The sequence below is a fragment of the Tachypleus tridentatus genome, chromosome 12, assembly GCF_004210375.1.
Source record: "Tachypleus tridentatus isolate NWPU-2018 chromosome 12, ASM421037v1, whole genome shotgun sequence".
In the NCBI taxonomy this organism is placed as follows: Eukaryota; Metazoa; Arthropoda; class Merostomata; order Xiphosura; family Limulidae; genus Tachypleus; species Tachypleus tridentatus.
This window is the reverse complement of record NC_134836.1, coordinates 134868408-134992302: the sequence shown is the minus strand read 5'-3', so window position 1 is coordinate 134992302 and position 123895 is coordinate 134868408. Positions and strand designations below refer to the sequence as shown.

Here is a 123895-nt window from a genome sequence, read left to right as displayed (position 1 = left end):
AACCAAATCCTTAATTATCTTTAAGCCTACTGGTATGATGACAAAGGCAATGAATCAGTTCAAATCTAAACTTTCTATTGGTTATAAATGCAACAGAAATAAGCCTAAAAAATCTATTAGCAAGTTAAAGACTTGTTAGAGATAAGCGTGAAAAGTGGGTTCTGAATTTTCATTGATTGTTTTTTAGCCACGTATGATTGAAGAACTATACTTTAGTATAGCGTCAGAATATCCACGACGAAGTTAGGGAGATTTTGTAGTTTAAAGTGTGGACACCTCAAGAACAAATACCCAAATTCTTATATCAGGCGTATGATTCTTATAGCAAAGCCACATCAGGCTATCTGCTGAATCCACATTAGGAGAATTTGAGGTTGTTTTTAAATATTTACTTATACAATTAAGAACTTAAGTTATATTAACATTTGATTTATTATCCATGATATGATATTAAGTTTGTTCGTATACCATGATAACTAAAAACGTCGTGACATGCGTAATTTGACCTGGCCATATATTAAGGCTTAATCGCTCACGCACCTAACCTAACGTTCATTCAATCACGTAGGCACATTCACGTTCTTTTCCAGAGTGTGGGAGTCACCAGTTTGCACATTTCATGCTATTTCCGATTTTCGCGACGAGATTCACTTATCGGCTGAAGTATGAACTAGACATTAAATATTTATACTTCCAGAAAAGCGAAGCTGTAACACCAGAGGAGGCGTCCCGTCAGAACTCCGACAATAGGACATGTAATAATAGATATTCTAAACATATGATATGCTGTAAATCAAATCCAGTATCACCGGTACTGACGGCCCGGTATCGATATGACACGCCGAGTACAGCTGGTACTGACTGTAACCCTGAATGGGTCATTTAGTAAACTAGAAAAACATTACATCACCGAAGTTTTAAACCAGACTTTTAGTGGACTAGAAGAAAAAAATACACTGGTAGCTTTGTGAATTTATTTCAACTAGAAAATTTTCAGATATATGTAGGGTGCGAATCAGTAGTTATAGATTCATCTGTAGGAGTGTTAATACAGTTATGAAACAGATGTGTTTTGTTATTCCTTAAAGAGTAGATGTATAGAAGGCACGTGCTGCTTGCCTTTCGTCTGGTTGTTTGCCTCCATTTGTCTTTTCAGATGTTTTCACGTTTAATATTCCTAGTAGAGCATATGTTTAAAATTCACACTATTTACTCAGTAAACGTCATAAATCGGTATTAATTTTTCGATATTCGTGTTTTCTTAAGTGAGCAGTGAATATCGAAAAAACAATGAAAGATTTGATATAGAGAAAAAGTAAACTAAATTTAATAATACTACAGTTTGACTGACAAATTGGAACATTCTGATTTTAATTTATGTCTCGTCAAATAAGAACATATTTAATCTTATATTATTTACGTTACAAAATATACAGAATGGACAGTTTATACTTTCGATGTGGTTAATGTTTAAGCAATAAAAAGAAAGATTCATACAAATTTTTAACAAACAAAATTCAAAGGACGACCTTGGCTTAAAAACATTATGACAATAGTTTCCTTTCAATTTACTGATTTTTCAAATATATAAACAAGTAAACAGTTTCAGTGCTTTAGGGTATGCCGACATATTAAATGTTTATGACACAGGTAAAACCGGATATTTTTAACCTAACGCATTGCTCTTTATCGTTAATAGCGCAACACGTTGTTCAGGTTATTGTACAATATCGAGTAGCGAGTTAAAGCTGAGAAACAGTCTGTGTTCAGGAAGATAATGACAGTATACAATAAAAATGGTATACATAAATAAACATAAATCAAATCAAACCGAAAGGTTACAGTCTCACGTGAAGAAATTGATAAAAATAAAATCCTTAAATTAGAAGAATGAGATGTGAGATTTCAAGCCCACATTTATATCACTATTCACTGCCTGCAGACAACTGTTCTTTAAAGTAAAAAAAATAAATAAACAAGAAAAATAGGGCCAGGTGGTTAAGGTACTCGACTCGCACTCTGGGGGTCGTGAGTTTGAATCCCCTTCACACCAAACATGCTCGCCCTTTCAGCCGTGGGAGCGTTATAATGTTTCTTGGTAAAAGAGTAGCCCAAGAGTTGGCGGTGGGTGGTGATGACTAGCTGCTTTCCCTCTAGTTTTACACTGCAAAATTAGGGACGGATAGCCCTCGAGTAGCTTTGCGCGAAATTCAGAACAAACAAACAAGAAAAAGTGAAATGAAATAAGGTACAACCACTTTCGGGTAAGCAAGATACACGTACATCCAGACCCCATTATGGCGGTAAGACCTAATTAGTAGCCCAGTAGACAAGTTATACCCGTATAAAACTACAATTCAGTTACCTCAACTTACTTGGATAACTTCTAACCAACACTCTTTAAATTCACTATAACTATTACTTTGAACGGCTCTTACACGATATGTAGTAAGGTTTTCATTTGCAAAAACTAATACCAGGCTGTTTACATGACCTTATTAACAACTAAACTTTCAGCAAAATCTCCTTAATATTTATATATATATAGTACATTTTATACTTTTTACAGAAAACGTTAATAATCTTATTTAGTTTCTTTATTAAATCCACTGAATATTAATTTTTTGCGTCAATATTTCAACAATAATAATAACGAAATATTGTAATTTGTTATAAATTCTGAATAATTTTCAGTTATAATACTTACAATATAAGAGTATGGCATATTACTGTTAAACGAGAGTAAACTATACTCTTCAAAAAAAGAAACGCAAAAGGCAAAATATGAGACAAGTTGTTAACAAGTTTATTTCGGGTAGTTCTGTATGTCATGTGTGAAACTTTGTACATTCACTGCTGAACATCCAAAGTCTGCAAAGGCGAAGTCCACGCTTACTTGTTGAAGTTTAACGTCACTCAACGTCAATAACGAGTATGACCCTCGTGAGCATCAATAACTGCTTGGCATCTCCTGCCCATGGAAGCGATGAGATGACGAATCACATCCTCTGGAATGGCTGTCCAGTCAGCCTGCAAAGCTGCTGCAAGCTGAGGTAGAGTCTGCGGTTGAGGTTGTCGCCGTCGCAGACGTCGGTCCAACTCGCCCAAAAGATGTTCGATGGGGTTTCAATCTGGTGATCTGGAGGGCCAGGGAAGAACGTTGGTGTTGTGGTGTCTCAAGAAGACAGTGGTGAGTCGGGCTGTGTGAGGACGGGCGTTGTCATGTTGAAAAACGTCGTTGACGTTCACCATGATGGGTTGCACATGGGGCCTAAGAATCTCATAGACGGTTGCGTACGGTCTGATCGGAAATCCTACGCAGCTCTGGTATGGTTGAGGCAGTAGACGTCGCAGTGGTGGTCCTATCCCGAAGGTGACGTAACTGGATGTTGTGATCTCGTGCGGGCGTGGTCACACGAGGTCTGCCAGATCGTGGACGGTCACAAGTTGATCCATGTTGTTGGTGACGATTCCATAGCCTTGTGATGGTGCTTGGGTGGACATTCACAGCTCTGGCAACATCTGATCGAGATTCGCCTGCTTCCAAGCGACCAATGGCGTTGCTGCGTTGTGCTTCAGTCAGTCTTGGCGTAACTGTATTGCGTGTCGGTGGTTTAACACTGAGCTATGGAAACCGAGAACCCGTCACTTTTATAGGGATTTTGCACATGTTGCACTTGCAGAACATGCAAATCTCTCAAACAAATTTATTGGACACGAATGCGTTTTGGCGAAAAATCCGATGTTGTCCTCCGTTTACAAAGTGCACAACTTTTATTGTCATTTTGGTCTGACAATCAGTGCCTTAACACGTGTAACATCACATACTCTGAGCTTGTAACGTTATTACATATATTTCTCTTTAAAATAACAAAAATATCCCTTTTGCGTCTCTTGTTTTGAAGAGTATATATACTGGAAAATAAAAATATTTTCTTTTATCAAAAATATTTAGATTTATATTATTATCAATTATTTTAATTTCTGGATCTAAACCATGTGCCTCTACATTAGAAATTGAAGTGTTTTCAATTTCCTAGGAGTGTGTATTTTCTTATAGCAAAGTCAGATGGAGCTATCTGCTGAGCCCACCCAGGCGAATTGAACCGCTGATTCTGCGTTGTAAATCCGACGACATGCTGCTGTGCTAGCAGAGAGCTATTACCCTAGGAACGTTGGAACTCCTATTACTTACTTAAATTCCTGGTTATTGAAAAAATAAAATCGTAAATGCAAAAACTTAACAACATTTCATTTATATTTGTAGAGCTAAATTTTATTTATTTTAATTTGTTTGTTTTGAATTTTGCGAAAAGCTACTTGAGAGCTATCTGCGCTAGCTACCATTTTTTAATCATCAATTTGGTTTCTCATTCCAGAATATATGTTGGATACTAAGCCTCTGTCTGGATGATAAGATAGATGTACAAGTTGTGAAAGATATTCTAGCACCACTTATATTCTGTTTATTTGTTGAATTTCACACCAAGATATTTGATAGTTACCCACATTGACCTCTTTTCAAGATTATTACGCTACTACATTAGATATTAACCTTGATGATAGTAACTTGTGTTACTGAAACTAGTTGGTTCTAACTAATAATGAAGAATTTATCTTTTTGTGCCAAAAAACGCCTGTTTTTATGTTTTTAACTCTTAATTATACATGATATAAGACCATAATTTTACAATTATAAAAGAGAAGGAAAGCAGCTAACTAACACCACCTTCTGCCAACACTTTCACTGCTCTAATTAGATAGTGGAATTTTAATGTCAATCATACAATGTATCTACAGGTAAAACAATGTGAAGTTCTATTTTTTATTCGGCTGTAATAAGGCGCAAACTGCTGGATCCCAGATCTATAGTCTGGCACATTGACTATGGCCCGCGCTATGTTCAATGTTTTTCTTTATCTAGTTCATGGTCAAGTTTGAAAATACAAACAGCCTAACGATTAGAAAACCCCACCAAATACTGTTAGATTGCAAAATAAAGGGGTGGGAACGAAAACAATAATGTCTTGGACGTCACTTTAGCCTTTATACGTATTTTTGCCACCCAGGAAGAACCATTCTCTCTTTGTACTATCCTAGGTTGTAGGTTTATTATAAAACATATATGTAAAAACGGTTGGTTTAGGTTGAGAACATTTTTATGTAGAAGAGCGAACAACGTTTCGACCTTCTTCGGTCATCGTCAGGTTTGTCATGTTATTATAAAACAGTTATTCTTATTGAGAGAAAAATTTATACGATCGCGAAAGAATTTAGCTATATGTTCAGAATGACCGCATGTTTTATAAGCAGCGGGAACATTTGATTTGAGAGTCAGTTTCCTTTGTTATCATTTTCTCTTCATTTTTAGCTTACAAGTTATCAAAGGGTGTCTGAAAGAAATAACAACGTAATTTTGTCTGACTATTTCACAATGTAATTATAATACATGTTACATTTCTAGTAGTCTTTCCTACAGTTTTAAAAGAAAAGTGTACGAAAGTAAAGACTTTGTCTTTCATTTTAACTTATTAATTTATTTTTCATTATCTTTCCTTCAAAGATATCTAACATTTAGGGTTAGTTTTGGAAACTATATTACGTCTTCATTGCTTTTTTAAAACCACCACATTAAGTTACATTTTAGCTGTTATGTTATCATTGAATCTTCACTATAACTTATAAAGTTTTGTGTCTCTGTAATGATGAAAAATATTCTTTTTCTTTTTTTTTTACTCAGTCCTTCTACTTCTTCGTTCCAGCGAAATGTGAATTAATAGACGTGGGATCTATTCTCTAACGGGCCTGGCATGGCCAGGTGGGTTAAGGCGTTTGATTCGTAATCTGAGAGTCGCGGGTTCGAATCCCCATCGCACCAAACATGCTCCCCCTTTCAGCTATGGGGGTGTTATAATGTGACGGTCAATCCCACTATTCATTGGTAAAAGAGTAGCCTAAGAGTTGGCGGTGGGTGGTGATGACTAGTTGCTTTCCCTCTAGTCTTACATTGCTAAATTAGGAACGGCTAGCGCAGATAGCCCTCGTGTAGCTTTGCGCGAAATTAAAAAACAAACAAACAAACAAACTGTTCTCTAATGACAACCCATAGATTATGAACATTTTCCAAGAAGTTATTATATTTTTCTTTCAAATTCCAAACAAAGCCTCTTTAGTGTATATGTAAAAACCATCGCACCAAACATGCTCTCCCTTTCAGCTGTGGGGGTGTTATAATGTGACAGTAAATCCCACTATTCATTGGTAAAAGAGTAGCCTAAGAGTTGGCGGTGGGTGGTGATGACTAGTTGCTTTCCCTCTAGTCGTACATTGCTAAATTAGGAACAAACAAACAAACAAACAAACTGTTCTTTAATGACAACCCATAGATTATGAACATTTTCCAAGAAGCTATTATATTTTTCTTTCAAATTCCAAACAAAGCCTCTTTAGTGTATGTGTAAAAAACCTGTGAATGTGTTTAATAGCAGATAAAATTATCTTTTTTCCTTCTTTTTTTTCATCATAAACGCTTGGCTTCTCGTTTCGCTCGATGGTATTTTCAGCTGATCAATTTAATAGACGCTGTAATCGGAAAAATGTGAAATTCTTAAAGAAATTGGAAGAGATTGAGATAGTACAAAGTTTTCAATAAAAATAATCTTTTTTTTTTTACATTAAACATCTTATTAATATTTACACTTCTGTCTGCACTGTGCTAACTTCATTTCCGTTTATAATTCCAATAAACGGACGAAGCAGAACTCACTCATAATGAATAAAATAATTTTTAAAGACAGAAGGTTATAGATGCTATTAAATTTATAAACATTTTTAAATATCTTTATACTTTCTGGATAGGTGGCGAACTTGTGTTGATAGCAGAAGAATGAAGAGAAGTATATCTTTATTAAAAGATTAATGTCGAGATAGTGTTGAGAATGGTGTAAATTTTAAAGTTCAGCGTATGGAGATTATGAACTAAAACGGTTGATGTTGTCATGTTAATCTTTCATAAATTATATAAATATTAATTAAAAGCTAATATTATTGTGATATAATCCATAGTCCATTCTATGAATTTGGTATGATTTTTATTATAAATTAAATATAATATTTATAACGCGATTAATTTAAAATTTTAAGATATAATGCAAATTATGAGTGACTAGGGCAGACTAGCTATTGCATTATGGTTTAAAGTATACAAGTTTATCAGAAAATGGCGTTTGGGTTTCTACCTATAGAGGTAAGCTTCTTTGTTGTGTATATCTTATATTACATCATAGTGTAGTTGTACTGTTGTAGTTATGGGTTTTTACCATTTCATGATCCACTATTTTTAATTAATGCCAAAAATCAGTAAAATTTAAACTTAAAAGGAGATTTAACTCTAGGAATAAATGGTCTTTGAGCTTGAAGGTTCTTCCAGTACTGCAGTAATACCAATAGTATGAGTGATTTTTTTTTATCATACAGAAATTTTGTATTCCATTAAATATCCATTTGTTATAGTTTTATTGGTAGAAAATCTTGGCAGAAAGTAAAGTGTATAGTAATATATTAGCCTCACTATATATGGTTTATTCAGTGTTAACAAAGTATTTTGACCAATATAATTACCAGGACTATTTTAGAGTAGCTGGAGTATGACAGATGTAGTAGTGGTTGAGGTGCTGTTTGTGTAGGGAAAAGTCTGACAATAATAGCTACATGGTGAACTATACTACATTGGTGGAGTGTAATTTTATGAATGTGTATCACTTGTCTGATTTATTAACTTAAGCATACCAAACCATAAAACTGAGGTTCTACAAGTTGTATTATGTTGCCACAAATCAAAAAGAGATCCCTGTTTTGGGATGGTTAAAAGAATGACAAAACAGTTCCAGTATTTGGTCTGGCAATGAGTGGTGGTGATGGCAAACATTCATTTTAGTGATGAAAATTGATAGAAGTAAATACCATTATAATATCCAGATGTTATGGTGTATTGGTTTTATGTACAGTAACACAAGACTTGTACTGTTACAATAATGTTAATACAATGACACTAACAGCAAAATAATTACCTAACAAAACTGAGGTTGTTAGTTTTCCATAAACATCACATTAGTTATCTCTTAGATTTGTATTGGTTCCAATTGATGATTAATTCAGATGCAAGATGTATACAATGGACATAGATTATATGCCAGGTTCATTGGTGGTCAAAAAATTTATTTTGAAACACTATTTTATATCTTTTAATCTTACTGTTTGACAGAAGTCATCTGTTTGTATCAACTTGGTAGTGGCTGAGGATTGATTCCAACAGTTGGTGTACAGATTTTGTCTACCAACACAGTTTCTGGATGAGTGAGACAATTCTCTATATTTTTACTGTCTATTTAAGAATTTCACTTTTCCCAGTAATACTAGGCTCAAAAATGCTATCTTTCATCAATAATTAAAAACATAAGAAATAAATGTATTTGTAGCTTTTTTTACCCATGTACCTTTCATACAGAAGTATCAAAGAACACCATATTATGAGGCACCATAGACCTGAAACAAAATACAAACATTAAATTTGTATTTTTAAGCAATAACAATAAATAGATGACAGAGAAATAATGTGAACATTCAAGTCACACTTTCATAGTCAGAACAACCACTAATGTCAGTAGCTCAGGTTAAAGTATGTCCTTTCCATATCACAATCAGAACAATCACTGCTGTCAATGGCTTAGGTTAAAGTATGTCCTTTCCATATCACAATCAGAACAATCACTGCTGTCAATGGCTTAGGTTAAAGTATTTCCTTTCCATACCACAATCAGGACAACCACTACCATCACAGCTCAGGTTAAAGTGTGCCATTACCAGACTTCAGGTAGGCCATTCTATAAGCTCAGTGCTAACAAAATAATAGGTTTTTACCAGAAAGCAAATCTAGGTTGATATTGTCAAAGCTTCCAAGTTCTAGTGTACTCAAGATATATATCATCTCTTCAAACCTTACATGTTTCTTCTTGTTTGTTTTTTAATATGAACGCTCAATACTCAAATCAAAACTAAAGTAATTAAACCTTTCTTTAGTCCTTATGTATGTGATATCTGTTTTTTTCATCCTTTCTCTTCAACTTGTTTAATTATTATAGTGAAGGTGAGGATTACTTGCTTCAAGACCTCGTAACCCAGTTAGTGGCGTATTGTCCTCAGTTTACTTGTGACTCAAAAGTGTCTGGTTTGAGCCCATGAAGCCAGACTTCTTTATGTCTTGATAAGTTACATTGGTGTCCATCTTGTGGCTCATAAACTTCAGAGTCATGAATCAAAACATATTGCAGACCAAAGTAGCTTGTATATTATCGGAGTATACTCTGTTTTTTTTACATGAATGAAAGGCAGTACTGTGTTAAAAAGCTAGATGATATGAACATTAAAACTATGATAGTACTTGGAATGGACAGTGTTTGTGTGTTTAGTAAGGTATTTCTGACTGTTGCTTTCATTAAAATAATTGATTAAACTGTTTAGTGTACCTACTTATATGATTTTTAATGTTATATGTGTACTAATCCAAGTCTCCTAAACTGGCCAAATCTTACTTACTTAATGGCCAGAAACTTAGCATCAACAATACCAAACCAGTAAAACATTATTTTCTTATCTTTATATGTAAACAAATGATAATAGTATATTACCATGGTGATTCTCATAATATAATAATAGTGTATTACCATGGTGATTCTCGTAATATAATAATAGTATATTACCATGGTGTTTCTCATAATATAATAATAGTATATTACCATGGTGATTCTCATAATATAATAGAAGTATATTATTGTGGTGATTCTCATAATATAATAGAAGTATATTACCATGGTGATTCTCATAATATAATAATGGTAATTACCTCAGTGATTCTCATTTTTCTTTGAATTGTGTTACTTGCTCTGATTGGAAGTTAATGCATACAACATGAGACCATGCAGTTCTTGAAGGGTTTTTTTCCCGTAAGTCCACTGGATAACCTTGTTAATATTAATAAAATCAACTTTTATTTTTATTTTTCAAGATAAATGAGCTATTATAGCTTGACCTATCCATGTAACATAACCCTTCCAATACTGGAATAATCCTAATACTCCAGTCCATGTAACATAATCCTTCCGTCTATAGAATAATCCCAGTAGTCCAGTCCATGTAACATAACCCTTACATCTATAAAATAATCCTAGTTGTAACAAGTAACATTCTAAAGAACAATTAACAGATCAGCAAGACAAGATTTTACTTTAGTTAATTCATGTTGTAACAAGTAACATTCTAAAGAACTATTAACAGATCAGCAAGGCAAGATTTTACTTTAGTTAATTCATGTTGATGTTTTTTTTTTATAGTATCATATTTCATTGAATTCATGATGTGCTAAAAACATGTAGGTCCAAGAGGTTTTGATAAAACTGAAATAGCAACCCTTATAACCTGAGTGCTTTCGAAAGGTGAACCTTTTGAAAGTGCTCAGGTTATAATGGTTGCTCTTTCAGTTTTATCAATATTTCACTAAATGCTTTTGAAAAACTTTTTTCTATCAGACTAGAAACCTTCCCATTACAGAAGTAATGTTAATTGACTGTTATTTACAGGGTAACTAACACTACAGACATAAATATATTTCCATTAGTTAAGGGGACCTCACACCACAGAAGTAAGAGTAATTTAACATTATTTACAAGGCTACTCACACTACAGACATAATGCTAATTGACCATTATTTATAGGGTAACTCGCACTGCAGAAGGAAGGTTAATTGATCATTATTTACAGGTTAACTTGCACTACAGAAGGAAGATTAATTGACCATTATTTACAGGTTAACTCACATTGCAGAAGTAAGGCTAATTGACCATTTCTTACAGGGTAACTTGTAGCCATATTTAAATATAGCAGTACCATCTCGTGACCTACCAAGAAGAAAGAGGTTTACATATTCTTTCAAGCCTGTAAAAGAACAATGTATGGTCCTGGTGATTTATCTGTTTCTAATTTTTCTAACACCAGGGGATTAGTAGCAACTTGATTCGGGTAAATCTTAGTGTTGATATATATATGAAAGTCAATTTGTTTAAGTAACTGGATGTATAAAGTATAAAATACTTCTTGTTCTTTATAACAATAAATACATATCAAATCTTCTAAAAAACAACTAATTTTCAGTTTGTTTTTCAGATACTTACATCAGTATTCAAATACCTAACTCCATCTGACAGGCTAACAGCCAGTTGTGTATGTAGACAGTGGTATTACACTTCCTTTGATGCCAAGCTCCTGGGAGACATTGCACTGGTTTTACGTGATAATGCTGCAGCAGCTTTTGAGGTGTTGAAGAAGAGTCAGCGACGCTTTTCCCACCTGGTGGTGAAGGAAGTAGATATCCTGTGGGATGATCAGGAGTTTTGGACAAATGTGGGTCAGAATCTCGTACGTCTTGACTTTCACAGCTGTGACATCTCAACTCACGTATTTATTAACATTTTGCATAAGTGCCCTCATCTTCAAGTTCTAGGCATAAATGGTTGCAATGGTTTGTTCATTTCAGGAACTCTTTTTGAGAGGATGCAGGATACGGGAAAGCTGGGAGCCATAATGCAGAATGTGAAAGAGCTTAATTTAGCATCCAACAGATATCTTTCAGACTCTTTGTTTTCTAGAATAGTCAAAGTACTTCCAAACCTTGAAAGAATATCTCTTAGTGGCTGCCAGATATCATTTCATCCTGGAATCTATCGCAGATTTTACCCAGATGGTATGAAGTCAGTTCCTTCTAGTGCTGTTTTTACTTTCCAGACGGTCATGGAGTTTATCGAAAAACGTAAATTCAAACTAACGAGCTTTAACTTTGGTAGAACCCTCATAGATAACAAAACCCTTACTGCTGTGGCCTCCTTGGAGGGTTTGCAGCTGGAGGAACTGTATTTGTCCTCATGTGAACAACTTTCAAAGTCAGGCATCATGTTGCTGTGTATGAATCAGCCACAACTCAGAGTTCTCGATTTAAGTTTAATCTACCAACTAACAGATCAAGCTCTGATATACGTCTGTGATTACTTGACCAACCTTCGTTCTTTGAGCCTCAGGCGATGTCACAATCTGACTGACCGGAGTGTTAAAGAATTGTCCCGATTGGTTAATCTGGAAACCCTCGACCTCTCCTCCTGTGAAAAGGTCACGCCTGCAGGTCTCAGAGAAGCACTGTGTTTTGAGAGTCACCCTAAACTCCATACAATTAATCTCAGCTATTGTAATGTGACTGATGAAATTGTTTGTGATTTTGTTTATAAGCTATCAAACCTGACACATCTAGATTTGAGTTCATGTCTTACATTAACAGATAAAAGTCTGCATGCAGTATCTTGTGTTCTTGTCTCTCTTCACAGCTTGAAGCTAGCATGGTGTAAAGAGATTACAGATAGAGGGTTGACTGGAGGGAAAGGCATAGCTCCCTATCTTCAGCTATTTCAAATACCTTCAAGAGTAGCTTATAGGAACATTTGTAGGAATGATCAGTACAGAGAAGTTCAAGGAAGCTTATGTAGTGGTGACAATGTGTGTGGACATTTTCCTGTAAGCCAGACTGATCATTTAGTGGATACAGGTCAAATTGGACAATTTCCTCCAGCATTAACATGTTTAACTGGGTTAAGAGAACTGGACCTCTGTGGTTGTATACACATTGGAGATGTTGGGCTAAAGGGGATTAAGTTTGTGGAACTACGTTACCTAAACTTAAGCCTCTGTCAGAATATAACTGATGTTGGATTGGTGATAATGAGTTCATATAATCCAAGTCTAGACACACTTATTTTAAATCAATGTCATCAGGTAAGACAATCAACTGTAATAGAATGTCATCAGGTAATACTATCAACTGTAATAAAATGTCATCAGGTAATGACTATCAACTGTAATAGAATGTCATCAGGTAAGACAATCAACTGTAATAGAATGTCATCAGGTAAGACAATCAACTGTAATAGAATGTCATCAGGTAATACTATCAACTGTAATAAAATGTCATCAGGTAAGACAATCAACTGTAATAGAATGTCATCAGGTAATACTATCAACTGTAATAGAATGTCATCAGGTAAGACAATCAACTGTAATAGAATGTCATCAGGTAATACTATCAACTGTAATAGAATGTCATCAGGTAAGACAATCAACTGTAATAGGATGTCATCAGGTAATACTATCAACTGTAATAGAATGTCATCAGGTAAGACAATCAACTGTAATAGAATGTCATCAGGTAATACTATCAACTGTAATAGGATGTCATCAGGTAATACTATCAACTGTAATAAAATGTCATCAGGTAAGACAATCAACTGTAATAGGATGTCATCAGGTAAGACAATCAACTGTAATAGGATGTCGTCAGGTAAGACAATCAACTGTAATAGGATGTCGTCAGGTAAGACAATCAACTGTAATAGAATGTCGTCAGGTAATGACTATCAACTGTAATAGAATGTCATCAGGTAAGACTATCAACTGTAATAGAATGTCATCAGGTAAGACAATCAACTGTAATAGAATGTCATCAGGTAATACTATCAACTGTAATAGAATGTCATCAGGTAATACTATCAACTGTAATAAAATGTCATCAGGTAAGACAATCAACTGTAATAGAATGTCGTCAGGTAATGACTATCAACTGTAATAGGCCTATCCAAAATATCTGGTTTGTTTTTTATTGTTTACCTTATGGTTAGATTCCAGCCAGGTGTAACTTTTTAAATATTTCTGCTATAAACGATTTAACATATACAAACAGAATTTGCTCCTTCAGTACTTGCACACTTTCTATTTATTATTTTAGATACTCTAAATTCCCCTTTTAAAGTAAAATACAATGTCAGCCTCTACCCCTCCCAATGTTCCAATAACTATAAAACTAGAACAATGTTAAGTAGAGACTTTTCCAAATCTTAAACTTGGGTCCTCTCATCCTGTTCTTTTTATAATATAGAAAATAGGAATCAAGATTCAGTTTCCTCTTGATCATTGGATAATTGATAATTTTGTAATTCTCCATAGGTGTAGGTATTGTTGTTTAAAATGTTATTTATACACTACAAGTATCCTTTATTAGTGTAGGTGATTGTTGTTTTTGATGTTATTTATACATTACAAGTATCCTTTATTAGTGTTGGTGATTGTTGTTTTTGATGTTATTTATACATTACAAGTATCCTTTATTAGTGTTGGTAATTGTTTTTTATAATGTTATTTATACACTACAAGTATCCTTTATTAGTGTAGGTGATTGTTGTTTGTGATGTTATTTATACACTACAAGTATCCTTTACTAGTGTAGGTGATTGTTGTTTGTGATGTTATTTATACACTACAAGTATCCTTTACTAGTGTAGGTGATTGTTGTTTTTGATGTTATTTATACACTACAAGTATCCTTTATTAGTGTAGGTGATTGTTGTTTTTGATGTTATTTATACATTACAAGTATCCTTTATTAGCATTGGTAATTGTTTTTCATAATGTTATTTATACCCTACAAGTATCCTTTGTTAGTGTAGGTAAATGTTTATAATGTTACTTATACACTACAAGTATCCTTTATTAGTGTAGGTGATTGTTGTTTATAATGTTACTTATACACTACAAGTATCCTCCATTAGTGTTGGTAATTGTTTTTTATAATGTTATTTATACAGTACAAGTATCCTTTATTAGTGTAGGTAAATGTTTATAATGTTTATACACTACAAGTATCATTTATTAGTGTAAATTAATGGAAGGTTTCAATGAGAGACTTTCATTACTGAATGTTGCTCACTTTCAGCTTACAGACAATGGAGTTGCAGGAGCAGTACGGAGTCTTCCTCGTTTGAAGTACTTAGGAGTTCAAGGTTGCAAAAAATTAACCAACAGTACGTTGGGTGCATTGAGCCAGTGCTGTCAACAGCTGCAATACTTAGACGTTTCTCTTTGCCAAGGAATGTCTCTGGAAGCTGTAGAGGCTTTGGAAGTGACCATGTCTCGGCTTCACACTGTGCACAAGAGGCATGTTCCTTCTGTTAGGACTGATGAAAGGTCTGAGTACATGTAGAGATGTACAAACTAGATAAGATAAAACTGTGAAAAAAATGACCAGATCAAAACTTTTATTAATACTATTTGAACTATTTAAGTTTATTAAAGGTCTGTCAGAAACGTTCCTGAGAGATAGTGATGTTAAATGAACATATTGGAATACATTTTTCTGGCAGTCTGAGAAATGTGAGTTCATAAGTATTAAGTGAGGGCACCTAAATGATATTGAAAATTACAGTGGTTCACAGAATTGTGTTATATTGATAGAACACTATAATTTATAAAGTCTTAGCCCAGACTATGTAAGCAGATTAAGATCTGTATTAGTAAAGAAACCAGTCCAGGGAAGATACAGAATAGCATTTTTTATGAATATTGTTATTAAGCAATTTGATAATAATAAAATTATGTAAACGTGCCTGTTGTGTACATTATAATAGAACGGTGATATGTTTTAGCATTAAATTAAATGTCTTTGAAATTAATTGTAAATGACTGAAATCTAACCTGATAACAATGTCTAACTTAAGTGTGGGATTAAAATAGATGTATGGTGTTTTAACAATACGAAACTATTGTTATATGAAATAAACTAGCCCAACATTCTATCAAGAACTGTTGATTTTTGAATGAATAACTTTCTGGTTATGTGGATAATGTTGTTCGTAAGAAAACCAAGTCCCTGCTGTGTATGTGTAACATTAAACATTTCTTGTTTATTATCATATTAAACTAAGTACTACCTAAAATAACAATGTAAGTTACTTTTACAAGATAAGGAGTTTTTTAATAATTGTTTAGCCCATAACATTTTGTTAAAAAAGCTCTATTTTGGTTTCAAATTAGCCCTAGATGCAATATTATATATGTAAATACTCTATTTACTGTGTACAGTGACATTTAAAGCTGGGAAAGTAACTTGGTTAGTTGACATAACTGCTCACCTGTGAACATTGATTACATCAATTAACCCAACTAAAATAATTGACATAATAATAATTAACTACTTGAAATTAATGTTTTAAATTATTACTGCTTTTGTTTATTCCAGCTGTCCAAGTAATAGGAGTGTTGCCATTATGAGTTCTTTATTAATTTATGGATCTTAAGTGTAATAATTCATGATGGTTTGTTAGTAAACAAATTATTAATAGTTTTGATTATTTCAGTTATCTAAGTCTCATGTCAGAGTAATCAGTTAATTGGTTACTGAGCCTGATGAATGTTGAATTAACAAGTTCCTTTGATAACCTGGTTCTAGCAACATCTTTAGTTTTTGGTTAGTTTTATATTGTTAGTGGGTAATTTTAGTTTGTTCTCATGTATATACTGTGTTCACAGATGATATACTGTATGCAAGTTAAAAGTTGGATGGAAAATGTTAGAATTTGGTTTCAGAATAGTTCTACAATGTTTTTTATAATTGATGCTTCTATGAGCTGTGTTTTTAAAATTTCTCAAAACATGAGATTTGTTCTTTTCTTCAACTCCAAGATAAATAGTTGAACTGAAAAACAAATCCAAAGAAACAAAGTTGTCTGAGAAAGAACACAAAGTGTGTGTTGGATTTTATTTCTCAAGAAAAGTACTAAGGGAAGAATCGTGCTACTTGACATCTTTATGTCTTTAAAACTGACTGTCATTAGCTGCTAGTCGACGTTGTGTGTAATTATATTGATATTTGAATGCTTTGCTTCTGCCATTTGAGAAAGGAAGCCATATTTTAAATCAAGTTGAATGTCTGAACAGAATTGTCAGGCTTCATGTAAACAGATGTGATGATACATTCTTAAGATTCACACAAGCTGAAATAGACACTGCAGACTATAAAAACATTTTATTATTTGAGAATGAAATATAATTGAGTATTGTCACTAGGTGCTATTGGAAACATCATGAGAAAATTGTTTGTGAACTAATTTCCTAGAAGACAGTATTCAATATTGCAAAATATATCTTCAATACCAAATTCTTCTAACCTAGACAGTATGTAAAGTATTATAAAACTTGATATTAATGTTACCGACACTGACCAATCTTGAATTGGCATTTTGAATTCTATGAAACAAATAAAGTTTTTTTTTTTTTCTTAAACCTGTGCTATTGGTTAAGGTTTGATGAAGGTAGACTTCAGATCACATCTTCACACACTCATTACAAAACTCATCTGTCATATTTCACATCTTTGTATGAAATTAGTTATGTACAAACACCCAGAAAATGACCAAGTGGGAACTATATCTTTAAGCACTTTCAATTTTAGTAAACCACAGATTTAGAGATATACACTGATTGGAGCTTTTCATTTTTTAGATATAAAAAAATATTAACATTGCACATTTTCATCATAAAAGTGGATTTTTAAAGCTAAATTAAGTGCTTACATTATCATAATCAGATATAGTGTGACATTTGTACCAATATCATATGGCCCCCAGTGAGCAGTAACTAAACTAAAATATAATTACAGTGTAGTTTTATAAGATAAACACACATGGGTTCTACAATCTGGTAACCAGTAATGGACGTGTTGCAAACTATCCCAATATTTCTGTGTGTTCTAAGTTTCTGTGATACATCACTAACTCTTGACGTTTACACTATTCACCTTATTTTGGATCTCGCGTGTACTCTTGTGTATAGGACTTATCTTGGTTTATTTATTTGTTTGTTTTTGATATTCGTCAAAGCTACAGGAAGTTCTGTCTGTGCTATCCATCATTATATTAGCTGTAAATAAACTAGAGGGAAGGCAGCTGGTCATGGCCACACACACTGCCAGCTCTTGGGCCACATTTCTGCCAATGAATAGTGGGATTGCCATTCACGTTGTAGCATCCACATGGCTGAAAGAGGTCAGCATGTTTGGTTGGATGACGGTGTGAACCTCCAACCCTCAAATTACAAATCGAGTGGGCCCGGCATGGCTAGGTGGTTGAGGCACTTGACTTGTAATCCGAGGGTCATAGGTTTGAATCCCTATCACACCAAACATGCTCACCCTTTCAGCTGTGGGGACATTGTAACATTATGGTCAATTCCAATATTCCTTGGTAGGATAGTTGGCAATGGGTGGTGATGACTAACTGCCTTCCCTCTAATCTTACACTGATAAATTAGGGACAGCTAGTGCGGATAGCCCTCATGTAGCTTTGCACAAAATTCAAAACAAACAAAAATCAAATGAGTTGAGTGGCCTAACCGCTTAGTGATGTCTCTTATTTTGGTTCTGCAATAAAGTGTAGTGATGTTTACAATACACGTCTTATCATCAATCTGCCATATAGTGTAGTGATATTTACAGTACACACCTGTTCTTGGATTTACCATATAATGTAGTTATGTTTGCAGTACACATCACTGATTTATAATACAGTGCAGTAATGTTTACAGTACACGTTATCATTGATCTATGATACAATGTAGTGTTTACAGTACATATTATCACTGACCTATCATGTAGTGTAGTGATGTTTACAGTACACACCTATTCTTGGATCTACCGTATAGTGTAGTTATGTTTACAGTACACACCTATACTTGGATCTACCGTATAGTGTAGTGATGTTTTCAGTACACGTTATTGATCTACCGTATAGTGTAGTGATGTTTTCAGTACACGTTATTGATCTACTGTATAGTGTAGTGATGTTTTCAGTACATGTTATTGATTTACCATATAGTGTAGTGATGTTTACAATACACACCTATACTTGGATCTACCGTATAGTGTAGTGATGTTTTCAGTACACGTTATTGATCTACCGTATAGTGCAGTGATGTTTTCAGTACACGTTATTGATCTACCGTATAGTGTAGTGATGTTTTCAGTACACGTTATTGATCTACCGTATAGTGTAGTGATGTTTTCAGTACACGTTATTGATCTACCGTATAGTGTAGTGATGTTTTCAGTACACGTTATTGATCTACCCTATAGTGTAGTGATGTTTTCAGTACACGTTATTGATCTACCCTATAGTACAGTACACGTTATTGATCTACCCTATAGTGTAGTGATGTTTTCAGTACACGTTATTGATCTACCGTATAGTGTAGTGATGTTTTCAGTACACGTTATTGATCTACCGTATAGTGTAGTGATGTTTTCAGTACACGTTATTGATCTACCCTATAGTGTAGTGATGTTTTCAGTACACGTTATTGATCTACCCTATAGTGTAGTGATGTTTTCAGTACACGTTATTGATCTACCGTATAGTGTAGTGATGTTTTCAGTACATGTTATTGATCTACCGTATAGTGTAGTGATGTTTTCAGTACACGTTATTGATCTACCGTATAGTGTAGTGATGTTTTCAGTACACGTTATTGATCTACCGTATAGTGTAGTGATGTTTTCAGTACACGTTATTGATCTACCGTATAGTGTAGTGATGTTTTCAGTACACGTTATTGATCTACCCTATAGTGTAGTGATGTTTTCAGTACACGTTATTGATCTACCGTATAGTGTAGTGATGTTTTCAGTACACGTTATTGATCTACCCTATAGTGTAGTGATGTTTTCAGTACACGTTATTGATCTACCGTATAGTGTAGTGATGTTTTCAGTACACGTTATTGATCTACCGTATAGTGTAGTGATGTTTTCAGTACACGTTATTGATCTACCGTATAGTGTAGTGATGTTTTCAGTACACGTTATTGATCTACCGTATAGTGTAGTGATGTTTTCAGTACACGTTATTGATCTACCCTATAGTGTAGTGATGTTTTCAGTACACGTTATTGATCTACCCTATAGTGTAGTGATGTTTTCAGTACACGTTATTGATCTACCGTATAGTGTAGTGATGTTTTCAGTACACGTTATTGATCTACCGTATAGTGTAGTGATGTTTTCAGTACATGTTATTGATCTACCGTATAGTGTAGTGATGTTTTCAGTACACGTTATTGATCTACCGTATAGTGTAGTGATGTTTTCAGTACACGTTATTGATCTACCGTATAGTGTAGTGATGTTTTCAGTACACGTTATTGATCTACCGTATAGTGTAGTGATGTTTTCAGTACACGTTATTGATCTACCGTATAGTGTAGTGATGTTTTCAGTACACGTTATTGATCTACCGTATAGTGTAGTGATGTTTTCAGTACACGTTATTGATCTACCCTATAGTGTAGTGATGTTTTCAGTACACGTTATTGATCTACCGTATAGTGTAGTGATGTTTTCAGTACACGTTATTGATCTACCGTATAGTGTAGTGATGTTTTCAGTACATGTTATTGATCTACTGTATAGTGTAGTGATGTTTTCAGTACACGTTATTGATCTACCGTATAGTGTAGTGATGTTTTCAGTACATGTTATTGATCTACCGTATAGTGTAGTTATGTTTACAATACGCACCTATACTTGGATCTACCGTATAGTGTAGTGATGTTTTCAGTACATGTTATTGATCTACTGTATAGTGTAGTGATGTTTTCAGTACATGTTATTGATCTACCGTATAGTGTAGTGATGTTCTCACTACATGTTATTGATCTATCATATAATGTAGTGATATTTACAGTACACACCTTTTCTTGGATCTATCATATAATGTAGTGATATTTACAGTACACACCTTTTCTTCGATCTATCATATAATGTAGTGAAATTTACAGTACACACCTTTTCTTGGATCTATCGTATAGTGTAGTGATATTTACAGTACACATCTTTTCTTGGATCTATCGTATAGTGTAGTGATATTTACAGTACACATCTTTTCTTGGATCTATCGTATAGTGTAGTGATATTTACAGTGCACATCTTATCATTGATCTATCTTAAGTGTAGTGATGTTTACAGTACACATAATTGATCTGCGATATGTTGTAATGAGGGTGTTTTCAGTCAGATTGAAGAAAGTGTGAAGTTAAATGGCGTCTGGGTGAGTTGCCATAACGACTGATATTTTAATGTGACATTTAGACTAAGTTTAATAGAGATTAGAAGAATAATTTGTCGAAAGGTATCTTAAGATAATTGAACTCGTCTCTGTGAACTTTGCTGAAATCAGACAATAAATTAAAGTTCAGTATTATTTACTGATATTATGGTGATAAAAATGGAGAAAAATAGTTTATCTTTTAACACACTCCAGTGACGCTGTGGTATTTACAACGCTAAAATCCGGGTTTAGATACCCGTGGTTGGCAGAACACAGCCCATTGTGCAGGTTTGAGTTTAATTGAAAACATCATCATCTTGTCACACGGATTTGAAAATAGTTGAATCAGTCTAAGTGAACATTTGACAAGATAATAGGATTACTTAGTTTTTAGATGCAACTGTGGTTAATTCTATAGTGTATAGAATATTTGTACATATATGACTTCTTTTAAATATTTTTTAAAACAAGTGGATTGTGTGGTGTCCGTTTATTCTTCGAATTTATCTCCAACAAGTTACAGACATCTACTGTTGTAGAACCTTAGCCCGTTTTCAATCCCAGATAGCTATTCATTTCGAAATTCGTCAGCTTGTTAAATTATTTGGTAAAGCAATGTCAATAATTTTGTGAAATTTACTGATTAATTCTTTATGTTTTTAATACATATAAATAAACAGCAAAGTTCTGAATACTCAACCCTGAGGTATAACCCTTGTGGCATGTATCTAGTTTTACCGAACTCCATTTAAAATAACCCTCTGCTGCCTTCTTCCAACCATTTTTGTTACAAACGAAGTAACTTAACCACCTAACCCTTAGAGGTAATGTTTTTAACGGGGCCGTTATGTGTCAAGTTGTTAAATGCTTTCTTAAAACCTAGATATACCAAATCTATAGCTTTGGCTTCATTATTCGATATATTCTCTTTTAACAACAAAACATTTTTCTCCTAAAGAAACCGGAAGGTAGTTGAGTTATTGACTTTTGGTGCGAATTCGTACTATCTTATTATGAAGGAGCTCACGACGTACACGTCGAAAACCACCGCATCGATAATCACTAATCATAACTTGGTAATATTTTTATAACTACGTAGTATGTGTATAGCTGAGCAATAAATGAAACAATTGAAAGTTCGACCTAAATGATGTATTTTAGATTTAACCAATAAAAAATACAAAAAAAAGAAACTTTCAAATATAAAACTGTCGAAAACAATTTTTTCTTTAGTGAAAATCTCACGAGTCTTGCAACAGAAAAGCAAGGCTTTTTCTTTGATAACTGCGTCTTCAAATAAATACTTCAACTTCAGTAACATCTGCTGTATGATCTAATGCTCTAATGATAGCTCATTTTAAAATTAAAATGATGAGCTTTATTGAATGTCAAGTTCGAATACATTGTTGTGAATGTGTCAGACAATTTTGTAAAAGGACCAGTAGTCTCCTCACAGGAACTAGCAATTATATTTGCCCAGAGAGCGGATATTTCTGCTTGTCTGTTTAAGTGCTCGAACTAGACACGAGTCTAGCAAAGAAAATGGTTTCAATGATTGGTGCATGAGTCAGAGAGTGCGTGAAAAGCACGAGCATATTAGGTTTAAATACTAGAATAAAAAAATAATAGTGTGTTGTTCAGGTAGCCTTAACTAACCTGAGTGAGCCAAGAGAAGGTTGTGGGGCTTAAATACAATGTTTATCATATTTAATTTCAAATTTATAATTTTATTTGAAATGCAGAAAGAGCTTCAAAAATTTAATTTCGCCCTAAAATGTGTGATATGAATGATATGTACACTGCCGGCCCAAATCTTAAGCCCAATGAACATAAAGAAAAAATATGCATTTTGCATTGTTAGACTCAACCACTTATTTGAGTAGAGCAATGAAAGATGAAAATAAGAAAAGGGAAAATAAAAATAAACATTTTTAGCATTTAATATGGAAAATGTGAACACTATGAAATTAGCCTAAATACTAGCTGGTCCTAAAAGAAAGTCTTAAAAAAAAAGAAGTCCTAAACAGGGTAGGAAATGCCCAACAAGAGGTCTCAGTAGTGACTTGCATGGCCGTCATTGCGAATAACTTCAAACATTCGCTTTCGCATGGTTGATATAAGCGTTTGCAGAAGGCTGGCTGGAATGTTATTCCAAGTGGTGAAGATAGTTTCATGAAGATCATGTACTGTATGGAATTGACGTCCATTTCTACAGACTTCCCTTGCCATCTACCCCCAAACATTTTCGATGGGGTTCAGTTTGGGCGAACATGCTGGATGGTCCAAAATAATCACGTTATTCGCCATGAAAAAGTCCTTTGTCCTGTGGGCATTGTGGATTGTAGCGTTGTCCTGCTGAAAGATCCAGTCATTTCTACACAAGCGAGGGCCTTCAGTCAGTAAGGATCCTCTCTCCAACATGCCAATGTAGCCAGCTGCTGTTTGACGCCCCTGTATAACTTGAAGCTCATTGTTCCATAGAAGAAGAAAGCACCCCAGATCATGATGGAACCTCCTCCACTGTGTCGTGTAGAAAATGTTTCTAGTGGGATATCCTTATCGTACCAGTAACGTTGAAAGCCATCTGGACCATCCAGGTTAAATTTTTTCTAATAAGAGAACAAAACATTCTTCCACTTTTCTACGTCTCATGTTTGGTGCTTCTCAGCAAAATTTAACCGAGCTGTTTCATGGTGTGGAAGGAGGCGTGGTCTTTGAAGACGTTTATGGTTTTTATAGCCTTTCTCTCGTAGATGCCGTCTTATTGTTCTTGAGCTGCATTCTGCATCCGTAAGGGCCTTAATCCGGTTTGATGATTGATTGTTGTCTTGCCGAACAACCCGTCGAGTCCTCCTGCTCAACGCCGACGAAATATTCTTGGGCCAACCATTGAAATTCTCGTTCCGTATCCCTCAGGATCTTTTAAGACTGCAACAGCAGCTTTACTATGCCCAATCTCACCAGCGACAGCACGTTGAGAGAGACCTTGATTTTGCAGATCGACAATTCTGCCACGTTAAAACTGTCAACTTTTTAGCCTTTGCCATGTTTCTACCCAATGTAACACAGGAGATGCCAGTGGGAGATGTTGACAACGCTAATACTTGAACACAAATGACTAGATTTCGTTAGGTGTTTACCGATTAACGCTTCATTTCAGTATGGTCTTAAACTTTTGACCAGCTAGTATTTAGGCTAATTTCATAGTGTTCACATTTTCCCTATTAAATGCTAAAAACGTTTTTTTTTTCCCCCTTTTCTTATTTTCGTTTTTGGAAGCTCTACTGAAATAAGTGATTGAATCTAACAACGCAAAATGCATGTTTTTTCTTTATGTTCATTGGCCTTAAGATTTTGGCCAGCAGTATATATCCTTTTCATTCTGTTTAGTCTATTATTTTTTTATTCATATATATCTTTGTTCGTTTTTTAGTTCGGGTTCCCCTTGACTTTACAAATTTATGGCTCGTCCACCGAAACCATGTTGTAGGTACAAAGATATGTTAAATTTTGTTTAAGAGTTTTGCAAGAAAAAAAAACAAACTTTATTGGACTTGCAAAACTTTTACAACCTTTGATGTCCGACTTAATGGTCTATAATTATGTGGGGAATAGTTTTATTATCTTCGTTATTTTGTTTTTAATTTCGCGCAAGGATACTCGCGGGCTATCTGTGCTAGCCGTCACTAATTTAGCCAACACTTGGGTTACTCTTTTACTAACAAATAGTGAGACTAACCATACATAATAATGCCCATACGGCTGAAAGGAAGTGCATGTTTGGTGTGATAGGAATTTGAACCCGTGACCTTCAGCTTACAAGTCGAGTACCTTAGCCACCTGGTCATGATCTTCTTTCAATGATAAGAGTAATATTCGTCAACCTCTGGCACCTAATAACTACTCAATGGCTTACAAAAACATTTGTAAGTGACTCACATATCTAATTCTTAACCTAATAACATAACATAATGTTTTGTTACCTACTGGTACATCTCGTTATCCTATTGTCTAAACTAATTTAAAAATGGTAATAAATAAAATTGAATAGAAAACTTATAGCCAGTCGTTATCAAACATATATTTAATAATTTTTTTCTCTTAAACTCACTTAAATTAACTGTTTTCACATTTGAAGTCAAGCCATTCCAAAGGTCTTACTACCATGTTATTTAATTCAGCTGTTGTTGCTGAAAATGACTCCTACTCTCCAAAGATTTATATTTTTTCCCCATAGTCATTCTATTCTTACTGTTAATTATGGACAAAATGTAATGCACCAACACTAATATTTCTCTTTAGAAGCTTAACCATACCAATCAGATCCCCTTCTAACTGATCTTTTTTTCAAGAAAAACCCTCTGAGAGATTTCAACCTATTCTCGCATGATAACTAGTAATCCTACTCTCAGCTCTTTTCAACAATTCAATGTTCATTCTAAGGTAAGGAGTCAAAGATTGAACATAATACTCCAAATAAGGCCTAACCAGTAACATATACAAAGAAATTATAACCTCTTTGGACTTGTATTCAATATTTCTGTAGATACAGTCTCACAACCTATATGTCTCAACTCTAGCAACAAAGTAAATGTTCTAATCAGTGGCGGATTTATGGTTGTGTAGGCCCAGGGGCTAATATTTTTTTTTTGCCCTACATCCCTGTAATTTTATATATAGAATAAAATTATCATTTAGCCCCCATAAAGACCATGAGCTCTGGAAATGAACCACATCTAGCCCCTACCTAAATACGCCAGTGGTTCTAAGACTGATTTTTAAGGTACCTCACTTGTTACCTTATTCCAGTTTGACTGAACTCCATTTGTAAGAACCCTCTGCTTTCTTCCATCCACCTTCTATTCTATCCGATTTTGCTACTTTATCCCCAGTCTTATAAAGGCAATGTTTTTACAAGCTTTTTAAATGGTACATTGCCAAATGCTTTATGAAATTCCAGATACATCAAATCTACATACACCCTTACCCTCGCCTACATAAACATTAATAGTTTCAAAAGATGTCAAAAGGTTTGTAGAGCATGATTTTCTATTTATGAAACCATGATATCTGCCCAATAAAATCCTAAGCTTTGTTAAATTGTTTTGAAAAGAATCTTTTGTCAGAGTTTACAAAACTGATTCAAAACCTTTGAGGAGATATGATCCAAGAGCCTTGCAGTGTTATGCAACGCCAATACCTGTGGCACAGCGGTAATTTTCGGACATTTTAACGCTGAAAACTGGGTTTCGATACCGGTTGTAGACAGAGCACAGATAGTCCATTATATAACTTTGTGCTTAAACACATTTTGTATATCGTAATTTCTTGACGAAATTTGATTTATTGGAAACTTGTTGAATAGGGGTTTTAAAAAATTATTTGAAAAACTAAATATCAGTCATATTGTGTCGTAATGTTGCATAAACTACTGATTAGAAAATGTTATTGCAGTTTTTACATAAAATTAAACGTGCACATTTTAGTTTATATGTGTGTGTGATTTCTTATAGCAAAGACACATTGAGCTATCAGCTGAGTCTACCGGCACTTTTTAGTTATTTATGTAGTTTGTGTAATACATATGTAAAAACGGCTGGTTTGGGTTGAGAAAAAAAAAATTTTGTGTAGAAGAGCGAACAATGTTTCGACCTTCTTGTTTGGGAACCTGACGATGACCGCTCTTTTATATAAAAATTTTCTCAATCCAAACCAGCCGTTTTTACATGTATATTTCTGATTATTATGTAGTTTGTGTAAGTTTTCACCAGTGCGTACAGGGGGAGTAACGAAACATAACTACAAATCAAAGTACAAACTAACGGAGTAAGTGTTTGTTGGGGATAATTTTTGGAAAAAGAGTATAACTTGTAAGTTTGCGTAATTTATCTTCCAAAAGCGAGACAATCTATGTTTTTTTTTTATTTTTTATGGTATACTGCATTTCATGCTATCTATTTAGGACTATGTAGTGCAATTTGTAAGAACTAACGATAATAATCATAAATAAATCGAATGTAGTTGGGAAGTTTAAGAAAGGTAAGGCTCCTGGGCTAGATAGTATTTCCCCAAGGGTTTTGAAGGCGTTTAAGATTGTAATTATAATTAATAGTATTGATGCTTCTTATGTTTTCTTATATAACAGTGACAATAGTAGGACCAGAGGACAAAAGTATGAATTTTGGTAAGGTAGGAGTCATCTCCATTCAAGATAGATTCATTTTTCTAATGGGGTGGTTGGCCTTTAGAATGGATTACTTTCAGATATGTTGGAGATAGTAAATTTAAGAGGAAGTTTGCTAACTATATGAATGAAAAGGGCTCACTTTAAGTTGTTAAAAAAACGAAAGAAAGTTATGTATTAATAGTTTTAGAGGAAGCAATAGCCAAAATGCACTAAATAGGTCCCATGTTGTCTCTGAAGGTTATGCAATTAATTTTGGTTCTACTAGTTGATTTACTACAACTTGCAAGTTCTAGTAGTACGTAAAATGGTTGGTACACCCAAATTACACATAATAATTTAATATTAACACTGATAATAAGTTTCATAGCATTACATTTTTTTTTATTAGCACTGCAGATTGGTTATTTGAATACAGTATGATGTTTTAAGAAATGTTATGTTAATCAGTTTCACTTTGATGTGGTTTTAACTTGAAGATTGAAATACCTGTATTTCTATCACTGACATATCCTTGCTAATACTAGGACTACTAATATTAATATGTTTGTTAATGAAACTGAAAAAAATAAAACAAAACAGTAAAAGAGTTTCATTAAAACCAAAGGTTAATAATAAATTAGTATAGTACTAAGAAAATTAATGCTTAAAGATAAAATTAAGATTTCACAGTAAGATTCTAGAGCCCAATTTTTAGATTATTATATATTTGAAAGGGTAAAATAATTTAAGAAATTCATTACAGCAATTTGAGCAAAAATTTTTGTGAGGTGTTTGCCCAGTTTTAAGAGATGTGTTGTTTGTAAAGTAAGTCATTGAAAGTTGAACATTGTAATTATACCAAGGACAGGAATGGAAGACAACATTTTAAAATCATTTCACATGATTCGGGCTATATATTATAAATTTTTTTAAGTTGGTTTTTATTCTCTGCAGCCTGTAACTGTAGTAAATAGGCAGCAAATTCTAATACTGTCAAGTGTACAGGTTTTAGTACAATAGGTGAGATGTGCATCTATGTGAACTACATTTATATATGCAGTAATGTCAAAAGAATTGTATATCGTAATTCATTCACATAGTTTGGTTTGTGTCTATATTATATTTTGTGTGTGCTAGGCAGAACATAACTTTCACAAAAATATCAAAAATGGAAGTATTACAGATAGGAAATTAGAATAAAATATCTCATATTTTAGTAGTATAGTTATAAACTGATGTTATCAGAATTAATTTGCACATTTTTTTGTTCATCATGGGAGTTAATCACAAACACTTGTACTTTTCCATGCTCAAAGAATATGATTGGTATATACATCAAAACAGTGTAACGTTTGGCCTGCCACTGAAGCAGAAGAATGAAAGTAGAATTAGTTTTTGGCTGAAATATTTCTTGGTGAAAAGTATACATCCATTGTTTTTTACATGTACATCCATTGTTTCTTACATGTACATTTTTGCAATAGAATATTTTTACAAATTAATTTCTTCTTTGCCTTTATATGGTTTGATGTAATCTTAGGACATACCAGATATTGGTTCACAAACTATAATGTGGATTTTTTTATGATTGGCTAAAAAACCAGAAGTTCATTGGGGTTTTATGTTTTTCACATAAAAACTAACTTCACACAAACAAAGTGTTGTTAGGTAAATGATTCTATTTACTTCCATTTAGGTTTGTAAAATGCAAACATAATAGGAATGTTTTTATTTTCTATCTCCTTCCAAGTACAACACTGGTAAAAATATTTTCCAGACTCATAGCATCAGCAGTTTTATGTGTGGACTCCACCTGGTGTGATGATAGCCTTTTAGTTGTTAAATGGCCAAGTATACCTAAAGAATACTTAATGGAGTCTTATTGGGGTCTTGTGTAACCTTATGAAAGATAAGGATAACAAGAAAGGGTGTGGTTGGAATAATGACTGATAAAAATATTTAAGGTTATCAGTTATCAACAAGGGAGTCTGTTCTGTTAATGCTGAGGTTAACAATAAAGAGTGTGGCTGGGATAATGACTGGTGAAGTATTGAAGGTTATCAGTTAACACAAGAGGTTGTTCTGTTAATGCTGAGGATAAAAAGAAAGTTTGTGGTTGGGATAATGACTGGTGAAATATTGAAGGTTATCAGTTATCAACAGGGGAGGCTGTTCTGTTAATACTGAGGATAAAAAGAAAGTGTGTGGTTGGGATAATGACTGGTGAAATATTGAAGGTTATCAGTTATCAACAAGGGAGGCTGTTCTGTTAATACTGAGGATAACAAGAAAGGGTGTGGTTGGGATAATGACTGGTGAAATATTGAAGGTTATCAGTTATCAACAAGGGAGGCTGTTCTGTTAATGCTGAGGTTCACAAGAAAGGGTGTGGTTGGGATCATGACTGTGTTAAAATTGAAGGTTATCTGTTATCAAAAAGGGAGGCTGTTCTGTTAATGCTGAGGTTAACAAGAAAGAGTGTGGTCAGGATCATGACTGTGTTAATATTGAAGAATATCAGTTATCAACAAGGGAGGCTGTTCTGTTAATGCTGAGGATAAAAGGAATGAGTGTGGTCAGGATCATGACTGTGTTAATATTGAAGGTTATCAGTTATCAAAAAGGGAGGCTGTTCTGTTAATGCTGAGGATAAAAGGAATGAGTGTGGTCAGGATCATGACTGTGTTAATATGTTGAAGGATATGAATGTCATTGATGTCCTATTCCTAATACCTACTTTTATTAGCAGAAGTTGGACATCAGGAACCAAGAAAAGAACAGAATATTTTAAGTTGTCAGTGATATGTCTACTGTAATGTCTGTGCAGTAGAAATTTGGTAAGTAGAAAATATATTGTGTTACTGTGTATTATGAGCTGTTACTGTACATTGTGAACTGAGTTAAATGAAGAAATACATGTTTGTGGGTGGTGGTGTGATTGTTGGAATATGTTAAGAAGGAATCTAGTTCTATATAAATATGTTGTCATGAAAGGGAAACCATCAATGGAGGTAGAGTGATGAGATGATTATGGTTGTAGAAAACCTGTGATGACAATTGAAGTTATCTATTAGTTAGCTGCATTCAGGTTTAGCTGTAGATCTGTACAGTTACATAATATATTTCTGATGATATGTTTAAATACAAGACTGTAATCATGTTTATTATTATTTTGCATTTCATAACTTCTCAGATTTCGGACCCAAGTTAACTTAAAAGTTCTCTTAACATTAGGTATATTTCACATGGCCAATGGCAGATGATCCTGACAGAGAATTATTTCCTGTTAAGGAAGTTCGACCCACATCTATTCCTGTTCCTGGTTTGATGGATGGAGATGGAGGTCCAAGTGAGTGAGTTTTGGTATTGATATTTTTGTTTCTTTACCATTATGAATGCATTAAAATTTGAAACATCATTTTGCTTTTGTAAATTGAACTAATTACATTGAAATACAAGCAAGATTTAATTGAAATAAATGAAGCATATTAACTACGCAGACTCTGTCTTCTAAAGTTACAGAAACAACACACTAACAAAAATTGATGTTGATGGGGACATGGGGTTAAGGGGTTAATATATGTCACCAATACAGCACATCTAACCCAGGATTTAATGTGGAACTAAATGAACTTAATGAGAAACATTTAAATAAGTTCAACTAACAATAAATCATCAATTAATAACTCTTAATACAAATATTTTATATCAAGAATGAGACTACATTTGAACCTTCATGCATAAAGTTATTTGTAACATTTAAGTTTATACATCCAATGGTTTCAATCCACAGCTGAAAAATGCAACACAGATGTTAAATGTTGTAAACATATGTTTTTTATTGTTTATACCACATGAGAAGTAAGTAAATCATTTTGATTTTTGTTAGTTTATGAGATGATGTTAATCCATTATTATATTATGTTTGTTTACTGATTGATCTCTAATGTTTCCTCTAAGATAAAAGAACCACAGCACAGTTAACCAGAGATGAAATAGAAGACAAGTATCTTCGTCTTCAAGATGAACATCTTATTCTGAAAAAACATGCAAGAAAACAAGAAGATAAAATTAAAAGGTTTGAAATATGAAGAAACATTTTATTTTTATAATAACATGCAGTGTCTGTAAAGTAGTAACTGATAAGTAACACCTTATAATTGTTACTTAGTACATTACTTATGGTCCAGTGTCTGTAAAGTAGTAACTGATAAGTAACACCTTATAACTATTACTTAGTACATTACTTATGGTCCTGTGTCTTTTAAAGTAGTAACTGATAAGTGACACCTTATAATTGTTACTTAGTACATTACTTATGGTCCTGTGTCTTTTAAAGTAGTAACTGATAAGTGACACCTTATAATTGTTACTTAGTACATTACTTATGGTCCTGTGTCTTTTAAAGTAGTAACTGATAAGTAACACCTTATAATTATTACTCGGTACATTACTTATGGTCCAGTGTCTGTAAAGTAGTAACTGATAAGTAACAACTTATAATTATTACTCGGTACATTACTTATGGTCCAGTGTCTGTAAAGTAGTAACTGATAAGTAACAACTTATAACTATTACTTAGTACATTACTTATGGTCTAGTGTCTTTTAAAGTAGTAACTGATAAGTGACCCCTTATAATTGTTACTTAGTACATTACTCATGGTCCAGTGTCTGTAAAGTAGTAACTGATAAGTGACACCTTATAATTGTTACTTAGTACATTACTTATGGTCCAGTGTCTGTAAAGTAGTAACTGATAAGTAACACCTTATAATTATTACTTAGTACATTACTTATGGTCCAGTGTCTGTAAAGTAGTAACTGATAAGTGACACCTATAAGGTGTTACTCAGTACATTCCTTGTTTGTTTTACTTTGTTGTCTGTAAAATTCACAATACCTCTGATGTATGTTATTAACAATTTGACTGTCATACTTATTTGTAAATATAATTAGATAAGACAGACAATTTAATATATAATTACATATTTGGATCTTGAATGCGGTAAACGACAGTCTTTGCAGCAGTACAAAAGTGAATATTAAACCTGGTTAATATCACAGGTTATAGTTTATTAATGTACCCATGGTAGAGGGTTTAGAGGTGATGTATGTGACCATAGTAGAAAATGTGTATTAAAAGTAAAACATAAAAATATATTGGCTTCATATTGCAGGATTGGCTCTTCTTGTAAATGTTATTCTTTATTCACATATATTACATTATGATTCTGAAACTGTTATCCTCTTTGTGTTCCTCAGTGTATTCATATTTAATTGACTGGCTACATTGGAAATTATTCTTTTTCTTTCTCACTTCAGATTAGCTACAAAATTAACAAGGCTTGTGAATGATAAAAAACGTTTAGAGCAAGGAGTTGGTAAGTAGAAACCATAGAAGTTGAAATATAGTATATCTAGTGACAACTATTCTGGTGTATAGTATATCTAGTGACAACTATTCTGGTGTATAGTATATCTAGTGACAACTATTCTGGTGTATAGTATATCTAGTGACAACTATTCTGGTGTATAGTATATCTAGTGACAACTATTCTGGTGTATAGTATATCTAGTGACAAGATACTGGTAGTAACATGTTTGATAAGGAAAACTAGAGTAGTATATCTAGTGACAACTATTCGGGTGTATAGTATATCTAATGACAACTATTCTGGTGTATAGTATATCTAGTGACAAGATACTGGTAGTAACATGTTTGATAAGGAAAACTAGAGAAAGTGAATATGTAGTATATCTAGTGACAAGATACTGGTAGTAACATGTTTGATAAGGAAAACTAGAGAAAGTGAATATATAGTATATCTAGTGACAAGATACTGGTAGTAACATGTTTGATAAGGAAAACTAGAGAAAGTGAATATGTAGTATATCTAGTGACAAGATACTGGTAGTAACATGTTTGATAAGGAAAACTAGAGAAAGTGAATATGTAGTATATCTTGTGACAAGATACTGGTAGTAACATGTTTGATAAGGAAAACTAGAGAAAGTGAATATGTAGTATATGTAGTGACAAGATACTGGTAGTAACATGTTTGATAAGGAAAACTAGAGAAAGTGAATATGTAGTATATCTAGTGACAAGATACTGGTAGTAACATGTTTGATAAGGAAAACTAGAGAAAGTGAATATGTAGTATATCTTGTGACAAGATACTGGTAGTAACATGTTTGATAAGGAAAACTAGAGAAAGTGAATATGTAGTATATCTAGTGACAAGATACTGGTAGTAACATGTTTGATAAGGAAAACTAGAGAAAGTGAATATGTAGTATATCTCTAGTGACAAGATACTGGTAGTAACATGTTTGATAAGGAAAACTAGAGAAAGTGAATATGTAGTATATCTAGTGACAAGATACTGGTAGTAACATGTTTTATAAGGAAAACTAGAGAAAGTGAATGTATAGTGTATATAGTGACAACGTCCTGTTAATAATGTTAAATTTCAGTTGTCAGATCATTTGACTTTTGAATTAAAAATTGGTAATTGTTAGTATGTGAGACACTAAAATAACTAGTTCCAGCATCTATTAGGATGTGAAACCCTGAAATAAATGTTTCTGTGTGTGGTTATCTGTTGGTATATTGTTTAGGAAGAAAGCGAGATGTGGAAACAGAAGAAATGGTGCAAGACCTTCAGGATAAAGTGAGAGATCTCGAACGGCAAAATTCACAGTTTCGTGAAAAGGTAATTTTTTGTGATTAGAAGTGTTGTCATATTGAAATTTGGTCATGAATGTTATCAAAATGTTGTGAGAGAAACAAGTAGTGAGGTATGTGAGTGAATAATGTGGTGAGAGAAATAAGTAGTGAGGAATGTGAGTGAATAATGTGGTGAGAGAAATGAGTAGTGAGGAATGTGAGTGAATAATGTCCTGAGAGAAATAAGTAGTGAGGAATGTGAGTGAATAATGTCCTGAGAGAAATAAGTAGTGAGGTATGTGAGTGAATAATGTCCTGAGAGAAATAAGTAGTGAGGTATGTGAGTGAATAATGTCCTGAGAGAAATAAGTAGTGAGGTATGTGAGTGAATAATGTGGTGAGAGAAATAAGTAGTAAGGTATGTGAGTGAATAATGTGGTGAGAGAAATAAGTAGTGAGGAATGTGAGTGAATAATGTCCTGAGAGAAATAAGTAGTGAGGAATGTGAGTGAATAATGTCCTGAGAGAAATAAGTAGTGAGGAATGTGAGTGAATAATGTCCCGAGAGAAATAAGTAGTGAGGTATGTAGTGAAATATCCCGAGAGAAATAAGTGTGGTATGTGAGTGAATAATGTCCTGAGAGAAATAAGTAGTAAGGTATGTGAGTGAATAATGTCCTGAGAGAAAACAAGTAGTAAGTATGAAATAAAAAGAGAGAAAATAAGCAGTAAGGTATGTGAGTGAATAATGTGGTGAGAGAAATAAGTAGTAAGGTATGTGAGTGAATAATGTGGTGAGAGAAATAAGCAGTAAGGTAAGTGAGTGAAATGTAGTGAATAAACAAGTCCTGAGAAACGTGAAATAATGTCCTGAGTAAATAAAGTATGTGAGTGAATAATGTGGTGAGAGAAATAAGTAGTAAGGTATTTGAGTGAATAATGTGGTGAGAGAAATAAGTAGTAAGGTATGTGAGTGAATAATGTGGTGAGAAAAATAAGTAGTGAGGAATGTGAGTGAATAATGTAGTGAGGTATGTGAGTGAATAATGTCGTGAGAGAAATGAGTATTGAGTGAATAATGTCGTGAGTAAAATTAGTATTGAGTGAATAATGTCGCGAGAGAAATGAGTAGTGAGTGAATAATGTCGCGAGAGAAAGGAGTAGTGAGTGAATAATGTCGCGAGAGAAAGGAGTAGTGAGTGAATAATGTCGCGAGAGAAAGGAGTAGTGAGTGAATAATGTAGCGTGAGGTATGTGAGTGAATAATGTCGCGAGAGAAATGAGTATTGAGTGAATAATGTCGCGAGAGAAAGGAGTAGTGAGTGAATAATGCCGTGAGAGAAACGAGTAGTGAGGTATATGAGTGAATAACTCTTATGAGGATTGGAGTTTGATTATAAGAGTAATACTCGTGTGGAAAGTTTTTAAGCTTCAAGAATTTAGATAAAAATGAATTATGAGTATGGAAGTACATATAATGTCAACATAGGAAAGTACAGATAACATTACCATGTGTGTAAGGGAGGGAGTAGGGAAACACAGATAATAGTATACGTATAAGGGAGAAAGTAGGGAAGTACAGGTAATAGTATATGTATAAGGGAGAGAGTATGGAAGTACAGATATCATTACCATATGTTTAAGGGAAGTGCAGATAACATTACCATATATTTAAGGAAGAGAGTCAGGAAGTACAGGTAATGGTACCATATATGTAAGAGAGGGAGTAGGGTACTATATTTTTAAGGAAGAGAGCAGGAAAGTGGAGATTATGTTATCATGTGTGTAAGGGAGGGAGTATGGAAGTAAAAGAGAAAAGAATTTGTGCAATGGATCAGTCATCTTAGGCAGCATTGTGTTTGAACTTTGGTATATAGACAGAGCACTGGTACTGTCACCCTGTTCATTATTGATACTTTCTCGCTGATATCTAAGTTTTGATGGTGTGACCAGAACTGATGTCTCTTACTAGATAAATCAATTGGTTCATAATTTATGATCAGAATAGATCGAGATATTTCTGTTTTAGATCTTGGTATTAACTAGATCATGAAGTAATTGATATCCTGAATAGATAAAGAGGTATTTCTGTTTTAGATCTATATATTAACTTGATCATGAAGTAACTGATATCCTGAATGTATCAAGAGATATTTCTGTTTTAGATCTTGGTATTAACTAGATCATGAAGTAATTGATTTCCTGAATAGATTAAGGTTATTTCTGTTTTAGATCTTTTGACTAACTAGATCAGCAGATAAGTGAACTGTATTTTCTGTTTACGTTATGTTGATCATGTACTTTCTTGTCAACTTTCAGCTATTGGTTGCTAAGCAACAAATTGTTTCTAACGTGAGAAGACATATGCCATATAGAAATGTGCAAGCAAGAGTTGATTCGGTGAGTTTATTTTATAATAGACATCACTCTTAGCTAGGTAAATGTTTGAACTGGTTGTAGCAACACTTTTTACATGAGTTCTTTACAACACAAGTACCTCTTGAGAAAGGTCTTAATTGTGTCATGAAAAGTAATAACTATAATGCTATCTTTATGACAGTACTGAGTTATTCATAAAAAATATTGCACGTATGTATTGTCTAAATGCTTATCTCTGTATCTCTTTCAGGATTTTCATGTTTATTTATGAGATTATTTGTAATATTTATAAATTTATGACTTTCAAGTAGTTACTAGGCTTATATGTTGAGCAGCTTCTAAGGTTTCTGAGAAGAACTAACTAAATGTGCTCTTCAGGTTTTGTTTTAGTACTGTCAAAATGATAGACAACATATATTTAATACATATATAAGTTCATCACATGTCATATTACTTGATTTCTCAAAATAGGTGTCATGAAAGCTCATATGCATTTATATAGATAGAATAGATTGATTACTGTTCGCCCATTACAATTTTAGCGACAGGGATACAATGTGGTGAAGAGTAGGGAGGTGGTCTGTGAAACCTTATAAGTGTAGTGAATGTTGATATAACACCCTAAAGTAAAGACCTAGTGTGAGATCACTTAGCCTACAGACAAGACCATAAAAAGTATTGTGAAAGAACAAATATCAATTGAATTTTAAATGTAAATCATTTATGAATTAAGATATTCTGTTATATCATTAAGATATTCTAGGTTATATCATTAACATATTCTATGTTATATCACCAACATTTTTATTAAAATAAATTTTTTTTTAATGAATGGATATTTTAAATTAAGAAATCGACAACTATTGTTCTAGCTTTCTTGTGCTTACATTTAATTTTATACTTTCAGTATTTAGACTAACATATTAGGTTATACTTTTGTTGCTAAACAAATTCACATAAAAGCCATTATTGGAATGTAGCATTATCAAAACACCCTGGCTTTTCTGTACATTAGAAATTGTTAATCTGATTTTTACCTATAATTATTTTATGAATACAACACATTCATGTAGTGAATGATTTTAAACCTGATTGGCTCACAAAGTAATTTAGTGCAGTTTGACTGCCTTGCCTGAATATTTCTGCGTCTTTGTTGTCAAGCTTGATTTCACAAAATTTATTCAGTTATCTGTGAAGTGTGAGATTAGGGTTTGGATGGCAGTACTTCATATTTGATGGGTTTCATACTGTTAGTTAAGTTTACACATCACTATCATCCATGTTGCTAGGGCTAAAAGAAGGTCTTAAATAGACATTACTTAAAGCCAGTCTTTCATCAGTCCTGTTTACTTGCTAAATTACCTCATATCTATCTCTGTGCTGTCACCAACGTAACTGATAGAAATAAAAGATTGTGAGAAGTTATTTGTTTTATCACCTAATTTGTACACCAGCTGTGTAACATACATTTGAAGAAAAACTCTTGACAGTAAAAGTTCATGTATAAATATTTACTTCAGTCTTGGATAATTACATGATATCTGTGACAAAAATATGAAGTTATATTAAAGTAACAAAAATTAATAAACGACAATGTGATGAAATATCTTTCAATAATCACTTCCTATGTGCATGCAAATAAAAACGTTGAAAATATATTTCAGTTGTGTTTTTCTGTGGGTGTAAGAAACTGTATAACTTGGAGTTTGGGATAAAGTGTTACTTTACATTTTATATACCTTTTGGTGTTCATGAAGACTGTTTATTCTATTGTAAACAAATACGTACTTTTACTCTTGACAGAATTACCAAACAATGACAATAAATAAAGAAACAAGTAAGTTGGGTACAAACACAAGATTAATATTTTACCATGTTCAACATGACGTAATCATCGATTATTTCTTTTATATAATATCAATATACTGATCATTTTCGTCACAGGCCTATTATTAAAATGGAGTACATTCAGTTTTAATTATGTTACTTGTGTGATGTCACTGTTGTTTAGTAATTAGAAACACAACTCCAGTTTTAATTATGTTACTTGTATGATGTCACTGTTGTTTAGTAATTAGACACACAGCTCCAGTTTTAATTATGTTACTTGTATGAAGTCACTGTTGTTTAGTAATTAGACACACAGCCCCAGTTTTAATTATGTTACTTGTATGAAGTCACTGTTGTTTAGTAATTAGACACATAGCCCCAGTTTTAATTATGTTACTTGTATGATGTCACTGTTATTTAGTAATTAGACACACAGCTCCAGTTTTAATTATGTTACTTGTAGGATGTCACTGTTGTTTAGTAATTAGAAACACAACTCCAGTTTTAATTATGTTACTTGTGTGATGTCACTGTTGTTTAGTAATTAGACACACAGCTCCAGTTTTAATTGTTACTTGTATGAAGTCACTGTTGTTTAGTAATTAGACACATAGCCCCAGTTTTAATTATGTTACTTGTATGATGTCACTGTTATTTAGTAATTAGACACACAGCTCCAGTTTTAATTATGTTACTTGTATGATGTCACTGTTGTTTAGTAATTAGACACACAGCTCTAGTTTTAATTATATTACTTATATGAAGTCACTGTTGTTTAGTAATTAGACACACAGCTCCAGTTTTAATTATGTTACTTGTATGAAGTCACTGTTGTTTAGTAATTAGACACATAGCCCCAGTTTTAATTATGTTACTTGTAGGATGTCACTGTTGTTTAGTAATTAGAAACACAGCTCCAGTTTTAATTATGTTACTTGTATGATGTCACTGTTATTTAGTAATTAGACACACAGCTCCAGTTTTAATTATGTTACTTGTATGAAGTCACTGTTGTTTAGTAATTAGACACACAGCTCCAGTTTTAATTATGTTACTTGTATGATGTCACTGTTGTTTAGTAATTAGACACACAGCTCCAGTTTTAATTATGTTACTTGTATGATGTCACTGTTGTTTAGTAATTAGACACACAGCTCCAGTTTTAATTGTTACTTGTATGATGTCACTGTTGTTTAGTAATTAGACACACAGCTCTAGTTTTAATTATATTACTTATATGAAGTCACTGTTGTTTAGTAATTAGACACACAGCTCCAGTTTTAATTATGTTACATATATATCACTGGTGTTTAGTGATTACATATAGTTTCAGTTTTAATTATGTTACATATATATCACTGTTGTTTAGTAATTAGACACATAGCTCCAGTTTTAATTATGTTACTTGTAGGATGTCACTGTTGTTTAGTAATTAGACACACAGCTCCAGTTTTAATTATGTTACATATATATCACTGTTGTTTAGTGATTACACATAGTTTCAGTTTTAATTATGTTACATATATATCATTGCTTAGTAATTACACATGTAGTTTCAGTTGTAATTATGTTACATTTATGATATCACTGTTGGTTAGTAACTATGTATATAGTTTCAGTTTTAATTATGTTACTTGTATGATGTCTCTGTTTTTAATACTTAGATACAGTTATATAGTGTGAGTTTTGAATTTGTGTTGTGCGTTTATGTTTATATATATTTAAATGTATCTTTATTTAGTTATGTTGATGTATATAGTATATATTATCTTCAGTGGAAAATTTTGCATCATTGTTATGCAGATTGGGTTTATTAATTGACTATTATTTGAATACGACACGATTTAAACTGTTCAAGCTAGTATGAATGGAAACTGAGTGGGTTTGTTTCAGGGTATACCAAAGTCAGGAATGATATCTCGTACTGGAACTCCTGTTATGAAACCTACCTCACCATTTTCACAAAGGTAATCTTCACAGTAAGTTATGAATCGTGTAATATGGTGTTTTGAATAGAATCTATACTATAGTAGTTAAATGTCATCTGTAATACGGTACTTTGCAAAAGCGTAAGGACAAACTCAAAAATTATATTTCAAGCTACTTTCACACAGCAATGTAAGGTAAATCCCAGGTGCAGCATCAAAAGTTTATTAATCTTCATATTTAGTACAACAGAAAGTCAGTGAAAATGCTTGAGTTCAGTAAACAGTTAATATTTTGTTTGCCTTTGTTTTGTTTTAATAATTGCAGACAGTCTTTCAGTCATTGTTGTAATATAGTTAATCAAAGTTCCCTTTGGAATTTTACTTCAAGGGTCTCTAATGCACTCCCATAAAGTGTCTTTTGATATTTTGGTTTTTGATCTGTAAAATTCCTGATCTGCTCAATTGGATTGAGATGTGTGGCCATTGAATCATTTGAATTACTTCATCAGTTTTTTCTTAGTTATTTTCTTTATAGGTTGGATGAATGTTTGGAGTAATTATTTTCTTGGCAGTAGAATATTTTATCAATAACATGTAAACCACTGGGTATATCATAACAGATCAATATCAGATGGTAGTTGTGCTTGTTCATTGCTCCATCTATTTTACAAGTATCTCCTGTTGCACCAGCACCAAAACACTTCCAAACTGTCACACTGCACCTCATACTTTGTGATAGGTGCTATGTGTTGATGTACTCCCTGTGGCAAATTAATTGAAACAAATGGTCATTTTACAATATATTCAGCACGATGGCCGGTGTAGGCTCGCTGGACCCTCTGATTTCCTTTAATAGTCATTATTTTACACATACTGCATCATTAGCTGTGTTTTGCAGTACAGTCGATCTATTTTTGGGATATATGACGAAATTTTGAGGATTATTACATCATTTGAAATTGCATTAGAAGTGCAAAGACCAGTCAAAAAACAACTTCTTACCAACTCAATGAAGAAAAAACGGTATCAATGGGGTCTGAAATACAAGAACTGGGTGCAATAACAATAGAGGAAGGTGTTATTCAGTGACGAGACTCATTTCTTCGTACAGGGTCAAAGAAGTCTGGATGTCTGCAGATCTCCAAGTGAGAAACTTTGAGAATCTCGCATCAATCAGTTCGTAAAACATCTCTTGAAGAAGTTGTTTTGGGGCTTTTTCAGCTACTATGGTGTTGGAGGCTTAGATATCGTAGAAGGTATGATGTGAGGACCACAGTACATCGAAGATTTGCAGAGAAGAGTTGTTCCAGAATTGAAAAAGAGATTTCCAGATGGATCTTGCATTTTTCAACAAGAACTGGCTCTGTGCCACACATCGAAACTTGTGAAGAATTTTATGACTACAATGAGGATAAAGGTGCTGGACTGGCCTGGAAACTCTCCAGACTTAAATCCTATTGAAAATCTTTGGGCAATCTGTAAAGAAAGACATCAGGGAAAAGACTATTCTATGAAATATAAACTAATTGAGGTCATAATTAAGGTGTAGTACTGAAATCCAAAAATTAGTAAAGATTGCAGTCAACTTGTGGACTCGATGTCAAAGTGGATTAATGATCTTCTGAAAAATAAAGGTGGTCATATCATGTATTAATTTGTGAGTAATTTTTATATTCTCAGAAATAAAATGCAAAAAATTGAAAAAATTGTAATTTTCTGTCTTGTTTCAATTAATTTGCACAAGAGTGTAAGTATCTTTCACTTTTCTTCTGCCTGATGTACACTGATAGGTTCTATGTATTGAGGTAGGTGTCCTTTACTTTTCTTCTGCCTGATGTACACTGATAGGTGCTATGTATTGAGGTAGGTGTCCTTCACTTTTCTTCTGCCTGATGTACTCTGATAGGTTCTATGTATTGAGGTAGGTGTCCTTCACTTTTCTTCTGCCTGATGTACACTGATAGGTGCTATTTAGTGAGGTAAGTCTTTCACTTCTGCCTGATGTACACTGATAGGTGCTATGTATTGAGGTAGGTGTCCTTCACTTTTCTTCTGCCTGATGTACACTGATAGGTGCTATGTAGTGAGGTAGGTGTCCTTTACTTTTCTTCTGCCTGATGTACACTGATAGGTGCTATGTGGTGAGGTAGGTGTCCTTCACTTTTCTTCTGCCTGATGTACACCCTACACTTTGAACCAAATATTTCAAACATGGATGCCTCCCTCCATAATACCTATACTAATCACAAACAGTAAAGTTTTATACTTTTAGCAAATATCAGTTCCTTGACAATATTTGGAGATTGAAGTACAAAGTTGCTTAGTTGATACATGACCAAATATTCCATTCTCATTGTGTTGTTTTGATACTGTATAGCTGGACACTTTTCTGTCTTTTGGTACATGGTCATGTATGTCATGCTTGAGGTCAGTGGTAATCTTCCTTCTATCCTAAAGGCTGAATAAACAAAGATACTTAACATTAGTATCATTGAGTGTAGGTGTTCTGCCTCTTCCTTTCCTATTTTCAAATTTACCTGTCTCATTCTCATGATATTGGGTGTGTACGTGAGTGTTTAGAGAGCATTTCAATTCTGCAACAATTTGTCAGAGAGTCCAACAAGCATCATGTAAAGCTTTTGTTCAAACTCTCTGCTCTACTGACATTTCTCTGTTTTTTGGGCCATAGCATGAGAACAAAACTTAATGTATAGTGTTAAATACTATTTGTGTCAAGGTTTATTTGTGAAGTACTATTACATTGATTTCTTCTAGTATATATCAGTACCATATGCTAGCTTCTTTCTATATAATTAAGACACTGTATGGGGTACCATGACAGTTATTTTAGACCCTAAACTTGATCAGTATGTTCATTCAAGCAGAATCCTTATGACATGCTCTAGGTGCATGGGGATTCTAAATAATTATGAATATTCTCATCCTGGCTCATTCAGTTGTCAACAGGGATCAGTAAAACATTACCATAGTGTTGAAATTTACTTTCTATATTGGTATGGAAGAATTAGCCACATAAACTGGAAATAATGATAAGATTATTCTTCTGTCATAACTCTTTTGTACAGTACTGTATAGTAGGATGTGTATTATCTCTAATAAAGTGGGTTGTGTACCACTTGTAATATAGTACATTGAATACCATCTGAAGTATAGTAGGTTGTGTATTATCTCTAATAAAGTTGGTTGTGTACCACTTGTCATATAGTACATTGAAGTATAGGAGGTTGAGTACTGCCTGTAAAATCTGTTAATACAAAGTAATAAAACTCTGTATTCTAAGAGCTTCAGAAAGGTGGACCTTTTCAAAGCACTTACATTATAGGATTTTATCATTTTCTATCAAGACTTCTTGAGCCTTTGTGTTTTTCTGATGTCGAGATTGTGATATGAACTGACATTTTAAAACTATGTATCAAGTTAGATATTACATTTTGATAGTTTAATTATTACTGTACATATATCTTTAAGAAAGTGAGTTGAATATGAAGGTAATGTTTAACAAACTGTAATTTTATAGATATTACAGTGTTTAACACGTAGATACTGTAGTACTGATGTTTAAGGCACTGTTGTGTAGATACTACAGTACTGATGTTTAAGGCACTGTTGTGTAGATACTACAGTACTGATGTTTAAAGCACTGTTTTGTAGTTACTGCAGTACTGATGTTTAACACATGTAGATACCTTAGTACTGATGTTTAACACATGTAGATACCGTAGTACTGATGTTTAACACATGTAGATACCGTAGTACTGATGTTTAACACACGTAGATACCGTAGTACTGATGTTTAACACTGTTGTGTAGATACTACAGTACTGATGTTTAAAGCACTGTTTTGTAGTTACTGCAGTACTGATGTTTAACACACGTAGATACCGTAGTACTGATGTTTAACACACGTAGATACCGTACAGTACTGATGTTTAACACACGTAGATACTACAGTACTGATGTTTAACACTGTTGTGTAGATACCGTGGTACTGATGTTTAACACTGTTGTGTAGATACTCGTAGTACTGATGTTTAACACACTGTTGTGTAGATACCGTGAGTACTGATGTTTAACACTGCGTGTAGGTACTGCAGTACTGATGTTTAACACACTTGTTGTGTTAGTACTGATGTTTAACACACTTGTTGTGTAGGTACTGCAGTACTGATGTTTAACACACTTGTTGTGTAGGTACTGCAGTACTGATGTTTAACACACTTGTTGTGTAGGTCCTGCAGTACTGATGTTTAACACACTTGTTGTGTAGGTCCTGCAGTACTTATGTTTAAGGCACTTGTTGTGTAGATACTGCAGTACTGATGTTTAACACACTTGTTGTGTAGGTACTGCAGTACTTATGTTTAACACACTTGTTGTGTAGGTACTGCAGTACTTATGTTTAACACACTGATGTTCTGTAGGTACTATAGTACTGATGTTTAACACACTGTTGTTTTGTAGGTACTACAGTACTGGTGTTTAACACATTGTTGTGTAGGTACTGCAGCACTGATGTTTAAGACCTTGTTGTTCTGTAGGTACTACAGTACTGATGTTTAAGACTGTTCTGTAGGTACTACAGTACTGATGTTTAAGACTGTTCTGTAGGTACTACAGTACTGATGTTTAAGACTGTTCTGTAGGTACTGTAGCACTGATGTTTAAGACCCTGATGTTCTGTAGGTACTACAGTACTGATGTTTAAGACTGTTCTGTAGGTACTGTAGCACTGATGTTTAAGACCCTGATGTTCTGTAGGTGCTACAGTACTGATGTTTAAGACACTGATGTTCTGTAGGTGCTACAGTACTGATGTTTAAGACACTGATGTTCTGTAGGTGCTACAGTACTGATGTTTAAGACACTGATGTTCTGTAGGTACTACAATACTGATGTTTAAGACACTGATGTTCTGTAGGTACTACAATACTGATGTTTAAGACACTGTTGTTCTCTCAGTACTATTATATAATTTTGTGTAATTTTATAGTTTTGTTATCAAGGATATAGTAAATGAGTATAGACTAGTTATAGAAGAATAAATTTTTCAGAGTCAGTCCAAGTGGAGCTTTTCCCCCATATGTAATTAATCTGCTAGATGAGGCTCGGAGTGAGATAAAGCAACTGTAAGTATTGGAATGGTATTATCATAGCAACTGATTATGTGCAAGTTGTTGGTCATTAATGATTGTGCAGTTTATCCCAACTATTTATGCTCATTTACTGCTTCCCTCTATTTGTACTCTCTTTTTTGCTATGCGAACCTTCTACTCCTCGACTTTTGAAATTTAAAGATTTCAATGTGTGTCTCATGCAAGTTGTTGTGTGCCACTTCTTCACCTATAGAAAGATAAAATTCTCACACAGTGTACAGACACCCTCTGTACTCTTCTACTGAACCATCAGTTCTTGTCGTATAAGCAGACGTGCTTCTGTTTTGCTTACGCTTCTTCATGAAGAGAATATGTTTAATTCATTTAGTTTTTATTCAAAGAGAATTCCTTCACTTTCAGATTTTATCAATTGCTTACAGTCTTATTATTTTTCACCACTCAGTTTGGTGGACGTTTCTTTAATATGAATATTAAAGTTCATGTCATCACTTTGGTGGCCACATAATTGATTAGTGTTCTTTCTCAGAAATCAGGTGTTGGTTATTCAATAGTTAATTTATCTGCTGGATGTCAAATGTTACTTGGATCATCTTTGATTCTGCTCATTGCCCCAGTTTTTCTCAGATAGCCATAGCCTGTTTAGACCAATGAGAAGTTTATCTGTTTCTGCCTACTGATTTGTTTTAGCTTCCAATTTCTCATCTGAGGAATCTGTTGGAAGTAACACATTTTATCTTTTTCCTATTTCTTATGAGCCATATCTTTTGTTACCCCATGATCAATCTTCTCACCCCTTTTTTGGCTCTTGCTCCTTCTCCTTATATACGGGTTCATGTTGATAAACTTGCCTCACAATTAGGTGATTGGATTAGCATGTCTCATCACCTGTTGGCCTCAGATCAGTTTCTGCTTTTATACTGTCATGCTGACTATTCTTTTTTGGACCAACAGTTTCTATGTTTCATATTGCCTGTTTGGAGGGAGGGCGGATGACTCCCATTTCTCTCTCTGACTGAGTATTCTTGCCTGTATCTTATGGTTAGAACTCTTATGGTATATTTCTTCTCTGAGGCTCTCCACAAATATTTTGAGGGATTTTTTAGGATACCCTTTCCTTTCCTTCCTCCATGCTAGCTCATTTGTTATTTTTGTTTTTGGCTTTGCTTATAATGTTTCTATGTTGCTGGAACCTTCTAGGTTATGATGCAATTTTAGCTGGGGTTCATTAACCATCAACTTATCTTTGGAATTAATATATGATCCCATTTCTGTGGTGATACATTTTTGATATGATCCTGGAAACACTAGAGCCACATATGGCATTGATCTAACACCTAACTCCCCTTTCCAACATTGTTGGAATCCCCTTCACAGTCTTTACCTGTCCTTTCTTCTTTGCCTGCTTTTTATCATCGTTTTTTGGTTTTTGATACACCTTGCATCACCACCAATACCAGTGACTACCTAATGGGTTTTGGTGCAGTGGAAGCTTGGTTTGCTACTTTTCTTCATCACTAGCATTTCTGCATTAAGGATCAGTTGGTTCATCAGGTTTTGTGAGGAGGATTTGAGATCTTTCTCCTTCCACAAGTTTTTATTCATCACAAAACTAGGGATAGGAAACCAATCATATATTATATCTTGTGTTAGCCACTTTGTTTACCTGCTTCTGTTTAACATGGAGTCTTTTATCACCCTGAGGTTGGTGTTTTCTCAAGGTGTAGGTTTATGGATGTCACCAATAGTTATTTCCATATACCTATGTCAATTTGGTCTTGTCCTTATTTTCCATTTGGCATATTTGGGGTGATGTATTTAGTTTTGAACCATACCAATTGGGCTTGCTTCTGCTCTTTATGTTTTCTGTCAGGTACTCTAGGCATTTACTTAACATCTCCATGTTCTCGGGTTGAATTTTCACTATTACATGGATGACTGATTTCTTGTGGCTGCAGTAACTATATTATACAAGCAGCTGCTCAATGTATTCCTAAAACCTTGACATGTTTTCCACTCTATCTTCATCCATGGTGGAATCCTACCTGTCACATGGCACGGAAGGCTCAAAAATGAGCCTGGGATACTTTCCGTAGATATCCCATACTCTTGAATGCATTGGGTAAGACGTCAAAGTCAGAAGGAATCTTGGATAAAGTTCACAACCAGCATATCCTCTACCACCAGTTCCAAAGTCATTTGGGACAAGATTCAATAGGTCGGTGGGCATTATCACTCAGTCACCCTCTCGATCTTGCTCTCTGATGGCCAGGAAGTGGCTGATACCCAGAGCATCGCTGATACTCTAGGTGAAAGCTTTTGCCAGATATCTAGCACTTTTGGTCTTTCTTACACCCTCTTAGTCATCAAGACTCGGGCAGAGCAATTACCTCTTTCCTTTCGAGCTGATTGTCTCTATGACTATAATCATCCCTTTACACTGGTGGAACTCAAACTTGCCCTTCATCAGTCTGGCAGTACATCAGTTGGACCTGATGATATACATTATGAGATGCTGTTCCATCTATTTCCTGCTTTTCTTGCTATCCTTCTGATTGTTTTTAACCTGATCTGGCAGGAGAATGTTTTTCCTGATGCCTGGTGCCAGGCTATTGTTCTGCCTTTCTCCAAGCCTGGGAAGGATCCCAAGATTCCCTGAAACTACCATCCAATTGCTTTGATGATCTGTCTCTGTAAGACCTCAGAGAGGATGGTTAATGCTCGTCTTGTTTGGTTCCTTGAATCAAACAACCTCCTCTCGCCCATCCTGTGTGAGTTCCGATGACAGCGCTACACCATGGACCACCTGATTTGACTTGAAATGTCAATCAGAGAATCCTTTCTTAAAATGAAAACATCTTTTATCAATATTCTTTGACATTGAGAAGGCTTATGATACAACATAGAGGTATGGCATTTTGCAAGACCTCCATATATATGGGTACATGGCTATTTGCCTATTTTTATTAAAAATTTTTCAAGGAACAGGAAATTCCGATTTCATATGGGTTCAACACTTTCCCATTATTTTCTACAGGAACTTGGAGTCCCTCAGGGCTGTGTTCTGAGTGTCACACTTTTCAGTATAAAGATTAATGCCATCATTGAACAACTCCCTCTCACTGTTGCAAATGGGCTCTATATCGACAACTTTCACATCTCATGCTAGTCATCGAACATGAGGTATATTGAGCGGCAGCTATAGACTGCCCTCAGTTGTTTACTGAAGTGGACCACAGCAAAAGGCTTTAACTTCTTTCTCTCTCTAAAACCATTTGCATGCACTTTTGCGACAATGAGGGTTTTCACTCTGATGCTGAACTCCGTATTGGTGAAGTTGTGCTGCTTGTGGTCCCTGAGACAAAGTTCTTGGGGCTTATGTTTGACCATAAGCTGACCTTTATACCACACATCAAGCAGCTATGTTTAGACTGTACAAGGACACTGAACATTTTCCATGTCCTCTCTTCCACCACTTGGAGAGTGAATCGTCATTCTATGCTAAAGATATATCATGTTCTTATTTGATCGATACTCGATTGTGGATCACTGGACTATGGCTCTGTCAGACCATTGGCCTTAAAGATGCTAGGCCCATTTCAACATTGAGGACTTTGGCTCTGCACTGGGGCATTCTGCACTTTCCCAGTTCAGAGCTTATACATAGTCTCATGAACCTTCATTGCACCTCTGCTGTTTGCAACACTGGAAATACTGTCTGCTATTTGCTGAAGATCTTTTGAACCATCCTTCCATTCCTATTTATACAGATGGTTCGAAATCAGGTGACTGTGTGGGCTCTGCCATGGTTTGTTGTGGTTCGGTGGTTTTGCACAGAATCCCCTCTACAGCTTCACTGCTGAACTGCATGCCTTTTCTCTTGCCTTGGATCACGTAGAAGCTAAACAGTACTCAAACTGCACGAATTATACTGATTCGCTTAGTTCTCTGCTGGCCCTGGAATTGCTTCACATTGGTTCACACCCTGTTCTCGTTGATATTCAAAACCGACTGGCCCATTTCTCTTTAACATCTACTTGTATCCAGTTTTTCTGGAAACTGGACCACATTGGTACTCACGGGAATGAGCTTGCCGAAACTGCAGCCAAGTCTATTTGCTCTGGCACTATCACTGCTGTGCCTGTCCCATACATGGACTATGGTCCTGTATTCAAGGCTCGGCTCTGTGCCAGCTGGCAGTCGACTTGGAGTGAGCAACACAAAAACAAGCTTTTCCAAATAAAACCCTATACTGGACTTTGGCCATCCTGCTTCCTCAAGGATAGGAAAGAGGAAGTTGTTCTAACTAGACTACGCATTGGTTACAGTTTTTTAACTCATCGTTTTCTTTTATCTGGAACTGTTGCACCAGTGTGTAGTTTGTGTAACACTCAGATCACAATCAGCCACATTTTACTTTTTTGTCATCATTACAATTCACAACGACGGCATCATTTTAAGCATATTCTGTCTCAAGGTTTGTCCATAACGTTAGACAGTGTTATTGGTGATGGCGACACTGTTCACCTTAGTAGTGTTTTTAGTTTTTTAAAGGCCATTAATCTTTTTAATGCCATTTAAGTTTTTTATTTTATATTTTACACCTTTCTAATGTGACACCTTTTTGAAAAACACAATTCATCTAGTTTAATTTGAAATTAGAAACTGGCCGTAACATTAAGTAACTCGAAACCAGGACTGGAAAGGCCAATTTCAGGTGACTGATGGTGGTTTTGTACTTACCTGTTCGTCTTCCTGGTGAGTTATGATTATTACAATCACGCTACAGAAAGTCCTTGACAACTTGAATTACTGTAGTTTTTCTCTTGACTTTGTAGACTAGATTTAAACATTGGTTTTATGCTATTCATGTTTTTTAAAAAAAACTTTTTGTTTAATTTAATTTCCTTTTATGAATTTTACTGAATTTACTTTTACCTTTTTACTAGACATTTGGTGCAGATAACCTAGCTGCTTTGTGCCATAAAACACTAAATCAACAAACCAACCAACTAACCTTTATCCAGATTGTTCTTTCCTTCCAAAGACGTTGGTGGCTCAGATAGGTAGCTCCTCTTTTTTGCCTTTTTCTCTTCCTTATATTTCTCATCTTTTATCATGTACCAGATCTGGATAGGATTCTGCATCCAGTCTTTGTTTTTATATTGCTCATACAGCTTTCTTTTGTAGTATCTGTTATTAACTATTTATCCCTGGCGGTCTCTCCTTTATTGATCTTTCACCTTTAACCCTTACTAATTGGGTCTAATGTTTGATCCAGTTGGTTTATTCTTATTCTAACCTGCTTTCTGTCTTCAAGAATTTGTTTCAGGTGTCTTCTCATCAGATTAGACATCTCACTTTTTCTCTCACTTCTTATCGTTGTCCATTGGAGGAAATTCTACAATCATGCATGTGGACTGTGTCTAGTATGTTTATCTCATATTAAGTATATGATATCACAGTTTCTTCTTCATTGGGTTTTCATCTTCCACTAGTGGCCATTCTTCAGTGATTTTCTATTAATACTTTCAGAAACATTCTCATCATTAATCATTATATGGATCCTGCTCTGTGATAAGTAGTGCCTGACCAGGTATTCTTTAACTTGAAATCCACACTACAACTTTATATTCCATGGTCTCACATGTTGTGATTGGATGTTCCACAAGATCATTTGTAGGTGAATAATCTCACAATATTTTGTAAACATGCATGTGCTTGATTGTACCACCCATGAATTATGTGGGTAAAGTACAAGGGGATAACTGCCCATTCCTGTCTTGCTTGTATTGAATAGCTCAGTATGGTTTACTTTTCAAAATAAGGTTTAGTGGTCACCCGTTGCACTGTCTCAGTTAGTGATGCTGCTCTGGACTCTCCACTGTGTATTCACCCCTCTTTCTTGTGGAGTATGGGATTCCTAACCACTTTCAAATTACAAATGTCTGGGGTGGTCAACAACATAGGCATCCTTTATAATGTTTATAACCATTCAGTGCAGAGTCTGGCAGAGGTATTCTATAGTTGTAGATGAGATAATGCCCCCCACTTTGCTATATACAATTACAAAGGAGTGATATGTAATGGAATGCATTTCATGCATTTAATTGGGTTTCCTCATTCTACCCCTGCAGGGATGTTGGTATCCTGAGGCTGGGTTTCTGATTTAGAGTAGAAACAATCAACATATGTCCTCACATGTTTTAGGTTGTCTGTCTTTGTCCCTTGATATCCTTCATCTGTGTTGTGGGTCACTCACAGAAGTGGTATGTGGGATTGTTCCAGTTCTGTCTTAATATGGGGATGTTACTGTTTTGAGTGGTTTCAGTCAGTTTCCAGTTGGGGAGTTGATTGCATTTAATAAATATCCTTTTGATACTGGATATTGGGTCCCTGGTTTGGGAATTCAATGATAATAATTGTGATATACCTTGGAGATGGAGTGATTCTCATGCCCCTAGTCTTTTGGGTTTGAGGAGAAGATGATATAATCTTCATTCTATGCCCACTGTGGATGCCATTTTCCAACAAATTGGGTGTTGGATATAGTTGATTTACCAAGTATGGTCCTTCATGCCCTAGACACTCTATACCTGAAAGCGCACATCCATTGTTTTACCCAATTTTCTATTTGTGTGATTGAGTTGTATTTATTTTATATGGTTCAGTACAGGACCCTGACATTGTTCTCTCCTGCTTAGATATGTTCCACTCTGTTACCACAGTTATCTTCTTCACATTTCACAGTGGGGCAAAGAGGTTCCCCTCATCTGATTTTTGGATCTGACATTTTGAGGGGATACTTTTATCATTCTTTCACTGGTTCTTCCTCTTCCTATTCATTGTGGAGTTCCAGCCAATTTTGTGAGTGAAGGTAAGTACCGTGTTGATAGTTATAATTTTCCTACACAGAAAATTTATTTCTGATAGATACTTACCTCCTCTCACGTTTCCCACTCATTCCTCTCCACTACGTCTCCTGTCAAATTTCTGTAGGGGAATATATAGGGATCAATGTGCACCATATAAGTATGTCATGCTCTTATTGGTGGAGAGGTGACACATGATATGCTTGAGAGAACGTTGAAATCTTTAAATTTCAATTAGGGGGAGCAACAACTTTTTGGCATGGAGATAAAAAAAATAGTCTGCATATAGAGGGCAACACTGAATAAGAATAACATTATTTCTAAGGGAGGTAAGTACCTGTTACGTTATCAGTATAGGAAAAATTATAACTTCTAAATAAAAGTATAAGAAAAATGTATTTAATTTGCTCTACCCATTTCTGAGTGGAGTTTAATTCTGACCTATGTAATTAGGTTACATTGGTCAGAGGTTAATATAAACCTTATGATCTAATTGTTCTTTAAACATGGAGAGTAAGGTGTTTTTTTCTTGGCCATACTATAAGGTGACTTAAGGTTTATGTAGTTCGTCTTCCAAGCCTCATGAGCAACAGTGTGAACATGTTATTTTGTAAACAAAATGTAACATTTCTCTCTGCTGTCTAGTACACTGCTGTAACTCTCTGACTACCAAAAATTAATCTTTTGTGTACTCGGGAAAATGAAGCAATACATTGTTTCTTTTATAAATGTTTACGTGTGGCATTTTATAGGTCCATGTTAATCTGTATTTCTGTGTTCTTCCAAAGTTACATTTTCTTCAAACATGTCTTCACTTTTAAAGTTAGGCAAATAATTAATGTTTGAACTGTCAGTATTTGGTGAAACAGTTCTTCATGATGCCTTTGCCAAGGAAATCATGGTCATAATAAATATTAGCATTTGTTTATGTAGTGAGGCATATTATAAGCTGAGCTGTACTAGTTGTTAACACCTTATGATACAGAAGTGAGACAGCTGGTCATTCATAGTGTTAGTTGTATTAAAAAGAAGGGTTTTATGTTGTAGATTTAGGTGTTTATCTGGTATATCTGTGTGTTAATAGAAGAATGTGTTAATCAAGTAAAGTAAAACTTTTAATCTCACATTTTCTCATGTTGGTAAAGTGATCATTTACTGAAGTAGATGTGTTAAATCATTATATAGAAGATGCATTAAATTATTATATTGAAGATGTTTTAAATTGTTGTATAGTAATTGTTAAATTGTTATATAGTAACTGTTAAATTATTATACAGAAGCTGTGTTAAATTGTTATATAGAAGATGTGTTAAATTGTTATATAGTAACTGTTAAATTATTATACAGAAGCTGTGTTAAATTATTATATTGAAGATGTGTTAAATTGTTGTATAGTAACTGTTAAATTGTTGTATAGTAACTGTTAAATTGTTGTATAGTAACTGTTAAATTGTTGTATAGTAACTGTTAAATTGTTGTATAGTAACTGTTAAATTGTTGTATAGTAACTGTTAAATTGTTGTATAGTAACTGTTAAATTGTTGTATAGTAACTGTTAAATTGTTGTATAGTAACTGTTAAATTGTTGTATAGTAACTGTTAAATTGTTATATAGTAACTGTTAAATTGTTATATAGTAACTGTTAAATTGTTATACAGAAGCTGTGTTAAATTGTTATACAGAAGCTGTGTTAAATTGTTATACAGAAGCTGTGTTAAATTGTTATGTAGAAGATGTGTTAAATTGTTATATAGTAACTGTATTGGTGTTTTTCCTTTTTTCTAAAGAGTAATACCTTTTTTCTTAAATTAGAGAAGACAGGTTGACTTCTCAAAATGTCCAAATAGAAGTGTATGAACAAGAAATTCAAACACTTAAAGAACAGGTAAGGTGTCACATCTAAGTTATTTAAATACCAGGTGTCACATCTAAGTTATTTAAATACCAGGTGTCACATCTAAGTTATTTAAATACCAGGTGTCACATCTAAGTTGTTTAAATACCAGGTGTCACATCTAAGTTGTTTAAATACCAGGTGTCATATCTAAGTTATTTAAATACCAGGTGTCACATCTAAGTTTTTTAAATACCATGTGAATCAAACCATGAAATATAAGTTATTATTTAAATGTAATTTTGGCTGCAGGAATGAAACCAGGACATCAGAGATATTTAAATGTGCTTAAAGCCACATGAGTCAAACCATGAGATGTGCTTAAGGTCACATGAACCAATCCAAGAAATCTAAGTTATTTCCTCAGAGGAGCTGAATTCATGTAGTATGGTTTTAAGATGTGAGGCAAAATGTAATTTTTATATATCTCCTTGTATGATTGAACCAGAGGAATCTGTTTGATGAGATATAACTACGTACTTAAATCTATGAGTTTCTCTGATTTTGTCTTTAACTAATTTGTGCCATTCTGCTTTTAATTCCATGTGGTGTATCCTTAGCACATTCACAGCTATACATTTTCACTTTTCATGTAACACATGCAGTTTCTTGAATTTATTTTATGTAAGCTATCATTTAACAAATGTGTGCCTGCTCATAATTGCTAGACTATATTTCAGCTAATCTGAATCTCTGCATCTTCTTTTGTCTGCTTACAACTGGTAAAGTGTTATAATGTTACTATGATCGATAAACTGTAACCTAGTATATACTGTAAGTTCACCATCTGGAATTCACGTACCTGAATCTGAACCTTCTAATACTCACCAAATCTAGTATCTACTCTGAGTGCATCATTTGAAGTTGACATACCTAGATCTGAACCCTCTAGTTGGTTATAACTGGTAAACTATGATAGTGATACTTACCAATCTTAGTATATACTGTAAGCTCATCATTTGAAGTTGACATACCTGGATCTGAACTCTGTACTTCATTATAACTGGTAAACTATGATAGTGATACTTACCAATCTTAGTATATACTGTAAGCTCATCATTTGAAGTTGACATACCTGGATCTGAACTCTGTACTTCATTATAACTGGTAAACTATGATAGTGATACTTACCAATCTTAGTATATACTGTAAGCTCATCATCTAGAGTTGACATACCTGGATCTGAACTCTGTACTTCATTATAACTGGTAAACTATGATAGTGATACTTACCAATCTTAGTATATACTGTAAGCTCATCATCTAGAGTTGACATACCTAGATCTGAACTCTGTACTTCATTATAACTGGTAAACTATGATAGTGATACTTACCAATCTTAGTATATACTGTAAGCTCATCATCTAGAGTTGACATACCTAGATCTGAACTCTGTACTTCATTATAACTGGTAAACTATGATAGTGATACTTACCAATCTTAGTATATACTGTAAGCTCATCATCTAGAGTTGACATACCTAGATCTGAACTCTGTACTTCATTATAACTGGTAAACTATGATAGTGATACTTACCAACCTTAGTATATACTGTAAGCTCATCATCTAGAGTTGACATACCTAGATCTGAACTCTGTACTTCATTATAACTGGTAAACTATGATAGTGATACTTACCAATCTTAGTATATACTGTAAGCTCATCATCTGGAGTTGACATACCTGGATCTGAACTCTGTACTTCATTATAACTGGTAAACTATGATAGTGATACTTACCAATCTTAGTATATACTGTAAGCTCATCATCTAGAGTTGACATACCTAGATCTGAACTCTGTACTTCATTATAACTGGTAAACTATGATAGTGATACTTACCAATCTTAGTATATACTGTAAGCTCATCATCTAGAGTTGACATACCTAGATCTGAACTCTGTACTTCATTATAACTGGTAAACTATGATAGTGATACTTACCAATCTTAGTATATACTTGTAAGCTCATCATCTAGAGTTGACATACCTAGATCTGAACTCTGTACTTCATTATAACTGGTAAACTATGATAGTGATACTTACCAATCTTAGTATATACTGTAAGCTCATCATCTAGAGTTGACATACCTAGATCTGAACTCTGTACTTCATTATAACTGGTAAACTATGATAGTGATACTTACCAATCTTAGTATATACTGTAAGCTCATCATCTAGAGTTGACATACCTAGATCTGAACTCTGTACTTCATTATAACTGGTAAACTATGATAGTGATACTTACCAATCTTAGTATATACTGTAAGCTCATCATCTAGAGTTGACATACCTAGATCTGAACTCTGTACTTCATTATAACTGGTAAACTATGATAGTGATACTTACCAATCTTAGTATATACTGTAAGCTCATCATCTAGAGTTGACATACCTAGATCTGAACTCTGTACTTCATTATAACTGGTAAACTATGATAGTGATACTTACCAATCTTAGTATATACTGTAAGCTCATCATCTAGAGTTGACATACCTGGATCTGAACTCTGTACTTCATTATAACTGGTAAACTATGATAGTGATACTTACCAATCTTAGTATATACTGTAAGCTCATCATCTAGAGTTGACATACCTGGATCTGAACTCTGTACTTCATTATAACTGGTAAACTATGATAGTGATACTTACCAATCTTAGTATATACTGTAAGCTCATCATCTAGAGTTGACATACCTGGATCTGAACTCTGTACTTCATTATAACTGGTAAACTATGATAGTGATACTTACCAACCTTAGTATATACTGTAAGCTCATCATCTAGAGTTGACATACCTGGATCTGAACTCTGTACTTCATTATAACTGGTAAACTATGATAGTGATACTTACCAACCTTAGTATATACTGTAAGCTCATCATCTAGAGTTGACATACCTGGATCTGAACTCTGTACTTCATTATAACTGGTAAACTATGATAGTGATACTTACCAACCTTAGTATATACTGTAAGCTCATCATCTAGAGTTGACATACCTGGATCTGAACTCTGTACTTCATTATAACTGGTAAACTATGATAGTGATACTTACCAATCTTAGTATATACTGTAAGCTCATCATCTAGAGTTGACATACCTAGATCTGAACTCTGTACTTCATTATAACTGGTAAACTATGATAGTGATACTTACCAATCTTAGTATATACTGTAAGCTCATCATCTAGAGTTGACATACCTAGATCTGAACTCTGTACTTCATTATAACTGGTAAACTATGATAGTGATACTTACCAATCTTAGTATATACTGTAAGCTCATCATTTGAAGTTGACATACCTGGATCTGAACTCTGTACTTCATTATAACTGGTAAACTATGATAGTGATACTTACCAATCTTAGTATATACTGTAAGCTCATCATTTGAAGTTGACATACCTGGATCTGAACTCTGTACTTCATTATAACTGGTAAACTATGATAGTGATACTTACCAATCTTAGTATATACTGTAAGCTCATCATCTAGAGTTGACATACCTGGATCTGAACTCTGTACTTCATTATAACTGGTAAACTATGATAGTGATACTTACCAATCTTAGTATATACTGTAAGCTCATCATTTGAAGTTGACATACCTGGATCTGAACTCTGTACTTCATTATAACTGGTAAACTATGATAGTGATACTTACCAATCTTAGTATATACTGTAAGCTCATCATCTAGAGTTGACATACCTAGATCTGAACTCTGTACTTCATTATAACTGGTAAACTATGATAGTGATACTTACCAATCTTAGTATATACTGTAAGCTCATCATCTAGAGTTGACATACCTAGATCTGAACTCTGTACTTCATTATAACTGGTAAACTATGATAGTGATACTTACCAATCTTAGTATATACTGTAAGCTCATCATCTAGAGTTGACATACCTAGATCTGAACTCTGTACTTCATTATAACTGGTAAACTATGATAGTGATACTTACCAATCTTAGTATATACTGTAAGCTCATCATCTAGAGTTGACATACCTGGATCTGAACTCTGTACTTCATTATAACTGGTAAACTATGATAGTGATACTTACCAACCTTAGTATATACTGTAAGCTCATCATCTGGAGTTGACATACCTAGATCTGAACTCTGTACTTCATTATAACTGGTAAACTATGATAGTGATACTTACCAACCTTAGTATATACTGTAAGCTCATCATCTAGAGTTGACATACCTAGATCTGAACTCTGTACTTCATTATAACTGGTAAACTATGATAGTGATACTTACCAATCTTAGTATATACTGTAAGCTCATCATCTAGAGTTGACATACCTAGATCTGAACTCTGTACTTCATTATAACTGGTAAACTATGATAGTGATACTCACCAATCTTAGTATATACTGTAAGCTCATCATCTAGAGTTGACATACCTGGATCTGAACTCTGTACTTCATTATAACTGGTAAACTATGATAGTGATACTTACCAATCTTAGTATATACTGTAAGCTCATCATCTAGAGTTGACATACCTAGATCTGAACTCTGTACTTCATTATAACTGGTAAACTATGATAGTGATACTTACCAATCTTAGTATATACTGTAAGCTCATCATCTGGAGTTGACATACCTAGATCTGAACTCTGTACTTCATTATAACTGGTAAACTATGATAGTGATACTTACCAATCTTAGTATATACTGTAAGCTCATCATCTAGAGTTGACATACCTAGATCTGAACTCTGTACTTCATTATAACTGGTAAACTATGATAGTGATACTTACCAATCTTAGTATATACTGTAAGCTCATCATCTGGAGTTGACATACCTAGATCTGAACTCTGTACTTCATTATAACTGGTAAACTATGATAGTGATACTTACCAATCTTAGTATATACTTTAAGCTCATCATCTAGAGTTGACATACCTAGATCTGAACTCTGTACTTCATTATAACTGGTAAACTATGATAGTGATACTTACCAATCTTAGTATATACTGTAAGCTCATCATCTGGAGTTGACATACCTAGATCTGAACTCTGTACTTCATTATAACTGGTAAACTATGATAGTGATACTTACCAATCTTAGTATATACTTTAAGCTCATCATCTAGAGTTGACATACCTAGATCTGAACTCTGTACTTCATTATAACTGGTAAACTATGATAGTGATACTTACCAACCTTAGTATATACTGTAAGCTCATCATCTAGAGTTGACATACCTAGATCTGAACTCTGTACTTCATTATAACTGGTAAACTGTTGTAGTGATACTCACCAAACTTAGTATATATTGTAAGTTTACCATCTGGAGTTGACATATCTAGTTCTGAATCCTCTTGTTGGTTATAATTGGTAAACTGTTACAGTGATACAAAACTTAGTATATACTATACATTCACTATCTTGAGTTTACAATTTGTAACTGAACCCACTAGTTGGTTATAACTGGTAAACTGTTACAGTGATACTGACCAAATCTAGTGTATACTGTAAGCTCACCATCTGGAGCTGACGTACCTGGATTTGAACCCTCTAGTTGGTTATAAGTGGTAAACTGTTATAGTGTTACTTTAACCTATTTACTGTAAAATAATACATTATGTAAGGTTACCATCTTTAGTACAGTGTTTGGATCTAACCCCTCTTGGTAGTGATTCTAATGACTGTAATTCTGTTTCTCTAGCTTTTTTATGTTTTGATGTTAAATCTATTTATTGTTTCAGGTGATTTCAGTGGTTTCTGTGTAATGTTTTTCACTTTATAAGTAGCTATAGTTTTTTATTTAACTAGTTGTGGAAATAGTGTTTATAGTGATGTATAATTTTATAATTGTGACATGCCTGGCTTGGCTCATCTTGTAGTCATTACAGTTGAAATGCCATATATTGTTTTATTCATACATTTAGTTTTTGTTGTGTGTGATGCATATAATGTTATAACTTGTGGATTAAAATTGATTTGTTTTAGCTGAGGGTCCGAGCTATTGAGGAAGAAGAGGAAATCTGTGCTTTAAAAGGACAGGTCTCGGAAGGACAAAAGTGAGTAACATTTTTGTTTGTGTACAAGATTAGGGCTCATTTTACTTTTATATGTAAACACAGTAATGTGAAATAGGAAAGTTGTTACTAGGTATTTAGGTTTTGAACATTTTTTTGTGTTTTAATCATTTCAGTACAAGTTTTCTTTATATCTTAGAGTTATCCACAGAGTCAACAAGGTGGTATTAACTACCAATAAGTCAGGTTCTTCAAGAAATTATGTTCCTAGTAAAATGGTGTTTTATGCAACTTTTATGACTGTCAAAAACTTGATTTTAAAATCCTATATGTCTTGTTTCTTTCCTGTTCATTTCATACAAAACCTCATTTCTGTCTTGTTAACTTTAGACAACACCTTTATTTCCACATTTTATAATACACCTTGTTTCTCTCCTGTTCACTTTAGACAACATCTTTATTTCCACATTTTATAATACACCTTGTTTCTCTCCTGTTCACTTTAGACAACACCTTTATTTCCACATTTTATAATACACCTTGTTTCTCTCCTGTTCACTTTAGACAACATCTTTTTCCACATTTTATAATACACCTTGTTTCTCTCCTGTTCACTTTAGACAACATCTTTATTTCCACATTTTATAATACACCTTGTTTCTCTCCTGTTCACTTTAGACAACACCTTTATTTCCACATTTTATAATACACCTTGTTTCTCTCCTGTTCACTTTAGACAACACCTTTATTTCCACATTTTATAATACACCTTGTTTCTCTCCTGTTCACTTTAGACAACATCTTTATTTCCACATTTTATAATACACCTTGTTTCTCTCCTGTTCACTTTAGACAACACCTTTATTTCCACATTTTATAATACACCTTGTTTCTCTCCTGTTCACTTTAGACAACACCTTTATTTCCACATTTTATAATACACCATGTTTCTCTCCTGTTCACTTTAGACAACACCTTTATTTCCACATTTTATAATACACCTTGTTTCTCTCCTGTTCACTTTAGACAACACCTTTATTTCCACATTTTATAATACACCTTGTTTCTCTCCTGTTTACTTTAGACAACACCTTTATTTCCACATTTTATAATACACCTTGTTTCTCTCCTGTTCACTTTAGACAACACCTTTATTTCCACATTTTATAATACACCTTGTTTCTCCTGTGTTTACTTTAGACAACACCTTTATTTCCACATTTTATAATACACCTTGTTTCTCTCCTGTTCACTTTAGACAACATCTTTATTTCCACATTTTATAATACACCTTGTTTCTCTCCTGTTCACTTTAGACAACATCTTTATTTCCACATTCTATAATACACCTTGTTTTTCTCCTGTTCACTTTAGACAACATCTTTATTTCCACATTCTATAATACACCTTGTTTCTCTCCTGTTAACTTTAGACAACACCTTTATTTCCACATTTGATAATACACCTTGTTTTTCTCCTGTTCACTTTAGACAACACCTTTATTTCCACATTTTATAATACACCTTGTTTTTCTCCTGTTCACTTTAGACAACATCTTTATTTCCACATTCTATAATACACCTTGTTTCTCTCCTGTTAACTTTAGACAACATCTTTATTTCCACATTCTATAATACACCTTGTTTCTCTCCTGTTCACTTTAGACAACATCTTTATTTCCACATTCTATAATACACCTTGTTTCTCTCCTGTTCACTTTAGATAACACCTTTATTTCCACATTTTATAATACACCTTGTTTCTCTCCTGTTCACTTTAGACAACATCTTTATTTCCACATTCTATAATACACCTTGTTTCTCTCCTGTTCACTTTAGACAACATCTTTATTTCCACATTCTATAATACACCTTGTTTCTCTCCTGTTCACTTTAGATAACACCTTTATTTCCACATTTTATAATACACCTTGTTTCTCTCCTGTTCACTTTAGACAACATCTTTATTTCCACATTCTATAATACACCTTGTTTCTCTCCTGTTCACTTTAGACAACATCTTTATTTCCACATTCTATAATACACCTTTGTTTCTCTCCTGTTCACTTTAGACAACATCTTTATTTCCACATTCTATAATACACCTTGTTTCTCTCCTGTTCACTTTAGACAACATCTTTATTTCCACATTCTATAATACACCTTGTTTCTCTCCTGTTCACTTTAGACAACATCTTTATTTCCACATTTTATAATACACCTTGTTTCTCTCCTGTTCACTTTAGACAACACCTTTATTTCCACATTTTATAATACACCTTGTTTCTCTCCTGTTCACTTTAGACAACATCTTTATTTCCACATTCTATAACACACCTTGTTTCTCTCCTGTTCACTTTAGACAACATCTTTATTTCCACATTCTATAACACACCTTGTTTCTCTCCTGTTCACATCAGACTGCACCTTTATTTCCACATTCTATAACACACCTTGTTTCTCTCCTGTTCACATCAGACTGCACCTTTATTTCCACATTCTGTAATGCACCTTGTTTCTCTCCTGTATACTTAAGACAAAACCTTTATTTCCACATCTTATAATACACCTTATTTCTTTCTTGTTCACTTAAGACAACGCATCCAGGAGAACATAGACCTTATTCGACTCCACAGAGATGTAAAGCGGAAGTCTAGTAATCTGCTTGTTCTAGAAACCCAGAACTCGGAACTACAAGAGGTTGGTTTTTGAGTTTTATTGGATGTAACACTTAATTAGGAGGATGGTGTAACCATTCCTCAAAATTGGTACATTTGTGGCAACAAAATTCTGTTGTAACTGTATTAATTGCAACAACACAATTCCGTATGCAGTACTCCGTTTTGGGAAAGACTTACAATTGATGAAATACTTGGTATATAAGGTAGGTCCAAGGCAAGTGTCTTTCCCAAGATAAAAAAAAAAAAAAAACATGACAAAAACTTGTATTAGTGTTTGATACTCATTAAATATTTTTGGTGAAATTGTAAAAGTATAGACAGCTTTGTAAGTTAAACTGAACCTTGGCAAGTTCTGTTGATATGACATTGTTTCTGGTTTTGGATCACATTTTCATGAAAACAACTGTTTCATCAACTAACCTCTTCACTACAGGGTGGTATAATATACAAGAGTTCCTCTACACATTTGCACATGTTAAGTATTTGCACTATAACGTTTGATACAGCATGTGTATCTTCACAAAATTTGTAGACTTTCAGTAAAGATTTATTTGTAAAAATAGTGTTCTTTGTTACTAGTGTGAGTGGAGAGTGATTTCATGTTATGATTGAAAAACAACTATTCTTGGTTCTAAAAACCTCAAATGTTATTTGCTTAAACTTTAAAACCTTCTAAATACATTTCAAACATTTGTTTTCAGTAATACTTTATATTTTGAGAAAAATAGATGCATGAGAAAAGCATAATTTTTATTTATTTCCTAATTTTTTTGATGATGGTTACAAGGTTAGTTAAGTGACAGACTACACATAGTTAGAAAATAGAAAACACAAAATATAAAGTCTTACTGAAAAGATATGTTTGGAATGTATTTAGGAGGTTTAAGAGATTGTGCAAATAATATTTGAGATTTTTGGAACAAATAATAGTTTTTTTCAATCATAACATTAAATCACTTTAAACTCAGATTAATAATGAAAAAGACTATTTTCCCGAACAAATGTTTACTAAACGTCCACCAAGTTTTGTGAAGATACACATGCTGTATCAAATGTTATAGTGCAAATACTTAATGTGTGCAAATATGTAAATGAACGTGTATATAATACCAAGCATGTTGCAAAAGGGTTAATGTTCACGATAAAAGATGTTTTCTTAGTAAAAGGAAACTGGTATTTAACATTCATGATAAAAGATAGTATGTGTTTTGTTAATCACAGATAAACTGGTATTTAACATTCATGATAAAAGATAGTGTCTGTTTTGTTAATCACAGATGAACTGGTATTTAACATTCATGATAAAAGATAGTGTCTGTTTTGTTAATCACAGATGAACTGGTATTTAAGATTCATGATAAAAGATAGTGTCTGTTTTGTTAATCACAGATAAACTGGGATTTGACATTCATGATAAAAGTTAGTGTCTGTTTTGTTAATCACAGATGGACTGGTATTTAAAATTCATGATAAGACATAGTATGTGTTTTGTTAATCACAGATAAACTGGTATTTAAGATTCATGATAAAAGTTAGTGTCTGTTTTGTTAATCACAGATAAACTGGTATTTAAAATTCATGATAAGACATAGTATGTGTTTTGTTAATCACAGATAAACTGGTATTTAAGATTCATGATAAAAGTTAGTGTCTGTTTTGTTAATCACAGATAAACTGGTATTTAAGATTCATGATAAAAGTTAGTGTCTGTTTTGTCAATCACAGATGGACTGGTATTTAACATTCATGATAAGACATAGTATGTGTTTTGTTAATCACAGATGGACTGGTATTTAAAATTCATGATAAAACATAGTGTGTGATTTTGTTAATCACAGATGGACTGGTATTTAAGATTCATGATAAAAGATAGTGTCTGTTTTGTTAATCACAGATAAACTGGAATTTGACATTCATGATAAAAGATAGTGTCTGTTTTGTTAGTCCCAGATAAACTGGAATTTGACATTCATGATAAAAGATAGTGTCTGTTTTGTTAGTCCCAGATAAACTGGTATTTGACATTCATGATAAGACATAGTATGTGTTTTTTTAATCACAGATGGACTGGTATTTAACATTCAGGGTAAAACATAGTATGTGTTTTGTTAATCACAGATGGACTGGTATTTAAAATTCATGATAAAAGATAGTATGTGTTTTGTTAATCACAGATGGACTGGTATTTAAGATTCATGATAAAAGATAGTGTCTGTTTTGTTAATCACAGATGGACTGGTATTTAAAATTCATGATAAAAGATAGTATGTGTTTTGTTAATCACAGATGGACTGGTATTTAACATTCATGATAAGACATAGTATGTGTTTTGTTAATCACAGATGGACTGGTATTTAAGAATCATGATAAAAGATAGTGTCTGTTTTGTTAATCACAGATGGACTGGTATTTAAGATTCATGATAAAAGATAGTTTGTGTTTTGTTAATCACAGATGGACTGGTATTTAACATTCGGGGTAAAACATAGTATGTGTTTTGTTAATCACAAATGGACTGGTATTTGACATTCATGATAAAAGATAGTGTCTGTTTTGTTAATCACAGGTGGACTGGTATTTAAGATTCATGATAAAAGATAGTATGTGTTTTGCTAATCACAGATGGACTGGTATTTAAGATTCATGATAAAAGATAGTGTCTGTTTTGTTAATCACAGATGGACTGGTATTTAAGATTCATGATAAGACATAGTATGTGTTTTGTTAATCACAGATGGACTGGTATTTAAGATTCATGATAAGACATAGTATGTGTTTTGTTAATCACAGATGGACTAGTATTTAAGAATCATGATAAAAGATAGTGTGTGTTTTGTTAATCACAGATGGACTGGTATTTAACATTCGGGGTAAAACATAGTATGTGTTTTGTTAATCACAAATGGACTGGTATTTGACATTCATGATAAAAGATAGTGTGTGTTTTGTTAATCACAGGTGGACTGGTATTTAAGATTCATGATAAAAGATAGTATGTGTTTTGTTAATCACAGGTGGACTGGTATTTAAGATTCATGATAAGACATAGTATGTGTTTTGTTAATCACAGATAAACTGGTATTTAACATTCATGATAAGACATAGTATGTGTTTTGTTAATCACAGATGGACTGGTATTTAACATTCATGATAAGACATAGTATGTGTTTTGTTAATCACAGATGGACTGGTATTTAACATTCATGATAAGACATAGTATGTGTTTTGTTAATCACAGATGGACTGATATTTAACCTTCATGATAAAAGATAGTGTCTGTTTTTTTAATCACAGATGGACTGGTATTTAAAATTCATGATAAGACATAGTATGTGTTTTGTTAATCACAGATGGACTGATATTTAACCTTCATGATAAAAGATAGTGTCTGTTTTTTTAATCACAGATGGACTGGTATTTAACATTCATGATAAAAGATAGTATGTGTTTTGTTAATCACAGATGGACTGGTATTTAAGATTCATGATAAAAGATAGTGTCTGTTTTATTAATCACAGATGGACTGGTATTTAACATTCATGATAAGACATAGTATGTGTTTTGTTAATCACAGATGGACTGGTATTTGACATTCATGATAAAAGATAGTATGTGTTTTGTTAATCACAGATGGACTGGTATTTGACATTCATGATAAAAGATAATATGTGTTTTGTTAATCACAGAGGGCCTGGTATTTAACATTATGATAAAATATAGTGTATGTTTTCTTTCAATAGAAGTTAAGGATTACAGAAACCAGTTTTAAAGAATTACAAAGAGAAATAGAGACCCTGAACTCAGAGCTGAAGGAAGAAAGAGGAAGAACCTTCACGCTGCAAGGAGAAGTTCGGAAGCTGAAAGCAAATCAAAGAGCTGTGTCTGAAGTGTGTAGTTTCTTGTATTCTGATGTGTTATGTACCTTACAAGACCTGACTAGCATAAATCAAGTGAATCATTTTAGTGTTGTACTTGAAATTATGATGCGATAACTGTAAATGTTTAAAATTTGATTTAGTGTAACAGGTTCAGTATATTTTTGTATTTACATATTTACCGTGGTTCATACGTATCTGGTCTCTAACTTTGTTTCAGTGTGGTTTGTAGACATACAGATTTGTGCTTTCAAAATTCCTGCATGAGATATCACATTGTAGATCTTTGTAGTTATGTTTTCAGTTGATATTTCAACATATTTTGCCACACAGTCAGTCAGTCATATCTATACCCAAGTTTCCCTCAAGACATTAGAAAGTGCTCTGTGACAAAACTGTATATTATTATATTATTCTATGTATTTGTTAGGTAACATTGATGCTAGTTAGTTGATGTTGTAAACAGAAAAAACTTTAAGTATCAGCCACAGTGAATGGTAACTTTAGGTATCAGCCAGAGTGAATGGTTTCACATTGGAAGAACAACTAGGACTGATTGCTGTCTTTTCTCTTTTTATAAGGCTTGATTTTTAGATGGAGAACAGCAAACTTTACCAAATTTTATTCTTGTTTCCAGCTGGAAGAATGTATAACTGATCTAAGAAATGAAAATAAACTTTTAACAGATGCAAATGAAAAACTGATTAACAGGTAATACAAGTTAACACATTTTATATTCATTAACAAGTAATACAAGTTATGATGTGTTATAATACTCAGTAACAAGTAATATAAGTTAACACATCTTATATTCATTAACAAGTAATACAAGTTATGATGTGTTATAATACTCAGTAACAAGTAATATAAGTTAACACATCTTATATTTATTAACAAGTAATACAAGTTAAGACGTGTTATAATACTCATTAACAGGTAATATAAGTTAACATGTCTTATACTGATGAATATTTTCTGATAATTTCTCGTACAAAGGCTGATTGTTTGGTGTAAATTTCTGAATAATTTTTATATTTTAGCTGATTTTGTTAAATCATGTTTGATTACATCTGGAATAATTGATTCTGTTACATGATATTTGATCACATCTGGTATAGTAGCTGATTTAGTTGGATAATATTTACCTACTAGTCATACAATAACTCATTGAGTTAGCTAATATCTGATTACTTCTGGTATAATAGTTGATTCTGTTACAGCATTCATGATTACATCTGGTATAATCACTGATAGTGTTACATCACATTTGATTACATCTGGTATAACAGCTGATAGTGTTACATCATATTTCATTACATCTGGTGTAATAACTGATACTGTTGCATCATATTTCATTACATCTGGTATAATAATCGATACTGTTACATCATATTTGATTACTTCTAGTATAATAACTGATACTGTTGCATCATATTTCATTACATCTGGTTGATTATGTTACATCATATTTCATTACATCTGGTTGATTATGTTACATCATATTTCATTACATCTGGTTGATTATGTTACATCATATTTCATTACATCTGGTATAGTAGCTGATTATGTTGCATCATATTTCATTACATCTGGTATACTAACTGATTATGTTACATCATATTTCATTACATCTGGTATAGTAGCTGATTATGTTACATCATATTTCATTACATCTGGTATACTAACTGATTATGTTACATCATATTTCATTACATCTGGTATACTAACTGATTATGTTACATCATATTTCATTACATCTGGTATACTAACTGATTATGTTACATCATATTTCATTACATCTGGTATAGTAGCTGATTATGTTACATCATATTTCATTACATCTGGTATAATAGCTGATTATGTTACATCATATTTCATTACATCTGGTATACTAACTGATTATGTTACATCATATTTCATTACATCTGGTATACTAACTGATTATGTTACATCATATTTCATAACATCTGGTATAGTAGCTGATTATGTTACATCATATTTCATTACATCTGGTATACTAACTGATTATGTTACATCATATTTCATTACATCTGGTATAGTAGCTGATTATGTTACATCATATTTCATTACATCTGATTATGTTACATCATATTTCATTACATCTGGTATAGTAGCTGATTATGTTACATCATATTTCATTACATCTGGTATAGTAGCTGATTATGTTACATCATATTTCATTACATCTGCTTTACTAACTGATTATGTTACATCATATTTCATTACATCTGGTTGATTATGTTACATCATATTTCATTACATCTGGTTGATTATGTTACATCATATTTCATTACATCTGGTTGATTATGTTACATCATATTTCATTACATCTGGTTGATTATGTTACATCATATTTCATTGCATCTGGTATAGTAGCTGATTATGTTACATCATATTTCATTACATCTGGTATAATAGCTGATTATGTTACATCATATTTCATTACATCTGGTATAATAGCTGATTATGTTACATCATATTTCATTACATCTGGTATAATAGCTGATTATGTTGCATCATATTTCATTACATCTGGTATACTAACTGATACTGTTACATCATATTTCATTACATCTGGTATAGTAGCTGATTATGTTACATCATATTTCATTACATCTGGTATACTAACTGATTATGTTACATCATATTTCATTACATCTGGTATACTAACTGATTATGTTACATCATATTTCATAACATCTGGTATTGTAGCTGATTATGTTACATCATATTTCATTACATCTGGTATACTAACTGATTATGTTACATCATATTTCATTACATCTGGTATAGTAGCTGATTATGTTACATCATATTTCATTACATCTGGTATAGTAGCTGATTATGTTACATCATATTTCATTACATCTGGTATACTAACTGATTATGTTACATCATATTTCATTACATCTGGTTGATTATGTTACATCATATTTCATTACATCTGGTTGATTATGTTACATCATATTTCATTACATCTGGTTGATTATGTTACATCATATTTCATTACATCTGGTTGATTATGTTACATCATATTTCATTGCATCTGGTATAGTAGCTGATTATGTTACATCATATTTCATTACATCTGGTATAATAGCTGATTATGTTACATCATATTTCATTACATCTGGTATAATAGCTGATTATGTTGCATCATATTTCATTACATCTGGTATACTAACTGATACTGTTACATCATATTTCATTACATCTGGTATAGTAGCTGATTATGTTACATCATATTTCATTACATCTGGTATACTAACTGATTATGTTACATCATATTTCATTACATCTGGTATAGTAGCTGATTATGTTACATCATATTTCATTACATCTGGTATACTAACTGATTATGTTACATCATATTTCATTACATCTGGTATAGTAGCTGATTATGTTGCATCATATTTCATTACATCTGGTATACTAACTGATACTGTTACATCATATTTCATTACATCTGGTATACTAACTGATTATGTTACATCATATTTCATAACATCTGGTATAGTAGCTGATTATGTTACATCATATTTCATTACATCTGGTATACTAACTGATTATGTTACATCATATTTCATTACATCTGGTATAGTAGCTGATTATGTTACATCATATTTCATTACATCTGGTATAATAGCTGATTATGTTACATCATATTTCATTACATCTGGTATACTAACTGATTATGTTACATCATATTTCATTACATCTGGTTGATTATGTTACATCATATTTCATTACATCTGGTTGATTATATTACATCATATTTCATTACATCTGGTTGATTATGTTACATCATATTTCATTACATCTGGTTGATTATGTTACATCATATTTCATTACATCTGGTTGATTATGTTACATCATATTTCATTGCATCTGGTATAGTAGCTGATTATGTTACATCATATTTCATTACATCTGGTATAATAGCTGATTATGTTACATCATATTTCATTACATCTGGTATAGTAGCTGATTATGTTACATCATATTTCATTACATCTGGTATACTAACTGATTATGTTAATCATATTTCATTACATCTGGTATAGTAGCTGATTGTTACATCATATTTCATTACATCTGGTATAATAGCTGATTATGTTACATCATATTTCATTACATCTGGTATAATAGCTGATTATGTTACATCATATTTCATTACATCTGGTATAGTAGCTGATTATGTTACATCATATTTCATTACATCTGGTATACTAACTGATTATGTTACATCATATTTCATTACATCTGGTATAGTAGCTGATTATGTTGCATCATATTTCATTACATCTGGTATACTAACTGATACTGTTACATCATATTTCATTACATCTGGTATACTAACTGATTATGTTACATCATATTTCATAACATCTGGTATAGTAGCTGATTATGTTACATCATATTTCATTACATCTGGTATACTAACTGATTATGTTACATCATATTTCATTACATCTGGTATAGTAGCTGATTATGTTACATCATATTTCATTACATCTGGTATAATAGCTGATTATGTTACATCATATTTCATTACATCTGGTATACTAACTGATTATGTTACATCATATTTCATTACATCTGGTTGATTATGTTACATCATATTTCATTACATCTGGTTGATTATATTACATCATATTTCATTACATCTGGTTGATTATGTTACATCATATTTCATTACATCTGGTTGATTATGTTACATCATATTTCATTACATCTGGTTGATTATGTTACATCATATTTCATTGCATCTGGTATAGTAGCTGATTATGTTACATCATATTTCATTACATCTGGTATAATAGCTGATTATGTTACATCATATTTCATTACATCTGGTATACTAACTGATTATGTTAATCATATTTCATTACATCTGGTATAGTAGCTGATTGTTACATCATATTTCATTACATCTGGTATAATAGCTGATTATGTTACATCATATTTCATTACATCTGGTATAATAGCTGATTATGTTACATCATATTTCATTACATCTGGTATAGTAGCTGATTATGTTACATCATATTTCATTACATCTGGTATAGTATTTTATTACTTCTCAGGCAATAGTTTGTTGTGTTACGTCTTATCTGATTACTTCTGGTATAAATCTGTTTTGGTTACTTCACATTTGATTAAATCTGGTATAATAGTTGATTTTACTACATATCATTTGATTATTTCTTGTATAATATCTTATTATATTTCATCATATTTAATTAGATTTGGTATAATAGTTCATTTAGTTGGATAGTATTTGATTACTCTTGGTATAATAGTTGATTCTTTAATATGGTATTTGATTATGTCTGCTATAATAGTTGATTTTGTTACTTCATATATTGTTACACGTGGTATAATAGCTGTTTCTGTTACATCATTTTTTGATAACCTGAAGTATAATTGGGAATCTTTTCTTGGTGAACTCATAATGTGACACGTACAGAACTTCGTGTTGTAAAGAATTTGACTAAACTAGTTTAACTGAGCTGTTAGTGTATTTTTTTGATTTGTCTGAGGTATTCTTAGTTTAGTTAAGAGTTTGACTAAACTAGTTTAACTGAGCCGTTAGTGTATTTCTTTGATTTGACTGAGGTATTCTTAGTTTAGTAAAGAGTTTGACTAAACTAGTTTAACTGAGCTGTTAGTGTATTTCTTTGATTTGACTGAGGTATTCTTAGTTTAGTAAAGAGTGTGACTAAACTAGTTTAACTAAGCTGTTAGTGTATTTCTTTGATTTGACTGAGGTATTCTTAGTTTAGTAAAGAGTTTGACCAAACCAGTTTAACTAAGCTGTTAGTGTATTTCTCTGATTTGACTGAGGTATTCTTAGTTTAGTAAAGAGTTTGACTAAACCAGTTTAACTAAGCTGTTAGTGTATTTCTCTGATTTGACTGAGGTATTCTTAGTTTAGTAAAGAATTTGACTAAACCAGTTTAACTAAGATATTAGTGTACTTCTTTGACTTGACTGAAGTATTCTTAGTTTAGTAAAGAGTTTGACTAAACTAGTTTAACTAAGCTGTTTGTGTACTTCTTTGTCTTGACTGAGGTATTCTTAGTTTAGTAAAGAGTTTGACTAAACTAGTTTAACTAAGCTGTTAGTGTATTTCTTTGATTTGACTGAGGTATTCTTAGTTTAGTAAAGAGTTTGACTAAACCAGTTTAACTAAGATATTAGTGTATTTCTCTGATTTTACTGAAGTATTCACTTGGTTTTGTAAGTAGTTTGACTAAACTAGTTTAAATAACCTGTTAATATATTTCCCTGATTTGACTGGGTCATTAACTTAGTTTTGTAAAGAGTTTGAATATACTAGTTTAAATAAGCTGTTAGTGTATTTCTTCTATTTGACTGAGATATTAATGTAGTTTTGTAAATAAATAAATAAATGGCCTAAGTATGGGAAATTCTGTGTCACCAGTTCTTGCCAACATTTTTATGAAACAGATTGAATCTCAAGTGATCAATTCAGCCTTACACCCACCACTACACTGGTACAGGTATGTTGATGATAAAATTGCTGGATTCACATTTACAGAACACACACTTAGGTTTTTCAATCACGTTAACTCTATACACCCCAACATTAAGTTTAACCGTGAACAGGAAAAACTAACAAAATAGCATTTCTTAACCTCAAGATCACAAGAACCGATACACAATTCAAAACAGAAATCCACAGAAAAATCACCTATACTGGAAAATACATTTCCTAGGACTCAGCACATGAAAGAAAACAAAAACTCAACATATTAAGAAACCAAATAAACACAACCACAAAACTATGTTCACCTGGTAAAACTAACCATGGAATCAACAAAATAAAACAACACTTCATCAACATTAACAAATTTCCTCAAAAAAACTGTGGAATATATTATACGCACACACCTAGACCAACAACAAACAAGCAACAAATCCCAAGATACAAGAAACTACAAAACCTCACAGCATATGGTATGCTGCATACCATATTCCCGACACCAGCGGCAAAATAACCAACATTCGGAAAAGAAACTTTTAACAAAATGCAACATTTCAGTAAACAAAATTTATTCAAAAACTAGGTACAAGAACAAAAAAAAACAAATGCTCACACGTTTTTGAACAGTATGAATCAAACACAACATAACCATAGAAAACACCCAGATGTTAAGTAGGGAAACAGACATAAACAAAAACAAAAGTTCTACTTAAACATCAACTAAAACCAATATAAAGGAACAACTTTATACCTATACTAATTAATAACATAATATCCAACTGCAATGCCCTCTACAATCCTGTACTAGTTTATACTCTTGTCTGAAAGACGTGTCAGTCAACAGTCATATTCAAACTCTCTTTCTTAACCTGAAGATGACCTAGGAAGCTTGAAATGTTGTTCTCTGCTTATCAATAAAAGTGATAATACCAGTTGTTCTGAGATACAGTTTTATAAAGAGTTTGACTAAACTAGTTTAACTAAGCTGTTAGTGTATTTCTCTGATTTGACTGAGTCATTAAGTTAGTTTTGTAAATCCTTTGACTAATCTTGTTTAACTAAGCTATTGGTGTATTTGTCTGAATTGACTGAGTCATTAACTTAGTTTTGTAAAAAGTTTGACTGAACTAGTTCAAAAAAGCTGTTAGTGTATTTCTCTGATTCGACTGAGGTATTTACTTAGTTTTGTAAAGGGTTTGGCTAAACTGGTTTAAATAAGCTGTGCACATATTTCTGTGATGATTTAACAGTGTCATTAATATAGTTTTGTAAAGGGTTTGACTGAACCATTAACTCAGTTTTATGATTGTTTGACTGAGCCATTAACTTAGTTTTGTTTAGGGTTTGACTAAGCTGTTAATGTACTTCTTTAATGATTTGACTGAGGTATTAACTTAGTTTTGAAAAGGGTGTGATTAATTCATTAACCTACAGATCTGTAAGCTCAATTTGTGTGTGTAAATAAACATTTTTAATGTTGACATGTCATATCAGATAATGTAATGAAAGAATCACTAACAGTTTAACACATGAAATAAGATGTACCTTTAGTGATATTTCCTAAGTTCACTGAAAATCGTAATTGTCATATATCCAGAAAATGTCTTTTTCTACAGTGCTATAGAAACAAAACTAGATAAAAATGAAGAAGCAGAGAGAAGTCTCAGGCATCAAATAACTCTCTTAGAAGCTACAATAAAGGCTGATGTGGCAGAGAAAAGTTCTGTTATTGATCAACTCACTAAAGAAAAAGGTAAGACTAAAGATCTGTTGAACTCAGTGGGTAAACAGAAAATAATTTTATATCACATGAACTTACTGAAGAAAAAATAAGACCAATAAGTGGATCATACGATATTAATTTAATGATGTCCAGTAGGTCTGAGAATTCCTGAAGTATTCAACATTTCTGTATTTTTTGGTATTTGAAATTTCACCTGAAATTTTTAAAAATGTCAAAGTAACATGTCGGATTATCCAAAATATAACTGTCAGTTTTTAAATGAATAATGAAGTTTCATGAAATATGACTACCAACTGCACAACTAATGTTTTTAAATCACATATAATCTTTCTCAACTTACTGTGAATTTTGCTTTTGCTTTTTTTATAACAAAGTATGTGAATGCAGCACACGTCACTTTTAACGAAGTATGTGAATGCAGCACACGTCACTTTTAACGAAGTATGTGAATGCAGCACACGTCACTTTTAACGAAGTATGTGAATGCAGCACACGCCACTTTAACGGCAGTGTGTGAATGCAGCACACGCCACTTAACGAAGTATGTGAATGCAGCACACGCCACTTAACGGCGCATGTGAATGCAGCACACGCCACTTTTAACGAAGTATGTGAATGCAGCACACGTCACTTTTAACGAAGTATGTGAATGCAGCACACGTCACTTAACGAAGTATGTGAATGCAGCACACGTCACTTAACGAAGTATGTGAATGCAGCACACGTCACTTTTAACGAAGTATGTGAATGCAGCACACGTCACTTTTAACGAAGTATGTGAATGCAGCACACGTCACTTAACGAAGTATGTGAATGCAGCACACGCCACTTTAACGGCATGTGAATGCAGCACACGCCACTTTAACGGCGGGTGAATGCAGCACACGTCACTTTTAACGAAGTGGGTGAATGCAGCACACGTCACTTTTAACAAAGTGGGTGAATGCAGCACACGTCACTTTTAACGAAGTGTGTGAATGCAGCACACGCCACTTTCAACGAAGTGGGTGAATGCAGCACACGTCACTTTCAACGAAGTGGGTGAATGCAGCACACGTCACTTTCAACGAAGTGGGTGAATGCAGCACACGCCACTTTCAACGGCGTGGGTGAATGCAGCACACGCCACTTTCAACGGCGGGTGAATGCAGCACACGTCACTTTCAACGAAGTGGGTGAATGCAGCACACGTCACTTTCAACGAAGTGGGTGAATGCAGCACACGTCACTTTTAATGAAGTATATGAAAGTATCATACATACATTTTAATAATGTAACTGAAGGCTTTTTATCTAAAAAGAATTTACTTTAAGAGTAACTTTTCTCTGTGTGAACTGTGTAGGTGAATTAACTCTATACTGTTTTTCTTCAGAAAAATACTCTGGTTTAGAAAAAGAGTATAAAGAATTATGGGAAAATCACGTTAATCTGAAAGAAAAGCTTGAGGAACTGGAGAAAAAAACACAATTCATAAGAAAGGTAACACAATTCAGAATGTGAATTTTTGTCAGATTAGATTTTTTGTTTGTCATTACTATAAATAACTTTCATATTGCTGCTGAACTGTTATTAAGGGTGTTATATGTTCTTTCTATTTATATTTATTTATTGATCTGTGTTGAACAGGATGATAGTATTGATTTCAAGGACTTTGAAGAAGCCCTCCTTTTAGTGAAGCAAAAACATGAAAACATTGTTGAGAAACCTGAATTTGTAATGGAAGGAACACATGATAAAACGGATGTTGAAGAGAAGTTGAAGAAGGTAAAACTTAATAATTGTTTTAAAATAGGGATCATATTTTGTGAATTATGTTACAAAGTAGATGTCTCTTTGACCTGCTGTTCCCAGTTTTTCATAACGTTTAAACTAAGGGCCTTATGTTGGAACCTTGATGTTTTGTTTGGATTTCTTATTACACTGTAGATGCAACTTGAGTATGCCGATGCAATAAATGAACTAGAAAAGACTCGGAATATGTTGCTTCTGCAGTATAAAATAAACCAAGATTACCAGACGGAGTTGGAAGGAGTTAATGAGCAGCATTCGCAAAAGGAAATGGAATACCAGACCAGGTTGGAAGAGTATGCTCACCTTCTAGACATGCGGGCAGCGAGGATAATGGTACATTCTGTGGAAACTTTAATTTTTATCTGTGTGACTGTTCTAGAATTTTTGTGTAACAAACAATAAATACAGCTGACATCTGCTTAGAAGTAAGTTTCAGGTATTATTTGTGTGATCAAATTTTACTGTATGGTTCGTAGAGCCACTGATGAAGTGTTTAATCTTTTGTCAGTATGGTTCATAGAGCCACTGATGAAGTGTTTAATCTTTTGTCAGTATGGTTCGTAGAGCCACTGATGAAGTGTTTAATTTTTTGTCAGTATGGTTCATAGAGCCACTGATGAAGTGTTTAATCTTTGTCAGTATGGTTCATAGAGCCACTGATGAAGTGTTTAATCTTTTGTCAGTATGGTTCATAGAGCCACTGATGAAGTGTTTAATCTTTTGTCAGTATGGTTCATAGAGCCACTGATGAAGTGTTTAATCTTTTGTCAGTATGGTTCATAGAGCCACTGATGAAGTGTTTAATCTTTTGTCAGTATGGTTCATATAACATTTTTTAAACTAATAATTGTTGTTTCCAGATGATAGTCCATAGGGACAGAGCCTGTCTGCACTCTGCAGGGCATTAGTCAAGATACATAGTGATACAATTAGATAGAGATTGTACAACAGAATATGGCACCATTGTTAATTGTAAGATTTTTAACTTCTGCACTTTCCTCTTTAAGAGCCACACAAAATATCTGTCCATGTTGCCCATAGAGAGGACTCTAGACAGCTGCAGTGCCTTAAGTCTTTCTTTGTATAGGATTAACATTTCAGGTTTACATATTGTGGTTCTATTATATATTACATTTTAAAATGGCCTAAAACTGAGTTAAGTTGTAATTTAGATTTAGAAATTAAACAAATGTATCCAATTTATGATACTTGTCACCAAGATTGATACACATAGTTTCTTTTTTAATATGAACTTATTTTAATATACAAACAATAATAAAATGTATAATAATGTTTGTTATAAATAATGACCTATATACAAAAGTTTTACAAACAATATTGAATGTAACATTCTTGATGTCTTATCGAGTGTTCACAATGAGTGAGTTAATATTGAGTCATGGTAACTACAGTTCACTTAACAGGAAGATATCTAGTTTTGTATTCTTATTTTGTGGCTTGTCGCATTTTGCGTTTTTTGCCACTGAAGTTATATAATGTCTCTGTTAAAATACTAATGCGTGATATTAATCTGCTGAAGATAATTCATTTGTAAAGTTCCTGATTTAATAAGTGTTCATCACTGTTGTAGCTTCTGAGGTTTACACCATATTAATGTGTACTGTCTCTTTGTGCATCATATTGTTTATATTTATAGCATGAGGATAGTTTCTACTAACTTCATTCATCACAACAATATAAATGACATACCACTGCTTATTTACAAATATATATTGTTCATACTTGCTCTTGAGAATCTTTTACAGTTTTAGTGAATAGGCAAGAATTTTGCAATACAGATTTAACAGTATTAGTTGAATGCATTTTGAAATATAAATTTCATTGTAACAAACATCAGTATTAAAACAGATATAAAAAATGGTAAATCTGTCACAGTTCATAGGGCTACAGTTTTGTTTACAACAGGTGTGTCACAGGGCTGACATTACAGGTTTACATGCAGTACTCCATGGGACTAATATTGTTTACATGTGGTGATCCATAGGGCTAACACTTCAGGTTTACATTTGGTGGTCCAAAGGACTAATATTTTCTCTACATGTTGTGATCTGTAGGGCTAACACTTCAGGTTTACACTTGGTGATTGAAAGGACTAATTTTTTGTTTACATGTGGTGATCCACAGGGCTAGCACTTCATGTTTACAGTTAGTGGTCCAAAGGACTGATACTTTGTTTACATATGGTGATCCATAGGGTTAACATTTCAGGTTTAAATTTAGTGGTCCAAAGGGCTAATACTTTGTTTACATGTGGTGATTTGTATGGCTAACACTTCAGGTTTTCATTTAGTGATCTAATGGACTAATATTTGTTTACATTTGTTGGTCCAGAGGCCTAACACTTCATCTTTACATATAATGGTCCCAAGGACTTGTACTTTGTTTATATGTGGTGATCCACAGGGCTAGCACTTCATGTTTACAGTTAGGGGTTCAGAGGACTAATACTTTGTTTACATGTGGTGATCCATAGAGTTAACATTTCAGGTTTCCACTTAGTGGTCCATAGGACTAATACTTTGTTTTCATGTGGTGATACCTAGGGCTAACACTTCAGGTTTACATGGGGTGATCTATAGGGCTAACACTTCAGGTTTACATGGGGTGATCTATAGGGCTAACACTTCAGGTTTACATTTAGTGGTCCAATGGACTAATATTTCTCTACATTTGTTGGTCCAGAGGACTAATACTTAGTTTACATGTGGTGATCCAGAGGGCTAACACCTCAGGTTTACATTTAGTGGTCCAAAGGATTAATATTTTGTTTACATGTGGTGATCTATAGTTCTAACACTTCATGTTTACACTTGGTGATTGAAAGGACTAATACTTTATTTACATGTGGTGATCCATTGGGCTTAACACTTCATGTTTACTATTGGTTGTTCGGGGACTATTACTTTTTTTATGTGCAGTGATTCATAGGGCTAACACTTGGTGGTCCAGAGGAATAATACTTTTTTATGTGTGGTGATCCACAGGGCTAACTGTTCATGTTTATAGTTAGTGGTCCAAAGGATTAATACTTTGTTTACATGTGGTGATCTATAGTGCTAACCCTTCATGTTTACAGTTAGTGGTGTAAGGGACTAATACCTTGTTTACATGTGATTATCTATAGGGCTAACACTTTGTGTTTACAGTTAGTGGTCCAAGGGATTAATACTTTGTTTACATGTGGCGATCTATAAGGCTAACACTTCAGGTTTACATTTGGTGGTCCAAAGGACTAATAGTTTGTTTTCAACTATTATATATATATAGATGTAGGTGATGTTAACCATCTCTTTATTTTTTGATATATTATTATTTTTGGTATGTGATTTTTTTTATGTATTATTATTTTTGATAAATTGTTATTTTTTTTATATATTACCTCCACCAAGACTACAGTAGAACTAGAAAATAAAACATTAACCTATATGTTAATTTTCACTGTTGTGTTTCTTTAGATATACAGTGTTTTATTGTTTCACTGAATTTTAGAAACTTGAGAAGCAACTACAAGACATAGCTTATGGAACCAAGCAATATAAGATCCTTGACACAAAACATGTGAGTTGTGAAGATTTTAAGAATAACCAATTAATAATAAATTTTATGATTAAAAAATCAGATTTATAGATCTATTTGAATACTTTAAACTTTTATTTATAAAAGTGAAATAGTTTATTAAAGGTTGTTTAAAAGCTGTATTCCAAATGCTTATGAACTTTCACTCTACCATATAAAAAGTGTACTTGAACCTTAATATAATGTACACAAGTTAAGTATAACTTTTGATGCATTATATGTATCTTTACAAAACTTGGTAGAGTTTTAGTAAAGATAGCATGTCTTTATTTATACTATAGCTTTTGATGCATTATATGTATCTTTACAAAACTTGGTAGAGTTTTAGTAAAGATAGCATGTCTTTATTTATACTATAACTTTTGATGCATTATATGTATCTTTACAAAACTTGGTAGAGGTTTAGTAAAGATAGCATGTCTTTATTTATACTATAACTTTTGATGCATTATATGTATCTTTACAAAACTTGGTAGAGTTTTAGTAAAGATAGCATGTCTTTATTTATACTATAACTTTTGATGCATTATATGTATCTTTACAAAACTTGGTAGAGTTTTATTAAATATAGCATGTCTTTATTTATACTATAACTTTTGATGCATTATATGTATCTTTACAAAACTTGGTAGAGTTTTAGTAAAGATAGCATGTCTTTATTTATACTATAACTTTTGATGCATTATATGTATCTTTACAAAACTTGGTAGAGGTTTAGTAAAGATAGCATGTCTTTATTTATACTATAACTTTTGATGCATTATATGTATCTTTACAAAACTTGGTAGAGGTTTAGTAAAGATAGCATGTCTTTATTTATACTATAACTTTTGATGCATTATATGTATCTTTACAAAACTTGGTAGAGGTTTAGTAAAGATAGCATGTCTTTATTTATACTATAACTTTTGATGCATTATATGTATCTTTACAAAACTTGGTAGAGTTTTAGTAAAGATAGCATGTCTTTATTTATACTATAACTTTTGATGCATTATATGTATCTTTACAAAACTTGGTAGAGTTTTAGTAAAGATAGCATGTCTTTATTTATACTATAACTTTTGATGCATTATATGTATCTTTACAAAACTTGGTAGAGGTTTAGTAAAGATAGCATGTCTTTATTGCTCAAAAAATCAGATTTGTAATGAAGCATTTTAACAAGCTTTCTTTGAAAGTATTGAATCTGTTCCATTCAACTGTTAGAAGTTTTCATCAAAAAACTATTACTCTTGCTTAAAATTTCTGAACTTCTGCTATTTCTAAAATCTCCAAAGCATATTTCACACGTTTCTTTTCAGAAAGTTTTTAAATTTTGTCTGTTATTTTCTGTATCCTAACTATGTGGGGTCTATTAGTTTTACTGACCTCGTAACCACCATAAAAAATGAGAAAATAAATATAAGTTGTTCCTTTTTCATTTGGGAGTGACTATAAATTATAACACAAAATGAAAATATTCAGTTTTAATATTTTAAATATAATATTATAAATTTGTATATAATAATAATTATTGTTATTGTATTGACCTTCAAGTGACGTCTGGCATGTGTACTCATGTTATTGTGTCCAGCAATATAAAACTGACCTTTAATCTTTATAAATTGACTTGTCTTTGCTGTGCTTTAGTAAAATAGTATTTGGTAAAATACAGCAGCATTTCAGTTATTATACATTATATTTTTATATAAGTTATCACTCTGTACAAATAAGTTCTTAAACATGGTTTTCTTAAACCATAGAACAGTAAAGAAAGAAGTAAAGCAAACAATTATATCTTGTAGTTATGACGACCCTTGGTGCTTTCCATACATTGCAAAGTCTTGTAGTTATGATGACCTTTGGTGCTTGCCATACGTTGCAAAGTCTTGTTGTTATGTCGACCTTTGTACTTGTTTGGTGCTTGCCATACGTTGCAAAGTCTTGTAGTTATGATAACCTTTGGTGCTTGCCATACATTGCAAAGTCTTGTTGTTATGACGACCTTTGTACTTGTTTGGTGCTTGCCATACGTTGCAAAGTCTTGTAGTTATGATAACCTTTGGTGCTTGCCATACATTGCAAAGTCTTGTAGTTATGACAACCTTTGGTGCTTGCCATACGTTACAAAGTCTTGTAGTTATGACAACCTTTGCACTTGTTTGGTGCTTGCCATACCTTGCAAAGTCTTGTAGATATGACGACCTTTGGTGTTTGTCATACATTACAAAGTCTTGTAGTTACGACGACCTTTGGTGCTTGCCATACGTTACAAAGTCTTGTAGTTACAACAACCTTTGGTGCCTGTCATACGTTACAAAGTCTTGTAGTTATGATGACTTTTGTACTTGTTTGGTGCTTGCCATAGATTGCAAAGTCTTTTCACATTTTGCACATGGAGGATATTTTGGGTTTCATATGTACCTTTGTACACTTTATTAGTAACAGATAGTTATTGTAGTTTGTATTTGTTTATTGGCTATATTCTGAACACTTGAAAACTTTATTAGTAAGAGATAAATACTGTAGATAGTATTTGTTAATTGGCTATGTTCTGAACTCTGATTAACTGTATACTGTAGATAGTATTTGTTAATTGGCTATGTTCTGAACTCTGATTAACTGTATCAGTAACAAATAAATATTGTAGTTAGTGTTTGTGTATTGGCTATGTTCTGAACATTTATTAACTTTGTTTGTAACATATAAATATTGTAGTTGAATGTTATTAATAGAAAACAGTGTTAATAGTAATTAAGTAACAATATGGGGCAGTAATATATATAGTTATATAATATCTAATATGTATAGTTATAGTATATAATATAGTAATTACATATATATAGTTAGTCATAATATATAATAGTTATAATATATGTAACTGTATTGTATTACAGTAGACTAGCTAATCCTGAACATTATTTTCTTTTGTTTAATTTTTCTTATTTCAGGACAATGAACTGAACATGAAGGACTCAATTCCACTTGAACGAGGTCAAAATTTGTTTGAAATTCATATTGAAAACGTAGGTAGTTATAATTGTTACATGTAATGTAAAGATAGAAGCAGCTGTGATAATATTACATAACAGTAGTTATAATTATGCTACATGTAATGTATAGATAGAAGTAGCTGTGATAATATTACATAACAGTAGTTATAATTGTTACATGTAATGTACAGATAGAAGTAGCTGTGATAATATTACATAACAGTAATTATAATTATGTTACATGTAATGTATAGATAGAAGTAGCTGTGATAATATTACATAACAGTAGTTATAATTATGTTACATATAATGTATAGATAGAAGTAGCTGTGATAATATTACATAACAGTAGTTATAATTATGTTACATATAATGTATAGATAGAAGTAGCTGTGATAATATTACATAACAGTAGTTATAATTGTTACATGTAATGTACAGATAGAAGTAGCTGTGATAATATTACATAACAGTAGTTATAATTATGCTACATGTAATGTACAGATACAAGTAGCTGTGATAATATTACATAACAGTAATTATAATTATGTTACATGTAATGTAAAGATAGAAGTAGCTGTGATAATATTACATAACAGTAGTTATAATTATGCTACATGTAATGTATAGATAGAAGTAGCTGTGATAATATTACATAACAGTAGTTATAATTATGCTACATGTAATGTACAGATACAAGTAGCTGTGATAATATTTACATAACAGTAGTTATAATTATGCTACATGTAATGTACAGATAGAAGTAGCTGTGATAATATTACATAACAGTAATTATAATTATGTTACATGTAATGTATAGATAGAAGTAGCTGTGATAATATTACATAACAGTAGTTATAATTATGTTACATGTAATGTATAGATAGAAGTAGCTGTGATAATATTACATAACAGTAGTTATAATTATGTTACATATAATGTATAGATAGAAGTAGCTGTGATAATATTACATAACAGTAGTTATAATTATGTTACATGTAATGTAAAGATAGAAGTAGCTGTGATAATATTACATAACAGTAGTTATAATTATGCTACATGTAATGTATAGATAGAAGTAGCTGTGATAATATTACATAACAGTAGTTATAATTGTTACATGTAATGTACAGATAGAAGTAGCTGTGATAATATTACATAACAGTAATTATAATTATGTTACATGTAATGTATAGATAGAAGTAGCTGTGATAATATTACATAACAGTAGTTATAATTATGCTACATGTAATGTATAGATAGAAGTAGCTGTGATAATATTACATAACAGTAGTTATAATTGTTACATGTAATGTACAGATAGAAGTAGCTATGATAATATTACATAACAGTAGTTATAATTATGTTACATGTAATGTACAGATACAAGTAGCTGTGATATTACATAACAGTAGTTATAATTATGTTACATGTAATGTACAGATAGAAGTAGCTGTGATAATATTACATAACAGTAGTTATAATTATGCTACATGTAATGTATAGATAGAAGTAGCTGTGATAATATTACATAACAGTAGTTATAATTATGCTACATGTAATGTATAGATAGAAGTAGCTGTGATAATATTACATAACAGTAGTTATAATTATGCCACATGTAATAACGCACAGATACAAGTAGCTGTGATAATATTACATAACAGTAGTTATAATTATGCTACATGTAATGTACAGATACAAGTAGCTGTGATAATTTTACATAACAGTAGTTATAATTATGCTACATGTAATGTACAGATACAAGTAGCTGTGATAATTTTACATAACAGTAGTTATAATTATGCTACATGTAATGTACAGATAGAAGTAGCTGTGATAATATTACATAACAGTAGTTATAATTATGTTACATGTAATGTATAGATAGAAGTAGCTGTGATAATATTACACAACAGTAGTTATAATTATGTTACATATAAACGTATAGATAGAAGTAGCTGTGATAATATTACATAACAGTAGTTATAATTATGTTACATGTAATGTAAAGATAGAAGTAGCTGTGATAATATTACATAACAGTTACAGCAGTATAATTATGCTACATGTAATGTATAGATAGAAGTAGCTGTGATAATATTACACAACAGTAGTTATAATTGTTCATGTAATGTATGTAACGCACAGATAGAAGTAGCTGTGATAATATTACATAACAGTAATTATAATTATGTTACATGTAATGTATAGATAGAAGTAGCTGTGATAATATTACATAACAGTAGTTATAATTATGTTACATGTAATGTATAGATAGAAGTAGCTGTGATAATATTACATAACAGTAGTTATAATTATGTTACATGTAATGTATAGATAGAAGTAGCTGTGATAATATTACATAACAGTAGTTATAATTATGTTACATGTAATGTAAAGATAGAAGTAGCTGTGATAATATTACATAACAGTAGTTATAATTGTTACATGTAATGTACAGATAGAAGTAGCTGTGATAATATTACATAACAGTAATTATAATTATGTTACATGTAATGTATAGATAGAAGTAGCTGTGATAATATTACATAACAGTAGTTATAATTATGTTACATGTAATGTATAGATAGAAGTAGCTGTGATAATATTACATAACAGTAGTTATAATTATGTTACATATAATGTATAGATAGAAGTAGCTGTGATAATATCACATAACAGTAGTTATAATTATGTCACATGTAATGTAAAGATAGAAGTAGCTGTGATAATATTACATAACAGTAGTTATAATTATGCTACATGTAATGTATAGATAGAAGTAGCTGTGATAATATTACATAACAGTAGTTATAATTGTTACATGTAATGTATAGATAGAAGTAGCTGTGATAATGTTACATAACAGTAGTTATAATTATGTTACATGTAATGTATAGATAGAAGTAGCTGTGATAATGTCACACAACAGTAGTTATAATTATGCTACATGTAATGTATAGATAGAAGTAGCTGTGATAATATTACATAACAGTAGTTATAATTATGTTACATGTAATGTATAGATAGAAGTAGCTGTGATAATATTACACAACAGTAGTTATAATTATGTTACATGTAATGTAAAGATAGAAGTAGCTGTGATAATATTACATAACAGTAGTTATAATTATGCTACATGTAATGTACAGATACAAGTAGCTGTGATAATATTACATAACAGTAGTTATAATTATGCTACATGTAATGTATAGATAGAAGTAGCTGTGATAATATTACATAACAGTAGTTATAATTATGTTACATGTACTGTATAGATAGCAGTAGCTGTGATAATATTACATAACAGTAGTTATAATTATGCTACATGTAATGTATAGGTAGAAGTAGCTGTGATAATATTACATAACAGAAGTTATAATTATGTTACATGTACTGTATAGATAGCAGTAGCTGTGATAATATTACATAACAGAAGTTATAATTATGTTACATGTACTGTATAGATAGCAGTAGCTGTGATAATATTATTTAATAAAAGTAGTTATAATTATGTGACTTCATTTTGTTTAAATGTTTTCATTCTTCATTATCCTTGACAAATTATTTTATCCCTTGAATTATGTGTGTAATAAAAATTTTTTTCAGTTAAATCTGTCAAAAGATGGCTTGGAAGCTCTGGGGGAAGAAGATCCATCAGTTTTTCTTACCTGGGCTTTTTATGAGTTTGAAATTCAGTCGACCCCTGTTATAAAGGGACATCAGTACGTGCAAGTAATTTCATTGAATGAAATATTATTTTTGTTTATCTTTTGTTAAAAGTAATAATATGTATGTAACTGGTGAATTCATAAAAACATTTTTTTTTTCTGAAATCTGAACTAATATTATAACTTGATACAACTCTATGTGTATTCAGTTGCACTACAACATTAATTATAAGTTTTTAAAATTCTTTGTGTATATTCACTAACACTACTACATTAATTATAAGTTGATGTAACCTTGTGTTTGTATTCATTGCAACATTAGTTATAAGTTGATATAACCCTGGGCAGACCTGTGATAAAGCTGTATATCCAATACTTTGGAAAATAATCATGAAAGTGGTGTGGTCGTTACTGCATGCTAATGCTGTATCGAGAAAGTGGTGTGGTCGTTACTGCATGCTAATGCTGTATCGAGAAAGTGGTGTGGTCGTTACTGCATGCTAATGCTGTATCGAGAAGGTGGTGTGGTCATTACTGCATGCTAATGCTGTATCGAGAAGGTGGTGTGGTCGTTACTGCATGCTAATGCTGTATCGTGAAAGTGGTGTGGTCGTTACTGCATGCTAATGCTGTATCGAGAAGGTGGTGTGGTCGTTACTGCATGATTTGTTGTATCGAGAATGTGGTGTGGTCGTTACTGCATGCTAATGCTGTATCGAGAAGGTGGTGTGGTCGTTACTGCATGATTTGTTGTATCGAGAATGTGGTGTGGTCGTTACTGCATGCTTTGTTGTATCATGAAAGTGGTGTGGTCGTTACTGCATGCTTTGTTGTATCGTGAAAGTGGTGTGGTCGTTACTGCATGCTTTGTTGTATCGTGAAAGTGGTGTGGTCGTTACTGCATGCTTTGTTGTATCGTGAAAGTGGTGTGGTCGTCACTGCATGTTAGTGTTGTATCATGATGGTGTGGTCGTCACTGCATGTTGACGTTGTATCGTGAAAGTGGTGCTGTCTTTACTGTATTTTAATATTGTATCATGAAAATGATGCCATTAGTTGATACATTAACAGATAGGTAGAATATACTGTGATGTGTAGTTGAACACCTGTGTTATTTCAATAATGTTTTATTATGGTAGACTAGTGTTCAACCACACTTCATGGTATGTTTTGCATTATATCAATAATGTTTTATTAGGGTAGACAGTTGTTTAACCAATCTTCACAATAGGCTTTGTGTTATATCAGTAATGTTTTATTATGTTAAATGTATTCAGTTACACATAACAGTATGCTCTTTGTTATATCAATAATGTTTTACTATGTTATACAGGTGTTCAACCACACTTCACAGTATGTTCTGTGTTATATCGATAATGTTTTATTATGTTAGACAGGTGTTCAACCACACTTCACAGTGTGTTCTGTGTTATATCAATAATGTTTTATTATGTTAGACAGGTGTTCAACCATATTTCACAATATGTTCTGTGTTATACCAATAATGTTTTATTATGTTAGACAGGTGTTCAACCACACTTTACAATATGTTCTGTGTTATATCGATAATGTTTTATTATGTTAGACAGGTGTTCAGCCACACTTCACAATATGTTCTGTGTTATATCAATAATGTTTTATGTTAGACAGGTGTTCAACCACACTTTACAATATGTTCTGTGTTATATCGATAATGTTTTATTATGTTAGACAGGTGTTCAACCACACTTCACAATATGTTCTGTGTTATATCGAGAATGTTTTATTATGTTAGACAGGTGTTCAACCACACTTTACAATATGTTCTGTGTTATATCGATAATGTTTTATTATGTTAGACAGGTGTTCAACCACACTTTACAGTGTGTTCTGTGTTATATCAATAATGTTTTATTATGTTAGACAGGTGTTCAACCATACTTTACACTATGTTCTGTGTTATGTCAATAATTTTTTATTATGTTAGACATGTTTTCAGTTAGATTATTTGGTATATTCTGTGTTTTCATAAATAATGTTTTATTATTTTAGACAGGTATTCAACCACACTCACATCATGTTTTATGTTATATCAATAATATTTTATTATGTTAGGTGTTCAACCACACTTCACAGTATGTTCTGTGTTATATCAATAATGTTTTACTATGTTATACAGGTGTTCAACCACACTTCACAGTGCATTCTGTGTTATGTCAATAATGTTTTATGTTAAATGTATTCAGTTACACTTCACAGTATGTTCTGTGTTATATCAATAATGTTTTATTATGTCAGACAGGTGTTCAACCACACTTCACAATATGTTCTGTTATATCAATAATGTTTTATTATGTTAGACAGGTGTTCAACCACACTTCACAATATGTTCTGTGTTATATCGATAATGTTTTATTGTGTTAGACAGGTGTTCAACCACACTTCACAGTATGTTCTGTATTATATCAATAATGTTTTATTATGTTAGACAGGTGTTCAACCACACTTTACAGTGTGTTCTGTGTTATATCTATAATGTTTTATTAAGTTAGACAGGTGTTCAACCACACTTCACAGTATTTCTGTGTTATATCAATAATGTTTTACTATGTTATACAGGTGTTCAACCACACTTCACAATATGTTCTGTGTTATATCAATAATGTTTTATTATGTTAGACAGGTGTTCAACCACACTTCACAGTATGTCGTTCGAGTAGATGATTTTTTTCTTTATTATCTCCAAAAGGTGAGAATAAATATGCATAAATAAATGTATATTCTAACAATACTAGACTGTAAGTTTTTATCAATCTTTAAATTGAATATTTTACAATTTGTACAGTACAAAGCTTGAATTTGTATCCAATTATTTTGGTCTTTTTAGCTGCAGTTTTTACCTATTACTTGATTATCCTTGAAAGATGTTATAATAATTGTATTTTGTGTAGGAATGCTCTTATTACGAGAATATAATTCCAGTAGTAGAATCTTACATATGGGTAAATAATTGTTCCATTTAGTTTTTTTATTTGTACTATTTTATTGGTATAAAACTTGCCTGATCAAGGTTTTATTTAGAAATTTTGAAGACCAAATGTGTGAGGTCAGTTTAATTGCAGTGTTGGTTTTATAAACAAGGTAGTAATTATTTGGTGTTAATATTAGTAATGTTATTTGGAAACTGTACCATAGTTGTGTTTTTCTTTCAAAATGTAGTATGTGTGTCAGTGTTAGAGACATAACATTAATTTTAAGACATCAACTTAAGTTATCTTTATCTACTAGTTACCAGTAATCTCTTTATTTCCAGGAAACCACCACTTTGGAGTTACAAAAGGCTGTTGGAACAGATTATATTACTGTAGCAGCCTGTCAATTGAGTTTCAAAGAAATCTTAAACCAAGTTCATGGAAGACACCATGGTGAACTACAGCTAATAGGTACAATGTATTAATGAATTATATATCACAGTTAACAACTTTTAATCACTTTAGTGTATATGAATATCTGTTAATGAGTTTGATGCAACAGTTAACAATTTGTGATAGGTACAGATAATCACACTGTTGGGCCCGGCATGGCCAAGTGTGTTAAGGCGTGCAACTCATAATCTGAGGGTCGTGGGTTTGCATCCCCGTCTCGCCAAACATGCTTGTCCTTTCAGCTGTGGGGGCATTATAATGTGAAGGTCAATCCCACTATTTGTTGGTAAAAGAGTAGCCCAAGAGTTGGTGGTGGGTGGTGATGACTAGCTGCCTTCCCTCTAGTTTTACACTACTAAATTAGGGATGGCTAGCACAGATAGCCCTTGAGTAGCTTTGTGCGAAATTCAAAACAAACAAACAATCACACTGTTTAATAGATAAGGTGTAGTTGAGTATCTATTTATGTGTTATTTTCAGGAAGGTGGTTTGTTACGAACCATGTCAAAGCTAAGAAACTGAAAATTAGTTTCTTGTTTGTTTTGTTTTTTTCTCGCATGATTGTTTCACTGATCTGTAGTTTATATCTACAACAAAATTCATACTTCTTCAAGTACATACCATTAATTTCTTGTGTCGTTACAGGTGTGAAAGATGGAAGTCCTGGTGTTCTCTATGGAACAGTGAAATACTGGATTAGGCTTAAACTACCAATGGAACAAGCCCTTCGATTGTATAAGGTGAGAAAGGGAAATTATGACCTCTTGAGTTTGATTTGTGAGAAGAAAATCAGTGAAATTTGGTTCAGTTATACATGTAACAAGGATAAAATCATATTTTGTGAAATTTGAACTTTTGAATTATTGATTGAAATACAGTAACCTTGAAACACACATACCTGTAACCAGTTCATATTCAGATATATTTATTTATATATTGTATTTATGAAAATACAGAATAAATCATCATCAAATTGAAATTATTTACAATATTTATCACCATAAATCAGCAAAGATTTGAAATCAAACAGTTGTAAAATGAGCACTGGTTCTCCATACAGCTTTCTCTAACACAAACACATATGTACAGTGGTTATCAGTGTTTAATTAAGACTGAAGATACTCTTCAATTTTAAGATAATGATATTTTCTGTAAAAATATATTTTTAAGTTTCAAGAGCAGACAAATTATATGGGAGATTTCTTAATGTTTAGGTGAAAGGAAACACTATATAGGAGAAATGTATTAATCATTTTCTTTTCTTTATAGGAAGAATAAAATGTTTTATAATAATAAATGTTTTCTTTATAGGAAAGATCCAAGGCTTTAAGATACTTAGATGGAAATATTTCTACAACACAGGCAGCTTTGAAGACATTAAACAAAGAGTCTCATACTGAAGAAAGAATAAATGAACTTCATATTAAAATCATAAAATGTATGGGACTGAAGGCCAGAAGAGAAGGTATAAGTTAACTTGTTTGAATGCTTTAATACTAAGCAAATGTTGTGTTTATAAGAATTTATAATTAAGAATGGTAGTGTTTAATACTAGGAATCATGAAAATCAAGTGGTGACCACATCAACAATGACTATTTCACAGTACTGTTTGAACAAAACTAAACCTTATATATTCTTATAAAGTCCCTTCAATAGCTATAAACATGTCTTTATGTAGTGAATTAAAATTTCATTATTTGAAAAAGTTTTGGTTTAGGTAAGTGACCTGTCTTGATGAAACTTAATGTTTCTATTATTCCACCTGGGGTCCCCATAATGTTTGTGTATATATGTGTGTGTGTACGAACATATGCATAGTTCACATGTACCCACTGAGTGAGAAGAGGACTGTTGTTATTAACTAAATTAAAACTTTTTAGTTCATATGTACCCAGTCACTGAGAAGGGGACTGTTGTTAACTAAATTAAAACTTCATAGTTCATATGTGCCCACTGAGTGAGAAGAGGACTGTTGTTGTTAACTAAATTAAAACTTCATAGTTCATATGTGCCCACTGAGTGAGAAGAGGACTGTTGTTGTTAACTAAATTAAAACTTCATAGTTCATATGTGCCAACTGAGTGAGAAGAGGACTGTTGTTATCTAAATTAAAACTTCATAGTTCATATGTGCCCACTGAGTGAGAAGAGGACTGTTGTTATCTAAATTAAACTGCATAGTTAATATGTACCAACTGAATAAGAAGAGGAGTGTTAACTAAATTAAAACTTCATAGTTCATATGTGCCCACTGAGTGAGAAGAGGACTGTTGTTATCTAAATTAAAACTTCATAGTTCATATGTGCCCACTGAGTGAGAAGAGGACTGTTGTTGTTAACTAAATTAAAACTTCATAGTTCATATGTGCCCACTGAGTGAGAAGAGGACTGTTGTTGTTAACTAAATTAAAACTTCATAGTTCATATGTACCCACTGAGTGAGAAGAGGACTGTTGTTGTTAACTAAATTAAAACTTCATAGTTAATATGTACCCAGTTATTGAAAAGAGGGTTGTTATACTTATAGAACATGTAATTAATAATATTCATGATCCAAGGTAGCTCCCCCACGTTTGTTCCCTCAGTGTGGATTGCTGTATTTAGTGAGGGGACCTCTTGGAGAAGGTTCTGTACTTTCAATTTACCTCCTTTAGGATCTAATCATTCATTACCTTTTCTTTTGCCACATGTGGAGACCCGTGAAGGGGTGGAGAAGATCCTGGTGGTTGAGGGGTTTAACCCTAACATACTACTTTGGCCTTGAACTCCTGAAGTCGGGCTGCATTGGGGTGGTCCCCCCATGTTCAATCCTCTGGTACTCTTTGGCTAGGTACCAAGTATCAGTATTGGTTGTCCTGAATGGGTGTTGTGGACATTGTGTCTGATGTTGGTGTTTGGGTATAGATAGTGCTTATGAAAAGCTGGCTTTGCTGTAGTCCTTTTGTTGAGCATTGTAATGCATCTCCTTGTGGGGCTCCATGGTTGGTGGGTCATTGAGCACAAAAATATTCTTTCTTTATTATGGATACCCCAAATGAAAATAAAATAGTGAAAAACCGACCATAGGTAAACAACCACATCTTGAAAATTCTCAGCAGCAATCTTCAACCTATTCAACACCTGTACATCATTTTCTGTTACTATATTCTCTTTCAGACAAATCTTTAGGGCAAAGGTCTCCTCTTTTTTTTTTATTTAGAAGGGACTAGAAGGGCTTGCTGACTCTCTTTAGTCAGTCAAAAATCTTTGTTCTTGTGACATATTGGTGGAAACATCCACTCTTAAATACAGTCAATTCCTCTTGCATTCAAAAGCCATTAGAGATATCCCCATTGAGGTTACTTTCCATGCTACTTTGAGTTTGTCACAAGGATTTATTGTTGAGAGGGATTTGAAGAACATCCCAGAGTCGGAGATCCTTGCTGACTTCTCAACCCAAGGAGGCACATCTCCACTCTCAGTGATGGAATTATGATTGCCAACCAATGCCCCACTTTTTATGTTTACATCATTACATCCACCTGCCACCTTCAAAATGGGTTATTTAAATTGAAAAGTGCAGCCATATATTCCAAACCCTCTCAGATGTTTCAGAGTGTGAAACGGACACTCATTATGTCAGTTGTAGTGGCTCTCACCCTTCTTACTTTCATTCATGCCCAAGATAGATGGAAGAAAAAGAAATACAGCATTTGAAAATGGTTCACAAAATTTTTTACCCCAAGGTTTGAAAGTCTCTGTCCACTACTCCATCTCGGATGTATGCTGCTGCACTTTGTTCCACTGCTACAATTAGAGTGCACATGGATCTCTTCATGCCTCCTAGAGAATCGTTATCAAACCATGTGAAAAGTCTTTTGCCCTCCATTGTTAAGAAAATTAATTAATCAGCATCCATCTCTTCTCCTATCATTCTTTCCAGCAGATTCCTGGATCCAATTTTTTTGGTTCTGGGTTTTGGCATTTCCTCAAGTCCATTTTATTCTTCAGTCCTAGATGCAGAACAATCATTCATTCACATCCTCAGTCACTGGAATCTTCTTCCAACAACAGAGACCTGCCCAATCGATCCAGGGCAGGACCCATGGAGATAAACAGACCTCCTTCGAATAAAGAAAAAAGACATGGTCAAAAACAGAAGAGCTCTCTACCCATTTCTCTTATACATGTGGCCACTTTGATACAGTGGAACTGTTGAGGTTTACATTCTAATCTGTATAACATAAAAGCAGTGATTGATTTTTATCATCAGGTGCATCTTTCCTTATCGGAAACATTTCTGAAACTTACCAATACAGTCGCCTTTCAGCAGTTTTCTTTGTAAAGAAATGATAGGTTATGTAATGGATAAGCACATGGAAGGGTAGTACTGCTGGTCAATCAACATGTATCACCCTGTCTTTTCCACTCAACACACTCTTGGAGGCCATAACCATCTGTGTTTCCTTGGGTTGTATTATCACTGTTTTTTCTCTCTACCTGTCTCCTGGAGAGACCTGTGATCAATCAGATATTGATGCTCTCATTGAACAGTTGCTGTCTCTCTTTTTAAACCTGGGGGACTTTTATGGACATCATACCCTCTGGGGAAGTGCTGATATTGATGGGAGGGGTCGCTCCATAGAGCATATGTTTTCAGATCACAACCTTTTTCTTTTAGTTTTTGTACTTATTTTCATGCATCTAGTCAGTATTTTACCATTATTAATCTCTCAGTCTGCTCCCCTTCATTATTCTCCCACTTTTCATGGAGGGCTGACAGTAACCCACAGGACAGTGATCATTTTCCTGTCATTTTGAGAGAAACTAGGCATTGTTGATGCCACTCAACTCGTGTGCCATGGTGGAAGATGAACTGAGCCAACTGGCTATCTATCACTGTTCTCAAGGAACTTGATTCTGCTGTTGTCTGAAAGCTATCGATAGACAACTGAGTAGCAGCAGTGACTGACTGTGTTATCCAGGTAGCTGCTCATTGTATTCCTAAAGCCTTGACAAGTTTTTCACTGTATTCTCATCAGTAGTGGAATTCTGCCTTTCACATGGCATGGAAGGCTCATAAACAGGCCTGGGATACCTTTTGTAGATATTCCATACTTTTGAATCACATCATTTTCATTGTGCTTGTGCATATACTTGGCAGGTAAGACTTCAAAGCCAGTAGGAATCTTGGATTAAATTTACAACCAGCATCTCTTCTACCACTAGTTCCAAAAGTCATATATGACAAGATTCGGAAGGTCAGTGGGCAGTATAATTCTGTTCCCCTTTCGATCTTGCTCTGATGGCCTGGAAGTTGATGATGCCCAGAGCATAGCTGATACCTTCAGCAAAAGCTTTTGCTCTGTATCTGGCGCTTCTGCTTCATCCTCCACTTTCTTAGCTATCATGACTCAGGCATAGTGATCACCTTTCTTATTTTGTGTTGATCATCTCCCTGATTGTAATTGCTCCTTTACTCTGGTAGAATCCAAGCTGGCTCTTCTTCAGTCAGACCTCATGATATACACTATGAGATGCTGCACCATATCTCTCCTGCTTTTCTTGCTGTTATTCTGGTTATTTTTAACTGGATCTGGCAGGATAATGTTTTTCTTGCCTTTCTCTAAGCCTGGGAAGGATCTGAAGATTCCTTCAAACTACTGTCCAGTTACTTTCACAAGCTGTCTCTGTAAGTCTTTTGAGAAGATGGTTAATGCTCATCTTGTTTGGTTCCTCATATCAAACAACCTTCTCTTGCCAACTCAGTGTGGGTAGTGATGACAGCGTTCCACCGTAGACCACTTGATTTGACTTGAAATGTCAATCAGAGAGCCTTTCTAAAGTGACATCTTGTGTCAATATGCTTTGATATTGAGAAGGTTTATGATTTTACATGGAGGTAAGGCATTTTGAAAGACCTCCATTTATTTGGGTTGCATGGTTGTTTGCCCATTTATAATAAAGATTTTTTAATGGGCAGTGGATTCCATGTTTGTGTGGGTTTAACACTTTTCTGCTCTTTCCTGCAGGAACTTGGAGGCCATCAGGGCTGTATCTTGAGTGTCACACTTGTCAGTATAAAGATTAATTCCAACACTGGACAATTCCCTCTTACTGTTACAAATGGGCTGTATGTCGACAATTTCCACATCATGTGTCAGTCATCGAACATGAGGTTTATTGAGTGGCAGCTACAAACTGCCCTCACTCATTTACTGAAGTGGACCACAGCAAATGTTTTAACTTTTCTCTGTGTGAAACTGTTTGCATGCACTTTTGTCACCAACTGGTGAAGTTGTATACCTCCTGTGCTCCCTGAGATAAAGTTCTTGAAGCTTATTTTTGATTGTAAGCTGACCTTTATATCATACACAAAGCAGCTATGAGTCAATTATACAAGGGCACTGAACATTCTCCGTGTCCTCTCTTCTACCTCTTGGGGAATGGATCGATAATGTATGCTAAAGATATGTCGTTCTCTCATTCAGTTGAAACTGGACTATGGGTCTCTGGTCTGTGGCTCTGTCAAGACCTCGGCCTTGAAGATTCTGTGCCTGTTCGATACGTGAACTGTGGTCCTGTATTGAAGGCTTGGCTCCATGCTAGTTGGCAGTCGACTTAGAGTGAGTAACAAGAAAACAAGCTTTTGCAGATAAAACCCTCTATTGGACTTTGTCCATCTTTATTCAGTAATGGTTGGAAAGAAGTTTCATTATCTAGACTAGGAATTGGCCACAGTTTTATAACTCGTTGTTTTCCTTTATCTGGAACTGATGCACCAATGTGTGGTCTGTGTGACACTCAGGTCACTATAGTTAAGAATCGTAACAACAGGACCATTTTAGACATATTTTGTCTAAGGTTCCTTTTGGACAGTGTCAATACTGTCCATTTTTAGTTTTTTAGACCATTTTTTAATACTATTTAAGTTTTTTCCAAAAATTAAACATTGGTTTGTTTTAACATGATTCATTTTTACTAATTTTACTTTTAACTTTTTTAGTAGTTCTATGGTGCAGATAACCTAGTTACTTTACACCATAAAACACCAAACAACCAGCCAATCACACATTTTTTCTTGAGTTGACAGCACTTGATGACAAAATACACATGTATCCACTGCGTGTTTTCTGCCAGTATGGGCTACATTCTGTTTAATCCGACATGTTTCAAGGTGCTTCCACTGGATGCTTGTGGCCGAGCAGACCATACTTGGCTATAATATTATATATCCCAGGCGCTTCTGGTGACGTTTATGCCTGTGTGGACCATGCTTTTTGATCTTAAAAATTTATACAAAGTGCTTCCTATGGATGTTTTTGCCTAGATGGACTGCACTTGGTCTATTCATATACAATTTTACAGTCCTTTAGTTCCAACCATGTATACTTATATAACATCACTGACACCATAATGTGATTAACTGTCCCAATGTACCATACTAATGATTGCTACACATGTGGACAAGTCATGCACAATCTGTTGATGCTTTAAACCTGAACATCAAACTTCTTTTTTCTTGTTGTTGTTGTTTTTTTTTTTTACTGCACTTGTTTCTCAAAGTATTCTGGAGAAGACATTTGAACTGGTAGAGCTAGTATGGATAGTGCAGTGTGATTGGTGCAGGGTAGTCACATGACCAGCATATGTTCTTAAATGGTACAGAAATGAAGGGGTATAAAACACTTGTCATCTGTTGGTGAAACATTTTTCTAGGAATGCTTAGAGGGCAAAACAAAGATGAAGATAGCTTTGAGTGTAATGAGGTTAGTATATATTAGAAATATACTCTCAGTGTAAGAAAATGTTAATATTTAGTATTTTGTTTTGTGTAATAAGAATCATATTAAATGTAGTTATTATTTGATTCTTAGTGTTTAATTTAAAAAATATAACTCAGCATAAGAATCATAATGCTTATTGCTATTTCTAGATATCCAGCCATCAGCTTACTGTGTATACAAGTTTTATGATTTACCAGATCAAGACACTTTGATTATTCCTTATTCCAACAGCCCATTGTTTAATGACCATAAAACCTTTCCACTACATATGGACAGGGAACTAGACACTTACCTAAGAACAAAGGTTAGTTGTGGTGTATCTTTTAAAGATGAAAGCAACATATGGACAAGTAGGTAGACACTAACCTGAGAACAAAGGTTAGTTGTGGTGTATCTTTTAAAAATGAAAGCAACATATGGACAAGTAGGTAGACACTTACCTGGGAAGAAATGTTAGTTGTGGTGTATCTTTTAAAAATGAAAGCAACATATGAACAAGTTGGTAGACACTTACCTAAGAACAAATGTTAGTTGTGGTGTATCTTTTAAAAATGAAAGCAACATATGGACAAGTAGGTAGACACTTACCTAAGAACAAAGGTTAGTTGTGGTGTATCTTTTAAAGATGAAAGCAACATATGGACAAGTAGGTAGACACTTACCTGAGAACAAAGGTTAGTTGTGGTGTATCTTTTAAAAATGAAAGCAACATATGGACAAGTAGGTAGACACTTACCTGAGAACAAAGGTTAGTTGTGGTGTATCTTTTAAAAATGAAAGCAACATATGGACAAGTTGGTAGAAACTTACCTAAGAACAAAGGTTAGTTGTGGTGTATCTTTTAAAGATGAAAGCAACATATGGACAAGTAGGTAGACACTTACCTGAGAACAAATGTTAGTTGTGGTGTATCTTTTAAAAATGAAAGCAACATATGAACAAGTTGGTAGACACTTACCTAAGAACAAAGGTTAGTTGTTGTGTATTTTTTAAAAATGAAAGCAACATATGAACAAGTTGGTAGACACTTACCTAAGAACAAATGTTAGTTGTGGTGTATCTTTTAAAAATGAAAGCAACATATGGACAAGTAGGTAGACACTTACCTAAGAACAAAGGTTAGTTGTGGTGTATCTTTTAAAGATGAAAGCAACATATGGACAAGTAGGTAGACATTTACCTGAGAACAAAGGTTAGTTGTGGTGTATCTTTTAAAAATGAAAGCAACATATGGACAAGTAGGTAGACACTTACCTGAGAACAAAGGTTAGTTGTGGTGTATCTTTTAAAAATGAAAGCAACATATGAACAAGTTGGTAGACACTTACCTGAGAACAAAGGTTAGTTGTGGTGTATCTTTTAAAGATGAAAGCAACATATGGACAAGTAGGTAGACACTTACCTGAGAACAAATGTTAGTTGTGGTGTATCTTTTAAAAATGAAAGCAACATATGAACAAGTTGGTAGACACTTACCTAAGAACAAAGGTTAGTTGTTGTGTATTTTTTAAAAATGAAAGCAACATATGAACAAGTTGGTAGACACTTACCTAAGAACAAAGGTTAGTTGTTGTGTATTTTTTAAAGATGAAAGCAACATGTGGACAAGTAGGTAGACACTTACCTGAGAACAAAGGTTAGTTGTGATGTATCTTTTAAAAATGAAAGCAACATATGGACAAGTTGGTAGAAACTTACCTAAGAACAAAGGTTAGTTGTTGTGTATTTTTTAAAGATGAAAGCAACATGTGGACAATTTGGTAGAAACTTACCTAAGAACAAAGGTTAGTTGTTGTGTATTTTTTAAAGATGAAAGCAACATATGGACAAGTTGATAGAAACTTACCTAAGAACAAAGGTTAGTTGTTGTGTATTTTTTAAAGATGAAAGCAACATATGGACAAGTAGGTAGACACTTACCTGAGAACAAACGTTAGTTGTGGTGTATCTTTTAAAAATGAAATCAACATATGGAGAAGTAGGTAGACACTTGTATGAGAGGAGTTAATTTTATGGCATTACAAAATATTTTATGACATTTAAAGTTTCTGTTATCTTTGTTTCCAGAATGTGATTCATACTGTTTCTATTTCCTTTGATAAGAGTTAGTTAAAAAGAAATCTTTGTTTTATTGTGATGAAGTGAAGATTATGGAAAGATATTTAATTTTGAAGGTTTTGTTTGATTATTTTGTGTAAAACCATATTCAGGTTTATTTATTTACCTTTATTTTCTAATTTTTTTTCAGAACTTAGATATATTTGTATTTGATGACACAGACCCAGATCTGACAAGTTATCTTGGGAAGATTTCAATCCCATTGTTGGCACTAGCCCATGATAAAGCCATCAAAGGAATGTTTGAACTTCGGAATGTAAGTTTTGAAGTAATTATATATTTTAATAGAATAGAATGTTAAATAAAAAGTAATCTTTCCAGAGTATGATAGTGTATAAATATTTTAAAATAAAAAACAAACAACCATAGAAATATTCTGTAGAGGACATGCTAGTTAACAACCATGTGAAATGTTATGGTAGTGTGCTCAGTTGGGTGTGTTTATTGTGTCTATAGGAGAGTAAGGAAGTCACAGGAACAATTGAGGTTTCTCTTTATTGGCAGCGTACTTACTTTTCTCCAACTCCAACAACTGGGATACCCAAACCTATAGATGAGGTGAGGCTCTAGATCTTAGTGTCTTTTTATAGAGTCGTAATTGTGGATTACATAATTTTGAACATTTAAGCACTTATTATAATTTTTTTCTTACAGTTGAAAGATAAAGAAGGGTCAAATATCGAAGACTGTTCCACGAGATATTTCAAGGAACAACCGAATCTTGATAGAGTTGAAAAACTGTCCATTCAGAGTGAAATTGTAAAACACAATGTTGACAGAAAAGAAGGTTTTATATCCAGTGAAATTCAATGTTTCACTCCAGGAACTAAAATGTGTAGTAGGGCGACTCCAATTACTTCCTCAACTGGTACAAGAAATGTAAGATTATTCAGTAGTTGTATTGTGGGATATATTCACATCTTAGTACAAGAAGTTAGATGTAACTGTGTTTTAAGATGGTCTTCTAAAGTAATTCAATTTATATTAAGTTCTATTTTCGTAATTTACTGATTGGTTCCTTAATTGGTCTGTTTTTAAGACTAACATAAGTGTTTAACACAGAACTTCCTTATATTGGATGTGTTATATATATATATATATACTCTTAAGTTGTGTCACATACTGATCAAGTTGCCTCTAATGCTATTGGTTAAATATCTTTACTGACCAAACTACCTAAAAGGAACAAATTATTAGATTTACTGAGATATTGAAAAGCTATATGAATGAATTAAAATAATTTCTTCCTTTAAGTGAATTGTGTACATAAATGAATTAAAATAATTTCTTCCTTTAAGTGAATTGTGTGTACATAAATGAATTAAAATAATTTCTTCATTAAGTGAGTTGTGTGTAGATATAAACGAATTAAAATAATTTCTTCCTTTAAGTATTTATTAAAGTAGCATAATTTCAGAGGAATGAGAGCACCAGGTCAGCATTGTCTGCTGGGTATTGCTCATCTGCATCTTCTGAAGATTGTGATGATGATGAATCAGTTTCTCCAAAACTTAGGATTTCTTCAACAGAACCTGAACCTTTAAGCTCTCAAGCAAACCAAGCTCCACCTACACCTGGGACCTCACTGAAACATCACTCTCCTGAACCTGTAAACTCCAATTTTCCAGAACAGCAAATTTCAGTTGAAAGGTTTAAACCAGAACCTGCTCCTCGAAAATCTTTGAAACACACTGGAGAACTGTCCACCATTAGTCCAGAAGAATCAGCAGGAAGTGGTCCCACAACACAATCTGGTTAGACCTTCTTGTTCTCATGTATTTAGTTAATTGAGAAGAAATCAGGACATTTGAAATATTGAAAACCAACTGAATTGAAAAATTGTCACAAATTTATTTGACTTTACAAAAAACATAATTACATAGTAACTGATGTGTCCTTGTTGGAGAATTAACTGAACACCTTATTTTGTTTGACTTTACACAAATCATAATTACACAGTAACTGATGTGTCCTTGGTGGAGAATTAACTGAACACCTTATGTTGTTTGACTTTACACAAAACATAATTACACCTGTAACTGATGTGTCCTTGTTGCAGAATTAACTGAACACCTTATTTTGTTTGACTTTACACAAAACATAATTACACAGTAACTGATGTGTCCTTGTTGGAGAATTAACTGAACACCTTATTTTGTTTGACTTTACACAAAACATAATTACACAGTAACTGATGTGTCCTTGGTGCAGAATTAACTGAACACCTTATTTTGTTTGACTTTACACAAAACATAATTACACAGTAACTGATGTGTCCTTGTTGGAGAATTAACTGAACACCTTATGTTGTTTGACTTTACACAAAACATAATTACACAGTAATTGATGTGTCCTTGTTGGAGAATTAACTGAACACCTTATGTTGTTTGACTTTACACAAAACATAATTACACAGTAACTGATGTGTCCTTGTTGGAGAATTAACTGAACACCTTATTTTGTTTGACTTTACACAAAACATAATTACACAGTAACTGATGTGTCCTTGTTGGAGAATTAACTGAACACCTTATTTTCAATCCCTATTTTTTGTAAGAAATAAAATTAACCAATATAAAATTTAAAACAAATTATGTTTATTCTCAGGTTCGAAAAGTTTATTAAGTTACTTGATATCAAATATAAATTAACTAAAATGTAACACCAACCATCTAAGAATTGTTTCAAAAGAAAAACGTAACCTTCTTAGAGATTACTAGTTCCTATTATTAGAAATATAACAATATAAATAACATAAACAACTAAGTATTAAAAACTTAAAATGATAAAAAAATAAACACATAAAGCACTTAAACTTGAAATATCTAAACATAAATGAATTAAAATTTTTTTCTTTGAGTTGTGTCTACATAAATGAATGAAAATTATTTTTTTCTTTCAGTGATTTGTGTGCACATAGATGAATTATAATAATTTTTTTCTCTAAGTTGGCTGTTAGGATGATAAAAGACTAAACTCCTGAATAACTTTAGGATATTAAATAAGAAAGATACATTAAGAATTATTGAGTAGGAAAACAATAAAGCACTAAACACTATATACTTAATTGTGGCACTTGGTGTCTATTCTTACTTTGTTGTGGATTTTCATATACTGTCTTGTGTTCTTTTACATACATAATTATGTTGTACTCCACACTCTGTGGATCTTTATGCCCTGAATATTAGTGTCTGAATTACATATAAAATGTACACAGTTGAAACCTTTGGAACTGTTAAAGTTCTTAGAGTTAACTTCCACTTTTAGTGGTAAACAACAATGTGGAAGGTCAGTCCTGTGACACAGTGGTCTCAACACTTCCAGAAACAATAATGAAAGAATGTTGTCGTAACCCTGAAGATGAAGAATCTGAAGAAGAAGTTATTATGACTTCTTCACTTCAACACCTGCTGATGAGGGTGAGGCAAAACTTTTCATAAAATGTTGAAAAATAAAGTCCTCCCAGTAAAAAACAAGTCCTTCAAAAGAATCTGTAATGTTTTGTAAACAAAAGTTTGTATTTTATCCACCAACCTTAACAATGTGTGTGTAATTTTTATATTTTATGAGAAAAGGATACAGTTATTCATTATAACAGTGACTAAACAAACTTTATTATTTTGTTGTAAAACATCTGAATAACAGTGGTTATGGTTGGAAATTCCATTAGGTAGAAAAGCTGGTTATAAACCTATACTTTTGTACCAGTGGGCCTTAATAACCTGTAGTCTGATGTTATACTCTATTATTGGAGCCTAAATTTGTTTGTTTTGATTACGTCTTTGGATGTAATGTTATTCTGCTATGACTTGGTATATTTGGATGTGATGGTGTAAATAAAATCATCCCAGAAATCAATTTAAAATATCATTTTCTAATCACAATCAATCATCCATATCTTTTTTTGTGTGATATACTCACGATGTATTCATTCTTTAATGTTACTTCCATTATAGGGTTGACATCTTTCACATGCATTGCTTTTATTGTATTGTTAGCTTGGATTTAGGGCTAAGCTAGTTGAGTGCATGAGATTTTATTAACTACCTTAAGTATTAGAAACATTGAAGTTACACAATACATTCTAATCTCTACAAATAAGTATGTTTAATTAGCATTACTCATAAATATGTGTATTTTCAGTTTGAAGGTAGCATGTTCTTGTGTGAATTGTAAATAGTTTAATGAAGAGTATTTCATTATTATTATTCACTTATTTTAAGCAAAACGTTTTTTTTCTGAATCTTTAATATATTATCTCTTTCTTTCTGCTACAGCCTAATGACACGGTATTCATTGAAGTTTCTCGACTTTCACTACTAGAAGGAGCTACAGTTTTAAATGACACTAATGTTGAGATGCTTTTTGTTGAATACAAGTTTCTGGGCTATCCTGCAGTAGAACTAGAAACACCTTTTTCACTGCCCAAACCTCATCCACCTCATTACATCACTTTTAACTTCCAAAAAGGTAAGACATCAAGTGTGGAAAATGTAGTGGTTATTCATTACCTTTGTATTATTTTAAGTTTACAATGATTTAACACAGTAGTGTGTTTATAACAGGAAACAGTGATACAACCTTGTACAGTAGTGTGTTTAGAACAGGAAACAGTTACACAACCTTGCACAGTAGTGTGTTTAGAACAGGAAACAGTTACACAACCTTGCACAGTAGTGTGTTTAGAACAGGAAACAGTGACACAACCTTGTAGTGTGTTTAGAACAGGAAACAGTGACACAACCTTGTACAGTAGTGTGTTTAGAACAGGAAACAGTGACATAACCTTGTACAGTAGTGTGTTTAGAACAGGAAACAGTGACACAACCTTGTACAGTAGTGTGTTTAGAACAGGAAACAGTGACATAACCTTGTACAGTAGTGTGTTTAGAACAGGAAACAGTGACACAACCTTAGTGTGTTTAGAACAGGAAACAGTGACACAACCTTGTACAGTAGTGTGTTTAGAACAGGAAACAGTGACACAACCTTGTAGTGTGTGTAGAACAGTGATACAACCTTGTACAGTGTGAACAGGAAACAGTGACACAACCTTGTACAGTAGTGTGTTTAGAACAGGAAACAGTGACACAACCTTGTACACAGTAGTGTGTGTAGAACAGTGAAACAGTGTAGTGTGTTTACAACCAGTGATACAACCTTGTAGTGTGTGTTTAGAACAAGAAACAGTGATACAACCTTGTACAGTAGTGTGTTTAGAACAGGAAACAGTGACACAACCTTGCACAGTAGTGTGTGTAGAACAGGAAACAGTGATACAACCTTGTACAGTAGTGTGTTTAGAACAGGAAACAGTGATACAACCTTGTACAGTAGTGTGTTTAGAACAGGAAACAGTGATACAACCTTGTACAGTAGTAGTGAACAAGAAACAGTGATTTGTATAGTAGTGTGTTTACAGGAAACAGTGATACAACCTTGTATATACAGTAGTGTGTTTAGAACAGGAAACAGTGATGACAAACCTTGTACAGTAGTGTGTTTAGAACAACCTTGAAACAGAGTGATACAACCTTGTACAGTAGTGTGTTTAGAACAGGAAACAGTGATACAACCTTGTACAGTAGTGTGTTTAGAACAGGAAACAGTGATACAACCTTGTACAGTAGTGTGTTTAGAACAGGAAACAGTGATACAACCTTATACAGTAGTGTGTTTAGAACAAAACAGTGAAGTGTGTTTAGAACAGGAACCTTGATACAACCTTGCACAGTAGTGTGTTTAGAACAGTAAACAGTAACACAACCTTGCACAGTAGTGTGTTTAGAACAGTAAACAGTGACACAACCTTGCACAGTAGTGTGTTTAGAACAGGAAACAGTGATACAACCTTTTACAGTAGTGTGTTTAGAACAGGAAACAGTGATACAACCTTTACAGTAGTGTGTTTAGAACAGGAAACAGTGACACAACCTTGTACAGTAGTGTGTTTAGAACAGGAAACAGTGACACAACCTTGTACAGTAGTGTGTTTAGAACAGGAAACAGTGATACAACCTTGTACAGTAGTGTGTGTTTACAACCTTGTAGAACAGGAACACAGTGATACAACCTTGCACAGTAGTGTGTTTAGAACAGGAAACAGTGATACAACATTATACAGTAGTGTGTTTAGAACAGGAAACAGTGATACAACCTTTTACAGTAGTGTGTTTAGAACAGGAAACAGTGATACAACCTTGCACAGTAGTGTGTTTAGAACAGGAAACAGTGATACAACCTTGTGTTTACAGTACAACCTTGCACAGTAGTGTGTTTAGAACAGGAAACAGTTACAACCTTGTAGAACAGGAAACAGTGATACAACCTTGTACAGTAGTGTGTTTAGAACAGGAAACAGTGATACAACCTTGTACAGTAGTGTGTTTAGAACAGGAAACAGTGATACAACCTTGTACAGTAGTGTGTTTAGAACAGGAAACAGTGATACAACCTTGTACAGTAGTGTGTTTAGAACAGGAAACAGTGATACAACCTTATACAGTAGTGTGTTTAGAACAGGAAACAGTGATACAACCTTATACAGTAGTGTGTTTAGAACAGGAAACAGTGATACAACCTTGTACAGTAGTGTGTTTAGAACAGGAAACAGTGATACAACCTTGTATAGTAGTGTGTTTAGAACAAGAAACAGTGACACAACCTTATACAGTAGTGTGTTTAGAACAGGAAACAGTGACACAACCTTGCACAGTAGTGTGTTTAGAACAAGAAACAGTGATACAACCTTGTACAGTAAGTGTGTTTAGAACAAGAAACAGTGATACAACCTTGTACAGTAGTGTGTTTAGAACAGGAAACAGTGATACAACCTTTTACAGTAGTGTGTTTAGAACAAGAAACAGTGATACAACCTTGCACAGTAGTGTGTTTAGAACAGGAAACAGGACACAACCTTTCACAGTAGTGTGTTTAGAACAAGAAACAGGACACAACCTTGCACAGTAGTGTGTGTTGCACAGTAGTGTGTGTAGACAGGAAACAGTGATACAACCTTGCACAGTAGTGTGTTTAGAACAAGAAACAGGAAACAACCTTGATACAGACCAGGAAACAGTGAGTAGTGTGTTTAGAACAGGAAACAGTGATACAACCTTGTACAGTAGTGTGTTTAGAACAGGAAACAGTGATACAACCTTTTACAGTAGTGTGTTTAGAACAGGAAACAGTGACACAACATTATACAGTAGTGTGTTTAGAAGTAATTTCTCACATTCTCCTCTGCTTATTGTGGTTGATGATAAATGAGGAACTTAAATTGTGTTATACGTTTATAGTTGAACCTGTAACAAATATTTCGTAGTTTGTGCCCTGATTAAATTATTCCCCAGTTTTTCAGGTTGATCCTGTTAATCACATGAGAGAGCGAGAGATGTTAGCAGCTATGTTAGATTCTCCAACATTAGCAAGGTATGTGGTTAATGTGTGTATTGTTTAGTATCACTCAAATGTACTAGACTGTTAGGTTTTGAAATATCAACAAGGTACATAGTACCTGATAAATGTACTACATACTGTTGGTTTCTAAAAGATCAGCTAGGTACAAACTTATTCACGTATATAATTGTGCTGATTGGATGGTAAATATACTACATACTGTTAGGTTATCCAATATCAGTAATGTACGTGAGTTATATATACTACACTATATAACAAAATTTGTTCCTGGGCAGAAAGTGGTGTTTCCCAATTGCTTATGCCAAAAGTAAATGGAAAAAACCTATTTTTATCCTCAAACGTTGCTTTTGTGACCTGGGTAATGAAATTTTCAAATTTCCCCATTTTCCAGAACATTCCAGGTAGATTCAGTGCTGAGTAGCTGATAGAGAATTTTCTCTAACTTGTAAGAATTTTCAAGAACTTTCCATAGTAATATACACTGCTTGCCAAAACCTTAAGGCTAATGAAAATATATGCATTTTGTGTTGTTAGACTCAACCACTTACACTTACTTGAGTAGAGCTTTGAAAGATGAATACACAAAAGGGAAAATAAAAATAAAAAACTTTTTTAGTATTTAATATGGAAAATGTGAACACTGTGAAATTAGCCTAAATACTAGCTGGTCAAAAGTTTAAGACCATACCAAAAGAAAGTCCTAAACAGGGTAGGAAATGCCCAACAAGAGGTCTCAGTAGTGACTTGCATGGCCATCATTGTGAATAACTTCAAACATTTGCTTTGGCATGTTTGATATGAGCGTTTGCAGAAGGCTGGCTGGAATGTTATTCCAAGTGGTGAAGATGGCTTCATGAAGATCATGTACTGTTTGGAATTGACATCCATTTCTACAGACTTCCCTTTCCATCTACCCTGAAACATTTTCAATGGGGTTCAGTTTGGGCGAACACGCTGGATAGTTAAAAAGAATCATGTTATTCGCCATGAAAAAGTCCTTTGTCCTGCAGGCATTGTGGATTGCAGCATTGTCCTGCTGAAAGATCCAGTCATTTCTACACAAACGAGGGCCTTCAGTCACTAAGGATGCTCTCTCCAACATGCCAATGTAGCCAGCTGCTGTTTGACTACCCTGTATAACCTGAAGCTCCATTGTTTCATGGAAGAAAGCACCTCAGATCATGATGGAACCTCCTCCACTGTGTCGTGTAGAAAATGTCTCTGGTGGGATATCCTTATCATGACAGAAACGTTGGAAGCCATCTGAACCATCCAGGTTAAATATTTTCTCATAAGAGAACAAAACCTTCTTCCACTTTTCTACATCCCATGTTTGGTGCTTCTCAGCAAAGTTTAACCGAGGTGTTTTGTGGTGTGGAAGGAGGCATGGCCTTTGAAGACGTTTATGGTTTTTAAAGCCTTTCTCTCGCAGATGCCATCTTATTGTTCTTGAGCTGCATCAATCAGGGCCTTAATCTGGTTCGATGATCAGCTCGTGTCTTGCCAGACAACACCTCGAATCCTCCAGCTAAATGCTGGCAAAATTTTCTTGGGCTGACTACTTGAAATTCTGATTCTGTATCCCTCAGCATCTTTTAAGAAATTTGGAATAGCAGTTTTACTATGCCCAATCTCACCAGCGATGGCACGTTGAGAGACCTTGCTTTTGCAGCTCTACCATTCTGCCACATTGAAACTCTGTCAGCTTTTTAGCCTTTGCCATGTTTTACCCAATGTAACACAGAAGATGTCAGTCGAAGATGTTGACAATGCTAATGCTTAAACACAAATGACTAAATTTCATTACGTGTTTACCGATTAACGCTTCGTTTCAGTATGGTCTTAAACTTTTGACCAGCTAGTATTTAAGCTAATTTCATAGTGTTCACATTTTTCCTATTAAATGCTAAAAACGTTTTTTATTTTCTCTTTTGTTATTTTCATCTTTCAAAGCTCTACTCAAATAAGTGGTTGCATCTAACAATGCAAAATGCATATTTTTTCTTTATGTTCATTGGCCTTAAGATTTTGGTCAGTAATGTATATACAGGGGCTCACCACTTCAGTTTAGGTCTAACTGCTTAAGTGAACACATAGACCTATCCAAGGTGGCTTTACCTAGTTTTCGTTATCTTTGACTTTGGGACAGCAGGAACACTGCTGTGCACTGCAACAGGAAGCACTGGCCACAATGGACCGAGTTTTCTGTGGGGAAGCATAATGTCAAGTGTGAGCTACTAGTGGACCTCCAGAAGGTGTTGTTCCCACTATTGTACATAAAATTGGGTCTTATGAAACAATTTGTCACAGCTTTTGATAAGCTGTCTGAGGCAAAGGTCAAAACTTGTCTTCCTTGGACTACAACGAAAGATTCTGGAGTGCACAGAATTTCCTATGGAGCTCAGTAGGAAGGAAAAAAAACTTAGGGCAACTTTGTTGCAGTGGTTTGAGGTTTCTTGGGCAATCACAAGGCTGAAAATTATGTGAAACTGGTTGAGGCGCTGGTGAAGAATTACAGCACAATGGGCTGCAGGATGTTCCTGAAAGTCCAGATCCTTGACACTCATCTTGATAAGATCAAGGAAAACATACTGGACTTTGAATGCCACTATCAAGCAGCATATAACGAAAACATGCTGAGAGACTTTATTTAGGGGCTGATATGTGAAAGTGATTTACATTAAAGTTGCAAATCTTGAAAAACTACTCACTTCTAAACATTTTTGTGTAACTTTAGTATAAAGACATGTAAATGAAAATGTGCAAATTTGCTCACTTTTACATAGAAAATAGGTTAATTTTTAAATTTAATTATCCAAGTTACAAATGCAAAGTTTGAAGGGAATAATGACCATTTTCTGTACTTTTATAACATACTATCTACAAACAAATTTTGTGTTTTTGAATAATGTAATCTCACTCTGTGTTCACTTTCTGTAGCATTATTTTGTTTGTTAGTCAGATGAATGTTTAAAGACTTTGTACAGAGAGGACAGTCTAAGAGTGAGTGGTTTTTGCTTCTCTTGGTTTCCAGAATAACCTTTATTGTTGTGAGTGAACCACCCGAGGACAGACACGACATGGATTGTGAAGACATTGGATATGCATATGTAGATCTCAGAGAGGTAACAGCTTAACACTTTACGTGTGTGTTTATATAAAACTGAAATTATGAAAGACTACTAGCTTGAGGTGTTTCACCCTAAAGACATTGAGATGTATGGTTATTGTTCTTCTCATTTAGATTATGCAGAAGAAGCAAGATCTTATTGGAAAGGAGTTAAACAGTAAGTTTGTTTCTTTTCAGTCATCACAACACGTTATGTATTGAGTAAAATAGCTTCCTTTCTGATTTTTTTGTTGATTGGGAGGTATGGAATCATTAGTTTTATTATCTTTCATTGAGGATTACGGTGGTAGGCTGGAAGTTGTAGAATAGAGAAGTTTATATGATCTGTGAACATTACGTTTTCTTTCAGTATATGATGCTACTGACGAACACACTATCATTGGAAAGCTAACTGTGACAGTTCAGTGTTTGGCCGCTCTTGAGAATATGTAGGAGAGAAGAATTTGAACCTGCAGTTGCCACCTTTAGTGACAAGTATCTGGTCATGAAGTTGATGTTTAATATTGTAATTCTCTTCCTATTATTTATAGTTCAACTTTACAATGGAGGATTATAAATTATCAAATTGAATAATTTTTGTAAGTAAGACAAAGAATAAAATGTGTGACATTTCTAATATTACCTTGAATACTATATTGATGAATTTGATTTTGTACTAATGTGTACCTCTTTCCCTCTAGTAGTGGGTTAGAGTTGATCAGATCATATCTGTTATGTAAATTTAACATTTCATTGCAAGTAACCAGTCCAGTGTTTTAAGACCCCTATCTTTTTTTTTTTTTTTTACACAAACTCATATTTTATTATTAAAAGTCTTTGGTTTGGAATACACCTAATTATTAATTTTCCTTACTTTTAAATCCATCTCTCAATAATGAAGACCAGGAAGTTTGTTATTTTATGTATAATTCTGGTGTTAATACCGATAATGGTCAGGTTTATAAGGACCTTCGCTTGGAAGGCTCAAGTATTCTGCCTGTTCAGGAGAAAGCTTGGTCAGTTTCACTCCGAGCTTTTCCAGATGTAAGGTGGCTACTTCTTCATCAAGCTGCAATGTTTATAAACAAGTGAGGATGTTAGCAGACATGACAAAATACACCACACATGCCCTTAGTCCTAGTTAACTTAACAGTTATGACCTGTATAATGCAGGCTCAGTTATTGATGTTTTTTCTACAATAATTTAGTGGTCTAAAGCACACAAACTCTACATACAGCATCAAATCCATAGGTTTTAAACCAACCTTACGAGAGGTTGTTTAGTAATGGATATAAATAAACTTAAATGTTATGACTTGTAGAATATAACAAACAATACTAAGCAGTGCTGGTGGTGTACACCCATAAACTGTACCTGAATAACAACTAACCTTTTTGGGGAGAAAGTAAACTCCAACTTTGTACTGTCCTTTCTTAGTCCACAGCTCAATCTGTGCAAGAACTTGATTTGTGAAGGAATTGCTCATAACAAAGCTGGGGTGACCTGTTGCACAACCCAAGTTCACTAGCCTGCCCTCTGCAAGAAGGATGATGTGGTTACCATTGGCTAGCTTGTACCGGTCAACCTGCAACAGGAAAATATTTAAAACAGGCTTTTAGCCCACAACCGGTACCCCAATAATATGATTATATCACAACCTATTGTAAATCGAAGCTTTCCTGTTCAACTTAATTCATTAACGCACAGGGCAAAAGGTATGTCACACTGCCTGGATTCCCTTACATTCAAATATTTATTGAACTGCTATTGCATGAATAATAAAATAAGTTTGGTGTCAAATTGTGAGTTAAAATTCAAATTTTTGTGATGTCTAAGTACAAAATCTATAATTTATTCCAAATTAGGAACTCGCAGTACTGACAGTGCTAAGCTAGAATATAAGAACTGTCTTTTATATTTGCTGAGATATGGCTATATTTAAAGAATGAAACATCATGGCTCTACCTAACTCTTTCCATTTTGGAGACATGTGTCAGAGACAGGGGTAGGTGTACATGAAGAACCAGTCAAAAACTAGAATATTCTGCTTGAGGTGTTCAGGCTCGTTTTAAAATTGTAATGTAACAGTTCAGTTACAGCTTGAAGGTTTAGTTCTAACCACAGTACAAGCTTAGTTACTAAACTTGATAAATTATAATACTTCTGTGGTAGCGATGAAGTAATTTATTAGTTTTGGTTATTTGAAATGTATATTTAAAACCTACAAAGAATTGTTTGATATGCCTTATTACTTACTGTTCTACATTAAGTAACTTATTTTTAAACAGTACTGTATAAAAGTCAGTCTTATATTACTGAACACAGTAACATGAGCATGGCTGCAAGTTAGTGTAATAAAAATACATGTTATAACAATCATTATAGGACAAAGCATAATTTACATTTCTTAATTTTTAAGGTGGTTACTGGGTCAGTCAAATTGGCCCACCCCATACAGAGCTAGGATAGTGAAAAAGTTCTTTAGAAAAAAAAAAAAAATTATTTGGAGTTTATAAAACATTTTGATACATTAAAGTATTTTTAATTGTAAAATGAAAATTACTTTCATGTTGGAGAGAAAACATATGGTGTGAAAACCATCACAAGCACAAAATGGTTAAAAGGTGAGTTCCTGGGACCAAGCCCATACTGAAAGAGTTAATCTTTTGGAACTTTGTGAAAGGCCACATCAAGACTCTGCACTAATTGCCCATAAGTTTGAAGTGATGGGAGTATTAGCTATTTACTGCCACCTTTTGGGCTGTTTTAAACAGACAGTACACCCTGACCCTCAACTAACCCATCTACAGCCCTAAAGTGCAAAGCATGATTTTACGACACTTAAACAGGAACCCTTACTTCAGGTAGTTTAGTGAGCTTAAAGTAACATTATTATTAACATGATCAAGTACATTTTTAGGTTTCACAGTCGTGGTCACTAAAGAACAAATAACTAAACATGTTGAGAAATTCTATTTCTGACCTGAGGCTTAATGTTGACTTTCTCTACTGCATTCTGCTCCAGCCACTTCACATCTATTTCAATGTCAAAATGACCAATATTACAGACTATAGAATCATTTCCCATTTTCATAAAGTGTTCACCAGTTATGATGTCACGGCAACCAGTAGTTGTGACGAATATCGAAGCCCGAGACACTGCATCCTCCATTGTAGTAACTTCATAACCTATAACATTGTTTGTATTACATTCACTAACCCTTGCTGTCTTGTATAGCTTTTAACCACAGTTTTGATATATTTCTACCAAATTACTGGCCCAACTAATTTGGATTATTTGTTAATAATAGTAGTGTCCAGTCCCCTTAACAACCCTACAAACAATTTATTCTTTTAAATAGTTCCACTGTTACTATAAATGAGGAGCTGAACTTCATCACTAAACCATATGTAGACAGAAATTTCAAGTGTTAATTCTGTTTATCATGTTAACACATTTACCAATTTTGTTCTAAAATTGAATTTTACACATGGCCCCTGCTTCCTAAAGTTTGGAGAAATTTTCAAACATTAACCTGTTGACTGCCAAGTGTTGCAGCTGCTACAATACAACTCTAATGCTTCTTCATTTTGTAACTTTTTGAGTGACGCCATTTTGGATCGAAAAGTGAAACAATTTGTAAGTTGGTCAAATGCATGTATGGTGCTGACACCTAGCATTTAAGTTAGGTATTATTGAGAATGATTAACTCGTCCGTGGCACTGTGTTACCGATTGGCTTGGACGAGTTTTCTCGTCTATGGCACTGAACAGGTTAAGACTTTTTTTCACAATAGAAACGTGCCCCCATAATGGCTGATACCTAACACAAGAAATGTTTGGAATTACAAATAAACCAAATACCTTCTGCATCAGTATGCCTGGTGTATAACAAAAGGAAATGTGTAAGATAAGAAAAATTACATATAGGTATACACAAATAGCAAACATTTGTTTTCAGTATCTTTGGAAATTTATAAAGAAAGATATTTTAAGAAACACACTATCAGTGATTTTAAGCAGTCCATCAAACATTCCTAAAATTGTGGGTCCTATTCTCTATTACTAAAATATGTCTCAACTTTTTGAAGGCTTCTCCATAATACTACGAACACAAATCTAACATTTACTGTTACGAGAGAGCTCACCTTCCATCGCAGCCTGTAGGGCATTAATTGGATCTATTTCTGTGATGATGATGCGAGCTCCAAAGGCTCGCAGAGACTGGGCAGAACCTTTTCCAACGTCACCATATCCTGCCACCACACACACTTTTCCAGCCAGCATGATGTCTGTTGCCCGTTTAATACCGTCAGTAAGGGACTCTCGGCAGCCGTACAGGTTGTCAAATTTACTCTACAACAACAGAACAACTCAGTCTTTGATGCTGAATTAAAGAAGTTGGAAATCTAATAATTTCACAGACTTGGTTAATTTTAACTCCAACTGTACTTAACAATATGGTACTCCCATGAAAGGTAAAATAATATTTCTACTACACAGGATCCATGCTGCTATTTATAGTCAAAACATATTCAAGTCTTGTACATAGAATTATAAGAAATTATGTCCAACTAATCATACAAGAGTAAGCATTTAACAGTCTTTAAGAATCTCTTAAGCAGAACAGCATGGTTTTTAATGTGTTCATTCATAACAGTGGGTTAAAGTGCACGTGTCACAAAGACAGTTAATCTTTATTAACCAATACATTTATTATCTTCTATACGTTTTACAGAAAGTCCACCTTGGTAAGTGGACCGAGGACGTCCAACAACCTACCTTTGTCACTGAATCATTGACATTGATAGCTGGAATCTTCAAAGTATCATTTTTCAGCATCTTGTACAGATTATGCACTCCAGTTGTTGTTTCTTCTGACACGCCCACAATACCTAGTGTAAAAATGGTCATTAATTAAAGTCAAGTAATCCTGAATACACAGACAATGTGTATTAAAATGAATATAGTGTAGGAAGATCATGTACCTGGCAGATACTGAGGATATTTTGTGTGGACTAAGTTTGTTAGGTCACCACCATCATCTAGGATCATATTTAATGGCTGTCCATCAGGAAACACAAGAGTCTGAGTGGAAAAAAAATAGAAAATGTATTAATCAAAAATTGAAAGTGATAAAATAGCTCAATATTTTTTAAATTATGATTGTGTAACTGCTTACAAAAGTAACAAACTACAAAACTGTGCAACTTATTATGAAGGACTCGATGTTTTCACACAGAACAAAAAGTGTAAACATGGCAGTAGAAAGGTTGAAGGTAACCAAGCCAATTCTTATTTCTTTCATTAACTTAATGTCACGATCACAGGCTATGGAAATGCACATATGCTGTGCTTCTCAATCAAACGATGGCATGCCAAGTACATAATCATTACTGGCATACCAAAGTATTAGTTTAGGAAACTTATGGCTTTAAATTCACAAAATGTAAATAAAAAATACTGAAAAAAAAATCACATTACACATTAATACACTACTCATTACATGCACATTTCTATACAAACTGAATTTCTGTAAGTAATGAATTTCCTAAAACAAATCCTAGCTTGGACTTCAATGTAATTTTTTTAATTACCTGTTCTATACACCAGATATATTCCTCATCTGTTTCACCCTTCCATGCATATACAGCAACCCCTCTTTTAGCAATAGCAGCAGCTGCATGGTCCTGAGTTGAAAATATGTTACAACTTGACCACTGGACCTGCAAGATACCAGTGTACACCCTAATGACAAGATGGTATATACAAGGAAATACAAGTGTGTTAATTATCACTTTACATTTCACAAATTATAGGAAGCAAAAATTGTTAATATACCATAGGATGTTTTAGTGTTAAGCCTAATGCTTATACCTAGTATCAGATCCTTTCTCTAGAAAGAAACTTCTACAAACCTCAGCTCCCAACTCCAAGAGAGTTTCGATCAAAACAGCAGTCTGTATAGTCATATGGAGACAGCCAGCAATTCTAGCTCCTTTTAGGGGTTTCAGGAGTCCGTACTTCTTCCTGAGAGCCATCAAGCCAGGCATCTCATTCTCAGCCATAATCATTTCTTTACGACCAAAGTCAGCCAAAGTGATATCAGCTGTAAGAAAAGATGCATGTGATGGAGCCAAAATAACAAGCACTTCATATTGCTACCTAATTTAACATACCGACAAGTTTCCACTACGTTGCAATGATGGTATAGTACGAGTAGTCTGAATATCAGCGTTTCTTTTTTTGCATCAAAACAGAAGTGTTAAATACAGTACTCTAACAAAATCGTTATGGTACTTAATAAATTGGTTAATTGTAAAGCAAACCAAAAGTATGAGATTAAAAATACTTCCCTTTAGATACAACCAGTAGTGGTAAATAAATTGTCAACAATTCTCCATTGGTTAAGAGCATACGAACCTATCAGTTTCATCGGGTAGTTAAATTACACACATACAAGGAAACGCTGGTCTACTTTCTCTTTGTGTTTATAAAGCAAAATATATTACTAGCATAACTTTTTTTTAACACGCTGACATAAAACTAACCACTTACTACAGCCTAAAATATTTATTTTCTTAACTTTGATTATTAACAACATACCTTATAATATGATCTAATTTAACGAGCACTTTTATAGCGAGATTTCTTCTATTGCTGTAGGTAATATATCATACTGTTGTACTAATTGTACGGTTAAGACTTGCAATTTAGAAAGTTCTGTTGTTTATATACTTCATTTTTTGCTTTTAACAGTTTGTAAGTTCAACTTTCTATGTATAAATTTGCCTATACATGTACAAATACTTTTATCAATATACACCTGTTTAAAGAAACATAACTTCAACTGCTCTTGTTCCACAACAACACTGACTGGAAGATTATCCGTTGCCAGGATACCTAACTTACCTACTTTGTGGGCAGGTTTTTGACTCATTTTCGGATCTTTCTACTTATTCACCACCGTACCAGACCTTGGAGAATGAGACTGCATCTTCTGTGACCGTCGTATAAGTAGGTTTTATCTTCAACATTGCGACATCTAGTGGAATAAAATTAACCCGCTGGGAGATTTCCTACCATCGTTGTCAAGCTAAAAAAATGTTCTTGTGGAGAAATGTAACACACGCCTATCTTTACGATTTTTAATTTTATAACAATAAGTTTAACCTTTTAGAAATACTCCTAGTGTAAAATATTTAATCTAAACATTAACTGATGTGCATTTCGTTGTAATTTATCTTCATTTTACTTTTCGACATTTTTGCAGTAAACTTGGATATTTCTAAGAAATTATTACATTAAGATAATAACAGCATTACATTGATTTTTATTTTAGAATTACTGTTCATTTTAACTTTGTTATTTTAGAATTACTGTTTATTTCATCTTTATTTTAGAATTACTGTTCATTACCTCTTTGTGATTTTAGAATTACTGTTCATTACCTCTTTGTGATTTTAGAATTACTGTTCATTTCATGTTTATGATTTTAGAATTACAGTTCATTTCGTCATTGTGATTTTGGAATTACTCTTCATTTCATCTGTTATTTTAGAATTATTGTTCATTTGATTTTTGTGATTATAGTATTACTGTTCATTTCATATATATTATTTTAGAGTTACTGTTTATTTCATCTTTGTGATTTTAGAATTACTGTTCATTTCATCTTTGTTATTTTAGAATCACTGTTGATTTCATCTTTATTTTAAAATTACTGTTCATTTCATGTTTGTGATTTTAGAATTATTGTTCATTTTAGAATTATTGTTCATTTCGTCTGTTATTTTAGAATTACTGTTCATTTGATTTTTGTTATTCTAAAATTACTGTTCATTTTATGTTTATGATTTTAGAATTGCTGTTCATTTCATCTTTGTGATTTTAGAATTACTGTTTATTTCATCTTTGTTGTTTTAGAATTACTATTCATCTTTGTTGTTTTAGAATTACTATTTCGTCTTTGTTATTTTAGAATTACTGTTCATTTGATTTTTGTTATTTTAAAATTACTGTTTATTTGATTTTTGTTATTTTAAAATTACTGTTCATTTTATGTTTATGATTTTAGATTTACTGTTCATTTCATGTTTGTGATTTTAGAATTACTGTTCATTTCATGTTTGTGATTTTAGAATTATTGTTCATTTCGTCTGTTATTTTAGAATTACTGTTCATTTGATTTTTGTTATTCTAAAATTACTGTTCATTTTATGTTTATGATTTTAGAATTGCTGTTCATTTCATCTTTGTGATTTTAGAATTACTGTTTATTTCATCTTTGTTGTTTTAGAATTACTATTCATTTCGTCTTTGTTATTTTAGAATTACTGTTCATTTGATTTTTGTTATTTTAAAATTACTGTTTATTTGATTTTTGTTATTTTAAAATTACTGTTCATTTTATGTTTATGATTTTAGATTTACTGTTCATTTCATGTTTGTGATTTTAGAATTACTGTTCATTTCGTCTTAGTGATTTTAGAATTAATGTTTATTTCATTTTTGTTATTTTGGAATCACTGTTCATTTCATCTTTGTGATTTTAGAATCACTGTTCATTTCATCTTTGTGATTTTAGAATTACTGTTCATTTTATGTTTATGATTTTAGAATTACTGTTCATTTCATGTTTACGATTTTAGAATTACTATATATGTAAAAACGGCTGGTTTGGGTTGAGGAAATATTTACGTAGAGGAGCGAACAACGTTTCGACCTTCTTGGGTCATCGTCAGGTTCACAAACATATATTTTTCTCTACAAGTGGGTTTTCTCGTCATCACTGATTATTTAGAATTACTGTTTCATCTTTTTTATACGACGCATTATGACTTTAGATTCACTCTAACCTTGTTCCTTTTTAATTAAGATCACATCAAAGACCTTTATTCTTCGTTTCTTCTTGGTGTAGTGGTTAGTCTACGGATTTACAACGCTACAAGCAGTGGTTTAATACTCCTCGATGGACTCAGCAGATAGCCCGATGTGGCTTTACTATAACAACACACACACTCGTTATTCATAGCTGACCCATGTTGTAGTCCCAACTAAACACTACAAATCGTCACCTAGAGGTTACTCTACAAAAGAAAGATTTTGATAGTTTGTTTTAGTAACACCATGCTTGGCTGTTAAAATCTCAGAAATATCAGTTTAATTTTTTCATATTAACTATGGAATTATCTTCGTCCAAGTGTGAGAACAATCCTCTCTCTTTATCTGTTTCTTTAATTTCGGTCAAAGTTGCCCGAAGGCTATCTATTTATGCTAGTCGTCCCTAATTTAGTAGTGATAGACTAGAGGGAAGACACCCAGTCATCATCACACACCAACTAACTTCAAAGCTACTCTTTTACTAACGAACAGTGAGATTAACCGTTACATTATATCGCCCCCACTGCTGAAAGGGCGAGTATGATTGATAAGGGTATTCGAATCCGAAACCTTTAAATTGGGATTCAAGCGTCACAAATATCTGATAGACAGTCCTTGTTCTTTGACTTCAAATGTGATCAATAGATAGCCAGGATAAAGGACCAGCCTAAAATACAGTCGCTGTATGTTTTTATCGGGTGGAGTGGGAGGTTCTTTGTTCGCCTGATAACCAATGAAATGAGCTGCTACATACAATCAAGAGCGCGCCAGTCTAGTGAACAAGATGAATGAAAGCAGTTCGGTCCATCAATATGAAAATATCTACTAAAAATGCTAAAGTTCAATCCAGAATCGTCACACAAGAACATGTACATCGTGTCTGAATCGCCCAGTAAGAAATGTTTGTGTAACCGTTCAGCGGGATTCACTTGACAACTTCTCCACCTAGTGCTGAACTAACCAACTAACTCAGTATTCAACGAGGAGAATAATCGAACCCTGAACTTTAACGATGTAGGTCTATAAATGTAACTGCTAACCTAACTACTGGGTGAATAATCAGGTTGATGTAATTTGTATCACAAATCGTTTAACACTCTCTCGGTGAAACACTAATACAAAACGTATCATTTAATAGAAGTATACAGAGACATAATAACAAACAAGGTTGTTTTATATTTTGTTAAAGTTGTTATTAGTCTTATTGTGACGTAATGTTACACTTTAACGAAGTAGTGTAATATAATATAAACAATAATAACAGGTGTTAACTTAAGCCTAGACAGGAACTTTCATAGGAAGGAGTGGAAGAAACTGTTAAATTAGGGACGGCTAGCGCAGTTAGCCCTCGTGTAGCTTTGCGCGAATTTCAAAATAACTTATAAAAGGTCCTCTATATGGCGGAACCTGCGTAACGCGAACGGTAAACTATCTTTCACCTACCTCATCTACCAACAAGTAGGATTAGAACCTGGGTAAGGCAGAAAAAATGTTTTTGATTAAATATTAATTTCTTATTTAATTAATAATTTGTTTAAATATTAAAAAAGTCTTGTTTAATTAATAACTTGTTTAAATATTAATAAATTCTTGTTTAATTAATTTGTTTAAATGTTAATAAATTTTCAGACATTTTGTTACAGTAAGTATTGGTTAAACATATTATGTTCTTCTTATTTCTGCCGTCATTGTTTTTGCAGTTAAATTAGATTCGTGATTTGTAGAAATATTTGTTTTCAAGTACAAAATTCTACTCTTTAAATAATTTTCACAAAAAAATAAATTCCTATCTTCCCTAATTTTACAATTTAGGGAAAATTTACCATGGGTAATAGGTAAAATAAAGATCCGCGCTATTTCAAAAAATTTAAGGAAGAATCAACTTCATGTGGAATGGAAAGCGAATAATAAAGTGTGGATGACAAGTGCTATATTAGAGGAATTTTTAAACAAATTAAACACAAGAATGGAACAAGAAAATAGGAATATTCTACTTTTCCTAGATAATGCAACTTGTTGCCCAAAAGTTCAACTTTCAGATGTTTGTTTAGTCTTTCTACCTCTATGTACAACACCAGTTCTACAGCCACTAGATAATGGAAATATACGGTGTATAGAATTGAAATACAGAAAACTGATGCTTCAACATATTATTGCAAATATGGACGACTGTAAGAAAGCATCTGAAATTACCATGAAAATTGACGTGTTAGATGCATTTGCATTTTTAAGTCATTCAATCAAATGCGTAAAAGATGAATGCATAATAAAGTTTTAAAAATTGGATTTATTCTTCATAATGGTGGAGATTGTGGAGAAGTTGTTTGTTATGACAATTTTAGTAAAATCCAAACTCTGATTGCGAAGATTGATGCAAATGATTGTGTGAACGCGGAATGTTTTGTGTACGTTGATTAGAATGTTTTAACAGAAACTGGTGAAATTGATTTAAAATCTATGATAGAATCTCAAGATGGTGATAGTGTGAGAGATTCAGAAGATGAACAAAATGGAAAAGATAGTGAGGAAATAGAAAATCCTACTTCACCGCCAGTGTTAAGTTATATTAACTCTATCAAATTGTATGCAAAAATGAAGGGGGAAAATGAACTTCATGAAAAGGCCGTAGAATTGGCGTTCTCTTTTAACCGCATGAGAAAGTCCATTAGAAAACTAAACAGTTGAAATTGGACACTTTCTTCAAATGCATTTGATGAAGACTTTGTGTACTTATGTATATTTCGAATGTCTATTTTTATTCTTATTCTAACATATACTCTTCAAAAAAAGAAACGCAAAAGGCAAAATATGCGACAAATTGTTAACAAGTTTATTCCGGGTAGTTCTGTTAACATGTGTGAAACCTTGCACATTCACTGCTGAACATCCAAAGTCTGCAAAGGCGAAGGCCACGCTCACTAGGTGAAGTTTAACGTCACTCAACGTCAATAACGAGTATGCCCCCCGTGAGCATCAATAACTGCTTGGCATCTCTTGCTCATGGAAGCGATGAGATGACGAATCACATCCTGTGGAATGGCTGTCCACTCAGCCTGCAAAGCTGCTGCAAGCTGAGGTAGAGTCTGCGGTTGAGGTTGTCGCCGTCGCAGACGTCGGTCCAACTCGTCCCAAAGATGTTCGATGGGGTTTAAATCTGGTGATTTGGAGGGCCAGGGAAGAGCGTTGATATTGTGGTGTCTCAAGAAGACAGTGGTGAGTCGGGCCGTGTGAGGACGGGCGTTGTCATGTTGAAAAACGTCGTTGACGTTCACCATGATGGGTTGCACATGGGGCCTAAGAATCTCGTAGACAGTTGCGTACGGTCTGATCGGAAATCCTACGCAGCCCTGGTATGGTTGAGGCAGTAGACGTCGCAGTGGTGGTCCTATCCCGAAGGTGACGTAACCGGATGTTGCGATCTTGTACGGGCGTGGTCTGCCAGATCGTGGACGGTCACAAGTTGATCCATGTTGTTAGTGACGATTCCATAGGCTTGTGATGGTGTTTGGGTGGACATTCACAGCTCTGGCAACATCTGATCGAGATTCACCTGCTTTCAACGACCAATGGCGTTGTTGCGTTGTGCTTCAGTCAGTCTTGGCGTAACTGTATTGCGTGTCGGTAGCTTAACACTGAGCTATGGAAACCAAGAACCCGTAACTTTTATAGGGATTTTGCACATGTTGCACTTGCAGAACATGCAGATCTCCCAAACAAATTTATTGGACACGAATGCGTTTTGGCGAAAAATCCGATGTTTTCCTCCGTTTTCAAAGTGCAAAACTTTTAAAGTCATTTTGGTCTGACAATCAGTGCCTTAACACGTGTTACATCACATACTCTGAGCTTGTAACGTTATTACATATATTTCTCTTTAAAATAACAAAAATATCCATTTTGCGTTTCTTGTTTTGAAGAGTATATATTGTATAAACAGTATAACAATTTTATTCACGAACGTCTTACTTCCCTTGAGTCAAACAAGTATAACGTTCCACTCAAAAATTATATGTAATTTAGGAAATGCATGTTCACTGTCCAAGCCGGAAATTTTACTCGGTTCCGTGCGATTTCACCTTAGACAGGTTTTACTGTATTAATTTATTATTGGTGACGTTTAAAATAAAAACCTATAATTACGTTCTTTGAAATAATAACCATTTCTTTGGAAGGGCAAATAAAAATGCAATTTATATGTCTGAAACAAACAAGGTTTTTCAGTACCTTACATATTTCAACTGTTGAGGTATATACAACGCAACTTGCGACTATGTGCTACACTGGTAACTTATAGTATCAGATATGTTGAGATATATACAACACAACCTGCTCTTTAAGCAGCTGTAACACTACGTGCTAAACTGGTAACTTATAGTATCAGATATGTTGAGGTATATATAGCACAACCTGCTCTTTAGGCTGCTGTAAGACTGTTTAGT

At 33.3% G+C, this 123895-nt stretch overlaps 3 protein-coding genes across 20 annotated transcripts; 2 read left to right on the top strand and 1 right to left on the bottom strand.

Annotated features, from left to right (window-relative positions):
* Nucleotides 1-6759: 6759 nt before the first annotated feature.
* LOC143234771 (uncharacterized) lies at nucleotides 6760-15724 on the top strand. 8 transcript variants are annotated; one of them, XM_076472376.1, is made up of 4 exons: nucleotides 7305-7448; nucleotides 11218-12936; nucleotides 12971-13432; nucleotides 13466-14805. In XM_076472376.1, exons 1-4 carry the CDS (start codon nucleotides 7401-7403, stop codon nucleotides 13715-13717), a joined length of 2481 nt encoding a protein of 826 aa, XP_076328491.1. In that variant the 5' UTR covers nucleotides 7305-7400; the 3' UTR covers nucleotides 13718-14805. The 8 variants fall into 8 exon arrangements, with proteins under 8 accessions (XP_076328496.1, XP_076328490.1, XP_076328493.1 ...); XM_076472381.1 differs by lacking the exons at nucleotides 7305-7448; nucleotides 12971-13432; nucleotides 13466-14805 and adding exons at nucleotides 6760-7246; nucleotides 14861-15724 and having other exon boundaries at nucleotides 11218-12870; XM_076472375.1 differs by lacking the exon at nucleotides 7305-7448 and adding an exon at nucleotides 6773-7246 and having other exon boundaries at nucleotides 12971-14805.
* An 11058-nt stretch (nucleotides 15725-26782) lies between these two features.
* Nucleotides 26783-111214, top strand: LOC143234765 (protein fantom-like). Of its 11 annotated transcripts, none has more exons than XM_076472360.1 (36): nucleotides 26793-26846; nucleotides 29936-30023; nucleotides 30421-30535; nucleotides 31147-31264; nucleotides 32511-32569; nucleotides 33810-33904; nucleotides 36178-36258; nucleotides 39961-40034; nucleotides 45068-45142; nucleotides 53813-53885; nucleotides 59860-59930; nucleotides 62482-62587; nucleotides 66309-66455; nucleotides 67081-67154; nucleotides 74592-74728; nucleotides 76092-76198; nucleotides 76346-76483; nucleotides 76646-76843; nucleotides 80021-80089; nucleotides 83041-83115; nucleotides 86695-86810; nucleotides 89415-89484; nucleotides 90049-90178; nucleotides 90806-90900; nucleotides 91472-91625; nucleotides 98076-98230; nucleotides 100175-100300; nucleotides 100501-100602; nucleotides 100699-100923; nucleotides 101462-101798; nucleotides 103312-103463; nucleotides 104322-104514; nucleotides 107397-107475; nucleotides 110498-110588; nucleotides 110708-110750; nucleotides 110943-111214. In XM_076472360.1, the coding sequence occupies exons 3-36, from the start codon at nucleotides 30439-30441 to the stop codon at nucleotides 111023-111025; spliced, it is 3945 nt and encodes a 1314-aa protein (XP_076328475.1). In that variant the 5' UTR covers nucleotides 26793-26846; nucleotides 29936-30023; nucleotides 30421-30438; the 3' UTR covers nucleotides 111026-111214. The 11 variants fall into 11 exon arrangements, with proteins under 11 accessions (XP_076328480.1, XP_076328475.1, XP_076328483.1 ...); XM_076472362.1 differs by having other exon boundaries at nucleotides 26846-26890; XM_076472359.1 differs by lacking the exon at nucleotides 26793-26846 and adding an exon at nucleotides 26851-27204.
* A 148-nt stretch (nucleotides 111215-111362) lies between these two features.
* On the bottom strand, nucleotides 111363-117634 carry Ahcy (adenosylhomocysteinase). Its single transcript, XM_076472370.1, has 9 exons — nucleotides 117486-117634; nucleotides 116492-116682; nucleotides 116171-116299; nucleotides 115562-115661; nucleotides 115356-115468; nucleotides 114722-114929; nucleotides 113557-113762; nucleotides 111964-112158; nucleotides 111363-111641 (listed from the first exon to the last, which is right to left on the bottom strand). The coding sequence occupies exons 1-9, from the start codon at nucleotides 117511-117513 to the stop codon at nucleotides 111510-111512; spliced, it is 1302 nt and encodes a 433-aa protein (XP_076328485.1). The 5' UTR covers nucleotides 117514-117634; the 3' UTR covers nucleotides 111363-111509.
* Between the last annotated feature and the right edge of the window lie 6261 nt (nucleotides 117635-123895).

Bases quoted from the DNA above. Each gene is read 5' to 3' on its own strand.
- LOC143234771 (XM_076472374.1), top strand. From the start codon at position 7,401: ATGGTCTTTGAGCTTGAAGGTTCTTCCAGTACTGCAGTAATACCAATA. The intron at 7,449-11,217 runs GTATGAGTGATT...TTTGTTTTTCAG, and splicing joins GTACTGCAGTAATACCAATA to ATACTTACATCAGTATTCAA. The intron at 12,937-12,970 runs GTAATGACTATC...GAATGTCATCAG, and splicing joins CTGTAATAAAATGTCATCAG to GTAAGACAATCAACTGTAAT.
- LOC143234765 (XM_076472365.1), top strand. From the start codon at position 30,439: ATGGCAGATGATCCTGACAGAGAATTATTTCCTGTTAAGGAAGTTCGA. The intron at 53,886-59,859 runs GTAAGGTGTCAC...GATTTGTTTTAG, and splicing joins TTCAAACACTTAAAGAACAG to CTGAGGGTCCGAGCTATTGA. The intron at 101,799-103,311 runs GTTAGACCTTCT...TTCCACTTTTAG, and splicing joins TGGTCCCACAACACAATCTG to TGGTAAACAACAATGTGGAA.
- Ahcy (XM_076472370.1), bottom strand. From the start codon at position 117,513: ATGAGTCAAAAACCTGCCCACAAAGTAG. The intron at 114,930-115,355 runs GTAGGTTGTTGG...CTGTTGTTGTAG, and splicing joins TCAATGATTCAGTGACAAAG to AGTAAATTTGACAACCTGTA. The intron at 112,159-113,556 runs GTCAGAAATAGA...TTCCTGTTGCAG, and splicing joins AAGTCAACATTAAGCCTCAG to GTTGACCGGTACAAGCTAGC.